We start from the raw sequence: 144,179 nt of genomic DNA, 5'->3' as shown, positions 1-144,179 counted from the left end.
CTTTTAGCACCTTCATCCACCTCACCCACAAAAAATGTCTCATTCAAATCTCCATGGTAACCGTTGTGGAAAACAGTAATGTCCACTGAAATATGAGAACTCTGGTTAATAAAGAACAGTGGCTATTTATCCAACAACACAAAAATATGCAGTTATACACGGTCTTGATTTCTTTCCTGATTTAAATACAAATAGAAAAGTAACTGCCATTAATTGAAGCAAGTGTGTGTTGAACCTGTAACAAGAATTCAACAGCAGTTCGATGCACTTGTTAATCTTCTATCTAGACCTGAACCTTGTTGTGACCATCGACACAAACCCAGTGGCTGACAATTGTGCCCTTCTAAAAACATTAAACACAATACCCTAAAACAGGTGAAAATGGGAGTATTTTTCACGTGTCTGCACCATTAAGGATGTCCCCCTCTTGTAGGGTGCGGCGGTCTGGTATTCCATGGCAGATGACCTCATTAACTGAAGTACAGCAGGACTTTGGAAAGTTGTAGTAGTTCAGGGGTGACGGATAGCAGTTCCGTGCTGTGCATGCCTTAAAATGAGCAGAAAGCAAGGTCACAAACATTTTTTATAGTTTTAGTTGTAATTTACTTATCAGACTAAACTTAAGATCAACTTTATTGATCCCCCATAGGGGAAATTCAAAATTTGTGTGATTATATCAAGAAAAAGAATACACATACCAGAATTTTGGAACACATGGGTGAAAAATTTGCATAACTGTCCATATGAAATGAAATGTCTGTGTTCTAAGATGCAGCCTTTTTTTTGTAGTGTGCTGATTCAGACCTGACTTAGCTATAATGCACACCTTAAGACCACTAACTTACCGTGAAGAAAAGCTAAAAAATTTACTTAGTTTTGCATTATAGATCAGCTTATTTTGTTACATTTATAAGGAGCAGGCTAGCAGCTGAGGTTATCGATGTTTAGTTTGTGTAAAACAAAACATCTGTCCCACTCAAAATGTTTGTTGCCTCTGAGCAATCAGGCATTTTTTTCCTAGATAAACCAATGTTTTAACAAAGCAAACAAGAGATCTCTAAACATCTTGCCCTAACTGTAAAATAAAAATCTTTGCTCTAATGTCTTAGTGTTGGTTTGTGTGTCGTTTCATTATCGGTGACCAGTATACCATAATTAATATTTAAGAGGACATGATGCAAGAACAGTCAGAGAGAAGAGAGAATTACCACATGTACAGCGTGATCAATCTCCTCCGTCGTCACTCCAACTTTCACCATCATGGCAGCAATGTCGAGAACCTCCCGCGCCAGCTGCAAAACAATCACCCAGATGAGGTCAAACCTGATCCAATCCATCATTACTTTATGCAATGTTAACATGCTACGCAATTACGAAGGGTAAATATGTTATTACCTCTATAATACATAACACTGTAACAATAACATCTCCAAACAATATGCTTTCTTGAGTATCAACACAGCAATATTCATGAATTATGTGTGGCACAAAAACAGTACATTACTCTTTAGCTTCCATATCATAACCCTCTGTCCCCTTACTCCTAGATTTTATACCAGGTGTTTACATTTACCTCCATAACCGGGAATTATTTTCTGCTCATTACCATTATTAGCATAATCATTATTATCAAAGGCTTGTTTTATACAAATTCCTTCTGAACCACAGCTTGGTGGTGCAATTTTATGTTACTTCTACTATACAATTTCTGTAAAGTACAAATTATTAGGTAATCACATTATTTGATGGCTGGAGTGGATCACTCATACACAGCAAGTTCACAGACCACCATTTTCAGACTGGATCAGTTCCATAGACTGCCCCAAGGGTAGGAAACTGCATTACTTCTCTTACATTCTCATAACAAGATCTTAAGCTAATCACCAGAATAATTTTCAGCTGATCAAACATCAAATTATAAAATTCACTTCCTAGTAACAATATTTCAAGTACAATGCACTTTGTACCTTAAGCACCGCAATGGAACAATAACACAGAAGACCAAAATGCCTCAGTGTCCATGTAGCAATACCATTAGTTAATCATTTACACTCAGTTACACCAACATGCCTGATTTTTAAAAAAACAAACAAACAAAAAACCAATGAGAGATAAAAGAAAGCTGGATTTACCTTGGAGACGATTCTCATGCCCTCAGTCTCTTCAGGAGAAAGGATCTTAATTTGGGAAGTCCCTTTTAAGGTCTGCTCCGTCTCGGACATCCCTATCAAGCAACAAAATCACCAGTCACTGTGTCAAGCTAACAGAATTCATGTTCACTCTATAGACCAACCACTTTACAACCATTTATTCTTGCTCTGATCTATGGAGGACTCATAAAACAGGTATAATCATGGACAATTTCAGCAGGGTTACAATGCCAGCCATGAGGGAGAAAAAAACAAAACAACACACACCACTCACACGGACACTGTAAATTAGAAAAACCTGCGTCTCTCAAGAACTTTTCTAGGGCAATACAGCTACACGCAAGACCCTTATACCTGCCTCTGATGCTGCAGGGAGCAAAAGAAAACACAAACACACTACAGTAACACTCATACAGGACAAACTCACACTTTAATGTTATTACCATATCAATTACATTCATAGCACAGCAAGTAAACAAACACACAACGAACATGTAAAATTCTGATCCATAGGAAAGCAGGAACTACCTACTCTCAATTGACTACGGCATATTAAAAAAGCTTTTGCTGGTACTCAAATATGCTCAACTATGAGCCTAATGGTCCAGTTTCCCATTACTTACAGGAAGATTCTGAAGCTTCGGTATAAAGAGGAAACAAAATATAGTTCCATACAATCATATATGGTGCATAGATCTGTTATTATGTGCTACTGATTTACAATGCCCTCCACTAACATTGGCACCCTTGGTAAATATGAGCAAAAAAGGCTGGGAAAATATGTTTTTATGTTTAAACCTTTGAGCTCTTGTTAAAAAAAAAAAAAAAAAAAAAACACCTCACAAAAATACTCTGTTCTCATGGATATCAAACAATTGCAAATAAAACAGACGTTTATCCAAAAATATTTCTTTGTTAAATACATGTGTGGCACAATTTTTGGCACCCTTATGAACTCGTATATTTGAAGTATATTCCCATTGATATTTCCAAAAAAAATTTAGTACACCTAGGTGACTAGGAAGAGGAAATTGTTCAACCATGACTTCCTGTGTCACAGGGGTATGAATATGAGGTAACACAGGTCAAATTCCCTTAGTCATTAATAACAATGGGTAAGACCAAGGAATATAGGGGTAATGTGCAGCAAAAGTTTGTTGTGCTTCACAAAATAGGAAGTGGCTATAAGAAACTGGAACTTGAAAATAGCACAAGCACTGGAAGCCAATTTTCACCATCAGGGCAATAATTAAGAAGTTCCAGTCAACTGGAAGTGTTATGAATCAACCTGGAATTGGACGTGTCTATATTATCTCAACACACTGTGAAGTGGATGGTTCGAGTGGCCAAAAAATCTCCAAGGATCACAGCTGGAGATCTGCAGAAGTTAGTTGCGTCTTGGGGGCAGAAAGTCTCCAAAACTACAATCCGAAGTCACCTAAATCACCACAAGTGTTTGGAAGGGTTTCAAGAAAAAAGCCTCTACTCTCATCCAAAAACAAACTCAAGCGTCTTCCGTTTGCCAGACACTACTGGAACTACAAATGGGATTGGGTTCTATGGTCAGATGAAACCAAAATAGAGCATTTTGGCAATAAACACCAGAGGTGGTTTTGGTGCACACAGAGAGGTAGCCATATGGAAAAGTTCCTCATGCCCACGGTTAAATATGGTGGTGGTTCTTTAATGTTTTGGGGCTGTTTTTCTGCCAGAGGACCTGGACAGTTTTTTTTTTAGGATACATGGCATCATGGACTATCAAATATAAACAGATATTAAATGAAAACCTGACTGCCTCTGCCAGAAAGCTTAAAATGTTCCGTGGTTGGATCTTCCAGCAGGACAATGATCCAAAACATACATCAAAATCAACACGAAAATGGTTTACTGACCACAAAATCAAGGTCCTGCCATGTTCATCCCAGTTTCATAACTTGAAACCCATAGAAAACCTGTGGGGTGAACTGAAGAGGAGAGTCCACCAGCGTGGATGTCGAAATTTGAAGGATCTGGAGAGATTCTATATGGAGGAATGGTCTCAGATCCCTTGCCATGTATTCTCCAACCTCATCAGGCATTAGAGGAGAAAACTCAGAGCTGTTATCTTGGTAAAGGGAGGTAACACAAAGTATTGACTAAAAGGGTGCCAATAAATGTGACACATTTTTTTGATAAACCTGTGTTTTTTAACAAAAGATCAAAAGGTTAAACAAAAAGACACAGCCTCCTTTGCTCATATTTACCAAGTGTGCAAATATTGGGGGGGCTGGGGGGGAGAGAGAGAGAGAGAGAGAGAGAGAGAGAGAGAGAGAGCGCAAGATCTGGTTATGAAATTACAGACTTTGTAAAACAGAACCGGGTATTTTGTACATGAAATTAAATACACTATTAATGTATAACTGGAATTATTGATTGAACTGACTAAGTAGGATCCTCTTAGCTAATCAACATGAATTCGAAATATAAAAAGCAGTGGAAAATGTTGAAGGCTGTCAAGTCCATGTTACAAGATTCTAGAGAGTATTATTTTAATCTATAAGAGAAAGGGTTAAATTAAGAGATATAATGAAATAAAAGGGGCAGGCTATGATTTTGGCAACCTACAAAGTATAAAACTAAAAAGAATTTGGTTGGCGGGTCACATTTTGAACACCTTTACTCAAATGTGGTTGTGTTTGTGCAATTAATTCTGTCTTACCCAGTGGGTGATCAGCATAGTCCGGCCTCTGAATGTGCCCTGGAACAGGCCGCATGGGGGTCTATAAAGACAATCAAAACACATTTTTTCTCTATAAAAATATATGTTTTTTAAAATCCTTTTTAGAGGATGTTAGTTTATTTGTGCTCATACCAGAGGATAGTGAGGTCGCAGCTTGCCAGAGTACTTGTACCCAGGCCAGGGATCTGTATTGACCTCCTTCTCCATACAGTTCTTTTCCTCATCCTTTTTGTCTTCCTCTGTTCAAACACCCAATAACAAGGTCTGTTATACACATCAACAGTGATATACACCGGAGGTGCATTGGGAGCATGATACATACTTGCTTTCTTGTGGAGAAGTTTGTGGGTACCCCAGCTGCCTTTAAAACATTCCTAAAAACACAAGAAAAGTTTGTAGCATGTATAATAAATATTTTACGCCTAAGAGAAACCATGACACACACCATAGCACTACTGAATTCTCAAACACGATTGGCCAGAAGGTGTTGATTACTACTGATTACAGAAACCCAAAAGTGTCACATTTCTGTGGCTAATGGTGAATAAGGCTAGGTAATATGACCAGATCACAATACCTTTTCATGAGAAATCACTTACAGCACGGTCAGTACTTTAATAACTTGCACTCTTCCATTACTCATAGGATCATTCAGCTGACTAGACATTAAGATACATTGTCCTAGCTGTTTCTTTGTTTTGTAAACATTTTTGTAGATGTTCAGATAACAAACCATTTAAACCCTTTGATTCTCTTTTAGATTTTAAGTAGTCCTATTGTTTTTGCCAGCATTTTATGACCAAATATAATTATACTGTGTTTTGAGAAAATGGCATCAAGGATTATGATATTTATGCCAGAGTGTACACCCTCAACCATGAGACTGCTCTAAATGTACATGTCAAGTTACTTAGTTATTAAGTCAAAGGCTGTGTGTTAGAAATATATTAACCCAACTTCAGCACTTAATGTGTGCTAGATCATGCGGGAACAGGACGCAGCACTTCTCAGATTTTAAGCAACTTTTTTCCAGAACTTATTAACATGGCTCAGGCACCTATGCAGCTTTTTTCTTTTAATAAAAATAACATTTACATAATAAACGATCATTCTTTGTGTGTCACCACCCTTCCAAAAATAAATAAATAAATAAATAATGACCAAATGGCACTCACATCATCAAGCGGAACAAGAAGATAAAAAGCAAGGGTGGTGTTTTGCTCTCGTGGTGGTGTTCGGGTGGTGGTGGGTGGCCCATCGTTCATGAAATCCAACCCATGTGCATTTTTCGAATTTCTTTTCTTTTTTATACATAGGGCTGGACGATATGACAAAAATATCACATCACGATACATGAGGACATTTCTACAATACATGATGTGCAAGCCGATATAAAATTTAGCCAACAAACTGTCTGCAAAACAGTAACAAAATAAACAAAAAAAGATGTTAAACTGAGTTTGATGATCCTTTTCTTTAATGCCAACAAAGAAGATTAAGTTTTTAAAAATAAGTCAAGCCAACAGCATCCATTCAGTACCATTTCATTTGCAATTATTAAAAACATTTATAAAAAAAAAAAAAAGACATCACCATACCAATGATATCTCAGAAAAGTGTAACGCATAATCATTTATCACAATATCTATATTATATCAATATATCGCCCAGCCCTAGCCACAAATCATGACATTAGGAGGACACTGTAACTTGGACAATTAGTCTTTCTTTCGCTGTCATCAGTATTTGTATTGTTAAATTCGTATTATGTTGTTTAAATGGCATAATGTAGGTTACTTTTGTAAGACCCAGTTTTCTAAGCGATATGTTAAGAGGTTGAGCACATACTGTTTATTAACACATAACAAACATGCAGTTAACTTGTCCAGGCCGCCTATAGCATCACCAAAATGCTGTGACTGGAATATCTTCTGTACCACAGTTATACAGTCCTAAGTCTATATAGCAACATTCAGCATAAAGACAATACAATGTTTATTTATTTATTTTTTGGTCTATATGTCCCAGGACCTTTTCCCTCCCTGTCTACTTGCTGGATCACATCTTCCTAACTCATGTTTTACAAACTAAGCACTGGGCATCACTGTGACTAAACAGCATAAGTATTTTTGGAGAAGTATTGACATAGTATAGGCAAGTTCACACCCCATTTACAGACTTGCAACAGGTGGCCGACTAACAACACTACAGACGAATAAAAGATTTGCTCTCAACCTACAAAGCCCTTGTGTATTTTTATTTGTAAATATTCGTCATATTTGCTTTATGACTGTATTAAACTGATCATGTAACTGAAGCAAAGTGACCCCCAATACACGGAAGCACCAACCCTGAAATCACTACCTGAAATATTTTTATTAACCCGTGTTAATAGCTGTATGAACGTCGCACGGACATGTTTCTGAATATAAAGCATGTATTTTTTTTTTTAAATCTCATTTTATCTCGTCTTATCGTGACTGCTTGACACCTTGAAGCCGAGCCAATCTCGTGCTCTGCCGCTGCTGTGCTAACACTAACAGTGCTTTAACTATCAAGCCCGTGGTCCTAAACTAATACTTCTACGCCAGAAACCTCTAGACCGCTCTAGGTGTAGTTTGCTATGTTTATTATGTTAATTGTGTGAGACTTGTTCGTCAGAATGCGTAAATATGCGGAACTGAAGTAAGAAACCACGCCGGTTCTCCTGGCCCGCAGAGCTTGGCTTGTTGTGCTAGCTATACGGCTAAAACCGGGTGAGTCTAGTTTTAGCAACGTGCTAGCTAGCTTGGTGGCTACGTAACCAACTAAACGGTACAGCTCAAGCAGAACCTGGGCACTACCTGAGAGCAGAAATACGATCCTTGTATCCCGAGTTTAATGCAGGTGGGACACTGCAGTTTGGCTTCTTTACTGCAGCCCTCGGTCTCGCACGCCCGTGTCGCCACCACCGCCGCCATGCTTTGAGTCGAGAGAGAGGGAGAGAGAGACAGGCAGAGAGAGAGACAGGCAGGCTGATAGATAGATAGATAGATAGAGAGAGAGAGAGAGAGAGAGACAGGCAACGATGAGCCCTCATTAGTGCACTACATAGGGTATATACACAGTGGATTATGCACTTTATATAGTACATTAAATATCCATTAGAGAGTTGTTTGGTATTCAGCCTCTAAAATTACTTGTAATTTCTTTAAATGTCCACAAGTATTTATTCTTATCTAGCTCTAGAAGCTTCATGTTGTCACTTTCTTCAAATCCCTGCTGAAAAATCCAGTTTAGCTGCTGCTACTAGCTGCCCAAACACAGATTGAGCTGGTCAAACTGTCAGATGATAAGATATTTTCCAGCTTTATCTGACTATATTGGTGAAGAAATGTTTAGGATTTTCTCCTTGCCTTACAATCTGCTTTAAACAACAACAATAGTTCAGAAACTGTTTCCTTCCTAAACAACTCTGGCAAAGATGATTGACCAGTGTTTAGGCAGCTGGTAGCAAGTCAGGTAACTGGTCATCCATCCATCCATCCATTTCCTGTACCGCTTATCCTGCACAGGGTCATGTGGGAGCCTGGAGCCTAGGCCCGGGACACAAGGCAGGGATGCCAATCAGCCTACAGCGCATGTCTTTGGACTGGGGGAGGAAACCGGAGTACCCAGAGGGAGTACCCAGAGGAAACCCCCAAAGCACGGGGAGAACATGCAAACTCCACACAGAAACACAGGGCGGTGGTGGCGGGAATCAAACCTGATGGAAAATTATGCAAAACACCTACAAGAGGTTATTTCTGCTAAAGTTGGCAGTGCTAGTTTCTGAGGCCAAGGGTGTACTTACTTTTTCCACAAACGAATATCACATCTGTTGATATTTATGTTGAATAAATGATTGAAAAAGCTAACTTTCCTTATGTTTTTTTTAAAGCATATCATTAATAGGCACTGTTTCAAAGATGATTAAATGATTGCTTATCCATATATGTAAAAAAAAAAAAAAAAAAAGGCAACAATTTCTATGGGGTGTACTTATTTTTCACATGACTGTACCACATATACGAATTTAGTTGTTCTGTATTTGTTCTTGACATGTACTGGCATGCCTGAATGAACCACGCTGATGATAGTCCTTGGTGATGGCCTCTGCCACATAGGTAACAATCTGACTGGGTGATTATGTCCTGCTGTGCAGTGATGCCAGAGGATACCCTACCTCCGCTCTCATCTGAATCAGATAAGCCAGACGTAACCTCTGCAACAGAAGTCTCTACTGACACCCATACAATATAATTGTAAAAATTTTTACCTACTAATGTAAAGTGTTTTATTTTGCAGGCAGGATGACTCAAAATGACATTTTTGAAGGGTAATTAGATCTCCTGTCTTGTGTGTGTTGTAACACTGTTTGTTAACGTGTTTTTATTAAACTGACCTCTAGAGGGCTACCTTTACCTAATCATATGCATGAAATGCTAATTACTGTATTGATACATTCTGAAAAACTGGTTAAGGAACTGAGATTTCCTCACAGTTAACTGTGCTTAAACTGATCAGCTACACTGACAGTCACAGACTTTCAGATCACTCCTATTTGCATGTGCACACCCAAGGTATTTGCATATATGCAGGGGTACTTTTGAACTCTGCCCTCTGGGTTTAAAGGTTCCAACCTCACCTTTCAGGTATTAGATGCAGCACATAACAGTAAAATTTTGGCTAATTTATGAGTTGCCATATTTAGAATATGTCTGCTCAGCGTGCCGCCCATTTTATTCTTATTCTTAGTCTTATTATTAAGACAGCACTGTTTACAGCGCACATAAAAGGTAATAATTGAATAACTGAATAACCTTTAATCCCAGAATAGTTCTCATGCATCCCTAAAATGAAAAAAATAAAAAATAAAAATAGGAAAGAATTCCTCCACTTGTAGAATTTACTGACATTATTGGTTATATTTAAGTTTTGTTATTTATATTTATATGAACATAATGAATTATTATTATTATTATTATTATTATTATTATTATTATTATTATTATTATTATTATTCCTGTGAATCTTAAATTAGTAAGTGAATGCTTAGAATCATGAACTTAGAATCAGGAGGCACAGATGATAAAGGACAATAATTGTTTGTACCATTTTCCCACATTGTTTCCATTTTAATTGTAGGATTGACTATTTGTAAATTCTTCTTCAAATGCCACCTGTAGGACCATGATAATCCCAGTGGTCTCACTCTAAACAAGTGTAAAGCTCAAGAGAGTACAGCTATTTTCACCACTCCCATGTTTTAAGCCCCCTCCTCTTACTCACTTTCTTCTCCAGTCTCTCATTCTTTGCCCTTCTCTCTCTTTCCTTCTATTTTCCAAACCTACCTCCCTTTCTCCCTCTCACTCTCCCTCTCTTTCAGAGTTTGTGATAATTCCTCTCGATTGTTGATTAACCTGCATAGATTGATGGCTAACTAGATGAGGGTATGAAGTACAGGACATCTAGCTGTGTATGTCAATGCTATTAGACTGTTCAGAGGTTAACATCAGTCAGTGAATCCCCTTATTTGGACATTTGGGCCAAAGCGAGTGCTTGTGGTCTTACAAACATTTAAATTATCGTCTTTGGGAAAACCTGCTGTTTTTATAATCTCTGTCTTGTATCTACATGTCCTGCATTTATATGCACATTCTGTAGACAGATTTTGATGAATGAGTGTGAGTGTATGCTTTACACAGCTGGAAACTCTGAGATACCCAGTTGCAGCTGCTTTCTCTTTTGGGAGGGATAAGGAAGTAAGTGTGGATATCTGTGGAGTGTGTGACTATATAACAGAGGGAGTCTTTGAGTTGAGGTGAGTAAAAGTTTCTGCTCACCATGGACCGGTTTGATCTGGAGACAAATCAGAAACGCTACTGCATTCAAGGGAAGCATGTTGCTCTCATATGCTTGGCTATAATAGTAACAGGCATCGCAGTGGGTCTTGGGGTGGGCCTGAGCCAGAAGACCTCCTCCACTGTTGATGAGACCAAGCCAACACCAACAACACCCACAACCACAAGCAGCCCGGTGACGGACAGGGGCCCCTGCAAACCCTCCAACAATACCAGCGGTGGCTGGACCAATTTTCGGCTGCCTGACTACATCAAACCAATACACTACGACCTGCACCTGGACCCCAACCTAGATACAGATGTTTATACTGGCAGCGTGGACATTCATCTGCATCTGACTAAGGCCAGTATGCATCTATGGCTACACATTCGAGAGACATTTGTATCAAACATGCCCACTCTGCAGCTCAAGGGCCCAACTGGTACCACCTCCATTGGGCTGAAGGGGTGCTTTGAGTACACTGCACAGGAGTATGTAGTCATGGAGGCCACAGAGGAGCTTAGAGCCACTGGCACAGATGAGTACTACATCCTCACTCTGCAGTTCCAGGGCTGGCTGAATGGCTCTCTCGTCGGCTTCTACAAGACAACCTACGTTGAGGAAGGAGAAATCAAGTCAGTGCTCTTTCTTTTTCATCTCTGCTGTGGGAATGTAGGATGACACTGTATTAAAATGCATTGCTTCCACCAAACAATTATGTCGACACAGCTGGTATTTCATGGTGTGAGGGGAAATCTAATAGTGCAAAAATGTCATCACTGTGCTTTATCTCATTGATTCAATGAAAAATAATCTCTAGTCATCATCCTCCCTTACAGTTTGTACCAGAATTGGATATATCTTAAATTCTTTCTCCTAAAATTGTTTTCATCATATAGTCTTATCTAACAGTATATCTGACTTTTTTTTCTGGAGTGGAAACAGACGTCTGCGCAGCTGCTTAGGGACAGCTTTCACATTCCTTACAAGACCATTAGTGTGTAAGAGCAAAGATCAGAGCACAGATCACAGAAAAGGCCAAACATGAAAGACAGCAGAATGGGTTATAGCTTCCAGGGGGAGCACTGCAGACAGTAAAGGATCCCAGTGGATTGTTCCACAATAGTGTGCTTGGTCATATAGTGGAAATGGCCAAGGTGAAGTTTTATTTCACCACAAGTAGCATTAAGCATGTGTGAAGTATGCAAAATCTAAAGAGAATGTGAAGGCAAATGATTATAAAGTGTTTCTTGGGGCTGGACTGTAGCCTTATGCAACAGTAGCTCTTTATTATCCTATTTGAGAATTGGTGGGAAATTTCACAAATTTCACAGCACAGGCAAATGTAGTAACCAGAGCAGAAATCCACATATTTACACTGCACCAATCTTGTATTAATTGTGGGGTGTAAAATTATAATAATCAATAATTTGCATACAAAACTGTCATATGGAGTGCCATTTTGCTGCATAAAGTGTTAAGGCATAAAACAGGGATTGTTAATAGAATGCCCTTAGCCAATTTATATTATACTGAATTACACTTACCTATTGTTGCATTGTTTCCCAACTTGGTTGGGTCAGCAGATTTAAAACTTGGTAGTAGTGCATGAATTGTGAAACTACTATATAGCACTACACAACACTATACCCTTGAGTATTATTTTGTGTCTAATACACAGAATCTGTCTAAAATCACCAAAATGAATGCTGCACTTTAGAACCAAATGAATCAAATCTTGATTCATCTTCATTAAGACTTTAATATGAAAGTGACGTTGTGATGGAGTGTTCTCCACTTGAACTGTAGAAGAAAATGTCAACAAAGTGTTGGGTTTTACAAGTCCCTGTTGCTCTCTTACAGAAAAATTGCAGCCACAGACCACGAACCCACCGATGCTCGTAAATCTTTCCCCTGTTTTGATGAGCCTAACAAAAAAGCCACATTCAAAATCTCCATCACCCATGACCAAGCTTATGAAGCGTTGTCCAACATGCCAGTGGAGGTATGCTGCACATGCTCAAACACACACAATTTGTAGAAATGCAGATTTCTAGACTTTTTCTATACTGTGCTGTAAATGTGTGTGTATGTTTGTGTATGTTTGTGTATGTGTGTGTATGTATATCTTAGCCCATTCACTTTCCCTTACCTTCTACTATTCCAGAAGCCTGACTGACAAATTAACTGACCTTTACTTTTATATGTTTCTTTAACAGAATATAGAGACGCTTCCTAACCAAAAGAAAAAAACGACTTTTAACACGTCAGTTAAGATGAGCACCTACTTGGTGTGTTTTGCAGTGCACCGGTTCATTTATGTGGAACGGATTTCTAAAAGCAACATTACTGTAAGTACACTCTTCTCCAATCATCAGTGTTTTCACTGTTTATGTTTCTATCAAAGACAAGAGTGGCACTTTTACAAAGGTCCTGTTTAGTCTCTTCTCTTACCCTTCAGCTTAGGATCTACGCCCAGCCTTCACAGATCCACACTGCTGTATATGCTGCAGATGTCACTAAGACCATCTTTGACTACTTTGAAGAATACTTTGATATGGAATACTCCATTCAAAAGCTGGGTAAATATGTTTAATAGATTTACACACAGATTTATTATACAGTATATACAGTATACTTAGCATGTTTCCTTCAGTTTAACTACATATGACTCACTTTCATTTGTGTACATCATATTAAGTATATTGAACAATTTTTTATAATGTTTTTAAAAAGTCCTCTCTATGACATGCAATGACTGCTACAAAAGAAACCAGTGCAGTTTTTTTTTATTACAGACAAGATAGCAATTCCAGACTTTGGGACAGGAGCAATGGAGAACTGGGGCTTGATCACCTACAGAGAGAGCAACCTGCTGTATGATGAGAAGGAATCTTCCTCTTATAATAAGCAGCGTGTGGCCAGTGTCATCGCTCATGAACTTGTGCACCAGGTTAATGACTCAAGTATTCTATAACAACCTTTAAAATAATGCTTTAGAAGGCAGTGTTGAATGCTTGTCACAGTTTTATAGTCATTTCTAAATATGGCTCAGAATAGTATTCATAAGAGCCAAGGACTTTTCATACTCCTCTGACACTGTACTTTGTAACTAGCATTTTGCTATCTGAATCAATTGTCAGAATTTGCTATATGCCAAAGGAATGATTACAATCCTGTTATTGTCATATCATGTATTTCATTTACAGTAATAAGCAAAGCAGAGATTACCCACATAAAGATAACTAACACAGTTACTTATCAAACCATCTTATGATAAAAGTCACATTTTCTCCTTTGATGAGCACATCCACCTCTGATTATGACCTTTGTATCACACCAGAACACTGATAAGCATATTTTATCTACAGGTTCAAGGTTGTTGGACACAATCCACATCCATAAAACAATCTTATTTTCAGACATTTCTGGCATTTATGCACTTGGATGAAACCCAAGTCATTTCCAACATACAAAGCCTCAGATTTTATCTCTTTCATCAATGTTTCCAGCCCCTTTAATGGCAAAATCAAACGGGGTATCTGATACGCTGTGTTGTTTTTTGATAAATGTTATTGCTCAAGATTACTATATGATTGCTTGTACTGTACCTGCAGTGGTTTGGCAATATTGTCACGATGGACTGGTGGGATGACTTGTGGCTGAATGAGGGATTTGCCAGCTTTTTTGAGTATGTTGGCGTGGAGCAGGCTGAGCCCAGTTGGGGAATGGTGAGTCAGAACATTAACAATACGCACAACTAAACTTTATTGTTAAACATAACTTTACTAAGTTTTGGTAAATATTGATTAAAACCACAAGACAGATTTGCTAAGCTGTTAACCCCAGAGTCACAGAGGCAAGAGCACCAGCACCATAATGTAAACAAGTGTCATAGATATCTGATATAAGTATTTGATAAACCTGTTAAAAATTGCTTTGAAAATGTTTTTCTCTGACCAGCGTGACATCATGCTCATTGATGATGTATTTCCTGTGTTGGTTGATGACGCACTCCTCACTTCTCACCCTATCATTGTTGACGTGTCCACCCCTTCAGAAATCACTTCTGTGTTTGATGCCATCTCATACAGCAAGGTGTGCTTACATCATGTCCTCACAGCAGTTATTGGTTAAAGCCATTTCATGGCTTTGTGGGCTTTTTTTGTTATTATATTGAATACATGAGTAAAAAAATTCAAAATGTCCCCATGTTAACCTGGTACCTCTAATTTTTAGGGAGCGTCTATTTTAAGAATGTTGGAGGGCTGGATGGGTCGAGACAAATTTAGAGATGGCTGTCGGGTAAGTTTTAAAAATGTTTAGATTTATTTAGTCATTTCTATTATGTCTATCTGTGTATCATCAATGTATCAACCATCCAACACTGACCCTATTACTTTCAACAGAAATATTTGAAAGACTTCCCTTTTCAGAATGCCAAGACATCAGATTTTTGGAAAGCCCAGTCTGAGGTAGTCACTTTATTGAAGGGAATTTAAAAACAAAATATTGTTTTTTTTGGAGCAAATTCTACATTTTTACAATAAACACCAGTGTCTTTCTAATAGCATGAATATGGATCATATTAGGTAAGTGGGTTGCCAGTAGCAGAAATCATGGATACGTGGACCAAACAGATGGGATACCCAGTGCTGAGTCTTAATGATATAAATACAGACGCTAAACTCACCCAAAAGAGGTTCCTCCTGGATCCTAATGCAGACCCAACTCAGCCCAGCTCTCCCATGGGGTGAGTCTGTTTAAATCATTATGTCTTTCATTATCTCTGGTCCTCTACATTTACCAAATAAGGCATACATTACTTTGTCAAAATCTCCTCAATCTACATTATTTGAGTGCTACCCCATGCCTTCAGTTCAGAGCAATGTCTCTCCTTCGAGATTATTCATGATGAATCCCTCTCACAGTTACAAATGGACTATTCCTGTGCAGTGGAATTCACTCAACACCAGTAATGGTGGCATCATTCTGTTTGATAAAGGGCTAACAGGTACTAGTATGGAATCATGCTTCCTGGATCAAATTAATTTAATTAATATCATTATCTAAATTCCTAAATCTCTTAACTGGAGATTAAGCACCTTTTAGAAAAATAGCTCTGATGTAATTTTTATTCCAGAGGTAATTATTAATAACTACTCCCTTGCTACTGATGGACTCATCAAAGTTAACAGCGACCACATGGGATTTTACCGTGTCAATCATCCTGATGACATATGGGCTGACATCAGTCAGCAGCTGCTAACAGACCACCTGGTACTACTTCCTGTGTTTATACCTCATTTAATGCTTATTGCTGTGATAATGTGCATCCATAAATGTTTCTAAATTGCCTTTGCTTGTTTTTTATGGCTTTATTGCAGGTCTTGAGTGCAGCAGACAGAAGTGGTTATATTGATGATGTATTTGCTTTAGCAAGGTATATTTATTAATCAAAAACAGGGCCAGTGGTGGGTGGTGGTGATACTACATTTACATTTACATTTATTCACTTAGCAGACGCTTTTATCCAAAGTGACTTACAAATGAGAAAGATGCAAACAAACTAGATACTAGTTGGGAGGGCTAAAATCTTATACCTATCAATAGCTTGACAATTACACTATTAGAGTTAATCAATACATTGATACTACTACTACTACTACTACTACTACTAATAATAATAATAATAATAATAATAATAATCTGTAAGTTGTTCTGGATAAGGGCATATGTTAAATGCTGTAAATGTGCATAATATTGTCACACCCACATCCACACACACACACTTAAAGAAGATAGGGAGCTGATTATACCTGATATGCCATTGATACTAGCCTTACTAATCATGTCTAAATGATTGTCTACATGTCTATAATGAAAATCTCTACAAATTTGACCCATCCTTCCATATTTCTATAGATTGTATACTTGATTTTATTGTTTTTGCATACTTGAATGTTTAAATGCATAGTTTTAAATTTCTTTTAACAATGTATTTCCACAGGGCAGACATAGTTAATTATAAAAACACTTTTGACTTACTCAAGTACCTGGCCAATGAGACAGAGTATATTGTATGGGACCGGGTTTCCGCATCAATAGCCTATGTGAGGGAAATGTTGGCAAGTGACTCTACACTCTATTCCCAATTTCAGGTGAGCCTCTTGGGCTGAGACCACAATGCCTTTTTGTTAAAGTGAAAATATATACAGTCCCCTCAGAAGGTATTGGAATGGCAAGGTCAGTTGTTTTGTTTTTGCTATACACTGAAGACATTTGGGTTTGAGATCAGAAGATGAATATGATATGATAGATCAGAAATTCAGCTTTTATTTCCTGATATTTACATCTAGATTTGTTAAACAACTTAAAACATGGAACCTTTGGAGGCAGAGCAAAGGTTAGGTGAGCAAAAGTATTGTAACAGATAGTGTTAAAGTAAGGGAAAGTAACCTAACAATATTACTTAATATTTGCATATTCCTTGCTAGCAATGAAGCTGGCAACATCACCAAACTATTGCCATTTCCAGACTTGTACCACAGCTTCTTCCAGTTGTTGTTTGTTTTGGAGGTTTCCTGTCGGTCTCCTCTGGTGAAATGCATGGTCAACTGGGTTAAGGTTTGGTGGTGAATGACTTGGCCAGTCTAAAACCTTCCACTTTTTCACCCTGATTGTCCTTTTGTTGTGTTGGCATTGTGTTTATTGTCTGCATGATGAAGTTCCTCCCAATTAGATTGGATGTATTTCTCTGCAAATTGGCAGACTATATAGCCTCTATATTTCTGCTTTCAAAGACTTCTCTGAATGGTGGGTTGTGATACCTTCACCCCTGCCCTGTGGAGATTATTCGTGATGTCACTGACTGTTGTTTTTGTATTTTTCTTCACAGCACTTACAATGTTTCTGGTCTTCATGTTGGTTTATCATTTTTAGTAACAAATGCGGTCTTCACAGGTGAAACTCATAACTCAAAACCAAGAGTACACATTCAAAGCTATCAATTGTTTAAAATCAATGTAACAGTGCACACCTGGGTAACAAGAAACACCTGTCAGTCACTTGTTCCAGTATTTTTGATTACTTGAAAAATGGGTGGGTTCAAACAAAAGGTGCCATGTTCTAAAGTTATTTAACGCATTTAAATGTAAATATCAGGAAATGAAAGTGGAAATTCTGATCTATCATCTTTTTATTATTATTAGCTCAAACTCAAATGTCTTTTGTTATAAATAATGGGCCTTGCCATTCCAATACTTTTGGTGGGGACTGAACATTCATGATTCTTAAGAACATTACCACAGTGTAAGTATTGTTCTAATTAAATTTTTCACTTATCCATGGTCAGAAACTTTTTCGTCACCATGTACAGAAGATCTCTAGAGAGCTGGGCTGGGATGATGTGGGCAACCAAACTGAACGGTGTGTGTTACTTGGCAGGCCCAAAAAAAGGAAACGAAACTCAACAGACAGATATGTACAAATATTCTATGCGTACGAACTCTACCTGTATAGCAAATATATTCTGATTGTAGTTTATTTGTCTTGCGTAGGCTTTTGAGGGAGACGGTTCTCAGCATTGCCTGCCAGATGGGTGATACAGAGGTTCTCTCTGAGGCTTCTGTCATTTTTGAAAAGTGGATTAATGGAACTATCAGGTACAGTCAATGATGATGCAAAAATATAATCAACTCTACAAGTTGCTAAATAAGTAATGTGGACAGGATTTTCTTATCACTGTGAGTGCAGCAGTGTACCGGTGAATCTCAGGCTACTCGTGTACCGATACGGGATGAAGAATTCAGGAACAAAGGCAAATTGGGAGATTATGTTTGAGAGGTACCTCAGTGCCACACTCGCTCAAGAAAAAGACAAGCTGCTCTATGGCCTGGCTTCTATAGAAAATGTTTCACTCCTCAACAGGTAAAACATTCAATTTCATAAGGGGGCATTATGAAGAGTTACAAAAAATAAAATTACTGCGGGCAACATTCTATTAAGTTCTATGAACGTTCTAGTAATAATTATAAAAAATTATTTTCACTGACGTTGCATTTCTAATCTATGACTTCCTGTAAAGGAAACTGTAGCCTTGACAAATGATCTACAGAGACCTACAATTTTTTTATGACAGGCTGCTTGAGGCATCTAAGAATGAGACCATTGTGAGGAGTCAAGACTTGTTCACCCTGGTGCGATATGTGTCCCTAAGCAAGTATGGTGAGAGCATGGCTTGGGACTGGGTAACTCTTAACTGGGATTACCTAGTGAAAAGGTGAGTGTATCCGAAGAAGACAGTCAGAAAGGTTTGATTTTAAATCAAAATAACAGCTAATAAGTTGTTGACACACCTTGTAAATCATATGTGTTCTGTTACATTAAACAAAAGTAGATATATTTTCTGTCATGTTATCAGCTGGCCTTTATCTGTGTCTTGCTATCTGATTTAGATACACAATTACAGACAGGAACCTGGGACGTCTGCTTAACAGAATCAGTACGTCATACAACACAGAGCTGCAGCTGTGGAAGGTAACACATACACATTATATGTGTATAGTCACAATCACAATCAGGTGGATATGAGAAACAATACATTGTTTTAAAGTACACAAGTTATTGTCTAAATTTACTTTGTAACATAAATTGAGTAGTATGTAGAAAAATAAAAGTGAGTGACTTGTGACTGTCTCTTTTTTTTTGTACACCTTAGCTTTGCTAAATCTGCAGATGTCCTGGTGATTTCTACTAATAAATGCACCCACTATTTATTTATTTATTCATTCATTCTGTTTTCAGATGGAACACTTTTTTGCTCTACACCCAAATGCTGGAGCAGGAGAGACACCCAGAAAGCAGGCTTTGGAGAGAGTAAAGAGCAATATTGAGTGGGTGAAGCGCAACCGAGACGAGATCCAGTCCTGGCTGGACCAGAATGTGTCTTAAAAATATCACACACTTAAGTACACACTTAATCAAAACAATCCCCCATCCTCCTTAGAATTTTCTTTTTTTCCATAGAAACTACCCTTAAAATGGGAAGACTGAGAAAAACTGAAAAAACTGAACTCACAACCCCATAGACATAATTAATCAGTGCATAAGAGAACAGAAGGCTCTAATGATAAAAATACAGCTGTGTTTTGTTCTAGATTCAATATTAATCACTCCGACCTGAACACTTGTTTTAGAAAAATTGACTGTACATATGTTGCTTTGTATTTAAGTGCACAGGTTGGTGTTATATGATTATATGTTATTATTACAACTGTCATCATCATTCTATTAATGCAATCATTATATATATATATATATATATATATATATATATATATATATATATATATACACACACATACACACATACATATACACACACGCGCGCACACACACACACACACACACACACACACACACACACACAAATATATATATATATATATATATATATATATATATATATATATATATATATATATATATATATATAAACAGGGGTTAATGGGGTCATGCATCTGATCACAACCTACAAATAATTTTATTTCTTTTGTGTCAAGACATTTCTATAGTGATAAGGCAAAATTAATTTCCACCCTGAAACTCAGTTTTTTTTTTTACAATGGCAATGTTTAACTTACAGTACGTCTAGTAGCAAACAATTTACATCAGATCCTATGGTGCTATAACGATGCAAGGAAATATCAGCAGCCAGCGCTGAGTAGAGGACATGATGGGTTCTGTAAATATTATCGTAGGTCACTGGTTAAGAGGCAATTGTGAGATCGTCATAGGAACTTGGTTGTTGATGGTGACATGTCGTCGGGTCTGGCATCGCAACATACCCATGATGGCTCTTCTGAACCTTAAGCAAACAAAATGTAAATGTTGGCATGACCTGATCACAATCATTTCTTTTGCAAGAATTCATGTTCCAAACCATATGAGCAAATTAGAATGACATTACTTCCTGTTGGCGATAACATAGATGCAGGGATTGTAGAATGTGGAGGACTTTGCAAAGAGTGGGGCGATGATGGCCATTGGTGCAGGAATCTTTCTAGGATCACTAAATGATGCCCAAAGACACACAATAGAGTATGGAGACCAGGCCACCAAGAACATCACAATCATCACGATAGACATCTGTAAAACACAGTTAAATATCAAGCTAACACCAACAACAGAATGAACACACATTAATTACATTGTAATATGAAAAATACTTGCCTTAGTCACATCTATCTGGTCTGACCAATCAATGTTAATTCTGTCCAGGCAGTTGCTTGCTTTGTACCTCTTCATGGTGACCGAAACATTGTAATAGCAATAGAACATGACAGACAGTGGTATGATAAAGTTAACAAAAATCACAGCCATTGTATAGGAGATAAAGGACCTGAGGGGACATAGGAAAAAAAAATGTATTAACACAAACACAAAATTGTTGAGGTCCTATGTAAAATGGATTTAAATTATATTAAATGAGCACATTGTACAACCCCTGGCAAAAATTATGGCATCACCACACTTAGAGGATGCTCACTCTGCTTTTTTTTTACTTCGTAGCAAATAAACAAATCACAGATATGACACAAAACTATTTTTGTTTAATAGATGAACATTCAGGCTTCATGAAACATACCTCAAACATATAAAAATAAATTGTTTTATTTAATGACATAAAAAAATTCCAGATCAAATAGAGGAAAAAAACAGGGAATCATTCAGTGTTGAGGAAAAAATTATGGAATGATCAACAAATCATAATTAGTACATTGTTGCTCCTCTTTGGGCTTTTATGACGGCTTAATTTTTGAGTCATGGACTTCACTAATTAAAAACAATATTCTCCATCAAGCTGCTTCCAACTTTCTTGTATAGCAGTTGATAGATCAGCTTTGCAGGATGGAGCCTTGTCATGGACCAATTTTTAAATTTCCACCATAAATTTTCAATCGAATTGAGATCTGGTCTGTTTGCTGGCCATGTCATTGAGTTGATAAGCCTTTACTGAAGAAAAGCTTTTTGGCTCTGTGGCAAAATGCATTATCATCCTGACAAATGACTTCATCATCAACAAACCTAATTTCATTCAATGGAATGAGAAAAGTGTCCAAAACTTCAACGGAAGTTGACTGGAAATTGACAGGATTGTTTTATTCAGTCAGTCATCTTTATATGTTTCATTAGAACGGCACCAGACAAAAGTTCCAGCATCACCTCCTTGACCAATGCAGATTTGTGATTTATCACTGAATATCACTTTCATCCAATCATCCACACTCCATGATTGCTTCTCTTTAGCCCACTGTAACCTTGTTGCCTTCTGTTTAGGTGTTATTGTTGGCTTTTCAATACGTAAATCCCGTTTCATTCAGCCGATTTCTTACAGTTTTGTCACAAACATTGACTTGTGGTTCCGCCCGTTTGTTTTCCATTTGTTTTGTTGTGTATTTTCTATTTTCAAGGCATATTGCTTTGAGTTTTCTATCCTGATGCTTTACCATCTTCCTTGGTCTACTCGTATATTTTCCTTTTATAACCTTCCCATTTTGTTTATACCTGCACCAAATTTAGACACCGCTGACTGACCAATATCTTTTGCCACTCTCCGTGTTGGATTTCCTTCTTGAATGAGTTTGAATATTTTCCATTGTTTCATTTGACAACTCTCTTGTTCGGACCATGTTTCCTTTCAAAAAGTCTAAGGTTAAGGTCTGTCCACAGTAGACTAACAGTTAATTAACAGTAGACTAATTTGCATTTTTAAACTTGTGCTGGTATTTGTTTTGGAAGTTTTACAAGATGATTCCATAATTTTTTTCCTCTACTTGATCTGTAAAAAAAAAAAAAATGCCATTAATTAAAATAATTTCATTTAACTTGAGCTATTAAACAAACATTGTTTTTGTCATATCTGTGCTTTCTTTATTGGCTACGAAGTTAAAAAAATCTCTGACGAACATCCTTGAAGTGTGGTGATTCCATAACTTTTGCCAGGGGTTGTAGCACAATAGTTCATTATCATGTTTCCTAGGATTGTAATGAGACGTTACAGCAACGAAATAGAGTTGAGCAGAGAAAACATAAAGCTGACATTTTAAAACCACTGGTATATGTAAATGACTGGCTAAGTGACTGCCTATAAGGGAAGAGGTGAGTTGTGAGTTGATGCCTCTTTGTGGAGAACCCACGCATCATTGTTCCTCCAGTTGATGGTGCATGTGGCTCCAGTCGGATCAGGAGCATATCCAGCCCAACCCACGATTGGCATGACACACCAGAACACTGCATTGAGCCATGCAGCCATAATCAACAGTGTATATGAGTGTGCCGTCATCTTCTGGCCTACAAGCACACCAACATGCAAAAAGTTCAGTCAGGTCAGTGTAAAAAAAATCCATATAAACAATTCATAAAATTGATGTTGGAACACAAGTATGTTCATACCTATATGAGGTCTGCAGATGCTTATATATCTATCAATGGCTACCACAGTAAGCAGCCCAATGCTGGCCATCCCAAAGAATATATTCAAGGCAGCATAGACCTACAAGAGAGATATAAATAGATTATATAGGTAACACTCATGAATAGATTAGCTCAGTGAACAATGTATCTCTAAAAAAAAAAAAGGCACACTCTTATAGTGAGAGGTATAAAAATACACTCCAATAATGATTCAAATAAATTCATGAAACTGGCTTCATGATTCAATTCAATTCTATACAATTCAATTCTCAGAATACTTTGAACAAAATTTTAATTAAACATTATGACTGAAAAGTCTCTGTTTTTATTTCTGACTCATAAACAATGTAAAACAATGTGTATTTTTGTCTATATGAAAGTAAATAAATCAAAAAATGGCTATGAACAGAAGTTTAATATTGTAAACAAAATGTACTACAGGGTCACCATATCTTTAAAAATAAATCAATTTATAAATTCTTCCAGAAATTTGATTGCATAATTAAAGTCTCTGCCCAGGCGAAATGATAAACTGAAACATAATGACCTCCTGTAGCAGCACCTCGGATGTCATTTTAACCGGAAACAGAGCTCTAAAGTCAACTTAAATGCCCAGCTTCCGCAACCTCTGAGCTATCGGTCACTTCACAAGTACAGATGGTTCTCAGTAACTGCACAGACTCTCCACAAAAGAATGAAATCATGTCACCAGTGTCCTCTCTATAAATTTTAACTCTATGGGTTGCGCAGATTGGGATCTCTAAAGTTCAAAAAGTGTAATTGTGTTAGATGTATAATTAATAGAATGCTGATATCCAAGATGTGAATCGCACCTTTCCACAATCCAATCATCACATTGTTTTGCATTACAATGCAAATGACACAATGCATCCGTACACCCCTAATGATAATGTAGCATATTATGAGCATTCTTAGGCAGCAGGCCCCCCTATTAAAGAACAAGCTAATTTCTCAGATTAGCATCACATGCTATTCCATGTTCTGTACACACACACACCATCCAACACTGCACACAAACAAGGGTGGGAAATAATAATAAAAAGATAATAATTTGGGGTCTATAAATCTTCAATTGTATAATAACTATCAGTTCTTTGATTTCACCATATATGTCATCAGTAAATAAATATCGCAACAAACCTGGCAACCAGTGTACCCGAATTTCCAGCTGCCATGCAGATCAGAAGCAGCAGACATGGGGTAACCAATACCTGCTACTCCAACATCAGTGAAAGCCAGATTAATGATGATGGCATTAGTGGCATTACGCAGTTCTTTAAACTTTACAAACATAATCAGCACCACAAGGTTACTGGACAAACTGATCACACCTGCACATGGAAAAGAAAGAAAGAAAGAAAGAAAGAAAGAAAGAAAGAAAGAAAGAAATACAAGCACATTTTATAACATTATGAATTTAGTTTAATGGCTCACTGAGCACTCCTGCTGGTTAGGTTTGACCACTATACAGCTACACTATACAAGTTTGGGAACAAGACATCAGGTATTTATTATAAATATCTATTAAAACCCCTCAGCCACATAATATCCAAATCTATTATGAATTGATTGCTCTACATTCTGTATCCAGCAATAAGCTCTGTGCTATTTCTCTAACATAAGCACTACAAAATAGTATAGACATGTAACCATAGATCTATGTTATATTTTCAACACACTGTCACATCCATACAGACACACAGATACATGAATACTCTTTACATGCAACAATGAGGTATCCAGCAACAATGTTGTGTTCCAGTTGCGAGAAGGCACTTTGTCCACCAAAGCTGATGGCTTCATTTGAGGAATTCAGGATTTCAGGTTCCATGTCTCAAAAATACACTCACTCCCACACCAAAAGCACTAGTCAGACGTCGTTACTGCCCAGCCTAGTTCTCATAGATGAATGGAACGTCCTCCAGCATATCCAGCAAGCAGTGAGGAGCAAAAAAGAGAGGAGAGAGGGAAAGGTTTGGAGATGAGGTTTGGGGGTTTAGGCCCTCTGAACGTTGCCAGGGGGACTGTGTGATTGAGTAAGTGAAGTGAATTCGACATGAGGATTAAGCTCTTTATTGGTTTGCAAATACTGAGCAGCTCATTGTTTTTGTTCTAATCCTTACATGAAGGATTTTCATTCTTGCATGAGACTAGCATTCTAAAAAAGACAGAGGAACAGCACATTCTCAGCTCAACCAAGAAAATATCAGTGCAGCCAAGCAACATGACAAACCCAAAGCTCAACATCACTGCTGGAAAAATAACAACTTACACCAGCAAAGTTGGTCACCAGCCTACAGTGCATCTGGAAAGTATTCACAGCGCTTCACTTTTTCCTCATTTTCTTATGTTATAGCCTTATTCCAAAATGGATTCAATTCATTATTTTCCTCAAAATTCTACAAACAATACCCCATAATGACCACATGAAAGAAGTTTGTTTGAAATCTTTGCAAATTTATTAAAAATAATAATAAAAATAAAGCACATGTACATAAGTATTCACAGCCTTTGCTCAATACTTTGTTGAAGCACCTTTGGCACCAATTGCAGTCTCAAGTCTTTTTGAGTATGATGCTACAAGCTTGACGCACCTATTTTTGGGCAGTTTCTCCCATTCTTCTTTGCAGGACCTCTCAAGCTCCATCAGGCTGGATGGGGGCGTCGGTGCACAGCCATTTTTAGATGTCTCCAGAGATGTTCATTCAGTTTCAAGTCTGGGCTCTGGCTGGGCCACTCTAGGACATTCACAGAGTTGTCCTGTAGCCACTCCTTTGTTATCTTGGCTGTGTGCTTAGGGTCATTGTCCTGTTGTAAGATGAACCTTTGCTCCAGTCTGAGGTCCAGAGCGCTCTGGAGCAGGTTTTCATCAAGGATATCTCTGTACATTGCTGCATTCATCTTTCCCTCGATCCTGACTAGTCTCCCAGTTCCTGCTGCTGAAAAAGATCCCTAAAACATGATGCTGCCACCACCATGCTTCACTGTAGGGATGGTATTGGCCAGGTGATGACTGGTGCCTGGTTTCCTCCAGACATGACGCTTGCCTTTCAGGCCAAAGAGTTCAATCTTTGTCTTGGTCATGGTCTGAGAGTCCTTCAGGTGCCTTTTGGCAAACTTCAGGGAGGCTGTCATGTGCCTTTTACTGATGAGTGGCTTCCGTCTGGCCACTCTTCCATACAGGCCTGATTGGTGGAGTGCTGCAGAGATGGTTGTTCTTCTGGAAGGTTCTCTTCTCTCCACAGAGACACGCTGGAGCTCTATCAGAGTGACCATCGGGTTTTTGGTCACCTCCCTAAATAAGGCTCTTCTCCGGGCGGCCAGCTCTAGGAAAAGTCCTGGTGGTTCCAAACTTCTTAGATGATGGAGGCCACTGTGCTCATTGGGACCTTCAATGCTGCAGAAATGTTTCTGTACCCTTCCCCAGATCTGTGCCTGGATACAATCCTGTCTCGGAGGTTTACAGACAATTCCTTGGACTTCATGGCTTGGTTTGTGCTCTGACATGCATTGTTAACTGTGGGACCTTATATAGACAGGTGTGTGCCTTTCCAAATCATGTCCAATCAACTGAATTTACCACAGGTGGACTCCAATCGTTGAAGAAACATCTCAAGGATGATCAGTGGAAATAGGATGCACCTGAGCTCAATTTTGAGTGTCATGGCAAAGGCTGTGATACTAATGTACATGTGCTTTTTTTTTTTTTTTTTTAAATAAATTTGCAAAGATTTCAAATAAACTTCTTTCATGTTGTCATTATGGGGTATTATTTGTAGAATTTTGAGGAAAATAATGAACTGAATCCATTTTGGAATAAGGCTGTAACAAAACTAAATGTGGAAGAAGTGAAGCGCTGTGAATACTTTCCGGATGCACTGTACATGCAAACAATCAGCAAAACCATATTAGTTCCACCAGCAAAGTTCAAAGATCTGCTCATCACAAGCATGGCCATACTAAAGCAGCACTAGACTAGCACAAACAAGCATAACACCTTGGACCATCATGGAATTCAAAATGGTCAAAACTGTTGTTTTTCAGCAGGGATTAAAAGACCAAGAATAGTCAAAAGCAGTAGAATTTAGGCTAGACAAAATCCTAGGATTTTAAATAAAATCCTGAATGTTATATATCCTAACTTGCACACATCAGCATAAGTATTAAAATAAAATGAGAAGTGCTTTAAAATCAGCATTACATGTTTATTCACATAAATTAAACCTGGGAATGTGTTAGATTGAGATGGTTTATCTTTGCTGAGGAAACAAGAGAAAACTTAGCTCCTAGTAGCAAATAACTTTTTGATTGTAGGAGTTATTCATGTAAAACTAAATATACTTGGATACAGTTCATTATTGATATCAACTAAAGCAAATAGATTTTAAAAATTGTTTGTTATATTTTATTTATTTTTTTAAAAGAAATTTTTAAATGTTTAGAATGTTTTTTGCATAACTCCTACAATCAAAAAGTTATTATTTTTCTTTTTTTCTTTTTTCTTTCTTTTTCTTTCTTCTTCTTCTTCTTCTTCTTTTTTTTTTTTTTTTTTTTTAACAAAAACAACCCTTTTCAAAATCGAGTTGTGTCTGATAGGAACAATTGAATATATTATAGTGTGAATCATAAAATTTGTTGAATTTCATTTCTATTTGTTTGCAGGTAAAATATGTAGCAATAAAAACCACTTCCTTTTTTTCTTACAGCATTTTGCTGTAGTTGCTAAGATTAACCCAGGGTTTTATGTGGCATAATAATGTTTATATAATAATAATTGTTTATATGTGTAATCACTCATTTTAAAAAATGTATATCATTATATGTATATCATGTTGTCCTTTGTGTGTATTTATTGTTTGAGAAATAGAAGAGAGAATCTCAGTGAATGTCCGGAGGAAGTCTAAAATGCGGTCGTCTGTGAGTGACGTCACTTCCAAATACAAACACGCCCCATAGTATATTCCTACCCCAACAGTGATTGACAGGTTTCTGTGTAAGGCATGGGAAATGCAGATGCAAATGTACTTTGCGTTTCCGTTTGAAATTTGGCAGACACTGAAAATGCAGACGGTAATACACTATTTGCATTTTCATTTGAATTATGTCACAATTTATGCATCCACAAATAGGAAATGCAATTGCGTGTACAATTTGCAACTGCTTTTGAATATTGTCCGCAAAATACTTCCATATAAGATGTTGGTTAAGATGTTATGCTCTTAAGTAAGGGTCAAGCTGTTAATAGTTATTAAAAGCTGTTAAACTGCCACTCACGCATTATTATTATTATTATTATTATTATTATTATTATTATTATTATTATTATTATTATTATTATTGATACAATCAGCGGGACTATATCTGTAATTACACTGACTTGCCACTAGAGGGCGCACGAAACGATTTCTCAATGGCAGGAAATTACGATTACGGAAGTGTGTGTCATGTGATATATACATTACGCGACGCAGTGAGCGTCAAAAAAAGGGCTAAATAAAGGTAATGGCAGTTGTATTGACTTTCGTTCTTCACGTATTATTTGCAGGCATGCAGCCTAATGTGGTCGTGTAACTACGTACGTAATGTAAACATAAAAGCGCTGCAAAGATAACTAACTTCGCTACAGATCCTGTTGTCTGAGCTGGTGTGACTTACATGTCGAGTGTTCAGGATGTTTATCTGTTTCTTATTTTAAAGTTAACGTAAATAAGCGTTTTGTTACAGGAAGAGGCGCACGCACTTGCCAGTTTTCACCATGGCAGATGTAAGTATTATCGGTTATTTACATGAAGCAGTGCTCTGATCTCTAGTGAACTGTAGATGTGTATAACGGATGTGATGTAATGTTTGCAGGATTTGAAGAGGTACCTGTACAAACAGCTGCCAACGTAAGTTGTGTTTTTTGTGTTAGTGTTAGCTTTTCATTGTTTAAAGATTTAACTCAGCAATATAATTCACCAGTGTTAAAAACAGTAAAAACGGAGTGTTTATACTATTATGGGATTATACTACTACTTAATAATAATAATAAATAATAATAATAATAAATAATAATAATAATAATAATAATAAATTATCTATTTTCTCTTGTCAGGGTTGAAGGCCTCCATGCAATAGTAGTAACAGACAGAGATGGAGTTCCTATAATCAAAGGTAATCAAAATAGTCTTAGTTAAACACTATATGGCTAAAAGTATGTGACACCTGATGATCACACCAATATGTGCTTTTTGAACATCCCATTCCAGATGTATCCCTCCCTTGCTGTTATAATAACCTCTATTTGTCTGGGAAGATTTTGCACTAGATTTGGCTATAGACAGTGGCTATAGGGATTTGTGTTCATTCACAAACAGGAGCATTAGTGAAGTTCATCCCAAAGGTATTCAGTGGGGATGAGGTCAGGGCTCTGTGCAGGACACTCGTGTACACTTCTTCTCCAACCTTGGCACATCATGGGAGTTTCTCAAATGGAAAGCTGAGTCCTAGTAAGGTTGCGTATCTCGGCTGCTACGTCATCAAGCCCCGTCGAAGGCCGTCTCAGTCTGAAGGATCCTTAGAAATTCATGAAAAAATGGTGGGACACTAGTCGACACTGAGCTCCCCTCGAGTTTGTTATGAAATGTAAGCCCAAAAATGTTTTCGGAGATGGAAGCATTGGAGTTTTGTTTTGTCGTAAATTAAATGCTGCGCATGTTACAGACGGTTGTCATACTACTCGCATTTAATGTATTGCATTCTATAAAGTCAGTTATAAAGATTTTTTAAAAGTTTTTTTTCCTAAATTATTTTTAAATAGTATAACAATTCTACAATTATAAAAAATCAATAGTACTTATAAAAAATATTAGGGCATTACTGTTATGACTGGGGAGGCGGAAATCTTCATGACGTAGCCATGCATACTTACTAGGCCGTCTCATTATAGCTTTCAATACTGAGGAGGCGGCTAGCATTGAAGGCTCAGAAGGACTGTTTTAGGGAGGACTCAACTTTACTTGTGCTTGAGAAACACCCCATGTCTAAATGGGCCTTGTTTTGTGCACAGGTGCATTGTTACGCTGGAACACATTTTGGCCCCTTCGTTGAAGTGAAGAGAAATTGCAAAGACATCCTATACAGTCTTTGTGGCAACAGTTTGGTGAATGTCCACATATGGGTGTGATGGTCAGGTGTCCACATACCTTTGGCCATATTGTGTATAATTAACCACTGTGGTTACAGTATCTCAAATGTTACTTGGTTTAGTTTCCCATTGCTCTTAAGTGGTCACTGATGTGGTTGTGCTCTGTAGTTGCCAATGACAATGCTCCAGAGTATGCTCTGCGACCAGGCTTTCTCTCAACATTTGCGCTGGCCACAGATCAAGGCAGCAAGCTGGGTCTGTCCAAAAATAAGAGCATCATTTGCTACTACAACACATATCAGGTATTGTGCCTCACAGTCTCTACTCAGCTGAAATTATTTGTATGACTTGCTAAATGTTTTCACTGTCATTTTGTTGTTGTTTTCAGATTGTGCAATTTAACCGATTGCCCTTAGTGATCAGCTTCATTGCAAGTAGCAGTGCCAACACAGGTAAGTGTGCCATGGATGTGAATAACTGACAGTTAAGGAGCTGGCAGATAAATATTTTATTTGGAAACACTTTACAACTTTAGCTTAAACAATACATGGTGACTCAAAGCCTGAAAATACATTGGTTTACTAGAGATATTGTTATTAAAAAAAAAAAAAAATCCTAACACACTCAGATCCTTGCCACAGTTAAATACTATTAAATACATTCCACTTGGTGTATTTTTAATGCACACTGATATTTGCATCACATGGGTAGTGAATCAGTTTCTTATGTTATTTTTAGGTTTGATCATCAGTTTGGAGAAGGAGCTTGTTCCACTGATAGAGGAACTGAGACAGGTGGTTGAGGTTGCCTAGAAGACAGAGAGCTTTATAACCACTGCAGTGTATACCTGGACCAGATCAAGACACACATACATATATGCACCTTGGACATTATTATAATAATAGTATGATGTTGGCTGTGAACTTGGATTTCATGTTAGTTGCTCTTGATGCTGTATGTTTCTCTTTTGAATGTAACCCTGTCTGGTTGTATTTTTGATTTCTTCTAATTAATAAATTTGTTTATGACTTTGATGTACAAAATACATTTACCCCCCCCAATTTTCACAGTGTTAGCTCAAAGCATTATCTGAAACCAGCATGAGGACAAATGTTTTTTTTTTTTCTTCTCACAAAAGCATGCACACACAGATGCACAGCAGTCTTTACTCATTCTTTCATGTTTTACATAATTTTGCCATCACTCCAGTCAATGGTACAATGTTAAATGAACACATATTACTCCATCAGACGTGCTGAACACAAAAGCTGGTGGATAACACAATAATATCAGTATGGAGCAAGATCACGATTTATATAACAAAAAAACTCACTTAATTCTTCTGGTCTTATTGCACAATTCAAATATTAAATATGGTCTCATGAATCAAGTAGGAGGAAGTAATCTACTTCAGACTATTCTCTAGAATATTTTATAATGAGACCATGTAAAGTGTTTGACTTCCTCCTTGTGTTAAAGCAACTACAGAATTTAGCAACAAATGTAGGGACATCTTGAAGAACAGGTGCACCTGGTCCAGTGAAATGTAGCCCCATGTTCCTATACAAAGCAATTCTCTGAACTAATTACAATTCCTTTGTAATGCTTTTCCAGGCTTTTACCACAGCTTACGTCAGTTTTTTTTTCTTTTTCTTCTTCTTCTTCTTTTTTTTTCCTTCTTCTTTTTCTTTCTTTTTTTTTTTTTGCTGAATGGGGGTTTGCTTTTCTCCCACAGACATCTCTCTGGCCTTCATGTTGGTTTATCCTTTTTAACAACAAATGTAGTCTTCAAAGGTGAAACCCATGACTCAAACCAAGAATAGACATTCAGAGCTAATAAATATTTAAACCATCAATCAATCAGTCGCATGTCACAATATTTTTGATCACTTAAAAATGGTTGGGTCAAACAAAAGGTGCCATGTTCCAATTTGTTTAACACAACTAGATGCAAGTATGAGGAAATAAAGTCTGATATTCTGATCTATCATCTTATGTTCAACTTTTAATGTCAAACCCAAATGTATGGAAAAAAAACTAAAGAATTAGCCTTGCCATTCCAATATGTTCAGCGGGTCTATACATAACAAAAACTGAAACTTATAGTTGAAACACTGATCAATGTGCTGATTGTCAAACCTTTTTTCAAGAACTGCTAACCATAATTTAATGAGGTATCAGTCACCAGTGTAGCTGCCCTTATATTTCTTACTTAGTACAAAGTTAAATTCCTGTTTCCATCCAGGGTTTTAGTATTTTATGAATAACTTGCAATGCATTGCACTACAGTCACTTCATGGTTCCAGAGTGGAAAGCTTAATAAATTACACCATTAATGATGTCAGTTTGTAAATGCCATTAGGCCCATTCTCTTCCTTCATTTGATCACTGAAATGCAACATCTCCATATGTGGTCTGCATAACAGAAGGTCAGGACTTACTTAGCCATCCTTAGAGAGTCACATCTGAGACACAGACATTCTTCACACCACAGATTACAGTGGCCACAGGAGCAAATACAAACCCACAGCTGATACTGTACTCTTGACTAAGTTCATCCTATTATATCATTCTTAACTGCCCTCACAGCTCACACTCCTACTTGTTCCTTTTCTTCTTTTCCACATTCTGGTCATCATCTTCCTTTTCTTATCTGTGACTGGAAAAGAGATGGGTATAATGACTGTTAGGCAATGCAGGAAACAATGGAAAACAATTTTCTTAGTTTCACCAATAACTAATCATCCATCCATCTTCTATACCACTTATCCTACAGAGTCGCGGGGGAACCTGGAGCCTATCCCAGGGAGCATGGGGCACAAGGCGGGGTACACCCTGGATGGGGTGCCAATCCATCGCAAGGCACAATCACACACCCATTCATATACCACGGACACTTTGGACATGCCAATCAGCCTACCATGCATGTCTTTGGACTGCGGGAGGAAACCCCCAAAGCACGTGGAGAACATGCAAACTCTGCACACACAGGGCAGTGGCGGGAATCAAACCCCCAACCCTGGAGGTGAGGCGAACATGTTAACCACTAAGCCACTGCGCCCAAAACTAATAATTTTCTATTCTAAAACAATCACTGTAACTTAAGATGAAAGCCTAATACACAATTAATAGGGTTTTTTGCCATTTATATCTCTATTCTTACCAATTTCCAGCGTAGTATCTTTATCCATTCATCAGCCTCCACGCCTGATTTTGCACACAAATAGAACGTCCTCTCAGGGAACACTAGACTATAATAGAGAGTGGAAATAATTAGAAACTGTAAGAGAAGTATAAAAATAACCACAATGTTTACTGAGACATTTATGTATAGATTTGGGAACTGTAATGTATAATGTGAAGTGTGTTTTTAAGTAACTGTGGGTGGTGTGAAGAGAATGAGCTAAATGCTGCCATTTCTGCCTGTATGGAGGTGCTTCTAGTTGCACTTCCCCATTTTAGAGTTCAACAGAAAGGAAATGAACCCATAACATACGCCAATGCAGTGTAACGCATTGTAAGTGTTCCTACCAGAAGCAGTTAACCCTCTCCTGGCTGTAATCAAACTGAACGGCAGAGCATGCAGTCAGATCCAGGGTCCGAATAGGTTGTGGAAACTGACAGAGAGAAGTAAAGACGAAGAAAAAAAATTAGAATGGCTTTATTCATTTTACACTGCATACTGATTAAACTAACTGTAAGATTTTTTTTTTAGACTTACCATTTTGTCTTTGAAGTACTTTAGCTCGTTTCTGTTCAGTGTGAACCATCGTTGTTTCCAGTTCTAAAAGAAACACTAATAAGTACTCAAAGCATCTAGGAAATTCAGTTAATTTATTAGTATTAATGATTTAATACAGATATTAATAACAGAATATATATATATATATATATATATATATATATATATATATATATATATATATATATATATATATATATATATATATACATTCACTCTCCAGCCACTTTATTTGTAACACCTGTACACCTGCACATTTATGCAATGTGGCAGCAGTGCAATGGATAAAATCATACAGATTCAAGTCAAGAGCTTCAGTTAATGTTCACATCAGAATTAGGAAAAAATGTGATCATAGACTTTGACTGTGGCATCATTGTTGGTGCTAGATGGACTGGTTCGACCTGACAGGAACACTACAATAACTCAAATAATCACACTTTACAACAGTGGTGATCAGAAAAGTATCTCAGAATGCACCATGCACCATGAGGTGGGGGCTATAAGAGCAGAAGTCCATGTCAGGTTCCACCGCTGTCAGTGAACGACAGGAATCTGAGTTAACAGGGGCGGCTGTGTTTCATGTGGTAGAGCGGGTTGTCCACCAATTGTAGCGGTTCGATTCCCCATGACTCCACATCCCAAAGTGTCCTTGGGCAAGACACCGAACTCCAAGTTGCTCCTTGAATGGCAGCTCTGCTACCATTGGTGTGAGTGTGAATGGGTGAATGAAAAATGAGTGTAAAGGGCTTTGGAACCTAAGGTTAAAAAATCTCTATATAAGTGCAGACCATTTACCACAAGCTCACCAAAATTGGACAGGTGAAAAATGTCTGCAGATAAATCTTGATTTCTGCTGCAAAATGCACATGAATTTGGCATCAGCAGCATGAATCCTTCCTTGGGTCAACAACTCAGGTTGGTAATTAGTTGAATGCCTAATCTACCCCAGCTTATCTACCATTGGGATGTCATAGAAATGGAGACTCAGAGCATGAATATCCAGCTGAAAAATCTGCAGCAATTATGTGATGCAATCATGTCAACATTGACCACAATATCAAAGTCATTTTCCCAACACTTGGTGGAATCTATGGCACGAAGAATTAAGGCTGTTCAGAGAACAAAAGCAGGGTCCTACCCAGTATTAGTATGATAATATAGTGGCTGGTGAGTATATCATGTATAACTATTGTTGCTACTCAAAAATAAAGACTGTATACTGTACAAGAAGGTGGAATTTCACATTGACTCACCTTTATGATGCCTCCTTGTTTCACCAAGTAGCCCTCTTTTGTGCCAAGCTGCAGGAGGGTGTTCAATTAATAACAGATAGAAATAGTTTTTAAAAAAACAACAACACACTTTTGAATCACTTCCTGGTCTGAAAGAACGTGTTCTGTGATGTGTCGAGTTGCTTTTGATATTTACCTAATTAGCAGCTTCATAAAAAATAAGTTACTTAAAGGAACTAAACTGAACAACTTGAACATTAATAGATCATTTTTTTTATCTTCAGTGATGTCCAAGATTTATTTTGTAATGAAATTCTGAGTTAAACATCATTTATCGACATCTTTGTCTGTTTTCAATTATTTTTTAACAGTTTCCTACAGTACATTACCCACAATGCTATCTATGCTATTGATGTTCCAGTGGGATTTACCCCTTGCTTTATCTCTACCTAATGAGTGATGCAGCAGCACTTTAGTCCTTTAATCTGTCCAGCTTTCTGACCTCCATATCCATACTCTCTGCTCAAACACATAAGTTTCTAAAGCTTAGACTGTCATACTAATACGGCATTAGAGATGTCATGCTTATTATCTCATAGATCACTAACTAGCTGAGCTGAGTATCTGCCATAACTAAGCACAAATGTGTCCGATAACGGCATTACATTCTGGAACCCATTTGGAGCCCAACTTTTGTTCTCTCCACTACGTCTACACTGGACATCTTATTAATGGTTAGTGAGGAAAAAGAAGCCCTGAAACCTCTTATTAAACGACATTGTAACCGAATCAGTTATGTCCCCCTGTAACATCAGAGCAGCACACAACTACTAACTTCTCACAGGAATAATGACAATACAGCACCAAGCAACATATTAGCACCAAAATATCTAAGCGTACCACAAACACGCTGAACGTGGTTCAGGGTGGAGGTTTCTTTGGAATCAGACTGTCATGTTTGTGATGAACAAAACTGACCTTCGAGGTATTTTATATGAATGCTTAGTGAGATTCTCGTCATAAAAATCAGCCAAACATTATGAATGCGTTAACGCAAAATGTAAAGTGCTGCTAACGTACTGATGGAGCACTGGGGACCAAGTCACTTTCACTCCGTCCTGTCTGTATAGCCGTGTGCACACAGACAGACTCGTAAATGGATGGCTCCTCCACCCGTCGGGGGTACGGGAACCGCAGCACTATCAGGCTACCTATAAAACCATAATAATAGCACTGTAAAGCCGGATACGTTCATTTAACTCAAAGAATTTGAGGAAACTAATTACCTCAAAATTTTTAAGTTGATAAATCCATTTCTTTAAGCCAAATACACTTAAATATAACAAGTTTGAGTTAAATTTTTGTTATATTTAAGTGTAATTGGCTTAAAGAAATGGATTTATCAACTTAAAGATTTTAAGGTAATTAGTTTCCTCAATTTTTTTGAGTTAAATGAACTATCCAGTTTTACAGTAAGGGAACACATGGAGGTTAGACAATCAGACAGAAATAAAGGGATTTGTTTGTGTGTTTGTGTGTGTCTGTGTGACAAACCTGTCTCACTGCCCAGTAGCGGCTGATTGGCAAGGTGACTGGTGAAATCCTGAAGGCATGAAAACTCGTTGAATCCAAAAGAATACCTCCCGTTCTGCCGCTGGACATGGAAGTGTTTCACCGAGTCCTTTGCCCTGATTGAATCAAACCAAGACATTTAGTCTAATAAGGGCTATTTAATGTTACAGATACCTTCCTGATTTCTCCTAGCACAATGTGCAGCACAGTGAACAACATTCATGGCACAAAGGTAAGAGCTAAACTAACCTGGGAGGTGATGACCTTGGCTACAGACCTGGACTCCATAAAATCTGAATGTATTTAAATGTAATGTCAAACAAAGAGCACAATCCACATATACACTAAAGTTCTGCTAGTGAATAAATAGCACAATATAATCTATTCGGCATGATGGTCCAGGATTTGAGTATATAATACTGATTGTGCTTATATGGGCTTATTTTCTCTGAATTTGAATGATAAGCTTATTATTTGCATGCTACTACCATAACTTTAAAAAGGGGGAACTTATACAATTAAAAGGAAACAGAAAAAAAGTAGTCTAAATCAAAATCTAAACTTAGAGGAATGCAATGCACAAGAATGCTCTTTATGATTTCAAGCATTTACTTAGGGCAATTTCCAAATCTTTGAGTTACTACTCATGAACAAGGACACTAAACACACTGGCCCTGGCAAAGAAAAGCTGACAGACTGCATTCCCTATCAACTGGTTCATCAGTGCCCTTCAAAAAAGACCACATATCAAATACTGGCATGGAATGTGAGCAGGCAAGTAACAAAGTAACATGAGTAAATAAACGTGCATATGCAGATCCTGTGCTATTCGAACATGAGAAAGAAGAGAAGAGATGGTGGAACAACTAACCTGACAGACAGGGCAAAGCATTCGGGTCCCTTGTTGCTGTTTCTGAGCAGAAAACTCCCATCAACCCCATTCGACATGAGCAGAGCCTCAGCAGCATGCCGGGACAAGTCATAATGGTACCAACTAGAGGAGAGAGAGAGAGAGAGAGAGAGAGAGAGAGAGAGAGAGAGAGAGAGCTGAATTCAGAGTGCTGACTTTTGCTAATGACAAATGAAGGTCAATTGTTGATGGCTATAATTATAAAAATAAATCTATAGTAACATCATGTCTATTGTCAGAAATTATCCAGAACAGAATATCTTACTGTATCAGTGATTTTTGTTATCTAGACCGCTTGTAAATTTTATATTACTGTTCACTCAACACACACATGTACTGATGGATTGTTTTTGTTTTGTTTTCACATATATTCACTAACATATGAGCTTTATGTATAATACACTCATCCATTCAGTTTCAGGAACTGATTTAGCCTGGCCAGGGTAGGTGTAGATCTTGAGCATCCAAGAAATGAAAGTGGGAATACCCTGGATGGGATACCAGTCCATCACAGGGCACCATGCACACACACATTCACACACTCAGGAGTAGCCAAGAAGGAAAGCTAAGGTGGTGGAAATGAGTGAACCTGAAAGATGGGAGGAAATCAGAGAACCCAGAGGAAACCCACTGCAATATAAAAAGAACAATCAAAACCCAAGCTCAAATTGTATCGGGGGTCCTGGAGCTGTGAGGTCGCAATGTGCCATCACAGCGCTAGATGTTATACACATCTGCCTTAAACAACCAAATGATAAGTGAAGGAAACAGAACACATACTAAAACATATCAATCTTGAGACTTCTTTATTTACCAGATGCATATCAACTGTAACTTTTGAGACATGTCTAAGCAGGGAAATACCCCTGCCAGGAGAACTGGACCTCTAAACCAAACATACAAATAATGTAATGGCAAAGTGGCCTAATAAAGGCACAGCTTTCTCACATGATGTAAGTCAAATTCCTTATTAAAAACAAAAGAACAAAAATAGAAAAGTGCCTTTGTCTTGGAAATCCATCAAAATACATTTAACTTAAACACACTAGGTTTCAGAGACACATGTTTACCTCTCTGTGTTCATTAGAGCATATCTAAAATCAGAGACTCGTTTCCTCATACTGCAGCTCTTCAGCAGAGGCAGTTTCCATTTGACCTTTTAATACAAAAATAGCAGTATGAAACTCACAAACCTAACATGCAAATAACCAACATTTGCCAATCATACCTTGACTTTTGTTTTTATTCCCCCCACCCTACTCTGGACACAGAAGGTCAAATGGGTCCAACACTAATCAGCTACAGGAACTAAATAGTTACTCTGCTGGTCTTGATGTTGTTTGACAGTGAAATGAATACAAATGAATACAAAGACTAAATGGAAAGAGGAATAAAAACTTTTTAAACAGTAATATAGGGCTGAAGTGTCTAAAGGCCGAAGTTCATACAGTTCAAACCTTGACACACGGCGTAGATGAATGTCTCTGTATGACAGCCCGACGTTTAAAATGATGAACTGATTGTTTATTTATGAAATGCACAACTCACCCAACCGACTCCAACTCGTCCATCTCCTCTGGACCACTGAATGTGGAGCTGCATACACTCATTGCAGCTTCAGGTCACTGAGAACAGATTTACTGAGAATTAAACACTTCAGCAGAGCAGACTGATTTGCGAGGAATCTAAAAGAGGAAGCTGAACCTGTCACACTGACACGCCCACACAACATTAGACACATAGCAATGACCACGCCCACAATGCAGTAGACGTCTAAAAAGCCGGGGTTGTGCCAAACTGTCATACCTTCATGCTGGAAGCATTTTCTCAAGACCATTTACACTATAATAAACTTTACTTACATTTTTTTATACTTACAATTTTATACACCTTTCAAATTATACAAAAAAAAAAGGTGTTTGCAGTTTAACAGAAATAAAGGTAACCAAAAATAAAATAGTTAAATTGCCAAACAATAGAAATGCAAAATTGTTAAATGCTGAAGTGGAAAAAAATAAAGAAAAAAAAAAAGAAAAAAAAACAAACAATTCACACCTTCAGGGTTGGGGGCTCGATTCCTGCCTCTGGCCTGCGAGCCTGCATGTTCACCCCATGCTTCAAGGGTTTCCTCCGGATATACATTTCCTCCCACAGTACAAAGACATGCGTTTTAGGCTGATTGGCATCTCTAAATTGTCTGTAGTGTGAGTGTGAGTGTGTGTGTGTGTGTGTGTGTGTGTGTGATTGGGCCCTGTGATGGGTTGGCACCATGTCTAGGGTGCCCCTCTCATCCCCCAAGATAGGCTCAAGGCTCCCCGTGACCCTGTATAGAATAAGCAGTACAGAAAATGGATGGAAGAATTAACTAAGAGGCCAAAACCTGTTCCAGCATGACAGTGCCCCTGTGCACAAAGCAAGCTCCATGAAGACATGATTTGCCAAAGTCGGAGTGGAAGACCTCGAGTGACCTGACCTCATCCCCACTGAATACCTTTGGAATGATCTGAAACACTGACTGCACCACAGGCCTCCTCACCCACCATCAGTGCTTGACCTCACTAATGCTCTTGTAGCTGAATGAGCAAATTCCCACAGCCAGAATCCAGAATCTAGTGGAAAGCCTTCAAAGAAAAGCTATTATAACAAATAAATCTGGAATGAAATGTATAACAAGCACATATAGGTGTGATGATCAGGTGTCTGCATACCTTTGGCCGTATAATGTATGCTAGAACGCTTCTGGAAGATTGTAAATTGTAAAATACTGTGATATCAACTTTTGCATGAAATGATGAAATTAAATAGTCTACAGTTACAGGCTGCCAATACAACATACAATACAAAGAGCAACAACAGTGGTTTTCATATATATTTTTTTATTTTCAAACAATTGTTTTACAATATATATATATATATATATATATATATATATATATATATATATATATATATATATATATATATATATATAAACTTTTAAAAACAGTTCATAAGAGTGCACACAGAACAGAACAAAAAATAACCTTGAAAAACTCACATAATTGCATAAGGCTTTAGAAATGACTACCATGTGAACATTTCCTTCATGTTTTATGCTTACTGCAAGATTTGAACAATATGAATGTTAGCTGTTATTACAACATAGCAGTACTGGTATAAAAGGCTGTAATGTATAAATGAGCTCTCTAAAAATGACTAAATGATTTGTTGTGTGCTATGAACTTCTTTGACCCAGATGTTTTTTGGGTATGTTGATGAATGTTAACATTTATGTAAACATTCACAAGGCATATCCCGGTTAAACTCATAGTGTTTACATTATAGTATTTTGTTCATACTGTGCAGTAACAAGTACATGTACATACCCTACAGTTCTTTAAAAAAGGTCTCAGTCTGTATCACCAAACTTAATACTCTCAAAGAATCTCAAAGTCCAGTGTTGCTTTTGCAGTGTGGTCTGGAAGCCAGGTTTTCTATTTCTCCATTAGTAGGTTGGAGGTGTGTTGGGAATCTTATTAAACCTTGGTTCAAATTGTGCTGTGTTGAACAATGAAATTCAACAGTTGCTTTCTGGTCTTTGGTAAGAATCTCTCTGTAATGTGTGACATTTGTTTCGACAACCTTGGCTTGTATTGTTTGTGTGTACTACCTCGTTGTACTAACTCTTGTCTACCAGGATTTTAGCTTAGTGTTATTAGACCCTGAACTTTATGTATGACAGTATGATTTTGATGGAAACTAAAACACTTCTAAGGGCTTCTACCTGTTAAATGCGGTACATCCATCTATCCATACTGCTTATCCTTCAGAGTCATGAGGAACCTGGAGCCTAGACCAGGAGGCATGGGGCACAAGGCGGCATACACCCTTGACAGGGTGCCAGTCCATCGCAGGGCACAACCCCATACACATTCACACACTACGGACACTTTAGACATGCCACTCAGCCTACCATGCATGTCTTTGGATTGGGGATGGAAACCCCCACAGCATGGGGAGAATATGCAAATGCCGCACACGCAGGGTGGGAATCGAACCCCCAACCCCGGAGGTGTGCCGTGAACATGCTAACCACTAAGCCACCATGTGCCCAAAAGCTACACATGTAAATGTAAACATTAATCCTAAAATTGCCAGTTCCTGTGTGTTGCTAAAGAACAGGCCATTGCAGGGGCATAATGTCCACCATCTGTGATATTACGTATAAAATGCTGATAGTTTCCTCTAGATCGGAGATAGACAATGTTATCCACCTAGGGCCAGTGTGGTAGCAAGTCTTCCTAGGAGCACAGCAGGAGCAAACCTCACTTTCTCCTCATTTTCTCCTCTTACAATCACTGTCTTCTGAAACTATTTAGAGTCGCAGTTCTTACAGTAGCTTCTCTGACAAGTGCCCTCTTTGTTCAGAATTTTAGCATTTAGTAACTTTTAATATCATCATAGTGCACTAAAATAACCAACGTTGTCCATCAAAACCAATTCCAACCTTGAAAGTACAAAGGTTATGAACATTTTCACAATATACTGCTATTTTAAAATTATATTGTGAAAAATTACTTTTGTGTTAGGAAGGTGTCCAACCAACGCACCCCCAACCCCCTTTATTTATTTATTTATGTATTTATTTTGAATTCAAACTTACATCTGTTTCAGATATTCTGATATTAGTCAGACTTTGTCAGAGTGCTTTCTCAAGGCACTCTACAACAGAGAATGCATGTACAGATATAAAAAATCGCTATGGCTAATGTGTGTAGTTTTGATAAAAGAAGATGGGAACATGGAGGGATGTTAGTGACGGTAAACATTTGGACATTTGACTGGTTTTGCTAGTCTCAAAAGTACAATGTGGACAAATTCTCAGCATTGAGGCAACGTCTGCTCATGAATCAGGAGGGTACAGGACCAATCTCTGAACTGCAATTGGCAAAGTGGGGCATGTCAGCATTCACACTAAGAGTCTGAGGGATGGGCCTGGAGTTCAATTTTTCTTTGGCAGATTTGTCTTCTTCCCAGTGATGCATATTGTTCCAACGCTGCCTTGTGAAGGACTTGTCCAGTTTCTGAGCCTTCACCAAATCAGACGGACAGAGGGAGTTAGAGAGGGCATGATAGAACAGCCTGCGAGATAAAAAAAACAGAGAGAGAGAGAGAGAGAGAGAGAGAGAGAGAGAGAATGTGAGAACTCACTGCAAATCTGAACAATCACAGTCCAGCAGGTAGGCTGTCCTGGAGTTCTTTGTGTGTGTGTGTGTGTGTGTGTGTGTATGTATGTATGTATGGGGGGAGGGGGGGTGTTTGTGTGTGTATGTGTGTGTGTGTGTGTGTGTGTGTGTGTGTACCTGGGCAGCAGTGCTAGGACAGTAGTCAGTCCACACACACAGTAATACAGTGGCTCAGACATCAGTCTGGTCTCAATGCCAAATGGGTTTGTGGGAGAGTTACACGTCACACATGTGACACTGAACACTAGGACAAACGCGTAGTAGAAGATTCCACTGCCTAGTAACACCGCTGCATGGAGCCATGTCTGCAGATCACACAACAATCCAGTGTTATTATGAGGCAAAGACAATAGATAAATAAGTAAATCTAGACCAAATCTTATACACTTAGAGAAATTCTCAGACAAACAGAATTTGGTCTTTTTGAGAACCAAACCTATAATGTTCAAAATCAGTTAGTGATAGCAGTTTGGTTTAGTGGTTTTGCTTCATTATTAATATTTAGAGGTAGATCAGGGCCTTCTAGGTTTTTTCTACATTACCATAAAATGTATCACCATTACCGTATCATCATTACACCATGTCCTCTATCAGTCAGCAATGCTATAAGGTATGCTTAGATATGGCTTGTCTACTATGCTCACTATGCATGGACGACGACTGATGGAAACAACAGCAGAGAGGACACAGTGTGTCGGAACAGTAATTCCACCAGAAATGTGATAATTATCCTGATGACTATACAGTACAAACTAACAGCAGCTCCATCATACAGCTTGTGGGCATAATTACAGTGGTGGAAATAAGTAGTGAACGTGTCAACATTTTTTTCAGTAAATATATTTCCAATGAGTCTATTTACAGGAAAAAAAAAAGTATTGAACACACTAACTGAAATTTATTTAATACTTAGTGGAGAAGCCTTTGTTTGTAATGACAGCTTCAAGACGCTGCCTGTATGAAGAAATTAATCGGCCGCAGTATTCAGGTGTGATTTTGGCCCATTCTTCTAAACATATTGACAAGACCAAGGCCTCTTAATTTCCTGTTAGTGATCATGATTGACTATAGCTGTCAGCTTCTCTGTGCGAACATAAAAACGGCTTGTTTGACAGCACTCATTGGATTGATAAACACACAGTACAATCAGAAAGTCCAAGGAGAATAGTGCAGATCTGAAAAAGAGGATGGTGGATTTACATAAGTCAGGAATGTCTCTTGGAGCCTTTTCTAAACAATCGCAGATTCCAAGATCAATTTATTAGTTTATCAGTTCAAAGTTATTGGGAAGTGTAGCCACTTTGCCAAGGTCTGGAAGAAGAGCCAAACTGTCACCCTCAGCTGAGAGGAAACTGGTTCAGATGGTCAGGTAAAACCCAGGAACCACCAAGGCGCAGGCCTGCCATGAACTTGAAGCTGCAGGAACATCAGCGTCACTGTCTACAGTCCAGCGAGTTTTACATCGCCATGGACTGAAAGGCTGCCATCCAATAAAGAAGCTCCTGCTCCAAAATCGACACTTTCAAGCCCATGTAAAGTTTGCGGCTGACCATATGAACAAAGAAAAAGTCCTCTGGAGGAAAGTTTTATGGACAGATGAGACAAAGATTGAGTTGTTTGGCCACAATGACCAGAGGTATGTTTGGATGAGTAACGGTGGTGTGTTCAACCCTAAGAACACTGTACCAGCTGTAAAGCGTGGTGGTAGCATTATGCTCTCGGTCTGCTTTTGCTGCCAGAGGAACTGGGGCATTGCAGAAAGTGGATGGAATAATGAAGAAGGACTATCTTAGAATTATTCAGCATAATCTCAAACCATCAGCCAGACGGTTGAAACTTGGACACAGTTGGGTGTTTCAGCAGGACAGTGATCCCAAACACACATCAGTGCTGGTTGTGGAATGGATAAAGCAGGTGAACATTAAGCTTTTGGAATGGTCTTCCCAAAGTCCTGATCTCAACCATATCGAAAATTTGTGGACTGTGCTTAAAAGTCGAGTCAGGGCCAAGAAACCAACAAATGTCATTGAACTTTACCAATTCTGCCAAGAAGAGTGGTCAAATATCCAACCAGAATTCCACCAGAAGCTGGTGGATGGCTACCAAAAGTTTCTGCTCGAGGGGAAACTTACTAAGGGACATGCAACTAAATATTAGGTGTGCTGTATGTATAATTTTGACCTTGTGTTGACTACAGAAAACCCCAAATAAATTCAAACTTGTGAACCAAATTCTTGATTTAGTTTTTTATTAAAAGATGTATGCTCTACAATCATTCTGCCCCAGAAAAAGAACAGTTAAAAAAAAATCATGATGAGTGTATGTAAACTTCCAACCACAACTGTATATGCTTCCTTTTTAAGTTCCTCAAAGTTTTATAAATGGGACAGACCTCCAAAGGCATCGTATCCCTACATAAATTAACAGCTCATAAAAGGTACGTTGACAAATACTTAATTCAACAAATTCCAAAGCTCATATGTGCTCATGTTATCAATGATGTTCGTCCATCGGTGTCGAAGAGGACCATTTATGTCATCCATTCACTTGGGAGGTGGGCCGGAGATAGATGATCAGTCCAATCCGGGCCCGGAAGAGTCTGTTGCAGTGAGGACAAGGATAAGCAGGTTGCTGACTGGGAGATGTGTAACTGCTATTCCTGAATTTGCGAAGAGCAACTTTTCATGTTATCAATATGATCTAACTGTTTATCAATCATGAGAGGCCTTTTCTCTCCACTCCTATAATGACACCTTACAAGATTCGACCTAGATAATTTTTTATATATATATATAAATTGTCTAATGCTGCTTAGTAAAATATTTTTGTAATCTTTATCAATGTTTGTTTATTAATTTTTTTTTATGAACATATTGCATAAATCCTATAATGTCACCTGACGAGTTTTGACATAAGACTTTACGTATTATGAAGCCCATATGTAGGTACCCTTCAAATAAAGTGTTATCAATATGTTTTATAACAGTTCTTCTCATAGAAGAACAGGCTCAAAATATAAAAATGGGTGCAGGTGAGGCTGTAGACTAAAATAAATAAACAAACAAACTGAAATAAAAGCCTTCTCTCTACTAAGATACTACTAATCATGGGTGACAGCGGGGGGTACCCCCCCTCCCATATTGCCATCAATTTATTGTAGTCATGGAGTTTTCAGATTTGAAAATTGTTTAATATGTGTTTATATGTACATCTGATAGGGGGCAGTAGAAGAAAATAAGAGCAGTTACTTATTAGTTTACCGTAGTTAGTATGACTAGCAGAGAAAACTAAATGATTGGACAAAATGGCTAAGCATCCCAATACACTGGATAATTACTTCTCCAAGAAAACAAGAACAGAAATTGCTGATGGAGGACAAGTAACTGAGCAGACAAGTGTCACTCATTCAGAAGAGGAGAATTTCCGATGTGAGCCATCAGCTCCGCAGCAATTTGGAACGGTTAATCAGGCCTCCACAGATCGAGATCCAGTTCATGGACCCAAAACGTCTGCAAACTTTATTGAGATTGGGCCGTATCAACCAGTAATGTCATTTCCAGTGACTGACGGTAGAAAGTTCAGGAAAGAATGGTATGGGATTTATGAATGGCTTGAATATAGTCCCACCATTGCTCGGGCTTTTTGTGTCACGCATTTGGTGGCAACGAGACTAAGATGGACTCATTTCAAGTGATTGGATTTGACAACTGGAAAAAAGCCACTGAAAAATTCAGTGAAGATCAGAAAAGCATCGTGCACATTTCTGCTAGGTTAAAAACGAAAGGTCATCAACAGACACTTAAAACGGGAAGCGTAGCCATGCAAATCAGCAGTGAACACGCAAAGCGAGTCGATGAGAACAGAGAATATCTGAAAAAAATATGCGAGACTTTGCTCTTCTGTTGCCGCTCCGTTATTGCTCTTCGTGGTCACGATGAAACAGATGAATCAGAAAATCTGGGAAATTTCTTACAGTTGATGGATTTAAGGGCCAATGATAACCAACTAATTAACCGGCTATTCAAAAATAGAGAGAGATCATTTAATTATGTTCATAGCAAGCACCAGAATGAGTTGATCAATATAATGGCCAGTCAGGTTAAAAGTGACATCATACAACGAGTGCATGAAGCCAGAATTTTTGCCCTTATTGCAGATGAAACGCAAGACATAAGTAGGCATGAGCAAGTTGCAGTGGTTTTAAGATCTGTCCACAGAGTCCTCAATGTCCATGAATCATTCATCGGATTTTATAGGACTGACAGAACAGATGGTGAATCTTTGACCCTTCTTTTAAAGAATGTACTGACAAGCTTTAATCTTGATATCTGCAACTTGAGAGCACAATGTTATGATGGTGTGGCGAGTAGGCGAGGAACCTACCGTGGTGTAGCTACACGCATTTTAAGAGAAAATCCACTGGCGATGTACGTCCATTGTCACTCGCATATCCTTAACCTCTGCATTGTGGAAGTCGGTCGCACCAATACAGCTGTGAGACACATGCTGATCAATGTTCAATCTCTCTATAACTTCATCGAGGGGTCAGCAAAATGACATGCTGTTTTTGAGTCTTCGCAAGAACAGAGCAGTGACTTTTCAGGTAAATCTACCACACTGACATCTCTAAGCGACACAAGACGAAGCTGACGCGCACAGGCTCTCGAGGCCATACTTGATAACTTTGAGACTATCATTGACACTCTTAGTGAAATTTCTGAAAATGGTGTGCGAGTCGGGGGACAGGCAAGTAGTTTGCTGATATCTGTGACGGGTTTTCACTTTTTGTACCCTTGCATTTTGATGCGACGAATTCTCATACAGTGCAATGTACAGTGCAAAGTGTTATAGTCATCCACCTTACATTATGCCAGTGTAAAAAGCCTAGCATATTTCACAATCTCTGCTCTTTTAGCAATGAGAACTGATCACCTCTTTCAGAGTTTGGGAGTTCACAGTCGAGTTGTGCGAAAAGAACAATTACTGCAGCCCGCAAAGTCCATGGAAGAGAACAACCCAAGCTACGGTGCCTTGACTGAATTCAGCCTCAGCTCAGGGCTATTACAAGGAATTGCAGCGATTTCAGGAAAATTACATTAACACTTTGACTGCACTTCCTCAGCTCTAATACGGACACCGAAGAGGACCTGACATTTCTTTTTCATCACTATGGATTTCCAGAAGAGGAGATGAATGAAGAATTGTCACTTTTCAACGCTATGTCAACTGGGGAAGCGAGTTTTGAACAACGACTGTCACTGTTCAGAGAGTCAAAGCTAGTCCACAGTCTTTTAAACGTTGGCAACCTTTTTAAGTTATTCTTGATTGTGCCAATGAACACTGCATCGTGTGAAAGAAATTTTTCTTGCTTGTGTCGACTGAAAACATATATGAGAAACACCATACATGAGAGACTCTCGGACATTGCAGTACTAAACATTGAACAGGCCATTCATGTGGATTTGGATAAAACAATTAATTGCTTTGATGCCATGCCTGGTGGTCGCCGTTTAGCTCTTCACTAAGGTATGCTGTTGTTTTGATACTTAAATTCGTAAAATTTCTGCGAATATTTTGCTGAGACAGGTACAAAAAGACTCTTAATTTTTTTCTTGCCCCCCCAACTCAAGAGCCAAATGTCACCCATGCTACTAATATACATATTTATATCAAAATTTATATATATATATATATATATATATATATATATATATATATATATATATATATATATACACACAATATATAAATTTTTATATAAATATGTATATTAGTAGCATATATATAGTACTAAACACATACACATATATATATATATATATATATATATATATATATATATATATATATATATATATATATATATATATATATATATATATATACACACACACACACACATATATATATACACACACACACACACACACACAATTAACCAGCATTACAAATGCCCTACTTTTATCTCTGTGCAGAGAATATGGTATAATTTGGTGACAGGAGGAATGCATATAGATTATACACTTGCCATTAAAAATAATGTAATCCATTAAAGAATCATTTTGATCGATTCTACAATATATTTGAGTGGCTCACCAGTGTGTGACTCTCTATGACCTGGTGCAGAAGGATGATGAGAAGAGCTGAACCATTGATTGGAGAACCAAAAGAGAACAGATCAATGTCTGAACCTGCGTACGTCTGATAAAGACACACAACACATAAATAAATAAAAATATTAACATCATGTGTTATAACAAATACTGTACCTGGCAATAAATTGATGAGAAAACATGGTCAGTAACTAATCCCATTTTTCCACCAGACAGTGCAACACAACTTATCTCATCCTGCATTTTGTTGCTATTTCCACCTATAGACGATCCATGCTGTACTCAACTACTCCTGCTGAATTTGGTTATACCTCTTGACATGAGTGGGGCTCATTGAAACAGTGCAGATCACTGATTGTTCTAACATGATTTTCACTGAATCTTACAGATTGATGTTTCTGACTGGAGTCACTTCTCTATGACACAAAAAACATCAGAAGTGTAGTGACTTTTTGTCAAAGTTTCCTTTACTGAATTAAATTTATGATGTGCACATTTGTCCTCATGCACAGCACATAATTTGAGGTTCAGCCACGGTCATTACTTCACACTGTGGCATGTCTCTCACACATTTGAACTTCTTATTTCTACTTTTATGATGTTTTTATTTTTGGAATAGTATTTTACAAAATCTGGTGGTATACTTAAAATGATGTATACCAAAACATAAACAAACATGCACTTCACAGTTCAATTAATTTGTTGTGTTTTACCCATGCATAACCATCTGTCTGTTTACACCAAAACCCAGGCTTTCTTCTGGCACACCATGCACAGAGCTGGCATGGAGTGTTAGCATATTGGCATGACATGCTATGCTATTCCTCCGCAAATTTTCTACCATGATCCTTTCTTGCCTCTCTAACCATTTTCCTCACTTTTTGTGGGAGCAAAACATACTTCTTCTTCCAGCTCTGCTAGTTTTAAAATTTTAAAAAAGTTTGTGCACAGCTGACCATCACACCCATAAGTGGTTCTTCCCCAAAACTTTGGCACAAAGTTGGAAGCACAGAATTGTATATGAAATCCTTGTATGCTGTAGTATTACAATTTCCAGTCAGCGTAAATAAGGGGCCCAAACTTGTTCCAACATGACAATGCCATGTGCTCAAAGAAAGGTTCATGAAGACATGGTTTGCCAAGGTTGGTGTGGAAGAACTTGAGTGTCATGCACACAGTCCTGACCTCAACCCCACTGAACACCATGGCTTGAACTGGAACTCTAACTGTGCCCCCGGCCTCTTCACCCAACATCAGTGCCTAACTATACTATTGCTTTTGTGCCTGAATGGGCAAGAGCCACGCTCCAAAATCTAATGGAAAGCCTTCCCAGAAGAGTAGTGGTTATTATAGCAGCAAAAAGGGAATAAATGTGTTAATAATAATAATAATAATAATAATAATAATAATATGTTCAACGAACACATATGGGTGTGATGTCTATCATTACGTCCCACCTGATGAGCTCTAGAGAACTACTTCTACTTTCAGTAGTAGTTTTAAATGATGGGAAACTGACACACACTTGGCCAGGAAATGGACAGCCTTAAATTAAGATTTGTTGTTGAGTTATTCTGATACAGTCATGTGAAGAAATACGTACACCTCATAGAAATTTTTTTTTTTGGTTGCTTTTTTTTTTTTTTTCTTTTTACATATTTGGACAAGGAAACATTTGATCCTCTTTGAAACAGTGCCTATAAACAAAGGTGATACATGATATCAAATGACATAAAATTTACATTTTGTAGTAATTTTCACAATTTAAATTAACAACAACAAAAAAAAAAAACAGATCAGTTGCATGGAAAAAGTAAGTACACCCCTACATTTATCAAGCCTTCAAATCCATAAAATTAGAATCAGGTGTTGAAGACTGGGTGCCAGTGATTAGAACCTGCTTAGTTAGTGCAGGTGGAACCGGTCTTATTTTCACCCCTCTCATATCTAGTGTCTGTAGTTCCCTTTGCTATTGAGGTGTGTGGTGCCATCATGCCAAGATCTAAAGAGTTCTGTAAAGCCTTCAGAAAAAAAGGCTGTGGATGCATGAGTCTGGCAAGGGATTTTAAAAGATCTCCAAATTATTTGAAATTCATTGTTCCACTCTAAGGAAAATCATCTACAAATGGCATAGATTTCAAATGACTGTCAATTTATCCAGGACTGGCCGTCCCAGCAAATTCAGCCCAAGAGCAGACCATCTGATGCACAAAGAAGTCTCCAAGAATCCCCAAAATTAATCACAGGATCTGATAGTAAGTCTTGCAACTGTTGGTGTCAAAGTGCATGCTTCTACGATCAGAAAGAGATTTTTGACCTGACCTGCGTGGGAGGCATGCCAGGAAAAAGCCTTTGCTGTATAAACATTAGAGCAAGAATACAGTTTGCTAATCAGCATATAGGCAAAGACCAGACCTTTTGGAATAATGTGCTCTGGACAGATGAATTAAAGTTAGAGTTGTTTGGCCACAGTAACAGAAGATATGTTTGGTACTGACCAAAGACAGCTTTTCAGGAGAAGCACCTCATACCAACTGTGAAGCACAATGCTGGAAATGTTATGGTTTGGGGTTGCTTTGTTGCCGCAGGGACTGGACAGCTTGCATTCATTGATTCGACTATGAATTATGCATCATATCAAAGAGTGCTTGATGATAATGTGAGGCCATCTGTCCAAAAGTTGAAGTTGAACTGAAAGTGGACCTTTCAGCATTATAATGATCCTAAGAACACTAGCAAATCCACCAAGGAATGGCTCAAAAAGAAGGAATGGAGGGTCATGGAATGGCCAAGTCAAAGGCTGGATTTGAATCCCATTGTTAAGGCGGGGGTGGGGGTGGCTGTTTGTTGGGGGGCGTTGAAACAGGCAGTAGATGCAAGGAAATCCTCAAACATCTGAAAGAATATTGCTTGGAACAGTGGTCAAATGAATCCAGCAGCCTGGTGGACAATTATGCAAAACACCAACAAGAGGTTATTTCTGCTAAAGAGGGCATCCACTAGTTTCTGAGGCCAAGGGTGTACTTACTTTTTCCACAGAAAAATATCACATCTATTCATCTGTTGAATAAATAATTTTAAAAGCTAATTTTCCTTGTTGTTTTGTTCAAGTATATCAACGTTATTAACAGGCACTGTTTCAAAGAGGATCAAATGTTTGCTTGTCCAAATATATCAAAAAAGCCAACGATTTCCATGGTGTATTCTTATTTTTTTTTCACATGATTGTATACATTCAAATATTTACAGAGGTGAGTTAAAATTTGCAAAGAAGACTGTTATGAAAATATGTAGACAGTGTAGTGGACGTCAAGATGAACTCACACAATATGGAATAAAGAAGCAGACCAGGCTTTGGTAAAAAGCATCCACCATGTTCAGCCAGAAGGTGGAGGGAAGGTAGGCCTGCAAGCAAAGAGGAGACATGAGCATATTGTAAACCCAAAACAGAAAAAAAAGGTTAACTGATAAAGATAAAGGTTGTATGATTTCAGAGCTTCAAGGTAGGATAGAGTGATTAATAATGGTTTTATTACACGGAAGGTTTGTGAAGCCTTTAGTATTTTCAATGTGTCTGCATAAATATAATAATATTGATTAGGGATGCACCGAAATGAAAATTATTGGCCGAAGCCGAAACCGAATATGATGAAAAACTTGGCCGAAAGCCGAAACTGAACGCGTTTTTTTGGCATTTTTTCCCATTTATTTTGCCATTTTTTTCACCACTGCATGAATTAAATAGTCAAAATGTGCTTTTTACTATTTTGTCTTGCTTTTCAAAGAAAAAAATCAATTACAAAAACTACAATTTCGAAATATTTATTTAACACTGAACATTTTTTTTTCATTCCAGCAGGCATAGGCTACCAACAAGGCACAATATAACTTTAAATAAATAAATGAGTAAAATAAAAATATTTTGATGTGGTCATCTTTGAGCACCCCTTGAATAGCCTAGGTTAGGCCTATAACTGACTGCTGAAAGAATGGAACACTCTGTAGACTACAACAAAAAAGTGCATTAAAAATTGCATTGACAAGAGTGCAAAAAATGGTTCTATTCGGTTCTATACGGCTGACGATATTGGGGATATATACCGCTCGCGTCCCTGTACACCTCGAGGAGTATTATAGTGGATATAGTATAGTTAGATATAGATGTCCCTTGATAGATTTAGTTAGTTTAAACTATAGATTAGTTCATTTAGTCCCTGTTGGTTTTTCCGCTCCCAGTCCATAGTAGTAGTTCATGTTTCTTGTTTTGACCCTGTTTTCTGTGACCGCGACTCTGGTTCCCTTTGCCTGTCTTGACTACGTTTTTTGAATTACGATTTGAATTTTCTCCGCCTGCCCTTAAATAAATACATCTTTACCTGCTTCCGTACTCCACCCCCTTACATCTCGCGACGTGACAGAATACTCTGGAACAGAAACAAAAAAGTAAACATCCGAAGAGCACGTAGCACGTGCACGTAGCTCGTGCATGCGGGCGCCCCCTCATCGAGGTCGTGACATTCACGCATCTCAGTCTGGTTGCTAGGCTATTTGGACGCATCATCAAACACGTCATTGTTCGGTCAAATCTATTCGGCATTTTCACTTATTCGGCCGAACACCGAAAATGCTTTTTTTTTTTTTTTTTTGCTATTTTCGGCCGAATAATTTCGGTTGCCGAACATTTGGTGCATCCCTATTATTGATATGTAATATTGGATAAATGAATGAGCAAGTATAATATTTTTGTCTTGTTTGTTTAATCGGGTTCTCTTTGTCTACTTTTTGGACTTGTGTGAAAATCTGATGATGTTTTAGGTCATATTTATGCAGATATATAGAAAATCTCACAAACTTTTAAGCATCATTGTATATGAAAACTAAGGGACATTCAAATAATTTTCAGTCTCAACATATTCATCCAACCTGAATAAAAAGATAGAAAAAAAAAAGTCAATTGCAACGTGAGTGGCCAGAAAACAATCCCTACATCTAAAATGCTGCATTGAACAAAAGCATAAAGAGTGTAGCAGCAGATCAGCAAGATGACTGCCAGGGTACTTCCCCACCTGAGAGTTCTGTCCAGCTTTATAAAGCTGTGGCAGGGACAGGAGTGTGTCAGAAGACACGTCTTTATCCAGCACGCCATACAGCAGCGGTGGAATTGACGTAAACAGCAGGTTAAAGAAGATGAGCACCCAAGAATTACTCATAGTGCTTCCTGAGAAACCACAGAATAACTGGAACCAGAACAGCAGATTCACAAACATCTACAGAGAGAAAGTACAGAATTTAATTAATCATTGCTTTACGTTTAAAAAGCGGTTTTATGTTCTGTTCTACTAGAAAAATCTGCGTGTACGTGTGTTAGTTGATACTCACAACATTCTTATAAAAGAAGTACAGGATCATGTTAGCTAGTCGTGTGTAGCACCAGTGCCCATGAACCAGCAAGAGTTTTCTCAGATATTTAAATCTGGAGATGGCAAAATCACTGGACATCACAGCCTTGAGAGCACATAACAGAACCAGGCACATAATGTTCCATTACTTACTCTATACAAACATTCAGTAGGTAATGCACACTCATTCATATTGACTACGTTTACATGGACGGAAGTAATCTAATGACCTTATTCTGAATAAGACAATATTGTGATTAAGGTGTTTACATGAGTCACGTTTAGAATACTCCTTTCATGTTCCTGTTTTACATGTTATAGAACATAGATCGATTAAAGTCACACATCGTCCCCACGCCACGCTGTCCGACGTTCCCTCCAGAATTTCATGTATCAACATACAGTTAGTCTTCGTTATGGTACCGAATACAGTTTTGGGTTTTTCATTTTCAATTTTACGAAAGCTTTGTCGTGGAAATTAGACAACACTCGCAGACTCGTCCTCTGAAGGAAAAAAGGTTTATTACAGAAAGATGGTTAATACAGGATAGAATAAAGCAGGATAGAATAATGAGAGTGCTCTGGAGTCCTTGTACTAAACCACTACTATATATATGAAACAAAGAGCATGACATAATTCTGTGTACCAATAAGAAGCAGTTTGAGGCAGTTCAAACAGGCTTTGTTTTAGGATCTTGGAAGATGTTTAGTCGAACCTTGAACAGAAGAATATGTCTCTGTAAGCAGATAAACATTCTCTACTGATCTCAGTAACATGACATGGCCTTCTTAGGCATTATCCTCACGTGAGAATGAAAAAGAGTAATTTCCCTTACAGCTTCAAGTGCAGTTAATTATTTGTCATGCTATACGTGCTAATAGATGACTACTTGAAAAAATGGGCTGCGTCCGAAACCGTGTACTTACCTACTATATAGTCAGTAAGTATGCCTGTGTGTGTCCTGTCGCAAAATGTGGTGAAAACTCTCACACGATGTTAATAGTGTGATTAAGGTGTGTACATGTCTGTAATACACGTCGATAATGCAACAAAAATAGGAATACTCCACATGTCTTAATTCGACTTGTGTTTACTTCGACTTTAGCCGGATTAAGGTAATCAATAATCGCTGTTTACAGGGTAGTTTCTTAATCAGAGTATTGTCTTAATCGGGTTAATATCGGAATTTTGTCGTCCATGTAAACGTACTGACTGTTTCTTTTCTATTTATGAAGATGTACAAGAAATGGAAAACGCATTCTAATGTTACAGTGTTTTAATGTACCCTTGAATATTTGATTTTAAACTATTCAAATGAATTGTACTGTAGAACAAATTTTCTTTTTTTGATACATAAGAAAATGATTTAAATGGCCTAGGAGTACAATTTAAACCACTACAAAGAATGCCAGAAGAGTGGTTGAATCTGCATGAAGAAGAAACCTGGAGACCTGGAAACCTCCCCTACTCTGTTTATGCTAGTAATTGTGTATACTTCGCTGTTAATCAGTCCTCCACTGGGGATCGCAAATGGTGTGTCTGAATCTTAGTCTGACTCAAAATTCAAAAAGGAGTCCATTTACTAAAATAAGCAACTTTGCTGTACTTTTAATTTTGGAGTGTATCAACTGACACTGATTTTCAGAGATGTATATAACAGTAGCCAATTAAGGAAATACACCAAAACAATCAAGATTTGTTCATCAAAACTTGTGGGGAGAAATCTGGACCAATCTTAAATAATTTTACTTCCTTTCACCTACACAACCAAGTCATCATTTATATCATTATATTATATTATTTCACATTATTAGATATACATGTGCAACTGGCAGAAGCAGTAAAGCACAAAATGATTCCTAATTTACATTATGACAGTAACCTAATCCTAACGTCCTAACAAATAAAAAATTTAGAATATCCTTAAACAATGGACCAGTGCTTCTTCAATACTAAAGACACACTCTCACACACACACACACACACACACACACACACACACACACACACACACACATACACACATTCCACTCCTATCAATGATTCATAAGCTGTCCAAGGAGCAGTCTGATAAGCTCACGACTAAAGGATTTATGAGTTTGGACCTGAGTGGGAAGCTGTTTCCATTACCGACAAGCATAGTGTGTATCAATTTCAAGTCTCCAGAGGTTATACAGATGTCGCCTCTATATTGAGATCAATGCTGAAATCTGACTCCCCAGTAACTCCTGTAACTAGAGCACAGGAGAGCATAGAGAAAAAAAGAAGAATGGGAGGCGTGAACAAGCATACCTGCATGCCTTCCTGACCTGAGATCCCAACACCCACTTCTGCCACCTGAATCATACTGACATCATTTGCTCCATCACCTGTATACCACACACACACACACGATTTAGCACATTACAGCAATTGACACACAAACACAATCTGATATTTCAGATGCAATGAAATACACGGTAATGTCCATTTTCTGTTAACTTATTATTAATCTTCAAGGAATGAATAAATGCATATCCAATATTCACAGCATTGCCTGGTGCAACATTGTACTGACTGGGATTATGTACTTTAGTTTTATAAACAACAAACACTGCTAAAATTGTGATTAAAATAAACTATATGGCCAAAGGTTTGTGGACACTTGACCATCACACCTTCATCCCCTTCCAGATTTAGTCCCCACTTTGCTGCTATAAATAACCTTCAAGGGAAAATGTGATGCTACAGCATACAAAGACATCCATATACAAAGAGTGCTTCCAACTTTTCACTGTGGCAACAGTTTTGGGAAGACCCACATATGGGTGTGATGGTCTGGTGTCTACAAATCATATAAACACAAACCATATAGTGCATTTCAGTTTAATACTCATGACATGATCATGGAGATAGCAGTGTGGTCTCCGAAAAAAAATTCAAGAAACACACTGTGGCTGCACCTGTACTCTAACTTAAATAGTCAAACCAATTAGTACAACACTTTCATGGAACACACACTGACCTATAGCGAGGGTCATGACCCCCAGTGAGTCACCAACAAGTCGAACTACTTGGCTCTTTTGCAGGGGGGTAGATCTACAGCATATGACCGATCGGCAGCTGACTGTTACATCCAGGAATACTTTCTGTAACTCCTTCTGCAGGGCAAAGTCTAACGTACGGCCATCAATCACTAGTGTAAAGCCGGAGATGCCAGCATCATCCTGAGACATAGCAAAATCAAAATCAGACAACCTGTTGTCTTTAGCGACTTTGATCTCCTGCTGGAGTTCTAAAAGCCGGGCTTCACATGCTTCCTGTGAGAGGAAACACACATACACAAGATATTTACACTATAGTTATGTTCATAAAGGAAATTTAGTAAGCTGAACAAACTGCATACTTTTTGAATACTCAAGAGATCTAATTATTGTCTCACCTTGCTGTCACAGTTGGCAGTAAGTAACTGGTCAGTTGCTTGTAAGAGTTTACAGGCACATGCAATGTTAATGGCGGTCTCCTGTTTGTCCCCTGTGAGCACCCATACTTTAATCCCTGCCTTCTGTAAAGCTTCAATGGTCTCTGGAACATCTTCCTGTAATCGATCCACTATACCTGTCGCCCCTGAAGACAGAAAGGTTTGTGATGGTGCCAGAAGTAAAAAAAAAATTATTTAAGAAATAACAGCCATTTCAATTACAAGTATAATCTTATACATTATATGGCCAAAAGTATGCAGACACCTGACCATTACATCTATATGAGCTTAGTGGACATTCCCATTCTAAAACCATGGGCATTAATTGGCCACCCCTATGTGGCTATAACAGCCTTTGCTCTTCTGGGAGGGCTTTCTACAAGATTTTGTCATGGGTCTGTGGGAATTTGTGCTCATTTAGTCAAAAGAGCATTTGTGAGTCATTGAGGCAGGTTACTCGAGTTCCTCCACACCAAATTCATCAAAGTTGTGTCTTTATGGAACTTGCTTTGTACACATGGGTACAGTCTCGCTGGAACAGGAAACTACTGCCGCAAAATTGAGAGCGTACACTTGTCTAAAATGTTTCTGCATGCCGTAGCATTAACATTAACCTTCAAAGGAACTCAAACCCAAACCTGAAAATCAGCCCCAGACCATTATCCCACCTCCACCAAACTTTAATGTTGGCATTATGCATTCTGGTAGGTAGCATTTTCCTGGCATCTGCCAAGCCCAAATGCATCCACCAGACTAGACTGCCTTATAGTGAAGTGTGATTCATCACTCCAGAGAACACGGTCCAGTGGTGGCATGCTTTACACCAATCTTAGGCTTGTGTGCTGCTGCTTGGCCATGGAAACCCGTTTCATGAAGTTCCTGACACACACTGCCTGTGCTGATGTTGCTCACAGAGAGTTTAAAATCTCTGTAATGAGTGATACAACAGAAGATAGGCGATTTTGACACACTATGCACTTCAACACTTGACAGCCCTGCTCTGTGAGTTTGTGTGGTCTACTGTATGGCAGTGGTACTCCATCCATCCTCCGTACCACTTATCCTACACAGGGTCATGTGGGAGCCTGGAGCCTATCACAGGGATCTCGGGGCATGGGGTGCCAATCCTTCACAGGGCACAATTTCACACCCTTTCACACAGACAATTCTGAAATCAGCCTACAACGCATGTTTTTGAACTGGGGAGGAAACGGGAGTACCCGGAGGAAATCCCAAACGCACAGGAAGAACATGTACACTCCACGCACACGGGGCGCACACAGAGTGGGATTTGAACCCCCAACTCCGGAGGTGTGAGGCAAACGTGCTAACCACTAAGCCACCACGCCCCCTAGTGGTACTACATGACCCAAAATTAAGAAACACTGAGTTAGACGCATAAAAAAAACAACAATTGCATCCTTTTTCTTCAGTTTTCCCTCCAAAGACATGTTCCAAAACAGAAGGCTAAGACAGCCTACATAATCTGGCACAAAGTTTTCATCTGAACAATACTGCTAGAGGTGGAGCTTTCTGTACTGGCAGGCAATTGACAGCTTGTGGGCAATAAGGTGGTATTTATAAAATATAACACAAAGTGTTGAAAATAACTGAGCCCATATTTAACCTTATTATTTACAGGTTTAGTAACGGAAAGACGAAAAAGAGGTTAAGAAAGTCCTTTTCAGCCTTTTTTTTTTTTTTTTTAATGAAATCACTTCAGTGCCTTACCTAATAATGTAAGGTTAGTTTCCAATCTCTGAGCGGATTCTAAAAGTAGTTCTTCCCTGTTTTCAATACTGGTTTCAGCAACAGTATGTTCAGTTAGCCATGCCTTATACTCCGCCTCCTGCAGGACCTGCCAATCGACAACAAACTTCCATATTACTGAGAACAGGAACAAAGAAAAGGGAATATATTCTCCAAAACCAGTTTTTAACACAATTAAAAGGTAAAATTTTTAGATCAATTGTGACTAAACACCAAACCGTGAATCTCAGTTCCCATTTTTTTTAAAGTGCTGGCCATTCAAAGTAGTGGAGAGGGGAAGTGAAAAAAGTAGAATACATACTCTTTTTGCAACACAGAGTGTTCGCAGGCCTTCCTTGGCATAGTCATCTAGGTGTTGCTGTGTTCGCTTCATGATCTCTCTAGAATTATCACCATTGTCTGGAAAACACACATCATTCAAACAGTGTCACAACAGCCCCAAGAGTACTGTATTAACATTATGTTAGCATTATAAAAAAGCCCATGCTGCAGTACTAAACAATGGTCTATAAGTTCTTTCAGTGAATGCAGACATTTTGCAATTAAGACTACTCTCTTCTCTGATAATCATGATGATCACTGATGACGGTAAATACAGTTGGCGTTGTCAAGCATTTGCTCAACTTCTTAGTAATAAACAACTTTGTTGTTGCCGCCATCTTGGCAACTCTCTTGAGCAGTCATGTCCAATTATAAAAGACCAATTGCCTATCAACTTGAATGAGGAGACACGTAAACCCAACACAGATAAATTGAGGTTTCAAACATGGATTTGAAATAATGTTTAATATCTAAAGAAATGGCATAAGTACATCCTTTGGGCACAATAACGTAAAGTTGTTTCTCCTAAAAAGTTGCGAAAAGGCTTGACACCAGCCTTCTTGACCATCATCAGTGATTCATCAGTATACATCATGATCAGTCCAGAGAATCAATCCCAAACCGCTGCTTTCACAAATACCTTCATGTAGCTAATCCACAATAACTCATATATTCTGTATATTATCTTAATTTTGGTAAGAGTAATAGATTAACATTTATTAGAAAGTTAAAGGATAACACTGGTGAAAAATCAGTAAGGACGGTCACAGAGATAGACAATTTATTTTATTTTTAATTTAACCATCTTTACCAAGTTCTTTTTATTGAAGGGTGGGAGTTCCTGTAATAGAGCTACCACATGGAGTGTAAAGCACTATACTGTACAATTCATGTTTCAATCAGTAACTAACAGCTAGTTCAGAAAGATTCTCAGTCAATGCTGATTACTGACTGGAGACACCCATAGACACTGGCACAGAAAGACTGATGGAATCACACACCTGATGTCCCAGCCAGTTCCATAATGACATTGTCAGCTCCTTTGGTGTAGAGTACCACCTGGCTGGTGAGTGGATGACGTACCACTACTGACATTCTCTTGCGGGCAGAGTGGAAGGGCAGTAGGTGAAGCAGCGGCACAGTGAGTGGCCCCGTGCCTGGCAGGGCAATCAGCAGCTGCTCCGGGGACCTGCCCAGCAGAGTGCAGCCATACGCCCTCGCAGCCTGTACCAGTGCAGCCTCATCTGGGCTCTCTGCCTCATATAGCAACTCCTCTTCTTTATCATCGTTATCTTCTTCTTTATCATCTTCATCGTAGTCTTGGTCGAGGACCTCTGTGTGGTGCTGCTGTTGAGGCGTGATGGCAGAGCTGGGTGATGGAGAGTGCGTAGGTATATGTGGAGGCGTAGAGTGACTGTGACGACTGAGAGAAAATAACTTCCTGGTGTTACCAGAAGGGCTGTCAGAGTTCTCAGTGGGGGACAGTGAAAAGCGAGGGCGACTCAGTTTCTGCAGCAGAGTCTTCATCTCCTCCAGAGAGCGTAAAGGAGTGTGAGCCACTGGTGTCTTCACCTAAGGCAATCACACAAGCACAACTGAAGTTCACAAGTCATATTATAAGTTATGTACACTAAATGGAATAACTAAAAACACTACCATTACTCAATCTCTGTAAATCTGTAAATGATACGGCTAAACCGTAGCTGTTGGCACAGGTAACACAAGAGGAAGTGATTTACCAGAGAATAATAGAGAAGGTGTACTGTGAAGTGTATTACGTGGTTCGTACCACATGACGTGGCTGACTGGGGGAGGAAACCACCACAGAGTTGCAGACAGCCAGGGCAAGGAAGAAGTCTAGGATGTGTGAGAGTTCTGCAGTATCATACTTAATAGAAGAGCACCGAGGAAATGAAAGCCCTTGCAGCTTTTCATGCAGCTTCACATCTGGAATCACTGCACACTCCTGAGAAAGATTTATATGAAATCATATTCAAATAGCAACACAATCAAACACACGTGAAAAAAAAAAAAGATGTGTTGCTTCTGTTTCAGTTTTCCAGTACTTACCATGGCGCTGCTAAAAGCCCCAGCTACGTGATGATGGAGTGTGCTATGTGGCGAGTGTGTGTCAGAAGCAGCAGTGAGGGTGTTGAGGGATAAGGAACTGCGGTTGCAGCTGAGAGACTTCCTGGAGCTAGAACGCAGTGCGAGTGTGCGCTCAGGTCGGCCAGCAACCTGCTCCTCATACTGCTCCATAGCTTGTGCTGGAAGACACACACAGAAAGCACACGTGCACGCACAGTTCAATTAAGATTCATTCTTCAGGGCCTAATTCACAATACAGACTACTGGACTCCCAGAGTTAATTTAATAGGAACACCCGTACCCCTGTTCATTCATGCAGTTATCTGAACAGCCAATCATGTTGCAGTGGTGCAGTGCAGAAAAAAATGCAGATAAGGGTCAAGAGCTTCAGCCTCGATGACTTTGTCCATTTTTGAGCATTTCAGAAACTGTTAATCTCCTAAGAGTTCAAACACAACTGTCTCTAGTGTTTACACATAATGGTGCCTGATTGGAAAAAGACCACATGTCCAGTTTTGGTTTGTAGCCACTGATTACTCTCCTTGGCTGACAAGACAGTTGTAGCCCATCTGCCTCATGGTTCATGATGTTGTGCTTGGAGATGATTTTCTGCTCACCGCGCCTGTAAGGAATAGATATTTGAGCTACTGTGGCCTTCTTGTCAGCTTAAAACAGTCTGGCCATTCTCTTTTGACCTCTCTCAACAACATGGCATTTCTGACTACTGAACTGCTGCTCACTGGATGTTTTTAACAGCATTCTGTGTGAACTCTACCTGCAGCCGTCTGTGAAAATCCCAGTTTATTGGTACATAGTAAAGTAGTATTTTTGTATGATAGAGGTACATTAAGTAAAAATTCCTAAAACTAGAGGTGGGTAGTAATGCTATATATTTACTTCCTTACGTTTACTTGAGTAACTTTTTGGGGGAAAAAACAAACTTTTAAGAGTAGGTTTAACTGGCCATTCCTCTGTTACTGTTAAATGTTAATAAATATATGTAGTTTTAATAATTTGTTTATATCACTTAAAATGAGGTCTCAAGTTTCACGACATGCTGCAATGGTCTGAATGCGGACACAACAACCGCTCACTTTTTTAGTGCCTCAGTCCTGATAGACAATGGGAAGATGGAAGCAGGAAGATGCGAGCGTATCCACGGAGGCAGGACACACACACACACACACACACACACACACACACATAAGCACACACGCGCACACACACAAACACACAAACACTCTCTCTCTACCCACACTTTCTCTTCTGTTCCACAGTCTGTTCATTTGTTCTCTGTTGTCTTGTTTAAATGCAGATGCTGACAAGTGTGTGTTGTTAACATGTGAAAATAAGGACAGTCATTTGAAAATGTTTGTTTTTTTAGAGGGGGTGTGAGATTTTGTGTTGAAAATGACAGGTTCTGTGTTACTGTACCATCACAAGATGCTGCATCTTGAACCCAGGTTTTAATGATAATGATAATGAGTCTTTATTGATCACATATACATATGCACAGTGAAGTTCTTCTCTTTGCATATCCCAGCATGTTAGGAAGCTAAGGGTCAGAGCGCAGGATCAACCATGATACAGCACCCCTGGAGCAGAGAGGCTTAAGGGCCTTGCTCAAGGGCCCAACAGTGGCAGCCTGGCAGTGCTGGGGCTTGAGCCCTTGACCTTCCGATCAGTAACCCAGAGCCTTAACCGCCAAGCCACCACCAATAATTAGACAATAATTAGACATAATAAATAATTAAATAATTATTGGTTGACTTGCACAGCATATTATATACAGAAAATACCTTTATGTAACATATACCTGACTCCCCGAGTTACATTTGTGGCACTTGTATTCAAAACATTTTTGAAGTTTTTGTCCACTTGACAATCTGACTTACATACAGTCAGGCATTTCCAAGCCACAGCTATTTCACTATGTGGTCCTGAACTCTTTTTTTTACTGCCAATGGGCATGCAGCATGGTTACTTTAATCCACAATGATACATCATTAGTTTCCATATAACTAATGATATATCTGTAAACATGACTGCATCACTTAACAGTTCCTCTTGTCACTATTAAACAGAAGTGTTGTGGTCTCAGTAATAGAACAACTACAGCAGCCCAGACCAAAGAGTGTTTTCCAATTTGGTAAAAGAAAGTTGACGTGCCCTAAATGTACAAATTTAAAATCAATAAAGCATATTCTAATGCAATTAAAATAGCATTTTTAAATGTTGGACAGCACCAGTACCACTCATTTGTAGTATAAACAAACCAATGAAGAAAAGTAGTTGAGGTAGTTTAACAAGCTCAGACAAAAGCACAGCCACATGGACACGTTTGTTGTCAAATCAGAATGGGATAACTGCAGGGCAAAACTCACCATGCTCATTATGAGGGTACTCTTTGCCGGCGACAGTGCACCGACGAAACAGCATGCGATTTTCTGTCAGGGTTCCTGTCTTATCTGAGAACAAGTACTGGATCTGTCCCAGGTCCTCAGTGATATTCAGTGCCCTGCACTGTATACCAGTATCCAGCCTGGCATCATATAGATCCAGATCATTCTGGATAAAATAGATCTGCCCTAATTTCACTACTTCTATAGACACGTACAGAGAAATGGGAATGAGAACCTGTAACACAGAGGCACAGAGAGATGAACATGGGAGTAGGTGGGAACCCGAGACTTCTGTTCAGTTGGATAAGCCTTGTTTCACACAGTATGAGGAGCGGATCAGACATGTAAGCAGAACAAAACTACACGGTGGACTTTTTCCAAACAAGGAATGCTAGTGTATTACATTGTGTTGATCATGATATTGTGAAATCTACTGGATTAAAAAAATAAAACACACACAATATTAATTTAAAGTGCACCTATTATGGTTTTTCAAACATGACCTTTCATGTAGTGTGTGTTAGAGCTGTTTGTGAAGGTTAAAAGTCTGCAAAGTTTCAAAAATCAAAGCACACGACAAACTGAGTTATTGACTCTCAAAACAAGGAACCGATTCTGAACAGCTGAAACGAGTCGTTAGTAATTCCAGACTTACTTCCTGTACTAACCTACGTAGGTTTGTAACAAAAAGCCCCGCCTCTAGTCTTCATTAGCTGCTCGCTAATGGGTAGGAGGTAATGCTGCAATTTAAATTATGAGCACATTAAAGTGTTTTTTGACCTTGGATGCATGTAAATCTATTGTATGAGACCTTTAAAACAAAATTAGGCATGTTTCAAAACCTAATAAGTGCGCTTTAAAGATGTTTATTAGACATTAATTTAATTATTGACCTTTTTAATTTATTCTGGTCAGGGCATGAGGTGGGAATACAGGGAACCATGCAAACACACACGCATACATTCTCTCTCTCTCTCTCTCACACACACACACACACACACACACACACACACATACTCATTCACACTTTGACACAATCTAGCAAATCCACCTACTAGAATGTATTTGGAAGTGGGAAGAAACTGGAGAACCCAGAGAAAACCACAAGGACATGGGGAAAACATGCAAAACTCCACAAAATCAGTGGTGTAAAAGACATTGATGTATAAACAAACAGAATTACTATGGATGGTTACTTGAAGCATCCATAATTCGAAGCACCACATTTCCTATAACCTGTGTGAAAACGGGGTAAGAAGCAGATGAAGACATGCGGACAGTGTGAACAGGTGAATAAGTGTTTGTGTATTGATACAAATTCACACCTGCAGAACAATGATCATGGTCCAGAACATGTAGAAGCCAGCAAGAGCTGGGTGTGTGCCATCTGAGATCATAAAGATCGGATCCTTCAGGCTGCTCAGCCACACACCATGGCCTAATTAACAGCAACATCAATCATTTTTTAACAAGATTTCAAGAAGTAGATTTCAAGAAGTAACATCACCTTGATATAATCTGTTGATGCAGAGTATGTATTAGATATGTGTGTGATTGTGTGTATGTGTGCTTGTTCTTACCCACAGCAGCAGTAATGCACAAGAGCAGTAGTAAGACTACACTCCAAATAATGTCTATGTTGAGTTTGCGCTCCAGATTACTTCGCTTATAGCGTGGGCCACTGTTATTCTGCATTGCTTTTGTTTCATGACCTACACACACACGCACACACACAAACAGTCAAACATTTTCAGCCATTTAAATAATCCATGTTTCCCATTGTACGTAAAGAAGTGTTTATGTCCTTGTCAGCATAATGAATTGTGTGTTTACTTCATGCGCTGTACCTGCATAGACCACAATGCCAATCACAGTCTCAGTGTTCCTCACTGTACAGCTCCTCAACAAGAGATTTTCACTATGTAATCCCACCCGTACTTTATCAGGGTGCTCCCTGAAAACACACGCACACAGTATTTGTAAAAGCTGCAGTATCGAACATTTTTTTGGTTAAAAATGACCAAAAATCAATTATTGAGCAAGTACGTAAAAATCAGTGTTCAAAACTGTCTCGCCACCTTACCCTGATTCGCAATGGTAAGCTTAAAATACTGATTTGTAATTTGAGCTGTCGGGTTGGATTTGGCGGGAAATTAGTCTTTGTGTGGTTGCATGAGGATGGGGGAGTGTTTGTAGCTTGTTCTTACAAGAATCGCTTAGAATTACATTTTAATCTGGATAGTTCTAAACGGAATGACTGTTGACAGAAACCTTGAACTGCGGAGAGCCTGCAGTCAAAAAGGGAAAGCGACAGAGCCCGTGCTAAAACGTGAATAAATATCAGCATGGCTTTCGATAGGTGGAGACAACTCTGAAGGGACTGAAGACTGATGCAGAGATGGCTTTTTTTTCTGCTGAACAGGTAAGACATTTCAGTGGCTCAATAGGTAGCTAGCTAATATTAGCGCACTTGCTCGCTTGATTCAGCTAGGTATCAAGTTTCCTATGTTGTTTGTTCGTTTTATTTTGTTGTGGTCAGTGTGGTAAATTGCACTTATTTTCTGCTAGCAATTCAACTCTACTCCAAGAAAACCGTATCCGCCACCACCTCCGATTACATGATTAGAAATCATTATTAGCACTAATTTTGTGAGTCTTTAGTAGTTTCATGTCATTTCTATATGATCTCAACTGTAATTACCTTAACCTGCTTTAATATACTCATGAAATGACAGGCTATAATTATTATTATTTTTTTAATTAAATCAAACGCCTAATCCAAACATTTTGAAAACTTTGTCTGCTGGCATCAGAGTGTATAAGAACATTTTATCTGTTGTGCTGATTATAAGACAGTGTGTACTACAGCCATTTTGACAGTCGGTATCTGATGATAACATAAACTGTTATTTTTCATTATGGCACGTAGCTATCAAAATAGTTGACCAGCGAATGGCATGTATTCACTGTATGAGGAAGTCACACCTAACTAGCAAGGCTCTAGATATCTTTCACATATGCAGACTGATGGTTTTTACTGCCCATCCTTGTAAAACTGGGCTTCTAATCCAACATGATCTTTGAAGAAAGCCTAGGTAAGATTAGGATGTTGTTAAAAGCAGCAAAAACAAATTTTGGTCAAAACCCAATTGTTTGTCTTTTCTTTTGGCCTTTTGGCAGAATTCAGTCACAGCAAAATCTGAAGGTTTTCCCCCAAACTCCACACTTCTCTAAAAATTTCAGTCGTTAAGCCTCACTCACATGTAGCCTCTAAAACGTCTCAGATCATCATTGGGGGTTTCACACTCAATGCGGCTGCTGAAGTTCTCTGGAGTAAATTCCGATCCCTGAGGCAGAAGCGCGTGCACACACACACACACACACACAGTTATTGTGCTTATATTTCTTTTGACATTTTGATAAAGTCATTACCATTAAAAAGGAGAAGCAAACACTAAGGGTGATGGCTCACTTGTTGTGGTAGGTCTTTGACCACCTGTCTCTGTTTTAGATTGGTTTCTCCGTCCAAGTTGGCAGTTTCGATGTGACACACTCCATTTGTGTCGGATGAGTGGAGCAGCACTAGGTCAGCGGGAATGATCTCATTACAGCACAAATGCACCACATCACCCACACACACATCAGCCCAGCGCCTCTCCACGTAGCACTGCTGTTTACTGCAACACAAAGAAATATTTAAAGCATGAGAAGTGGAAGTCAGAAATGTGTTTTTTTACGGCAACATACAACAACAAAAAAAAACCTTAAACATATTTGAATTCTAGAACACAAACATACATATCTGCACCACCCCATGTGTAATAGCTGCTTCAATAAACAAATCATCATTCATCCGTTCAACTTAAAACCCAGTCTCTAGTACACCGTCATCTGAAACCTAGCCATTATATTGGGACACACGATTCATCTTGAATGTGTGCCCTGCGATGGACTGGCACCCTGTCCAAGGTGTACCCCGCCTTGTGCCAGATGCTCACTGGGATAGGCTCCAGGTTCCCCCGTGACCCTGAAAAGGTAAGCGGTTGAAGGTGGATGGATGGATAGTTCATCATCAAGAAGTGTGACTACTGGACTTTTGCCAGTTTGGTATTCTGAAGCACATTCTGAAGGTGTGTCAACATCATGCCAAGAAGAAAGGACATCAGCCATGACCTCAGAGAAGCAATTGCTGCTGCTCTTTAATCTGGGAAGGGTTATAAGGCCATCTCCAAACAATTTGAAATTCATTGGATTGTTTAGAAATGGACAGCCTTCAAGACAGTTGGCAATCTTCCCAGGAGTGGGCATCTCAGTAAATTGCTGTCATGTGACCTACAGGCCTCTGCAAGCACATGAAATGAAATGTTCATGACAGCAGAATAAGAAAAAAACTGAACATGAAGGCTTTCATGGAAAGGTAACTAGGAAAAATTCCCCGTTCTCCAAAAAGAACATGGCACAAGACACTACAAAAGTTCTGGAATAATATCCTTCAGACTGATGGGACTGTGCACAGCACCGTGTTTGGAGAAAAACAAACACAGTGCATCACCACAAACACCCCATACCAACTGTCGAGCATGGTGGTGGACAAGTGATATTTTGGGTTTGTTTTGCAGTCACAAGACCTGGGAAACTTGCAGCCATTTAGACAGCGATGTACTTTATTCCAGAATATTCTTGAGACCAATGTGTCTCAAGCTTAAGCTGGGGTGAAATTGGGTCATGTAACAGAACAGTGATCCCAAGCACACCAGGAAATTGACTTCTGAATGGCTACAGAAGACAAAAATGAAGGTGTTAGGCCCTGAAAACTAAAAACATAGAATTGAAGGAGGGACATTTTCTTTTTCCCCATGAGTGCATGTATACTAATTATGTATAAACATACAGCCGACTTTAATGTTTAATTTAGTAACTGTGATTGAAATGCATTCTACCCTTTTGTTTATACATCAGGTTTTTGTGTTGGGAGAAGGACATGTACACACTGTGACTGTGTGATTATTGGTGTACCAGTATAGAATGCTGCATTGTATTCTCAGAGGCAAAAACACAAACACAAAACAGGGCCTGACTCAGGTTTAGTGCACCTGTACCTTGGATATCTGCACACAAAAAAAAAACATGTCAGTGCTATAAAGACTATGTTGTGGATTAACCATTAACTAAAATCTCACTTATCATGATTATAGGACTCCTGAAATGTGGCCTTAAACAATAACACATCATATTCAAAAGTTCCACATGTGAAAATTGTACACTAAATTGTTTCACTGTATTTAATCTGAAATGGCCAGCATCAAAAGGATATGAGCACATCACTAGGCCAAGACTAACAACAGAAAGCCATAAATTACAGCTCAATTATTTACACCTTTAACTTGGGCAGGAAAATAGCTTTCAGGGTTTCTTACATACGTGTGCAATCCTTATCAATAAATAACAGCTTTAAGAGACTGCATTTAGTAGAAAATAATTAAAAGAATTAAAACAAGCCCAACTGAGAAAAACATCAAGGTTTTAAACCAGAAACATACGAGAATAACTGAATAATGTAACACTGTGAAAGTGAAAATTAAAAAATAAAGTAAACAGAAATAATATGAACAAAGCATAATTTCATTTTGCTCATTTATGTAGATCGACCGGACACTAACGGCACTGAAGGTGCATAAGCTCAAATAAGTTGTATAGTTAGTCAAAGATGGCTTTTCCTATCTTTGGATTAGCATCCAGTTTGTCTGCACGTTTGTTCACCTGTTATACAATTTACATGGCAGGTTGTTGGCCTGCCGGTCAGATATTCTTCTTCGCTGATCCTCCCATAGGTCCTTTATTGCCGTGATTGACATTACCAGAAAAATAGGTATTACTCCAATCTCGGGCTGAAACGCGTTCACGATAGGCACGAAATTTAACGAAGCCAGAAAAATAAAATAGATGTTGGCAAAGCGGTGAAGCTGTTCAAACAGGTTTTTGGGGATAAAGGAGAGGAAAGTGTACTTTGTGGTCCTTATCTTATTCCCGCAGTATGTCTGGTGCCGACCCTCAGCTTTTTCAATCCAGCTTGGGACCACCAACCTCCTCTTCTTAGCCTTTGCGTATCTTGGCATGTTAAATTCCAGACAGAAAAGTCCAGGCATATAAGCTCTGGACATTTAGTTATTATTAATAAATTTGAACCATTTCCCCCCAGCTTTTGATCAGTTCCAATTTAAGCTCCAACGCTTGCACTGCGGTACTCAGTTCTTCCTAAGAGAGCATGTGTGTGATGTATATATCTGCCACACCTAATGATAAGACTAAAATACACAAATTGAGGGGCCATAAACCAGCCCGCATAGAGACATGTTTTCAATAACTGATAAACGGGAAACTCATTGTAGTATGCAACCTGCTGGTTGCTAAGAGGTCCACAGCTATGAGAGCTACTAACTGTATATCAGAAGTGAGACATATAAAAGAACAGGGTGATCACTGTGCAAAAATAATATCAGTAATTTAACAGTTAAAACGTACAATTATATCAATTAATACAATAATGGCAGTTAATATGACATTTTATTGAAAAGGGGATAGTATATTTTGTATAAATCCAGCATATTAATTACATTAATACTCAATAATTTTCAGTAACTCCAGTAATTAATTTATTCTGGTCAGGGTCACTGTGGACCTGAAGCCATTCCCAAGAACACAGGGTGTGAGATGGGAATTCAGCCTGGATAGGATGCCAGTCCATCGCAGGGTACAATGCACACAGACATTCACACACTCATTTACACTTGAGGCTAATTTATCTTAGCCAATCCACCTATTGGCATTTAGAGATGGGAGAAAGCCAGAGAACCTGGAGTAAACACAAAATGCACAGAAACTCCATGCAGACAATAACCCAAGCTCACAGCCATGACACTCTGTACATGATACTCAAGATTTTTAATTTTGAGTATATTGGCTTAAAATGAAGTCTTGTCTAGTGTCTAAAAGTGTTGCTAGAGGCTTGCACTTGATTGAAGGTCTCAACCTACCTCTCAAAACTTTGTGTGCTGTACTGGTAGGACCCAAGTGTCTACATGGTGGGTGAACCCTAAGAAATAGACTATGGAAACAGTTTACAAACTCCCCTAAAGCAGAGAAATAATGTGCTGTGTATGGACATACACTGATCAGCCATAACATTAAAACCACTCACAGGTAACATGAATAACATTGATTATCTCATTACACTAGCACCTGGCAAGGGGTGGGTTATATTAGGCAACAAGTCAACAGTCAGTTCTCAAAGTTGATGTGTTGGATGCAGGAAAAATGGGCAAGCGTAAGGATCTGAGTGACTCTGACAAGGGCCAAATTGTGATGGCTGGACAACTGGGTCAGAGCATCTCCAAAACCACAGGTTTTGTGGGGTGTTCCCGGTATGCAGTGGTTAGTACCTACCAAAATTGGTCCAAGGAAGGACAACTGGTGAACCACAGACAGGGCCATGGGTACCCAAGGCTCACTGAGACATATGGGGAGTGAAGGCTAGCCCGTCTGGTCTGATACCCACAGAAAAGCTACTGTAGCACAAACTGCTGGCTATGATAGACAGGTAAGAGGCTGTGTACCCGCAGACCAGTCAGAGTGCCTATGCTGACCCCTGTCCACCACAGAAAGCACCTACAATGGGCACATGAGAACACGAAGCATTGGAAGAAGGTAGCCTGGTCTGATGAATCATGTTTTCTTTTACATCATCATGTGGACGGCCGGGTGCGTGTGTCGCTTATCTGGGGAAGACATGGCACTAGGATGTACTATATGAAGAAGGCAAACTGGCAGAGGTGGTGTGATGCTCTGGGAAATGTTCTGCTGGGAAACCTTGGGTCCTGGCATTCATGTGGCTGTTACTTTGACACGTACCACCTACCTAAGCATTGTTGCAGACCAAGTACACCCCTTCATGGCAACGGTATTCCCGAATGGCAGTATCCTCTTTCAGCAGGATAATGCACCCTGTCACACTGCAAAAATTGTTCAAGAATGGTTTGAGGAACATGACAAGGAGCAGGATGTGCTGGACAAACAAGTCCGATCCATGGAGGCACCACCTCGCAACTTACAGGAATTAAAGGATCTGTTGCTAATGTCTTGGTGCAAGATACCACAGCACACCTTCAAAGGTCTTGTGGAGTCCATGCTTTGACGAGTCAGAGCTGTTTTGGCGGCACAAGGGGGACCTACACAATATTAGGCAGGTGTTTTTACTGATAATGCTGAGCTGTGTATTTGACTACAATGTCTGATGCCATGACTGGAAAAAAAAGGATTTTGTACAAAATGCTCTAAAAGATTCAGAGGCGATTTGGAATGAGCATATCAATTACCCTATCTGTAACACAATGACGTTTAATGGCGCTACTACGGGAAATCTGACTATATATGTGTGAAAGCCTGACTGAAGCTATTCTCATTCAAAGAAAGTGCAGCCTGTCACATGCAATTATGGCACAGGCCATACACTGAATCTAATAGGGCATATAGTGTGGCACAGCTAGGCAAAGTACCCATAATCCTCCAAATTATCACTATTTCCACTGCCACAAGGGCCATGCTATACCCAATGCTCATGTTGAATTTGGTTATCTTTCTTTACCAAATAGATTATACTGCCATAGATATTAGAAGCATTAGATTATGTACTCATGTCAAATAAATTGCAGATGATAACATTTGTAATTTCCTTTAAAGAAAATCAAAGGGAGACAATATCATAAATTTATAAATTTTTATTTTCATTTATATACCCACATACTGACCCACTGTACACGTGTGTGAGATTGTTGTTTATCCTCTGGTCATAGCAGTAGCGCCTGTAGTCTTCTATGGCATCTTTGAAGGCGATGACAGTGAGCACGACAATGAGAGGGATCATGGTAATCTCCTTCTGAAAGGCCTCCACCACTGGAACCCAGTTCAGCAACACCAGGAACAGGAAGTACAGGTTTGCCGCTCTGTAAAAAAATTAATAAAAAATAAATTAAAAATTCACTTGGATTAAAGTCTGGGCTTTGACTTCATACAGTGATTCTTACTCATTTTTCATATACCAACTGACTCACTGTGAATTGTCTTTTTTCAGCAATTTCCAGATCAAGCCACAGATTTTCAATTGGATTTAAGTCTGGGCTTTGACTTTGGCCATTTCAAAACACAAACCTTCTTTTTTCAAACCATTCTTTGTAGTTTTTTCCCTTTTGGAACATGCATTTTTGAACATATACTAAATGCCAATGTCTGGCTGACTGGAACAGGTTCTCCAACAATTTGGCTCCAGCCATGCTGCCTGTGATGGCAACAAGCTTTCGAGTACTTCCGGCTAAAAAGCAACCCTAGAGCCTGATGCTACCACCACTGTGCTAAATCACAGGAATTGTGTTACCTGTTATTGGTGCTTGGCTGTATTTGGTTGCACAAAATATGCGTGGATTTATGCTTGTATATTTAGACCAAATGGCTCAAGTTTAGTCTCATCAGACTACAAAATATTTGTCCCAAATCTCTCAGATTTGCTGGCCTTTCTCAGAAGTGGCTTCCTTCTTGCCACTCTTTCATAGAGGGTGGCTCTGTGATGAGCTGATTATATTAAGTTTTGCACAGGTTATCCTATTTCAGCTAGTGAGCTCTGTAATCCCTTCATGGTTGTAGTTGACTCTTGGACGTTTCTCTGACAAGTGCCCTTCTTGTCTGATCTTGGTAGTATCTGGGTTGTGCCACACATTTTCCACTTTATTATGTCAGAGATATTTATTATTTATGTAATGTGAGCTCTCACTAATTAAAAACGAGTCCTAATTCAGATTACTAAAACAAAGAGAATGAATACTAATTTGATGTTGCAAGGCAGCAAAAAGAGAATTAATCACCGGAGGATGAACACTTTCTGGATGTGCTGATGTACTCAAACAGCAACCATTCCGCTGTGACTAAAGGACCTCTCTACTTTCCTACTGTGTTATAACCTTAACGTGATTCTACGTTAGCTCCAACATTTGTGTCTGTCCAGCTGTGACATCAGAAGCCTATCTGATTAAAAGTAATCATGGAAAACATAGCTTTGTTTCAAATGAGAAATGTTTACAGCTCCAATCCCTACAGTCCATACATGCAAATTAGGGTAAGGATAAAAATGACTGACTATAAATCATTATCATGAAAACCTTTACATAACTACCTACAGTAAGTTTCAATAAGGCCACCTACTCAGTCTATAGCAGCTTGGTCTGTCCAGACACTGAGGTGATAAATATTGTTTACAAGGCAGATACAGTGAGGGAAAAAAGTATTTGATCCCCTGCTGATTTTGTATGTTTGCCCACTGACAAAGAAATGATCATTCTATAATTTTAATGGTAGTTGTATTTGAACAGTGAGAGAAAGAATAACAACAAAAAAATCCAGAAAAACGCATATCAAAAATGTTATAAATTGATTTGCATTTTAATGAGGGAAATAAGTATTTGACCCCCTCTGCAAAACATGACTTAGTACTTGGTTTAAAAACCCTTGTTGGCAATCACAGAGGTCAGACGTTTCTTGTAGTTGGCCACCAGGTTTGCACACATCTCAGGAGGGATTTTGTCCCACTCCTCTTTGCAGATCTTCTCCAAATCATTAAGGTTTCGAGGCTGACGTTTGGCAACTCGAACCTTCGGCTCCCTCCACAGATTTTCTATGGGATTAAGGTCTGGAGACTGCCTAGGTCACTCCAGGACCTTAATGTGCTTCTTCTTGAGCCACTCCTTTGTTGCCTTGGCCGTGTGTTTTGGGTCATTGTCATGCTGGAATACCCATCCACAACCCATTTTCAATGCCCTGTCTGAGGGAAGGAGGTTTTCACCCAAGATTTGACGGTACATGGCCCCGTCCATCGTCCCTTTGATGCGGTGAAGTTGTCCTGTCCCCTTAGCAGAAAAACACCCCCAAAGCATAATGTTTCCGCCTCCATGTTTGACGGTGAGGATGGTGTTCCAGGGGTCATAGGCAGCATTCCTCCTCCTCCAAACACGGCGAGTTGAGTTGATGCCAAAGAGCTCCATTTTGGTCTCATCTGACCACAACACTTTCACCCAGTTGTCCTCTGAATCATTCAGATGTTCATTGGCAAACTTCAGACGGGCATGTATATGTGCTTTCTTGAGCAGGGGGACCTTGCGCGCGCTGCAGGATTTCAGTCCTTCACGGCGTAGTGTGTTACCAATTGTTTTCTTGGTGACTATGGTCCCAGCTGCCTTGAGATCATTGACAAGATCCTCCCGTGTAGTTCTGGGCTGATTCCTCACTGTTCTCATGATCACTGCAACTCCACGAGGTGAGATCTTGCATGGAGCCCCAGGCCGAGGGAGATTGACAGTTCTTTTGTGCTTCTTCCATTTGCGAATAATCGCACCAACTGTTGTCCCCTTCTCACCAAGCTGCTTGGCAATGGTCTTGTAGCCCATTCCAGACTTGTGTAGGTCTACAATCTTGTCCCTGACATCCTTGGAGAGCTCTTTGGTCTTGGCCATGGTGGAGAGTTTGGAATCTGATTGACTGATTGCTTCTGTGGACAGGTGTCTTTTATACAGGTAACAAACTGATATTAGGAGCACTCCCTTTAAGAGTGTGCTCCTAATCTCAGCTCGTTACCTGTATAAAAGGCACCTGGGAGCCAAAAATCTTTCTGATTGAGAGGGGGTCAAATACTTTTTTCCCTCATTAAAATGCAAATTAATTTATAAAATTTTTGACATGCGTTTTTATGGATTTTTTTGTTGTTATTCTGTCTCTCACTGTTCAAATACAACTACCATTAAAATTATAGACTGATCATTTCTTTGTCAGTGGGCAAACGTACAAAATCAGCAGGGGATCAAATACTTTTTTCCCTCACTGTATATCTGGGCTATGGACACATCACTTGCTACAGCTTTGTTAATTCTTTATTCATTACCCATAAGGGTAGGATTTACATCGGGTAGGATTTACAAGGCCGCATTTACACTACATGGTTCAAGTGACCCAATTCCGATTTCTTTAGTTGACTGGAAGTTACCCTGGATTCCTTTGCGAGCTTGGGGACTATTACATGTCTTGCTCTTGGAGTGATCTTTGTTGGTTGACCACTCCTGGGGAGCGTAATAGTGTTGAATTTCCTCCATTTGTACACAATCTGTCTGACTGTGGATTGGTGGAGCTCAAACTCAGCCTGATGAGCATCAATAACTGTTTTTTCTGAGGTCCTCAGAAATCTCCATTGTTTCTGATACACTTCCACAAATATTTTGTGAAGATCAGTCTTTGACAGATCACCGTTCTTTAAATAAAACAGGGTGCTCAGACAAACCTGACTGTCATCCCATGGATTGAAAACACCTGGCTCAAATTTCACCTTCTAATTGCCTGCTAATCCTAGAGGTTCACATACTTTTTCCACTCACAGAGTGTAATATTAGATGATTTTCCTTAATAAATAAATTATCAAGTATAATATTCTTGTCTCATTTGTTTAATTGGGTTCTCTTTGTCTACTTTTAGGTCATATATATTCAGAAATATAGAAAATTCTAAAGGGTTCACAAACTTTCAAGCACCACTATATATTGTACCTATAGCCAGTCCCAGTTTGACAATTACACTCTGGTTCAAATATACACTGAGTTGACAAATTTGGAAGTGAGCTAATACACCAACATTACAACATTTCACACGATTGACATGACTAAGGAAGAAGAGCGTTTCAAGCTTTTAGAATGTCAAGTGTTTTAACCTCTCTCTTTCATGAATCTAAGCTTGACCCACCTATTTTCAATAATACTGATTTCTCGAGGAGTGGCTTCATGTGATCAATTACAGTACATGAAACATAATTCAAATCTGACAAACCCACATTACCCACTCAAGTCCTTAGAACAACCATGTGAGTCAAGCTACTAGTTTCAAGTGCTCAAACCTTACCTTACAACGACTTATTTTTCACTATTCTTTTTCAAATTCTTTTTTTAAGTGCCCTTTGTTAAACAGTAAAGGATGTGGAGAGGTGCGTTGGACCATGCTCACTTTAGCACACAAGCTATGTGAATTTTCTAAGCTTAGGTACCAACCACATAAGGCAGAATATGTGTAAATCATTTGTAAACATGCATCAGAAAAGTATAGTCGCTTTTCATGGTTTGCTGTGCCGCATTTGTTGTAAGGGTTTGAGGGATGAATCCTTACTATGATAGTGAAAGCTTAAAGTTATTACATTTCATACTCATGGGATTTCACACTTATTCAGAATTTATTGTTTAACACTAGGACAACTTAGACACAGCATCTGTTAGAAAAAGTTCAGTACAACACAACCATCATGCTTTTTCAGCTATCTTGTTTTGTTGGCTTGTTGAATGAGAGATACGGTATATGATGAAAAACATGTCACAACACTAAATGTAGTTTTTTCTCTATTCCAATTTTTTTCCTTTTCTGCAACATTTCACTTACTGACAAAGAATTTACCTGCTAAACTCTAATAAAAGTACGCATGTGAAATATAATACATAATTGTTGCTTCCATTTCCTACATTTAAAAACACTAACATAAAACCTTTCAGATAGAGGATAGAGACCTGCTCAACATGAACTCTTTCAATTTAAGTCTATGCCATTCAGTTTGTGCACAGAGGACTATGAGCATGAATTTGGCTGACCTTAAATGCAAATTCTGCAGCTTGTCCTTGGATGATTGCTTCTGTCTTTTGACATTCTGAAGATATATGCTGTATTATGTTTTCCTGGCATTAAAGCGCCTGTTCTACAGCCACAAATGGTGCATAGAACATTCTATAACCAGTCTGTACAGGATATTGTGAAGTTGTTTGTGATAGCTGCGGCAAAAAATGCTTGATTTTGCTGTGGCATTTTTCTGAATTTGCGATGCAATTTGCGGATTTTTTTTTGTGTTTATTGTTTTTGCGGAAAACTACTTGAGTTGGAGAAATTGCAATTGTATGCAGTGATGTTTATTGGTAAATGAGACCTTATAGCTGTCCTCATGTTTAACGCACATGAATTGAAGAGGGCTTTGGCTGAATGCATGTTGTGATGATGCTACATGATGCTTCTTGGCTCAAATCTGTGGAAAATCTGCGGTAATTTTTAAATATTGCAAGCTCCTCTGAATATTGAGGAGTTTGCTTGATTTTGCATTAATTTCTATGATCGCAAAATCATGAAATGCTGGAGGGACTGTATTACAGAACATAGCAGATGTATGCCGCACATTGCACAAATCAATAAAGTCCTACTCAGCCAACTGTTGGAATGATCCATATTAAATGGCTTCTTCTTAAGGTCTACATCACAGCAGTGATATACCGTAATTTCCGGACTATAAGTCGCGACTTTTTTCACACGCTTTGAACACTGCGGCTTAAACAATGATGCGGCTAATTTATGGATTTTTACAGGCTAACGAGCTTCATGCCGCCAAAACACTTAGCCTCGTCACATCAGACCAATGAAATTACCGAACAGGTCACAGTGGACCAATGAAACTGTTCGAATTAAATCAAACGCACTCACACTAAATTCTTCAGATCAGATCACACCCCCTCATCATGGAAAACACACAAAGAAATGCATATGATGCAACTTTCAAGTTAAAGGCGATCGATCTGGCTGTCAAAGAAGGAAATAGCATGCGAAGAGCAACTTTTGCTCAAGTCTGCCAGTGGATCCTAACAGCGTGGAGCAGTGTCAAAAAATCTACAATCACCAACGGGTTTCGAAAGGCTGGACTGCTGCGTGATGAAGAGGACAGAACAAGCTCAAGGCGAAATACCGCTAATTCTGAGGCTGTTCAATTCCGACACTGAAGATGACGACTTTAGTGGTTTTAGTGCGCAGGAGGAAGATGAAGATAGCGATCAATGACTTTTCCTGGTAGGGAACTGTATTTTTTTTTTTTAACCAGCCGTGTTACAGGCACTGTTCAGAAAAAATAATTTACGGTACATATTTAATTAAAAGTTTAAAAAAAGCTTTATGTGTAACATCTTTCTGTGTAAATATCTCATGTTACAAAGTGGACACCTGTGGCTTATAGACAAGTGCGGCCTATATATGTACAAATTTTTTTTCTTTTTAAAGTTAGTGGGTGCGGCTTATATTCAGGTGCGCTCAATAGTCCGAAAATTACGGTAGTCTGATATAGCATCTGTCCCAACCAAAGAACTCAGGACAATTGAAAAGATTGTGTCTAAGCCATGCATATCTTATTTTTAGAATCATGACATTACCAAACCAAGACTCTGATGCATTGTCCTGAAGCCTGATGCCAAAGGACTAGAGTTGCAAAGATCTGTTTCAGAACTACAGTGTTGTAGTAGGTCTAGACCTCCAGGCCCAACACTTAGCAGAACTGACAGATAAAGAGCCATCTTGTTAACTTCAAAAAAAGACACATTGATGGTTTACATACTCCAGAGGCTGCAAAGTTCTCAGAATACAGATACTAAGAAGAACTTGGAAACAAGGCTTCTTATTTATGACAGAACTACAAAGACAGATGGTTTTAGCATGTGCCTGGTTTTAGCAGGTTTTAGCTGTTATTTGCATCCAGTGTACAAGCTTAAGTCCCATGAGGGCACTTCTGTCCTCAAAAACAGAAAACAAATGATTTTCACTGCTGTCTTTTTAAGAGCATCTGCTTTGCGAACTCCTAGAAAAACCTCTAATCATTTAGGAAGTCATCCAAAATATGCAGGATTCTAAATCCCCAGGACCAGATGTATGGGTTTTACAAAAGCGATCTCATCTTATCTTCGCTGCTTGAGGAATTTAGTGAAGCACTTTCAAATTTATTTACTTGACACATAAGAAAGACAAAGACCCATTAGCTATAAGCTCATATAGGCCAGTGAGTCTGCTTGATAAAACACTAGCATAATATTTTAGACACCCGCATGGAAAATATTCTTCCTTCTGTGATTCACACAAATCAGACAGGGCTTAATAAAAACTGGCTTTTATTTTTATTTTTTTTAACATCAGAAGATTGCTTAATATTATTTATATCCCCAGTATTGACCATAATCACCCAGAGATTCTTATTTCCTTGCAAAATGAGAAGGCCTTTACAGGGTAGAATGCAATTATATATTCATGGCCCTGTCAAGGTTTCAGTTTGGCCCAACATTTATCACGATCATTAAACTACTGCCCTCTTTCTCCCCTCTTATTCATGCAGGCTGCAAATCACTAGCCATCTCACTGCAGGCTGCAAAGACCTACCGTGTGTCTCAACCAGCTCCCTAGTTCAGTAGTCAGGGCACTGATCAGGGAGTCGGCTATTTTAAGGACTGTCTCAATCGCAAAATCCTTCCAGTACACTGGAACGTTCGCTCCCTAAAAAAATCCCACAATGCACAGCAAAAACCAGAGAGCATCGACACTCACTATGTTCTTTTACTGGAAATGATGCCATGTTTTCTGAAGCCTCTCAGCTCGAGAAAAATGGGAGATGAACACTCAGCCAACTTTGTCTACAAATATAAGGAGCTTGTTATCGTTGTTGTAGCTCTAAAATTATTACTTATGTTCACAATTTTTAACTTTATTTGACGTTCTATATACAGTTTGTTTGAGTCCAATGACTTAAGTGTTTCATGATTTCAAAAAACAAATCCAGTAGCTAGTGTAATATTTTATTTTATTTTTTTTAAATTATGATTTACAAGACGAGTACATAGTCATGGCACCGGAAATTGAGTTATCAGTGTCCCAATGTGAGGTGAGCCAGGGTCCTTACCAGTGCCCAAACTCTTGTACAGTATATACTGATTCACGACCTAGGGAGCTGATGAGACACACCCCTACAGTGAGATCCTCAGAGGATGGAAGGAACACAAAGAGTCATTATACACTGACGACTTACTTTTGTAGATCTCCAACCCTTCAAAGTTAATGCTGGTCATCAAATCAACCCTGGAGAGGTTTGGAGTCACATCAGGGTATAATATCAATCTCTCAAAGAGCATATTGTTTATAATTAACCCAAGATCTCAGCAACAAACATTCACTTTCCTCCCCTTCACAATCTCAAGGTATTATCTAGGGGTTGACATTACCATATCATTCTCTGAATTATTTAAGCAAAATTATTTGGAATGATATGATCATGTAGTGCAAAACACTGAAAGGTGATCTAATCTCTCTTACCTTTGTTAAAATGAATATCGGGCCTAAATATCTAGGTCTTTTTAAATGTATCCCTCTTTATTAATAAGGCTTTTTTTTTTTTTAAATTGATAAGTTTATAACTTGATTTATTTGGACAAAAAGACCCCCAATATTAAGAGTAGTTATTTACATAGACCCAAACCACAGGGAGGAATGCATTTGCCCCACTTCCAACTATTCCCGGTCATGCATTAATAATCTAACTCTTTAATTTTTTCTGAATGGTCACACATTGAAAATCAAATCTTTCCATCAAATGTTTCCATCTGTTGCCCCAGCTTGCAATCGCTGTGGACAGATACCAGCTTCACTAGGCTCTGTTATGGGCCATATGTCCGAACACTGATAGCTACTGGCTCACAATTGTTCAGGTCCTGTCTAAAATACTAAATCACTGGATCTAGATCCAGTCCTAGTTTTTTTGGTGTTAAATATCTCAGTATAAAGTTATCAAATCAACACAATTGCATTTATAATACTGTTAGCACATAGATAGATATTACTTAATTGGAAACAAAAGAATATTCCTACCCACTCAGCCCTGATGAGGGACGTAATGCAACATTTTCAATTAGACTAAAATTAGGTTTAGGGGAATGTTTGTAAACTTTTCTCTATATAGCAATCTTTCATAAGCTATATAAATAAGAGTGTATTAAACTTTTAAAAACCTGACCTGATTTATAAAAGCAGAAAATATGTGAATGTAACCATATGATATCTCTTTTTTTTCTTTCTTTTGTTTTATTTTGTTTTTGGATCTCTATAGTGTTCCAACCTGGCTATTAGATGTTATCATATTTAAATATTATCAAACTCCCTTTTGGTATAAACAAGGAAGCAAAATACCAAATAATTTAAATAATAAGTGTAGCTTAATAGTTGTTAAGTCATGTGATTCAAAAAGGGTTCAACACAGACGCACAGAAAGGAGTTACATCCATAATGCATCATGTACATTTTCAAGAGAATGAATGGATAAAAAGAATTCAAGATGTATCAGCTGGTTTTGTGAAACAAAAGTCTGTAGAAGTATAAAACAATTCATATATGGTCTGTAAAGTTAAGGAGACAAAATACAAAAAAAAAAAAAAAGTTGTCACTTTCTGCACTACATGCGACACCATGATTCTAACTGCCTGTTGTTCACTATTTTGTCAACATTCAAGTGATTTGAATGTGGTCATTTATTTCATCCAGCCATTGAACTATTACTGTTGTACTGCATTCAATACACTTCCACATGTGACTTACTGGAGGAGGTGGTGATACGTCATTCTCCATTATCACTCATGTTACACACAACAGAGATCATTTACCTATATCAGGCTTAAAGGCACAGTAACAAAACCAACCATGTTTACGTCTAAAGAATAAAGGCTGGTTATAAAGGATTATGTTATAACGACTTACATAACTTTAAAGTAAAGGGTGAAATACGGGCCCTTTAAATATGAGTTTTTACCTGTGAAACTGCTGGAACAGATTCATGGGTATGAAGCTGAGGACGGTGTACTTGGTGGTCCGAATACTGTTCCCTTGATAACCTTTAGAGATGCTTTGGTATTCTGCCCGGTGTGGACCATATCGTGCCACCACTGTTCTTCGTTTTCCTGAAAGCTTGTGTCGCGAGTGGTCCCGGGAATCTAAATCACCTTTTGAGGCTGGTGAGTCATTGGCAGAGGACCAGCCATGCTTCGACTCTGTGGAGGCCACCTGTTGCCGTCCGTGCCGAAACCAATGGAACCACTCCATTAGTGGATCAAGAGGTCCCAAAGACTGGTGTAGAAAGGCTCAGTTCAGGCCCCTGCTTCCTGCCGAGCCTTTAGTTCTTTCCTGCCACACAAGTAAACATAAACTAAAAACTACTAGCTTAATACTAGCATAAAACAGCAATCACAACTATGTAAACAGCCGTAAGCCTCCAAATCATCATTCCACCCTAGTCATGTTTGTGTTGATGGAGCCTTCATCATGCTGACCACCTGCCTGGATCAAACTCAGAGAGTTATTCAACACATTTAACATTAACGACTAGCTATCATTTGTAGCAGAAATTTGCTGAAAGTTTTCTTCTAAGTGATGGTGGCGACATCTTGCCCAAACAGCAACCAGCCCAAAATATACATATATTTTCTGCTCAAAATGACCTATTCTTCATTTTTCATTATGGCAATAACGGAATTGTTTGTCTAAGACATTAATTTAACTTTGAAAGGTTTACAATAAAGCTGTAAACTTTATGGCGCTCTGGAAGTATCATGCTTGTGTTTTGTGCTACAAAATGTAGTTGACAAAAAAAAAAAAAAAAAAAGGAAGTGGAAAAAACAGCTCCTAAAACCACCATTTAAATTATGCAGTTTATGTGAAATAAACCGAGGGTTGATTAGTCCTTCCAGGACTGATTAGGAACTATATGAACCTAAACATGCACTCAGATAATTAACCATCTATGTTTTTTCAAACACACAGTACAATTAAATAGGCATATAATACAACACACTTTTTGTTACTTCATTTCCGGTTTTGGGACAGTCTGAACTGATTTCTGATATCCTGTGGATTAAGTCCATTTCAGTTTAAACAACATTATGACTGGTTTCCGAATTTATATCTCTGAGATATGTTTTGTCTTGAGACTCCTCGGGAAATGATGTGCTTTTTAGTGACATGTTTATCAAGCTTTACACAGTCACGCTGGAGGAAACAAAAGCTAACGATAACTACAGTTTGAGTTTACTCCCCTCATGGGCTCTAGTATGAAATAGCACGAAATAATGAAGTAGAAATCATGAGATATTCATAAGACAAAGCCTTAGACACGAAATACACACTCGTTTTATTTTATTTATTTATTTTTAATTACATTAGTAAAGCTTCCTACTAACGGTACAGATGAACTGATAGTGCAAACCGGTACAGCCTATAATAACAAGCACATCTTTTACAAAATTGTACAAACAACAGCATTAGTTTCCTCTTTCAAGCGTAATGATGCATGGAAAATCTTCCAACTTAAAAAAACAAACAAAAAATACCACGTTAATATTTAGATTACTTTCGCGTATCATACTCCTTCTCCGGCTTTTTTTTAAGCGCAGTTTTCGGCTAGACAACGCTTGCTAGCTGGCCGGCTAATTTAACACTAGCCCGCTAACATAGTTGCCGGTACTGTAAAAGAACACAACAGCTCTCAGCTTCAGTATAAACTTACCCACTCAACTCATCAGATCTGCCGCACGATCAGGGGAAGTTTACGAGAATCAAGTCCACGCACTGAGATATATGTTAAAAAAAATCAGTGTGGGCGGTTGAGCGTTTTCCCGGCTCATATATCAGTTTTCTCGGCGTTAGTTACATTTTCGACTTGAATCTCCTCCTGCAACCAGCTATTTTGTTCATCAGCTGCAGCAGCATCTACCTCCTGGGGCATTTGCATTTGTGGGAAGTTCCACCTTAATAGTAGTGTTTTATTATGATAAGAATTAGAATAAGAATAAGAATACTTGTCTAAAGTTCCTCTTGTCTATTTCCATCATATAGCGATAGTTAGGTTTTCACTGCTGGATATTTTGAAAATACATGGAATATTAATTCTACACACACACACACACACACTTACCTTATTGCATGTGATTCATTAGACTTGGACACACAATTCTGATTTACAAATGGTCTATACTTGGTCTAATTTAGTCAATAAACATATATTTGTCAATAATAACAATAATCTAATAACAACATGTAGCATATTATAATCATATAACAACAACAATAATAATTGTTGTTAAATAGCTTGTCCCCTAATAATAATCATCATCTTTTAATGGTTCTGAGGCCTATGACATATGTGACATTGTATATATTGTTATACTCTAATACAGGGGTTCCCAAACTATTCCAGGGCAAGGCCGCCCAAATGGCATTAACATTTGACCAAGGCCCCCCTTTTGCAAGATGTCTTTAAAACACATAAAAAATACAGACTTCTGAATATATCCCCCCCTCTTTTTTTAAATTAATAATTACATCTTACATCTTTACATTACATTAGGAATTGATTTTTTGTGTGTGTGTGTGTGTGTGTGTGTGTGTGTGTGTGTGTGTGTGTGTGTGTGTGTGTGTGTGTGTGTGTGTGTGTGTGGTGGTTGTCTGAGAGTGAGAAAGAGAAAACATACTAGTGGGAGGGATGGGCTTGGTGGCTCCAACATAGTTTGTCAAGCATGGGCTTTATGTCTGTCAGTGCCATGTGTAGACGTGCTCTGTGTTTTGTTTTAAGTGTTTTTAAAGTGGAAAAGCCAGACTCTCACAAGTTGTTGCAAAAGGGAGTTAGGTATAGCAAATGAGATTTTAATATGTATTGTTACAAATAACATGTTATAGTAATGTGCATATATATATATATAAAATGTTTTTAAAAAATCATGTGTTTATTTTTTTTTAAACCAAATTGTTGAGGCCCCCCCAGGGCCAACCACTGCTCTAATATGTCTGTACTTTTATGTAGATATAGTAAACGTGCAACATACTACACTTCTGGGAAGCATGCTGCTTGCACAGATGATGTCTGAACCTGGACATGCTGTTGATACAGTGATGTTTCGGACCTTTGTCTGAAATGTCCTGTTTGTCTGGAAACTTAATGTATTGCATTTAATGCATTTAATCTCCCTTGTAGATTAAACCTTTGTACTACATGTACTTTATTACTGCTGTAAGTCAGCCTGCACTGCAGTTTCTTCCTTTATTGTGTATGAATAATATGAATCTCATATTTTAATGAGAGATAAACAATGTTTTCACTATATGTTGAAGACATTTGGGTTAGATTAAATTTGAATTTCATCTTTCCTTTCCTGATATTTACATCTAGATGTGTTAAACTTAAAACATGGCACCTTTTGTTTGAACCCACCCATTTTTTCAAGTGATCAAAAATATTTGAAGCATGTGACTGACAGGTGTTTCTTGTTACCCAGGTATGCCCTGTTAAATTGATTCTTTAAAGAATTAATAGCTCTGAATGACTACTCTTGGTTTGAGTCATGGATGTCACGAGTGAAGACTGAACTTGTTGTTAAAAAGGATAAACCAAAATGAGGACCAGAGAGCTGTCTATAGGAGAAAAGCAAACCATTTTGAAGCTGAGAAAAGAAATAAAATCAATTAGAGCCATGGTGTCAGCATTGGGCATAGCCAATAAAACAATTTGGAATGTCCTGAAAAATGAAAAAACACTAACGACCAGACATGGAACAGGTTGACAAAGAAAAGCAACAGCAGTTGATGAAAGAAACATTGTAAGAACTGTGGGGAAAATAAAACAAATCAGTGACTTCACCAACAACCTCCACAGGGCAGGGGTGAACGTACCACAATCCAAATTTTGAAGAAGACTTCATGTGCATGTGCAGAAATATAGAGGCCATACCACAAGATGCAAACCACTCATCGGCATTAAGAATATGAACGCCAGATTGGAATTCACAAAGAAATACAGAGATGATCCACAAAAGTTCTGGAACCAAGATTAACCTCTACCACAGTGGTGGAAATCCAAAGTGTGAGAAAAACTGGATCTGCTCATGATCCAAAACATAGAACCTCATCAGTCAAGCATTGTGGCGGTAGTGTCATGGCTTGGGTTTGCATGATTGCTTCTGGAACAGGCTCACTAATCTTTATTGATAATGTGACTCATGATGGTAGCAACAAAATGAATTCAGAATTCTACAGAAACAGTCTGTCTTTCAGTTGACAAAATGCTTACCATCCCACTGCCAAAAGCATTGGTTCTTTATTCATTCCAGTGCACATTTCATGTGTTTCCTGTGCAAAAACTTCAAATGAATTCATGAGACTTTTGTGAAGCCCTTCATAATGTGTGATATGTTTGTACAGCAGAAACACAGGAATGGAGGTTAAACTCCCCCAAGAGGGGCCAAGAGTCAAATTCAATTCCAGTAACCATGTATTGACTGTCAATAAAATTGGTCATTACAGTACAAGGATCCGATAGCTGACAGTTTGAGCTCAGTGATGACTTTTTCTTGTCATAGACAGAAGACTTTTAGCTTGAAATTCCGCACGTGCTTCCGGGTTTAATCTGTTTTGTCATGTACCTCAAAACTAGGGTTGCCAGGTCTGTGAAACAAACGTAGCTCTATTGTCAAAAAACGGTCCATAAAACCAGAACCGAAACCTCCTGTAAAACTCTACACAACCTTAATATTGAAAGAGTATATCATTCCACATTTCTAACGAAGCCTTATGAAAAACCCAATAGCTTGTGTGACCTTTCTGTGATTTCCTCAAATCTCGTTTGGTTACGGACATTGTCATAAATTAAGAATTGTCATGAAAATAACTAGACCAGTTGACTATTTGTTTTGGATTAACGTTTCAATTATTTTGCTATCAGCTGATATGTGGTATGAAAGTAAGCAAATTATTATATCTCAAGGTGACATATGAAATACAGTGAAATACAGTATAATGGGTGCAAATCGCACTTCCCAAACCAACAGCGTAGGAAAGTGACACGAGAAAACTGGCAACACGGCTCTATGGGCTTCAGTCATGTGACATGCGTGTCAGCTGATGTGTGGAGGAAAGAGGACCTGCTAGTCACCATGCTCAAATTGCTCGATAAAATATCTCCAACTGAGTGTCCTAAAGTAGGTAACAAGGCGAACTGTGTGTTGTTATATAAAGTCAGTAATTGTACGTGCGTCATCCTGTGATGTGTATAAATATATCGGTGCAGACAGTGCGTTTGGTGGGAAAAAAAATTAACATTTTAACTAGCATACAACATCAATAATAAATCAGGTGACCAAACTCATTGTGTATAACCGCGACAAAAGACTCACTAGACGAGTCTAGATAAGAGTCTGGTCTAGTGATGTATCGCTAAAGACAGTGGCTTTAAATAATAAATAAATAAACAAGTAATTTGATGAATTATCATGTTATGCGTGTGATGAATACACTTACTGTCGTTACTGTTTGTCCAGCTCTTGCACAGGGTGGTGGATGGGCTCTGTGGTCGGAGTCACCCAAAGCACATAGAGTATGCGGACACATGGAGTCTGCTGGAGTGGGGAGAACTGGTCAGCTCACTAAACTACTTCTTCCGAGTCGCTGTTGGGAGGAAATGCTCAGATCAGGAGGTTAAGTATCTGAATGTTTACATGTTAAGGGCAGTGGCTAATAATAATAATAAACTTTATTTTATAGAGCACTTTTAAAAGTAGCATCTCAAAGCACTGTGCACAAAATAAGCAGTACACAGAAAAAAATATATACAAATAATAAAAAGAAAAACAACAATAATAATAAAAGTAGACATCAGCTAATTATTTTATGGCTTAAATTATGTTTACACAAACTATATGTTCAAAGCCTGACCAATCACACCAATATGTGCTTTTTCTTTCTTTCTTTTTGTTTTAATACAATTAAACTGCAAAAGCATTAATGAGGACAGGCACTGATTTTTGGTGATGAGGTCTGGGGTAGGGATGGGCAATATGGACTTAAAACTATATCACAATATTTTCTGGTATTTATAGTAGTATGGTAATATAATACCATGCACCACTGTCTTTGGCTACAAGTGATATCTTCTTTCAGTCTTGAGAGCCTCAGAAACACAAACAGATTGTAGAGGTAGCTCCTTGTTTTGCGATAAACTCCCCCTCAGCTTTACGTTCGCCTTCCGCCGTACTTGTTTTTACTCTGCATGTGAGCTGCGAATGGGCCGCACACTATCATACACAGAAATACGTCATCAACTAGGCTTTATCGTTATTATCGTGGGAAGAGTAATTCTTATTGTGGAGAGAATTTCTACCGGTATATCGCAAACTATAAGATATTGCCCATCCCTAGTCTGGGGCACAGTCTGCATTCCAGTTCATCCCAAAGGTGTTTAGTGGGGTTGAGGTCAGGGCTCGGATCACTCAGATTCTTACACGCCAACCTTGGGAAACCGTATCTATTTGGGCCCCTTATTACCTGTGAAGGGAAATCATAATGCTACATACAACATACATAGACATTCTGTACAGTTGTGTGCTTTCAACTTTAGGGCCGTTCAGACAGGACTAGTTCATATGGGGAGGTGGGGTAATGTAATAATTACCAGAGCTTCATGTCAGTGTTTTTTTCCATAGACTGTGCATTAGTGAGCCGGTGAAGATTACAGCGTCTTTCACCTTCTGTAAAACAGCCTGTAAAAATAACCCCAGTTTAAAATAATCCTGTGCAAATGTGCACACTGTATTTTTTTAGGTAGTTGATTTGTGCTCGACATTAAGTTCAGTCGCCAAACACCACTTTGACAGAGGGACATTTATCGCAAACAGTGGTAGCTCAGTGGTTAAGACATTGGACTACTGATCGGAAGGTCATGAGTTCAAACTCCGGCACCCCAAGCTGTCACTGTTGGGCCCTTAAGCGCGGCACTTAACCCTCAACTACTCAGATGTATTAAATAAATAAATGTAAGTCGCTCTGGATAAGGGCGTCTGCCAAATCTCTGTAAATGTAAACTTCTCAAAAACATTTCCTCCAACATGTAATGATTATGTACTGTTTGTTCAAATGGCGTTTTATACTGACGTTCTCCCCAAAATGAAACTGAGCATAACGTTTCAGTTGCAGCCTTTCTTTTGCTTCAGTGGTGCTCTCTTGTATTATCAAACACATTAGTGGTGCAGTACCCCTTTACGTATGACGCACTGAGCTGACGTGATGGATCATCAGCACGTAAACGATGAAGACACGGCCATCTCTGCAATTTCTACAGAAATCGCTTATCCCATGCAAATTGACGATAAATATCACAGACGTCTGTTGTGAAATTGCACCGGGCTTTTGTGGCAACAGTTTGGGAAAGACCGACTTATGGGTGAGATGGTCAGGTGTCCACATAGTTTTGGCCATATTGTGTATCACTTTGTATATTATGACTATACAAAATGTATGTAGAAAATATCCAGGACTAATCCCATTTCATTAGGATGTAAACAATGTGGTTCTCAATGTGGGGTGTGGTTTGCATACCCTTCATATTAAATGTTGAGCTCTTAAACACAGTAACTCATGCATTTTTTTTTATTTTTGGTGCATTTGGGGTGTGTGTGTGTGTGTGTGTGTGTGTGTAGGTACAGGAATTGCTGGGTGATCTGGAATCTGTACATGCAGAGGCTGTTCAGCAGTGTGTGCATGCCAGGCAGGAGGAGATCAGGCAAGCGCTGGTGGACAGAACCAACAGAATCTGCAGTACACATCTAGATGACTTCAACTGGCAGCTAAAAGTACACAACAGTGCAAAGTTGTCCTGTCTAGGGATGCACCGACAAAATATTGACTATTGCTATCAGGACTGATACTCACCTAGAAGGCTGGATCGCTATCTGATTAATCTGAATCACTGACCTATTTTATGCCATGAAATCATGCAATGTTGACAGACATAACACAGATATTGTACATGTACATTGGAGACACACAATTTTAAAGCACGCTGTCCCTGTGGCTCTGATGTTTTGCATAATTTTACAGCAGAAGAGTGCAATCTTCTTGCATGGTTACTAAGAGAATATCAGTATTGGGAGTCAGCCAATACCCAGCATTCTGATATCAGGGTTATGTAGAAAATAGAACAAAATGTGGGTGGTGCATTTCTAGTCTTGCTAGTTAAGGTGATGATTTGGTTGATCAAAATGATTTCTTTTTCATTCTCATCCTTTTTTTTTTTTTTTCAGCTTGCATTATCCAGTGATAAGCTGTCACCTCTAAACACTCCTCTACTGAACCTCTGTCTCGACCTGACAGAAAACGAAATCCAGAGAGCTGTAAACATAGAAATGAGCAAAGAAGAGCTAAACACACTCATCACTTCATTGGAGGCTGCTAATAAGGTACCCTCTTTCTCTCACATGCACCAAATCTCATAATTTGATTAGTCACTGCTGCACACTAGCATGTTTATGCATGCACTGATCTCTCCTCTAACACACTTTGTACTCTCATAGGTGGTCATGCAGATGAAATGAATGGAGCACATGAAGAGCTGTGGATGTGCAAGGACATGCGTCAGGAATGAGGAAATGCAGGGCTTTTATAGGACGATGCTACTGTGCAAATGGGAAAAAGAAACACTAGGATGAATGTGTGTATTTGAATTAGTGTGTATTGAGCCTAGTGTATGTGGAGGTCACCTCAGTAAACAGCTGTAACTCAGAGCCTCAGTTGGTTGTATGATGTTGAATGAAGTTCAGACCATTATGTTTAACAGCATTGCATATGGACTGACATAACTGAATATTTGTTTCTCTTTTTTTTTTTGTTTTTAATGAGACATCAGGAGCTTGATTATGTAACAGTATTCTCCAAATTCCCCATGCCTTTTAAAAAAAGAAATCAAAAATACAAACAAGGTTACAAACCATGTCCTGTTCTAAAAGTGTGAATGCATATGGAAGATGATGTATAGAATTGAGCACTGTTCAAATTAACACGTTGATTATTGAAGATTGAAATTAATGCACATTAACGCAGCCAACACAGTGAAAGGTCCTGGTAGATAATAGCACTGCTCATTCAGGAGTAACATATAATAATTAATGTGAGCAGAGCCTGTAACAGATAATAATTCATGAGAACAGAGTCTATCTGATTTGAATTTTCCTCATCGTTTCCCCTCCCTGGTTTAGCAAAGTCTTTCAGTTTCAATTAACTGTCAGTTCGGTCCATTTGCCCACCCCTATGGAGAGCCCTGGCTTGAGTGTGTGATGGGGGAAAGAATCGATTATTAAATAAACTGCTTTTTCTTTTTTGTTCCACCCCTCATCCATTTGCTTCATGCTGCACAGATGGCTGCTCAGCTTAGAGCAGCTGAATCTTCTCACTCTTACTCAAGTACTCTTTTCAAAGGGCTCTTGAGAGATACTGTAAAGGTCATACATGACATACATGAGGATGGGAAGCTGCCATGCTACAGCAGTGTCTTCTAAGAAGTGTTCTCCATAGCACTACAACAAATAACATCAGTGCAGTGGTTTGGTGAAATATTTTATTTGAATCCTTTGAGGTTTCTCAGGGTTTAAGAGGATTCCTTAGAACGACTGTGCTGTGTTCATAACAAGCACACGTACACACATACACCCATTGGTCTCACATATGTTCCTGTACCACACATCCCCATCAGCATGGGAGCACAAAGATAAAAAGCATGAATTCAGTTCACATTTATGCTATATAAACAGCTTTAAATGAGACCATCAACAGCTTCTTTTTTTTTTTTTGGCCTCTGCTGTGATCCCCAGTCATCAAATATTTTTTACTTAAATCTTAATAGTATGTTTTGTGTATGTAGTGTTAAATCAGTAAGTGTACAGACATGCTTAATATGCTGTAACTCTGGGTGTCTGTGTCCGTTCTGGATCATGTTTCAATAACTGAGAGGCCTTTCTTACTGACTAAAGAGCAGAAGTACAGTTACTTCACTGAGAATTAATTACATGGATAATCCTCTCCAAGTCATAGATTGTCACTGATATACTGGAATGTTCTTCTATTAGCTACTAGCATGCCTATGCGATATCTATAATGTTAATATAGAACATCGTAAAAGCTCAACTAACCATGTCATTTTGGAAACCTAGAGCTAATATTGTTCTCCATAAAAGTTCATTCACTGCCGATTTTCAAGCTCTGCTTGACCCTGTAAAATCATCACAATTTTAATTCAAAGGCACAAATGAAGCCTGAAGAAATAACAACAGGTTGGTTAGATCCTGTCTGCATTTTGGCCTTTCTCTTTTGTTTTTGAGGTGATCCTGGGTACCACACAAATCACAGTGAATATGATTCAAGCTTAATATAATTGAGAAGGGTTGACTCAAACGACAGGGTTGTAAAGAAACCAATAAATCACTGGCCTCTGTTATAAACACGTACCTTTCAAGCAGAGGCAGAATTCACTCTGAGCTTGCAGTGGTTTAATTGAGTAGTATGTACCCAGTGTGAGGCAGGGGATTTGTCAAAACATGCATTTATGAACAATTGATTTCTTTCGGTGTCTCTTCCTTCAGCCTTTTTAATTTAAAAGTAACATATACTATGACGTGTGGTACTGTTTGTTAGTACATTATGGTGACTTTTTTTTTTCTTTTTTAAATACCTGACATCTTAATTAAAGAAATACACTTTCACACAGGTTTTGTGAAAAGATTCAACTTATGCCCATATGTATATATCCCTGTTTGCTGAATTTTCAGCTAATTTGTCATCGTGTTGTAACACATTGTGTAGAAGAGCTAAGTGTGGCTATCTAATAGGCAAGTATTTAGCTTAGTGCACCAGGATTGTGTTAGCACATGTGCACATGGGCAGACACACATAAAACTCAAAGCTACAGTGTCCTTTAAGTCTAGAATGAACTCTGTCACAAAACAGTGCAAATATTTCAAAGGCTGGTACATATTCTGAGAATTAACTTTGTTTATTGGCTCAAGCCATAGTGTCTGACTTAAATGCTGCCTACAGTTAGTTGTAGCTGTAGTGTTAGTACTAACTCTGGCCTATAGTGCATTCTTACACAGTTAGATGCAGCACCATCATACCCCTGTAGTCCATTCTCACATGAATCAGGGGTGATGAACAGAAAGATCTGATCAGGAACTAATAGTTATTACATTATCTAGATGACTGTGTAGCTTATATGTGGCAAGATATCAAATTAAATTGCAGTTTTAAATAATCCCTAGGTTGAGAAAGCCTGACCCGATCTGCTAAGTGGAAGCTAAGCTGAGTGCACTGCTGTCTCCTAGTGGACATAGTAAAGCCAATAGACTAGGTTGAAGAAAGTGTAGGTGATGGGAAAGATGACACGTGACCACTTGTCGATGGAATTCACATCTGTCAGGTCTGGAATTTTCACCTTAAGCTGAGAGGCCCGCTTCCTCAAGCGACTCTTCTTGTGCTTGATTGGCTGTTCAAGGGAAGCAGTTGGCCGGCCGTAAAGGTCACAGCCTGTCAGGGGCTTGCGGTATTGGATGCTGGCACTGTCATAAGAGAACATGGTATTCCGAGGGTCACCAAGACCACTGAGCATCTCTGCCCCAGTGAGGCGGAGGTCAAGATTGGTAAGGGGAATGTTTCCATGGACATCCACCTGAGAGAAAGAAAGAGGGAGATGTGGGGTTTAAGATAGAAATGCTGTATGAATGTGTGGCACTACTTTTAAAATGACATCAGGTCTTGGATCTGTTCACCTGGATTTTGTTGCTCTCCAGTCTGCTCTTCTCATTGTTGGTCTTAGCAGCTTTTTCTGCCACTTTCTTCTGTAGGTGTGGACCTCGGCCGAAGAAAATGTAGTTAACAAACGCATACTCAAGCAGGGCCAAGAATACGAAGACAAAGCAGCCCATTAGGTATATATCTATGGCTTTTACATAGGGGATCTTGGGTAGCGTCTCTCGCAGATGGGTGTTGATGGTGGTCATGGTCAGTACAGTAGTGATTCCTACAGAGATACAGTAAGACTAAATATAACTCAACTAAGGTCATAAAAGGGGGAAAAAATGGGAATAATACAATAATGTAATTATCCTGTAGTCATCAGGTACTTACAGCAACTAAATTCATTAACATGCATGGGATTAATGCGCCATGGTATTTACAAATATAGTACTAAGCCATTTGTTGTATTCACATACACGCACACACCTAGAGCTACCCGTGCTGCAGAAGCATCATAGTTAATCCAGAAGGAGACCCAGGACAGGATGGTGATCAGGTTTGAGGGCATGTAAGTTTGCAGGATAAAATATCCAATGTTTCTCTTCAGCTTAAAGCTCAGGGACAGACGAGGGTATGACCCTGAAAGGGCGGAGATGAGAGCAGTGTCTATGGGGCCTCTCTTAGCAAACACAATCTGACATATTTTTGTACCGTCTAGATATTTTTAAATCCAAACCTTTGCTGGTCAACTGCTGTAACAACAACGTTTGCTACCAAACCAGGAATTCAATTACACAATAATAATAATAATAATAATAATAATGATAATAATAATAATAATAATAATAATAATAATAATAATAGGTAATTGTAGTAACACCAACAAAATCATTGTTTTGGCTCTCTATCCAGCACATTAGATGTTTTCTAACTGTACATTATTTAGATCAATACGGTAGGTTTGTTATAATGTGTCTGCATTCGAACTATTGCCCTTCAGTCATTTTTCTACTTTTATTGCAACCGTAAAAGAAAGTAGCTTTCATCAGGTCAACATCTGATTTCCTTTGAAGAAGATACTTAAATACAGTACATAAGCTACTTCAATACTATACTATACAGACTGTGTCCTGTTTATTTCAGTACAAACGTCTTTTTAAAAAATAGTATAGACTATTTTAAGCAAAGAAGGTGGGACACCTGTCAGAAGATGTGCTATACCTGTTGCAAAGACCACCTTCTTAGACAAAGTTTTATAGTCAATGATGGAGAACTGTGGCAACTCAATGTTGTCTACTCCAGTCACTGAACTTCCCTCCTGCCAATAAAACTCAATGTCATCTGTGGTATACCCATCTGAGAGAGAGAGACACACACACAGAGACAGAGAGAATGAATATTGCAACTGAGAGGATTAAAAAGCGGTTATAAAATCATACATATAAAGGGTGGGTTATTAGACAACTTTATGTTACTTATGATAATGAGAGAATCTGCAAACAAATACATTACAAACAGTAGGGGCTGACAAGAGTACACCTTTGTGACAGGTAAAATGGCCAAAGGGTGGATGCTTAAGCCAAGTGTACCTAATAAAATGCCAACTCAGAGTATATTGGCCAGTCAGTGCTTATATAATTTCTAAGGGCGGAGCAAAGACGAGATAGGTGCCAGCCACCTGTCCCTACACTTTCTTGTCTAGGCACTAAATCAGTGTGTGATTGCAGTGCTGAAATAGTGTGAACAGCTCAGTGAGAACTCTTCATTTAGACTAAACTGACAGGATTTTCTCTCTCTACAGATTTCTGCTACTTTTCTAAAAAGGAACACAGAGCTCCAGCACATTAGAGTGTAATCACAGAACAGTGACTTGTTATGTTTCTTCATCTTCTGCATGCATATGATATCATTCACAGACATGGATTATTTTTGCAATGAAATGTGACCTTAAAATACTTACTGTATAGTGTACATAACAGAGCATGATGATGAGAAATTTGTGTCTGTAAGGTCTGACAAGACAGCAGCCTCACAATGGTCTACCAAACAGAACAAACGGCAAACTATAACCACTGTCCAGTGGGCAGGCAACAGAAAAGTAATGGCAGAAGAGAGTAATGTAGATTTCATTTAGCACAGGTCCTCTAACTCCAGGTTAATGGCATATTATAATACAATGAGTGTAAGAAGCACTATATTCATATTCAAAAATAAAAAAACAAAAATCTGTGCTTCTCCTGTTAGTGTGGCTAAACATTGTGAATCCCACTGAACACTTTTGGGATGAATTGGAACATTGATGTGCCACAGGCTTTTGAGCCCTGCATCAGTGCCTGACCTCAGTAATGCTCTTGTAAATGAATGGGAAAACCCCCACAGATATAAGATTGGAAGTAACAGAAAAGGAGGCCTAACTTTGGAATGGGATGTTCAAAACGCACGTGTGTGACGGTCAGGTTTTTCCCAAACCTTTGTCCATATATGTCATGTACTTCAATACGCTGGGCAAATGTTGGCATCTGCTCTACAGACATGTAATTATAACTCAACAGCATTTCATTTTTTTGAAACAGTAGATTTTAAATGCACAATTTAATGTTATTTTCTAAAATAAAAAATATAAATTTATTGATTCAGAATAGAAACATAGATTAATTGTAAATATTTCAGTAGCAGTATGAAAAACTAGGCCTAATTCCTTACTGTACACACCATGAACGCATAATGAAAGAAAGAGAAAAAGAAAAGATCTTGCCTCAGTCTTTGCTGCAAAGTTACTTTTAAGATATTCACTGAGTTATTTATTATACTCATAATCACAGAAGGATTTGAAACACTCAGATATGTAGTACAGTGCAACAGTCTTAGGAAATCAAAAACATATATACATTTTGTCTTTTTAAAAAGGTGAAAAGTTTACATGTTAGATTTCCAAACATTAATTTCCCAAAATTTACATATGTTATAACCACTTTTCAGATAAAAACGTGTGTTATATATAATGGTATATATTATAAATTATACTGTATAGTGTATACCTAGAGGTTGGTCACAAGTCGCACTAGAACTGCTTCAAGTTCTTCAAGCTAATCCCTTATATAACTGCACAACAGTGTAAGAGAATTGATATTGTTTTAAATGGTCATCACACCAAATAACTTTTTTATAACTTTTTTTTCCTGATTTAGAGCAAATTTATGATATTCAATAACTTTTTATATCTGACACCATATTCGTCTTACAAGACGTTTACACAGTTCTGTATGTAATATGAGCATATTTACCATGGATGTCAATGAGGGTTAAGATTTGACTGTTTGACTGGCACCACAACTGGCTGCAATTAGGTCATATCTTCATATTAGCCATTGCAGCTCACAGAGTTGAACATATTAGTATTGGGTTACTGTGACTACTTTGTGATGAGCATTAAACAGGACTTACAGCTCTCAATCTCCAAGGTGCAGTTCTGTTCATCCAGGGGGTACCTCCGCAGGTCCATCATACAGGCTGCTGTTGTAGTTATCCTAGTCAAATAAACACCGCGATATCTGAACACAATTCACAACGGAACAAACAGTGGTCATCCACACATACATAGTCTGTGAAATGTTCTAGTGTTTTGTACTTATACATAACATAACTGCTAAATAAAAAACCCGATATATTCACTTAATATAAATACTACTTCACACACTGCTCGCTTCTTTCAACAAATCAAATTATGACTATCATTGCCCTTTCCTCTGAACACTGACTCCCCCTTTTTCTGCACAATCTCCTGTTTTCCAACTCTCTTTCCTGTGCTGGTAATTGCCTTCACACTAACTCAGTCATTGCTGCCATCACACTAAAATATCACAAGTTAGATTTTAATTACACTTCTTTAATTAACACTGCAGTAGACACTCAGCACATGACTCTTGCACATAGCAAAACTTAAGAATGATCTTTTTTTAGTATTTCAGCCCCAGACAGCTCCAGATGCTTATGGGTATAAAATAAGCCATGCTGCTAGACACATAGCACCTAGGTACCCACTCACACTAACAACAGCAAATCTGTTATTCCCCTGTATTGATTTGTTCAGTGGAACAGAGATCATTATCTAATCAGTAATACAGTGCCCTCTACTAATATTGGCACCCTTGGTAAATATGAGCAAAGAAGGCTGTGAAAAATTCTTAATCTTTATAAAAAATCTTTATTGTTTAACCTTTTTATCTTTTGTTAAAAAGAATTTAAAAAATACTCTGCGCTCATCAATATCAAAGAATTGCATACAAGACACAGGTTTATCAAAAAAAAAATATTTGTTAAATATGTGTGCAACAATTATTGGCACCCTTTTAGTCAATACTTTGTGCTACCTCCCTTTGCCAGATGACAGTTCTTAGTCTTCTCCTATAATGCCTGATGAGGGTGGAGAATACATAGCAAGGGATCTGAGACCATTCCTCCATACATAATCTCTCCAGATGCTTCAAACGCTGGTGGAATCTCCTCTTCAGTTCACCACACAGGTTTTCTGTGGGTTTCAAGTCAGGGGACTGGGATGGCCATGGCAGGAGCTTGATTTTGTGGTCAGTAAAACATTTTCATGCTGATTTTGATGTATGTTTTGGATCATTGTCCTGCTGGAAGATCCAACCATGGCACATTTTAAGATTTCTGGCAGAGGCAGTCAGGTTTTCATTTAATATCTGTTGATATTTGATAGAGTCCATGATATCCTAACAAAATGTCCAGGTCTTCTTGCAGAAACACAGCCCCAAAGCATTAAAGAGCCACCACCATATTTAACCGTGGCTATGAGGTACTTTTCCATATGGCTACCTCTGTGTGCACCAAAATCACCTTGGTGTTTATCGCCAAAAAGTTCTATTTTGGTTTCATGTTACCATAGAACCCTATCCCATTTGAAGTTACAGTAGTGTCTAGCAAACTGAAGACGCTTGAGTTTGTTTTTGGATGAGAGTAGAGAATTTTTTCTTGAAACCTTTCCAAACAATTTGTGGTGGTGTAGGTGACTTCGGATTGTAGTTTTGGAGACTTTCTGACCCTAAGACACAACTTACTTCTGCAATTCTCCAGCCGTGATCCTCTTCACGGTGTGTTGAGACAATATTGACATATGTCCAATTCCAGGTTGATTCATAACATTTCCAGTTAACTGGAACTTCTTAATTATTACCCTGATGGTGGAAATGGGCATATTCAATGCTTATGCTGTTTTCTTATAGCCACTTCCCATTTTGTGAAACTCAACAACCTTTTGTTGCACATCACAGCTGTATTCCTTGGTCTTACCCATTGTTATGAATGACTAAGGAAATTTGGCCTATGTGTTACCTCATATTTATATTCCTGTGAAACAGAAAGTTATGGGTGAACAATTTCCTGTTCATAGTCACCCACGTGTACTACAAAAAAACGTTAAATATCAATGGGAATATAATTCATATATAGTTTTTTCTCATATGAATTCATAGGGTGTGCCCTGCGATGGACTGCCACCCTGTCCAGGGTGTACCCCGCCTTGTGCCTGATGCTCCCTGGGATAGGCTCCAGGTCCCCGTGACCCTGAAAAGGAGTAAGCGGTAGAAGATGGATGGATGGATGGAATTCATAGGGGTGCCAATAATTGTTGTACACCTATATTTAACAAAGATATTTTTTTATAAACCTGTGTTGTGTTTGCAATTGTTTGCTATAAATGACAGAAGAGAATTTTTGTGAATTTTCTTAACAAAAAGTTAAACAATAAAGACAATTTCACAGCCTTCTTTGCTCATATTTACCAAGGGTGCCAATATTAGTGGAGGGCACTGTAGTTTGCCACGTGCAGTAACAGCTCCTTTTCAGGACAGTAGGCTCACTGTCTACAGCCACATTGGTCATTTCCTAGGGCATCTTGGAATTAAGTGGCCTCCAGAAGTGGGTTACCAGCCTGCAGATAGACTCTAAACATCCTTGTCTCAGCAAGAGGGGCACATGTTCTAGCTCTGTGGAGACACAAAGCTTTCTAACAAAAAAGGAACAGGGGACCTGTACAACCTTAGTGTGAGGTTACAACACATCAACAAGCTATATGATGTACAATATATTACTGGTTGTGATGGTCTGTTACATAAATCTGCACCTGTGGGTTTGGCCCCCACGGAGTGAAGTGAAGGTTGAGAACTGCAACCTACCAGACCAGACTCATGAACACAAGAATATGGACCTTTTATGTTCTCAGGTGGAAACAGTTCCACAAATGAGGTGCACCTCATTATTAAATTCTAGTGTACTGCCCAGTTCCTTGAGGGTTAACATACTTGACCGTTCCTTGTTATTCGTAATATGTGCCCTACAGTACTCTGTGGACTAGATAGTGTTTTTTTGATCATCAGAACAATTGCTCATCAGTGATGCTGGAAAGAAGTGGGGAACGCCACTGTCTAAACATAAACTGGCTTCTAATCAATGTGCACATTCTCCAAGTTCTACAAAGTTAACATTATCCTTCCTGGTGGTTTGAGTGCAGCATCTCCAAATACCTTTCTGGGTAGTGCTAAGGTGGGTCAGTTCCTCATTATATCGTGGTATGTTTCATCTAGGTGATAACTAGGTGACCCCTGGGGGTGAGGAGGTGTGAGATAGAACACTAGTTACATACTGTATGTAACTGTGTTTTTATGAATGCCAGATAACCACCATGGATCCCTGTAATTCGGAACCAGCTCTGATCCAGAAGGTTCCAGGGAACGAAATATACTACGTCATACAGCCACTTTGTGACTTTGTTGGAAAGTCTTTGCATGTATGCAACCCTGGCATTTTTCTGGTTTTCTGGTATTCACAGTTACACTATGTGGCCAAACATATATGTACACCTAACCATCACAAAAACCATAGGCAAACCCCCCTTTGCTCTTATGACAGCCTCCACTCTTCTGGAAAGAAAGCTGTATAGTGGGGCTGAGGTCTAACCATGTCTTTATATACCTCGCTTTGTGCACAGGAGCATTGTCATCATGAAACAGGTTTGGACCCAGGTTTGTATGCTACAGCATGCATAGACATTCTAGACAATTGTGTGCTTCCAACTTTGTGACAACAGTTTGTAAAAGGCCCACATATGAGTGTGATGGGGCATGTGTCCACATACTTTTGGCCACATAGTGGTTATGGCACTGGTTTACTGATCAGATGGTTTGGGGTTCAACACTGCCAAGCTACCACTGTGGAGCAAGACCTTTAACCCTATATGCTCCAGGGGTGCTATACTAAAGTTGACCACAACTTCCTAAGAAGCTAGAATATGCAAAGAGTAGAATTTTACTTTAATGTATATGTGAAATAAACGCTTTCTTTCTTATATTCAAGATTTGACAACATGCTCACATGTTTGATGCCAGCAACATTCAAAGAACCCATGAAATGTTGATTTACATTTTAATTCACAAGATTTTCATCACTTTAAGCCACTTTAAGCGTTTCTAGAGTTTGATCAGTACTGGCGCACAGATCCCACAAAAATTGTACAAAAGTACTTAAAAATTTCTAGGGGGGGGTTTACAATTTACATTTTAATTTAATGTAAAGGGCTTTGCTAAAATTGCCTACATAAGTTTTTTTTAGGTATCAAAACTGGTTACTGTTTGGTTGATTACAATGACAAACTCCATATTTTATATCGTGGAATTCTGTTTTACCATAGTCATTTTTAAACAATTACTAACAGCATTAAATTCCTCAATGCAAGTTTACATTTTATTTGATACGTGACCTAATTTCTGTAAAAATTCCTGAAATAAATACACATAGGTATGCTCTCCATTCAAAAAGATGAGAAGAAATGATTTTTTGAAACACAAAGCTGGCACCTGAAATCCCATCACAGTTATACAGAAGTATTAGAATTTAAAAGCCACCCTCTCCAATCCTAGTCCATCAGAGCCCCAAAACCAAATTCATTATGTTGTGTTTACACAAATACCACACAATACACTAGAAGAGGCCACTGAAACTGTGAAATTAGCTTCTAAACCAGGGATGGGCAATTCCAGTCCTGGAGGGCCACTGCACTGTCTTGCAGAGTTTAGCTCCATCTCTAATCAAACACATCTAACCAAAGTCTTCAGAATTACTTGAAAATAACAGGTAGGTGTGTTTGATTAGCATTTTCATGAATAAACTAACTAACTAGCCCCCTAAATGAACAAATCCCTCCAAAAAGCTTTCAATGATGAGTATGATTAAATCAAAGAGTAAATCACATTGTTTGTGGAAGAATGCCAAATTAGAAGATATAAGCAAGCAGTCTTTTAGCAGTTAACAAGCTAACGTTATCGATCAAATCTGTGCCAAGTAAATTAGATCTGGAAAACGGGATTCCACAAAATACAAATTCATATACTACTCATTAACACATCGATAAACTTTAGCCTGAGAGAACCTCTCTTCAGCTACAACCTCGTATTATGAATTATCGTCTGACTTTCCACAGGGAAAAGTGAAGGGATGAGGAGCACAGCGAGGGGGGCGGGGTGGTTGAAGTGGATGTGTAGTATATTTTTGCTTCAGCTGGCAGTACAATCAGCCTTCGTGTTTGAAATAATTCAAATGATGTAAATGATAACATTCACTGAATAGAAAAGCCTATTTTCAGATGGATCAGCTGTAACCTACTTCATCAGACAATGATTTATTAGGAAAACTTTACTGGAGCTCATGCCCCATTAAAAAGTGTCTAGCGACAACCCTGCTTTAAGCACAGAACCAACCCGTGGCAAGGTTCAGTTCACATTTCCAGGAAATCTGTTTGATATCTAAATTTCCAATGAAGAACAATTTAGCACATACAAAAATCTCAGTTAAGTATTGTTCCATCCTACTACTTTGTGTGTGATGTAATTTATGCAATGATTCTTTGTAAACTTCCACAACATGCCCACTAACTGCATGTGCAATTTATTCAATACATTGCACAAATGAGCAGTTTTTTTTATTTTTATAAATCTTACATGATCCAAAAACTGTTGAGAGAACAAAAATGAGGTAAAGGTAGAGGACAAGGTAAAGGTCAGGAATACAGATTATTAGAGAATATTCATATCAAATTCACAATGGGAAATCACACTTCTGAACTGATCTTTTTTTCCAGTATTAATATCTTAAAGACTGTTTGACAATTTTTTGGTAATGAGGAAATGGCTGTGAAATTGAACAGAAACTAAATGTCCTATTGCGTTGAATGAAATTTCTTTATCTTAATTTTGTTGTCCTTTAATAGGAAAACTTGTATTTAATGACATACATACTACAAAAACTGTATTTAACTACATCTGACATGAGCAGCTTGAAGATAGCTTGCTTAAGTAGGGCAAAGACAGCTTCATCTATCATCAGTATACAGAAACTGTACAAACTTTATATGACTCACACTGACTAACTCCAAAAATGCAACATTAGGAAAGCCAAGGGAATACTGCTTGCCCCAGAACACGCACACACATATACAAACACCACAAACAAAGAAATAAAGAGACACTAACATGAAATACTGGAAATAACTGACCTGGACACATCCAGTACACCGGTTTGTTCACATTCATACACTAACCTGAGTCCATAGAGCACAGTTCCATCTGGATGCAGCCGAATCATGCGGTTCTTGACGGTGACACCATGAACGAAAGATTTCTTGTCATTTATAAAGTAAGTGTCAGGCACCCAGAGTTGATCAGCCACACGGTTATCCAGTGTCAAGTTCAGAGGAATCCCCGTGTAGGACAGGCGTTTATCACGCCATGATTGCTGGAAATACATGGTGATGGTGTAATCCTGTAGCAAAGGCACACACATTTGTTTTTATATCTTATATCAACCCAATTCCACTATGGATTTATAGATTTTTAAAAGACACACACACAGATAGAAAATATGGAATGGTGCTCCTTGTTTACAGGACACTTAAGCTATTTAGGCAAACAGTCTATTTTCACACATATCTGAGCCCCAATAATTGATCTGTCCTCTATCCTTGAATTTTAAAGACACTGAAGCCCAGGCACAGATCTGGAACACATTTGAAATATATGCTTAACCAACACAGGGTCTAATTTATTTGATTATTTACATAATAATTTGCATATTCTAGCCAATAACATTAGTGACTTCTCAGTACAGTGGGTGACTGTTCCAATGCAGGCTGTTCTTGATTTTAAATAAATATGTCTCCATGTATAATCCTCTTGTAATACTTTGTAATGTTTCCTTCACAGTGTTCTGGAAGAAGTGTCTCCCAATCAGGGTTCCTGCCCCTTAGTAATATTTCTTTTTTCCAATAGCAAATCTTGTTTTTTTATTCTTCTTTATTCCAAACTGAAAAATCAGAGGATTAAAAAATAAATGGAGATCATTTGTAAAGTGCAGCCATGGTCTCTAAGCATGGCCCAAGGGGAAGTTTCTAAATGCACTTGAAATGTTTCAACTGACTGCTGCTGATCTTGAGAGGAAGCTCCTGCACTCCCTCCTCATTTGCCTTATCTGTGCTGCAACACACACACACACACACACACACACACACACACACACACACACACACACACACACACACACACACACACACACCAGGCTATTCTGCAGTTTGCGAAGATGCTTATAACAGCAGTTCAGAGCATGCCTTGGGGGAAACAAAGTTTCTGGAAACTTTCTGATTGTTGGATTTCAAGTCATGTAGGGCACCTGAAATAATTCAGGGTTGCAGTGCATTGCTTTGTACACAGTAGTTGAATGCCATCTTGTATCATACAGTAAAGCCTCACGTTTACTATCAAGACATCACTATGTGAAATAGCCAAAACATTTAGCCAATAATCCCAAGTTGTTGCCAAAGAATATTTTTTATTTTCATTTTATATTTGTATATTATTTTTTATATAGTATTTTTTAAAATATATGTTTGTATAGGTGATCCACTCAGATCCAGCTAGATCTGCTTGCACCTAAGCTCCTCAGGTGGACCCATCCATGGCCTCACTGAGAGCAACTCATCTGCCAGTGTTGTACAATAGTGCAGCAAAATGCTGACAACAAATACACTCAGGAGAGTTGCATCTACACGCAGCAGTGGGATCTCAGATATGGAAAAGGACTGGCAGCCTGCAGGTGGACCATTTTGCCAATGCCAAGTCAAAACATTGCCTATTGTGCTTCTCCTTAGTAGAGTTGGACAGCAGCGACAGGACCCACTGGCCTACAAGTGGCCTTATAATTTACTATACACCTTTCTTCCCCTAATGTTGACTCTTCCTATGTTGCACAGAATTCAGCAAATAGGCAACATTGAGGTTGTGATAAGCAGACCTGAGCAGATCTGTTGTGCCAAATGGACGGAGTGATTTGGCTCCCCTAGATAGGTCCTGTGCCTGTGAACTTGGCCCCTTAGAGTAAATTACCAACTGAGGACAGTGCAGGAAGCACTCCTGAATGCAAGAATTCTACTTGTATGTGCATAGGTTAAAACTGTTCTGCAAACGCGGTGCCCGATCTCTAAAGTATTAACCTTTCTTCAGGGACTGATAGACAGCAACAAGTCCCCATTGACACTAAAGGTGTACACGGTGATGATAGCTCAACATCACAGCACCATGGATAGCATCTCTTCGGGGGCCTACAAAATTGTTTGGAACCGTTCTGAAGGGGGAAACTGCCTACATCTTCCACTAATCACAGCACCCGATTTTGCAAACCAATCTACTAAATCCAGTAGTCAATGAAAGTGAAGCGAAGTGAAGGATTCCTTGTTGTGCCCAGTATGCAGGAAACAGTAGTATTTAGGCCATCCAATATTCATACCAACTATGTGACTTCTAATAGAGGAAAAACATGAGGGGCCCCATTGGAGGGTGGACATCACCATGGCCTATAGACGAACTGGATGCCAGCCCCTACTATGACATGCCACTCCATGAGAAGCGTCTTCTCCTCAGGGTCATTACTTAGATACAGTTCTGTAGGTGACTTCAGATTGTAGTTTTGTAGACTTTCTGACCCCAAGACACACCTAACTTCTGAAATTCTCCAGCTGTGATCACTGGAGATTTTTTGGCCACTTGAACCATCCTCGTCACAGTGCGTTGAGACAATATAGACACATGTCCAATTCCAGGTTGATTCATAACATTTCCATTTGCCTGGAACTTCTTAATTATTACCATGATGGTGGAAATGAGCATTTCCAATGCTTTTTCTATATTCTTATAGCCACTTCCCATTTTGTGAATGGGGGAAAAAAGCTCAACAACCTTTTGCGGCACATCACAGCTTTATTCCTTGGTCTTACCCATTGTTATGAATGACTAAGGAAATTTGTTACCTGATATTTATACCCCTGTGAAACAGGAGGTCATGGTTAAACTATTTCATGTTCCTAGTCACCCAGGTATACTAAAAAATGTAAAATATCAACAGGAATATACTTCAAATATATTTTTCTCTTTATGAATTCATAGGGGTGCCAATAGGGGAGCTGTTATCTTGGCAAAGGGAGGTAGCACAAAGTATTGACTAAAAGGGTGCCAATAATTGTTGCACACATATTTAACAATTTTTTTTTTTGATAAACCTGTGTTTTGTTTGCAATTCTTTGATATCCATGAGCGCAGAGTAAATTTGTGATTTTTTTAACAAAAGATCAAAAGGTTAAACAATAAAGACAATTTTTCACAGACTTCTTTGATCATATTTACCAAGGGTGTCAATATTAGTGTAGGGCACTGTACATCTAACTCCAGGAAGTCTCTCCTTCTGCTACCTAGGCATCACTGTGCAAGCTGTGAAAAATGATTGTAAAAATGTTACTTATAAATGAGCTATTCTTTTAATTTTGCCTAGATTAAGATTATTTCTAAAAATGTAATTAGGTGAATGCTTGTTCATTTGACAAAGATGCTTAATTAGAGTAATCTTTTGTTTGAGAATTGTATGCAACCAGATAAATTCATCACAGGGTACTTGGGGTAGGAACCCCGCGAATACTGCAGTGTAAATTTCCATGACCTAATTTCACTGCAACCATCACACTAAATACACCACACTCATCTACTAGAAACAAGCATTGGTGTATTCCCTCCACTGGTTTCCTGTTGCTGCCCAGATCAGATCTGAAACACTGACGCTTGCCTACAAAGCCAAAAACAGACTAGCCCCAACCTACCTGTAGGCACTCATCAAACTCAGCTCTGTACCATTTTCCCTTTGAGCCTCTAACATGGCTCAACTTGATCCACCATCACTCATGGTACATGAAAAGCATTCATCAAGACTCAATTTTTGTACTATAAATGACCTTCCCCTGGCTGTCCAAACAGCTGAGACACAGGCTGTCTTCAAACAAACACTGAAGACCTACATCTTTACCAAGCATTTCACTGTGCACTAATTAAAAAAAACAAAACTTCACTTGTACTGTTTGTGTAACTGTACAGAGAGAAGAAAAAGCATTGCTGAGACAATTGCAGGTCTCCTTTCCCATCCCGCCAAACTCATGTTGGAGTTACATGTACTATCCAAAAAAGGGGCATTAGACTAAAAAAGCTTGTGAATTTGCCTTCATATCATCGTGTATCAGGGAGAAAGGGATGTAGGGCTGGGAATATTTCTAATTCACATATTCATAGAATCTGGATTTCATGATGATGGTAAAAGTACAGATGCTTCTGTGCATGTTTCTGTTGTCTATTTACATTTCTGTGGAATGGCCACATCGATTAATTTATTTTTCAACATAGATAGAAAATGGTATGGTCTTCAAAACAAGTTAAAAGCAGACCTGTTTAGTGTGCCAGTATCAAAGAGCCAGTGAGCCAGTGTTACTGATATGCTTTCAATTATTTTACTAAAATATTGTAAAAAAAAAAAATTCATGCCCAGTTACTAGACTGTGGTAAAGTTTGGTAAGACGCTGAGAACATACTGCCCAGTACATTTACATACCTTACAGTATGTTATTACTCTTCCAGAGATAAGAAGCCAAGAACTTTCATCTGAACAGGATTCATATGAAAAAATATCAAATAAATCAAATGAATTCAGCATAAGATTATATAAATAATGAATGGATACAGGGCTATGGAACTTATATTGTGGTGTGTAGTTTCAACCAGAATTAATCAAATTAATCATTTGATCAATCTGAACACAAATCTATCCAGGTATAATTTTTCTATACAATGTATCATTTTCAAGCATTTTTTAGAAGATAATATAAAGCATGTGCAGTCTAACATCAATCCAGTGCTGCTGATGAGCTCCTCTTCCTGGGTCCTCTCAGCAAAGCCAACACTGACTTGCTAAAATAACTAATGCATGACTTGCTTCACGGAAATGGCTCTGTTCAGACCGCTATCCATAATTCACTAAAAAGTGTTTTCCGTCATGGGATGATGTGACACTTTGTAAGAACAAAAATTCACCTATGGCCTACACAGTCCAAGGACAGCTGTACTATTCTGTCATCCCTAAGTTTTAATGATTAAGTTTTTAAGATATTTATTTAGATGCTAAGTGTATGTTAGTATGAATTCTACTATGTATACAAGAAATTTTATGCTGCTATGTGTAACTGAAATATGTGCCACATTTACATGTGGCAGTTACTGATCAGAGGGCATATACTATTGTTACAGAAATAAAAACCAAACAATAAACGGCTCAGCCATAACACTCCATTTCTCGGACTGTGTTATAGTTGATTTTGGCAACACAGAAATCCATCCATCCATCTTCTACCACTTACTCTTCACCGGGGACCTGGAGCCTATCCCAGGGAGCATCGGGCACATGGCGGGGTACACCCTGGACAGGGTACCAATCCATCACAGGGCACACACTCACACAATCACACACCCATTCATGCACTACGGACACTTTAGTCACGCCAATCAGCCTACCATGCATGTCTTTGGACTGGGGGAGGAAACCAGAGTTTCACCGCAGCACGGGGAGAACATGCAAACTCCACATACACATGGCAGGACTCGAACCTCGGACCCTGGAGGTGTGAGGCGAATGTGCTAACCACTAAGCCACCATGCACTGCAACACAGAAATATTAGCTCTAATTCGGGAGCAATGTTGTGCATTTAAGCATATTCCAAACTAATGTACCTGTGATTATACTTTATAGCTCATACCTATGATTCCAGTTTTTGGAGCACTCCTAATTTAGTTGTGTTGAGCCCCAGAGACAGACTACACTATACAGCCACTGTCATACAATAGGCCTGACATTCCTTATGAACACACACACACACACACACACACACACACACACACACATATATAAATAAATAAACAGAAACAAACGTCCTATCTTAATAAGCATACAGGTATAAGCTGAGTATCTGTGTGCAACTCACCATGTTCACCTCAGACACCATGTCGATGCTGGAGATGTCAATACTCATCCCGACGTCAACCGGAGGACCTGCGAAACGCATCAAATCATGAAATCATCATCCCCGACAGTACGATCACTTACACCCACATCGACAGGGCTTTTACCTGTGTTAAACAAGTTCATTACCTCCGAAATCGGGCCTGAGCCGAATGTCGTAGCCTTTCAGCAGTTTGTCCACGGTGACTTTGACGTACGACATGTTGCTGGGCTCGTTAATCCTACAGGAGGAGAAAGTGATGTTGGATAAAATCGTGGCAGAGAGCGCGGAAGCACATGCATACATCCGCGCACGTGTGTGTGTGTGTGTGTGTGTGTGTGAACACGGCGGCGAGTCTTACCTGTGCGAGATCGGAGTGCGGCCGAGTGTCACGGCCATCAGCACGGGCAGACACAGCAGCGCCGGGCGCCAGCGCTCTCCAGCCCTCCACATCGCGCAGAGACAGGAAGCTCACGCCGTCCAACTTGTTCCGAAGCGGTCCCGCAATTTCAAGCACGCAGCGACGCACGCACGACGACGTGACCAGCATAAATATGCAAAACAACAAAAAAAGATGGGTTGATCTAAAGAAGAGCAAAACGTAGAGGAGAGAGTGCGCCAGAGCTGCTCCCGGGGCCGGCGGTGCTGAGGTCGTGGAGACGCAGCGCGAGAGGTGTATCAGTATGCCGGTCAGATCCCATTGTTCCCGGCGCGGCGCGGTGTGCTCCAAGCGCTCCGGCTTCTCCGCACCTGCTGGAGCATGCAGAGAAACCCAGAAGTGCAGTAAGCACCAGTGTTCGCCTGCTCGCTCGTATAAGCGTCACTCCTGTCCGAGGTGTCGCACGCCTCACTAGAATATGCGCATATTTTGGAGCTGCACGGAGACACTCCGCTCTTTTCGCGCCATTTCTAAATTGGCCACGCGTCACGCGCACACGAGTAAATCACTCGGTAGAAACCCGGAAAGCGAATTAAACTCTAACATAAAACATACATCACCTCGTGGTGGCATGAATAATGAATGAGGAGAAATATTATTTCTGATAGGAAACGTGTAGACTGTTGTGATAATTTGCAAAGTGATGTATGGTGTATGAAAAGTAGTCTTTAATACATGCATGCATAATTTATAGTAAAACAAAACAAGAAATATACAGTTCTCAAACAATAAATGGGGTTTCGCTCATAGGTGTTACTACTAGCTACTACTACTATCATTATCTACAACTACTAATCATCATCCATCCATCCATCTTCTGTACTGCTTATCCAACACAAGATTGCGGGGAACCTGGAGCCTATCCCAGGGGACTTAGGGCACATGGTGGGGGACACCCTGAATGGGGTGCCAGCCCATTGCTGGACATACTCAAACACCCTTTCACACATTGTGGATAATTTGGAAATGCCAGTCAGCCTACAGCATGTTTTTGTACTGGGGGAGGAAACCGGAGTACCCTGAGAAAACCCCCAAGGCACAGGGAGAACATGCAAACTCCACACCCATTGAATACCCATATTTCGAGGTACAAGACAAATGTGCTAATCGCTAAGCCGCCGTGTTCCCCCATTAATAATATTAGTACTACTACTACTACTACTCCTAATACTAATACTACTAAAAACAATAATGATGATGATGATGATGATACTGTTCTCAGTTTTATAGATGTTTATGTCTGTCATTCATCAATCACATGTGATCAGCAGCACTAAATAGTCGCGCCTTCCACCCCCATCAAAAACAACAACAACAACAACATAGAACTGTCTCTCAGTCCAACAGTCTCTACCTTAAGATACATGTTCCTGTAACTCTGGGTCCCTGACTTGTTCAGGAGTGCCTCTTTATGCCATCCCTCAATAGTCACATGTTATGGGACATGTATCTGGTTCATAAAATCTTATTTATTGATCTCCATGAGCTGTCTAAAGAAAAGCTGTCTCTTGTACTTTATCTGCACCATTCTGTAGCCCTTCAGGCCATGAACGCATTTACACTTACATGCACAAAAACAGAGCAAGGGCGAGAAAAGCCATATTATATTCCCTCTAGGAGAGATCACTTAAACCACATTGTATTTTACCTGTCATAAATGGCTCCCAGTTGGAATTAGTTATTGCTTTATAAAACAAAAGGTACCCAGTGGCCTGTGACAATTTCTGAAATAATAATTCAACTAGCGTTTTTACTGTTGTTTGGACAATTTAATATAGTTTTAGAAATACTTCTCAGTTAACTCACGTATGCTCTTTTACAGTTTAACTGTGCCATCCAGTATTTAAATATATTTATCCCACTTTTGTTCTGTTTTATTCAGTTTAACGCTGAATGTTTTGTAATTATTTACAAAACAAAGATTCTACCACAGATGATGACAAAATGAAATGGACTAATCTCCATAATTTACTCATTCTCAAAGAGCTGTAAATTTATGGATCCTTGACACCTTAAGTGTTGATTTTTTGTAGCGTTTAGGTGGTTGATTGAGATTCAGAAAAGGTGTCACGGCTGTATAACTATAGCCTATATGTTTACTGATGAAAAGTCTCATGAATGTTTCAGCATTCAATTTAAGTAGATTTGGGTAAATTGCCATAAAATGGGTGCACACAAATATAGAGGTGTTTTTTTTTGTTTGTTTGTTTTTTTTGTTTTTTTAAATGCAGTTTGAGGAATAGTCTTTCCTAATCTTAATCTCAGTACCCAAAGGGAACTCCTTTGGCTGTTTCATCTTAAAAAAATAAAGCTAAAAGAGCTTTTCTTCAAATTAGCATTCTGTCTCCACAACAGACGAAAACGTCTACATGTTGCTCCACACGTCCTGTATCATGTCATATTGTATTTTAATCTCTAGGGGGCTCCTTAGCCAAAGGAATAGATTTTACCTCATTCTAACGCACTGTGTATTATTCCAAAGATTGGGAGAAGGAAAGGGGAATTATGGAGTGGACAGTGTCTGTATATGAGAAATGTGTGTGCACCATGGTGACCTTGTTTCCCACATAAAATTTGAGAAAAATAAGACAAGTGTGTCTCCCTTTTCCAATGCCTGAATTTATTGGGCTAGTTTCATGTTTTTTGTGTGGTTTGGAAATTTTACTGAAACATGGCAGCCCCTTTAATGACATTAGCTCTCCCTCTCCTGTTCACACTATGTCAATCACAGTCAAACAATGATATACTATATGGCCAAAAGTTTGTGGACACCTAACCATCACAGTATATGTGCTTATTGAACATCCCATTCCAAAACCACTGGGATTAAAAGTGAGTTGGTCTTATCTTTGCTTTTATAACAGCCTTCACTCTTCTGGGAAGTCTTTCCACTAGATTCTGGAACATGACGCTGTGGCAATTTGTTCATTCAGCCATGATGACATGGTTTGCCAAGGTTGGAGTGGAAGAACCAGAGTGGCCTGTATAGAGCCCTGACCTCAACCCCACTGAACACCTTTGTGTTGGAGAAACTGTAACGCTGGAATGAACTGGAATGCTGACTGTGCACCAGGCAGCTTTCCAGTTCATCCAACACAAAGGTGTTCAGTAGGGTTGGGGTCAGGGCTCTGTGCTGGCCACTAAAATTCTTCCACTACAACCTTCGCAAACCATGTCTTCATGGAATTTGTTTTGGGCACAGAGGTATTGTCATGCTGGAACATGTTTAGGCCCCTTAGTTTCAGTGAATGGAAACTGTAATTCTACAGTATACAAAGACATCCTAAACCATTGTGTGCTTCCATGTTTGTGTCAATTCTGTGGGGAAGAACCACACATGGTTGTGATGGTCAGGTGTCCACAAACCTTTGGCTATATAGTGTACATCTAAAATCACTCAAACAAGTCATTCGACTGTACACTGGATAACTATCCTATTAAACTATTAAATCCTATTTTACTGACTGTTCCCAGTTTATTTCTGTGTGGCTTTAGGTCTGACACTTGCTCGGTGCTCACTGGTGTTCCTCAGGCTTCAGTTTTAGGCCCTCTACTCTTCAATATTTATCTGTCTCCACTTGGGAATCTGCTGCGATTGCTTGGCCTCCATTATCACTTTTATGTCGACGATACCCAAATCTACATTCACTCTAAATCTGGTGAAAACATTGATGCTTGTTATCTTTCTGACTGTATTTCTGAGATAAAAACATGGATGAACAATAACTTTCTGTGCCTGAACAGTGGGAAAACTGAGGTCATGCTTATAGGTTCCCGTTATCAAATTCGCAAAGCGGCTCCACTGTCTCTGTTTGTTGATGGCTCTGTTTTAGAGACCCAAAGTAAGATGAGGAACCTTGGTGTAATTTTTGACCCCAGCCTCACTTTTGATTTTTTTGTTCAGGGCACTGTAAAGGCATCCTTTTTTCACCTCAGAAATATAGCCAGACTACGCCCAATGCTAAACTGATCTGTCGCTGAAAAGTTCATTAATTCATTTGTTGTCACACGGCTGGATTACTGTAATGCCGTTTTAGCCGGAGTTTCTAAAACCGCAATAAACAAACTGCAATATGTTCAGAACTCTGCCGCCCGGATCCTGACGGGAACCAGGAAATGTTACCATATCACTCCTGTTTTGACGTACTTACACTGGCTCCTGGTCAGGTTCCATGTCGATTTCAAGATCATGATGTTGACATTCAAGGCATTACATGGTTTGGCTCCACAATACTTATCTGGCTTATTAATCCCTTACACCCCAAATCGCAGACTGTGCTCCTCACAGTGTAATCTGTTCACAAAAACACCTGACATCTATGGGTGACAGGGCTTTTTCTGTCTATGCTCTTTCACTTTAGAGCTCTCTTCCTCCTGAATTCAGGGAAGCCCAGACTTTTGGCATTATTAAAGCTCTTCTCAAGACACACTTTTTTAAACTTGCATTCGACTGCTGATGTGTTTTCTGATTGTTTTATAACTATTTTTATTATTAATGTTGTTGTTTTTGTTCTTATTAACTTTTATTTGTTTTACTTTTCTGTGGACTTTGATTTTATGTACAGCGCTTTGAGAAGCTGCTTTAAAGGCGCTTTATAAAATAAAGTTTATTATTATTATTTCGTTGTCGACTCTCAAATGCCTATTGCAGGGTTACTTTAAAATAAAGCATTAGATACAGTGCTGTGAAAAAGTACTTGATTTCTTCTGTTTTTGTGTATATCTCATACTAAATTGTTTCTGAAATTAAAACAAAATCTAAGATAAAACACAGCCTACCTGAGTAAGGTAGATAATAGACTGTAGTAATACAGTTTTTAAATGAAAGGTTATTTATTGGTTCAGCTGGACTAGACACAATCATAATTGAGGGAAACATGAATTCTCTCTACCAGAAAATCCTAAAGGAGAATGTCTGGTCTTCAGTCCGTAAATTGAAACTCAAGAGCAACTGGATTATGCAGCAAGACAATGATCCACAGCATAGGAGTAAGTCCTAGTCCTAGAAGTAAGTGAAACACTGATCTCCAGTTATCAGAAGCATATGGTTGCAGTTATTGCTGCTAAAGGTGGCACAACCAGATTTTACGTTTAAGGGGACAATTAGTTTTTCACATGGGTGACAGGAGTTGGATAATTTTTTTATTTTTTTTGCTTCAAGAAAAATAAATAAATAAATAACATCTGTATTGTATGTTTACTCAGGTTGCCTTTGTTTTATGTTGCATTTCGTTTGAAGATCTAAAACTATTTATTATGAGATATACACAAAACCAGAAGAGATCTGGGGATGAGGATGGGGGCAAATACGTTTTCACAGCACTGTAGTAGCCTTCATTGCAGACTAAAACATTGGATAATTATTAAGAGTAACATAAATTCTCTTCTAAACTCTCAGTGCCATTTTCAATACATCTTTTGTATCTATTGATATGTGCGGCATGGCACTGGCTACACTCTAATACAAAAGTGGTTCTTCATGGTTTCTTCTAGAACCATAGCCTTTCTAAGCCCTATTTGAGTACATAATTGGTTGCAGTTACATGCAGTTCTGTGGTTCTTTATGTGTGCTATTGAAATAATTTGACAGTTGCCTCCACAAAGTCAGTTATAAACTTAACAATTTTCTCAGTTTGTTTCCTTTACATAATTAAACAGAGTTATGTCAAATAATTATACCCATAACCTTCGCTTAAACACATGGGTGAGGAAGAACCACAGGTGAAACACAGTGAGAATGCATGCACAGCTGTGCACTAAAGAACTTACAGTGAAATCACTTCAGGTATTTCGCTCCTTAATTATTTAATTATGTTGCTCATTTTTAGTGTTACTTGCTTTAACCTATAATAACAAAATGAAGGTGTGTAATAGGGACGGGAAAATATATTTTATCACCAAATGGTTGGTTCAATTAAAGTACAGTTAAATCGCTACTTAAACTAGTTAATTTTGTAGCTTTTATTTTATTTTATTTTATTTGTACAGGCCTTTGCAGGGGACCATTTTAACACATAATCACACCTAGGGCCAATTTAGCATAGCAAATCCTCCTATCTGTATGTTTCAGACCATGACAGGAAACAGGAGAACCTGATCTGTACATTTCCTCCAGGGGAGCACATGAACATGGGAACAACAGAAGAAACTCTGCACCTGAGCTGAAGCGAACCCAGGAATCTAGAGGTAGTAATGTTACCCATTGCCCCACTGTGACATCTCTTTTGTTTTTCTTCACATCGACTCGTGAAACAGCTATCACAGAATAATCCAAACACCATCTCTTTCAGATAATAGACTGCAATATTTGCTATAATGCTGGATTCTTACATTAGATGTGCTATTTAATTTGTGTCTTGGGGATGGAAAAATCAGTAGCCTGAATGCCTGGCACAAACAGATTTTGTGCCTGGCACAACCCATCTCATGATTTCACTCAGGTATTTTGACAGTGGAGTTGTGGACTGCTTAATGTCCTAGAATGTCCTCAATCCTTCAGGCTCTTCCTTTTAGTTACACTATCTTAGCTAGTTCTGCTGGAGTCCCTGTTTTGTATTTGCATAATAGGCATAATTTATCAAGCTGGATATGACCAGGTACTAGACTTTTACTGTATATATGGATCATGCTGTGAAGTTTAAATAGCTTGTGTATTTTTAGTTACACACAGAAAATTAATGAAACTTTTGTGAAATCCAGTCATTACATATGAATTGCATTAACTAAAGTAATATTAGATGTTAAAAAAAAGTAAGAAAGCCAAATAAATCCTAAATTAAAACAAATAAAACCAGTCATTCATTTAAGTATGGTAGTGTATAAAAGCAGGGCAGGCTCAGACAGTGTGTTGGCCAGCTCTATTTGCCACAGGATCTTCTTTTGATGCTATGCAGCACTTCATTAAAGCCAGCACTAAATGACCGATCAGGAATGTCTGAAAATGCAATGTGTCATATACACTGATCAGCAATAACATTCAAATCACTGAAAGGTGAAGTGAATAACATTGATTATCTCATTACACTGACACCTGCCAAATATTAGGCAGCAAGTGAACAGTCCGTTCTCTACGGTGTTGCATTGGAAGCCAGAAAAATGGACAAGCGTATGGATCTGAGTGACTTTGACAAGGGCTAGAAGACTGGGTCAGAGAATCTCCAAAACGGCAGGTCTTGAGCCCTGACCTCAACCCCGATTTCACTAATGCTCTTGTAGGTAAATGGGCAAATCCCCACACTCATGCACAAAATTTCATAGAAAGCCTTCCCAGAAGAGTGGAAGCTGTTAAAACAACAAATATGGGACCAGTTCTCTTTTAATTCCCATTGTTTTGGAATAGGATGTTCAACAAGCACATATGCATGTGATACAATTTCAATTACAATTGAAAGTTCAAGTTTGTGTCCACAAACATTTGGCCATATAGTGCACTACTAAAAATAGTCCTCACATGACCTCACATGTCCTCCCTAAAATTATGTTTAATAAATCCTCAAAGTAAGTTAGTTTGGATTGTCTTTGTCCTGTTTAAATATGCTGTAATCAACCTACTATTATAACAGCTAAGGCTTAAGCCTTAGCCGTCCAGGAAGTTTAATCACCTAATCTGGCATATTGTTGCTGCAAAATTGGTTTGGGCAAAATTGGTTATGCATGTTGATAAGTTTAGCATTATTTAAACTTTCCAGCTAGAGACACAGAAATTGTACACAGCCACAGAAAGTATTTTCCTTAATTGATCCGCTTGATGCCTTTGTCCTGTTATATATAGGAACCCACAAAACACTAGATGACTTTAAGTACTATGTACTATGGAAGTAGTATGGAAGGTCTGGTTTGTTTCTCGTACATTGACCTCAATCCTTCTCCCACACACACACACACACATACACACACACACACACACACACACACACACACAGCAGGAGATTGATTGAGAACTTTGTCTCAGGACCACACATACACACACACACACACACACACACGTCTTCTTATATATAGGAACCCACAGAACTCTAGATGACTTTAAGTAAAGATGAGTAGATGACTTTATCCCGGACCCCCCCCCCCCCACACACACACACACACAGCAGGAAATTGATTGAGACCTTTGTCTCAGAACCACATACACACACACACTCACACACACACACACACACACACACACACACACACACACACACACACACACACACACTGTTGTCACTGACAAGAAATGCAGACATAGTACATCATAATTTACCATAATTACCCATCATGGAAGAGAGCCACAGGTAAAAGTAAGGGTTCAGATTGTTCCTGTCTGAGGGAGTGGCTGTGGGCTCTGGCATGGAATTGATATCTGAGGTCATTGAGTTTGGGAGATGGTTTGCTGTCCATTGTGCTGAAAAGGACCTCCTATCAAAATCAGCCAAAATCATTCTATGTAGTTGATGGGCTGGGGTTACTTCTGAGAAACAAATGCCCGCCAGACAGGCTATAACAGTTGCTATGACAACAATTCCAAGAATCTTTTGAGGAGTGGTCTGAGGTGTTCTCACTCACTGCCCAAACAGAACTGAGTAACACTGGCAGCCAAGTGTAAATCTGTAACCTTACAACAATTCAAACGAAATTATAAATGCATCATTAAATCTCCAATGTCACCACAATTTAATTTGATTGGGTTCTTATGGCTGAAAATACCTAAGACACAAAGGTTTTTATACAGTAGAAACCAGACCACAAACACAACACATCATAGAAATAGCCCACTAATATTAGTGCAGCTCATTGCCACCTCCGCTTCAGAGTCCTGGGTTCTGATCAGGTTACTGTCTGTGTGAAGATTCTGTGCATGTTTCCTCCACATTTACATGGGTTTCCTCCAGGTTCTCTGGTTTCTTCCCACTGTCCAAAATCATGCAGGTAGGTGGAATGGCTATACTACATTGCCCTGTGTGTAAATGCCCTGTCTGTAAATGCCACTGTGTGAATGGTGCCCTGTGATGGATTGGTGTCTCATCTGGTGTGAATTCTCCCGCCTTGCGTTCAGTGGTACCTGTGATTGGGTCTGGATCCACCACAACCCTGACAAGGATAATGTGCTTACTGAAAATGAATGAAGGTAAGAAAATATTGTTATTGCCAAATATACATTCATATACTGTATACTATTGTTTAGGACTGAACAGAAATGAACCATGTACAAGCTGCATTTTCATTTTCTCTGATTTTATCTATTTGATCACACTATGGGTTTTTTTGTGTGTGTGTCTAGTAGCAGAGCATGTCTCTTTTCTACTCTCGCTTTCTAGGACGTACCTAAGGATAAACATGAGCTTGGATATATTCTTAGCTTTTCACTTAATAAATCAAATCTAACATTCCAAAAATGCTACAGTTGAATGTACACCTTTATATTTATGCAGCGTTTTCACATACATAATAGACTACAACGACCCTGATGTGATGAACTGGACATGGAGACGGTGTTAGGATGAGAAGTTTATTGAGACATACAAACAAACAATTCAAATCGGTAGGTAGTGAGACGTAGTGGAGGTGCAGGCAGATAATGTTTGATAAACCAAAAGACAGACCAACTAGGCAAACAAAACAAAGGGTAATCCAAAGAATCAATCAATCCAAAAAACAGGCAATGATCATAACATGAAGCATAGATGGCAGGCAATGGAAAACAGATCAGTAATGTAGATAAACTAACAATACATTGCAATGGTGAAGTGAAAATGGCATGATCATATAGGGTAGCAAACAGGAAGTGAGTGTGAGGCACATGTCCGTGATTACTATTCCGGCAAGGGGTCCCTCTGGTGGGTGGATGAATGTGGGGCAGCCTCATTCATTACAGAACCCCCCCCCCCCCCCCCCCCCCCCATGCCCCCAACCCCCCCAACACGAACGCCTCTTGGTGTTCTACAGTGTGGATGCCCCCTTGGACATGCTGCTGGGCTGTCAGCGTATGTTTGGTGGTAGTCTCGTATCAGAGATGGGTCCATTATGTCCTTGGCGTCTACCCACGATCTCTCCTCTGGTCTGTACCCCTCCCAGTTCAACAAGTATTGCATCTGGCCCCTTCTTCTTCTAGAGTCCATGATCTTTCTGACCATATACGCTGGCTCTCGATCGACTTCCTACGGAGGTGTAGGCTCAGGATCCCAGGTCCCGGGGCCAGATGCTGGGTACACCTGATGTGTGTACTGGTCCATGCCCTCACGCACCTCCTAATCCAATCATTCACCACTGGCACCACAGATGGTTCTCCTGACCATTGGGAACATTGGGACTGGTAGCCCAGCATGCAATGGAAGGGGGTAAGTCCTGTAGAGGAATGAATGTGGGAATTCTGTGCATACTCGGCCCATGGCAGGAAATCATTCCATTTATTCTGCTCCTGGCTGCTGTAGGTCCGTAGGTACCTTCTGGTTCGGACATTCCACCTGTCCATTGACTTGTGGGTGATAGCCTGAGGTGAGATTCACGTTGATGTCCAACTAAACTGGATTGTATAATCAATGATGAATGGCCTGGCTTAAATGCAGCAGCTGGATGCAAAAATCTTGACCCCCCCTCTGGATATTCAAATACCTCACGGACCTGTTGAGTGAAGTAACCGAATGAAGTTTGGCGGTTAAGATCTTTATTCCAAGGAGGCCCAGCTGAATGCATGAAAGGACACATTTTGGCATCTTGACTAAATTATTTGGGTTTCCTCCAAAAATAAACCATACACTGATGCAAAAACCCCTGGCATTTCTCAGCAAAACCATCAAACTTGTCTGGAAGTGCAAAGCTTGCTGGTTTAGTGGGATGAGCTGGCAGTGAGCGAATGTAATGCGTTAAATGCTTGTTAGCAGCTCGTAGATCGCGCAACTGGTCTTGATAACCCATTAGCACATTGAATTTGGGCAGTCTCATTCATTACACCTAGTAAGCTGTATATTGTTACTAAAAAGACAGAAGCTACATTGTGAAGCTTTCAGAGCCTTTTTTATGACTATTGATGATGAATTTAAATTTGTCTGTCTTGGGCTGTGCGTCATGCTAAATGAATGCACCCTTAAATGAAGCTAATTAGTAAATCAGTCTCTTAAGGTGTGTCCCAAATAGCACACTTATGCACTATTCTATGCCATTCTGTAGTATAAGTAGTGTGATTAGTGTGTTCACACTGAGAAACCCCAAAAAACAAAGTGCACTTTAAGTTCCCAGATGATGCACTAATTCAACTAAAAAGTGTGGAATGATGTACACTTACACTCAATGGTCGCAACTTTCCTTACGTAGCTGATGGGGAGGGACTATATCAGTCTCAGACACTGAATGAAAAAAAAAAGATGTTTACATTGCCAGCAGCCATAGCCACAACCACAAATTACTATGTTGATTTTACATTGTGCATGCAAAATTCGCCTGCGGAGGCGATTACGTCTCCATCTGACAGTGACTGAGGTCTTGTTGGGCATAAAAGGAAACATTCACATAAACAGTAAAATGTAGCAATTCATTTTGTTATCTGTTTGTCTATTTTCACTAATGCTATTTTGCTAATGCGAAAACGGTCCATGTATTTATGTCTCGCCATAGCATTACATGTATTTCACGTAATTTGCCCTCGACCAGGAAACAGCATGTACTTCTGGTTAGTGCAATACCGAAAGTGTGTCATTTGAGATGATCCTACCCTTCTAAAATTCATACACTACAGTAGATGGCAGAGTGTATAGTGCATAGTATGTCATTTGGGACACAACTTTAGGAGTAATCACTCACTGCTCATTATCAAACCATTCATCTCTCACTTTACCATGGTCTCACTGCACTAATTATCAAACTCTTTTGCATAGCGGTGAGTCAATGACTAAGACATAAAATGGTAGCTGTGCTGTCCTCAATCACCTCTGAGATTAGAGTTTGCATGGGACTGCTACTACATTGCCTGTCTAGTGACAGATCCAGGAGACGCATGAGGAGAATAATAAAACCTCACAACATTACAACACAATTAGAATTTACAGAATGGAACAGAGTCCATTTTGCAGAGAGGAAGGGAAAATATGAAGACGTTTCCATTGATCGACGAAGTCAAATGGGCTCGATCGTGATCTGGGTATTCTCAGGGGAGCTACGTCAGTTTCCATGGAAATGTATTAGACCTATTTTGACAGACTTGCAAAGAGTCAGTAATGTGAGGGCTCACAAACACAGATGTTGCTATGATGCACAAGTGGTACATGAATAACAAATGTGTGCATCTGGGACTGCTTCAGAAAAATGATCTGAGTGAAACTGAACACACTTTATTTAGCACACAAGAAATGACATCTTACACACATTCACCCAGAGGTCAGGGACAAAGGAAGGGGTATGTATGCATGTGCACAGTCCACGTTGTCTTTGTTGAAGGAAGATAATGAGGGAAAGGAGGGGTCCGTGGGGAGTGTGTGAATGTATATTAACCTGTTAGAAAGACAGTTGTGTCACGGTCCATGTATTTATGTCTCTTTAATCTCTCCCTCTCTCACACACACACAGAATAGGTAGACCTTAAGGGAGAGAGTGCTAATTTGCACGGGGGGGGGGGGGGGGGGGGGGGGGTGTAATTACCTATAAAAAGGCACTTTGCTCTACAGAAGCCATAAGCGGCCATGCATTATTATTATTTTTTCCTCTTTTCTCATCATGATCACGACTTAATTTTCTCATGATCTTGACATAACAAAAAGTTGTTTTCATATGATCTCGACATAAAAAGTTGTTTTCACGTGATCTTGACAAAATTTTCTCATGATCCTGACATAAGCAAAAGCTGTTTTCTCACGACGTAATTTTATCCTGAGAAAATCTCGCGCTTTGTGAATGGGACTGGTGTTACATGCATGTTGGCATCTTCGCCATCATAAATGTAATAATTGCCTGCTGTAGAGATGGACTTTATCTCCGCATTAAGAAAGAGGGATGTCCCCTTTTCAAGTTACAGATACTAATGTGGAATTTGTCAATCCTGCAGGGGTGACGTATTTTTGTAGGCCATTCCAGAAATTAGCATCACCCTGGTTCCCTCGACAAAAAGCCAACAGGATTTTTCAATTGGCTTTTGGATTATTGCAGAATAGAAACTCTGTGAACAACAAAAGTCTATGATTCTTACATGTTTCTTTCATTAAGATAATCTTCACAAATGAACACAACTTTTATTAATTTTGAAGCCTAAATACAATCGGCAGAAGCAAAAAGCTAATGTTAGGCTATAAATGAACTACACCACAGCAGCATGACTTCAAAGTCACCATCACTGAGCTTTCGACAACACTTTCAATCTTTATTTAAAAACAATACAATTGGAAAATACTATAAATTGATAAATCTACAAGTTGGAAAGTTTGAGTTGGAATAGTTTGCAGGAGCGCGAGTATAAACACAACAAGGCTGTAGTAGATGAGTTTTCCTGTTCGGTGTAACGACATTTAATGTCCCCGACAACCTCTCTAATCCCATTAACCACTTGTTAGCAACCGCCTTTTTCAAGACAAGTAAAAGCTTTTTAAAAAATCCTGAGTTGGGTATTGCTGATGTATTTTATGTTGTAGTATAAAACGTGAACATATCTTGAGCTTGTGTCAACCACAGACCTTATTTCAGGCATTTAACCAAAAATCCATTCAAAATCCCCATTGACTTCGATGGACGATGGATGTCGAGATCATGAGAAAACAACTTTTTTATGTCGAGAGCACGAGAAAACAAGAAAGAAAAAATGAATAATGCATGGCCACTTAGGGCTTCTGCATACACTACAGTGTTCAGCTCTCAGCTGCTACGGAGCCCATCACCAGCTTGCAGCTACATTTTTCATTGTACAAAATATGTTCCAAATTCTGAATCCAGACTCCTCTCTGGACCAGCAAGAGGCTGACTGATCTTGGTTTTATTGTGGTTCGGATATCAGTTTTGATAAATGCTTGTTTTTAAATCAGCATAATCTTATCTATTTTATCTATTTTAAGTGTAAAAAAAAAGTGTTCCAGAGTAGGGAAAAAGCTTTCAGACCCATCATATTGCAAAAATAAATAAATAAATGTGTATCGTTTAAACACAAAAAGCATTCCTTGACATCACTGTTGACAAAAATTAAACATAACAACATGAAATACAGAACAATTTTCTAGGTTTTAATACCATATTTTATTTTTTTCCAGACACTACAGCTGATTCACATTTGAGATGATTAATGCATTGATTGATTGATTGAGCAATTTATTGATTTAAGGCATACCCAGGTGTTACTTTTTTGGCTCATTAGAGTACTATATAACTATAACTATATATATATATAAATATACTATATACTATATAGTATCTATATAAAAGCTGGCATGTTTGTTGATTAGCATTGCTGCCTCATAGCTCAAGGGTCCCTGGTTCAATTTTGACCTCAGGTTACTGTCTGTGTGGAGTTTCTCATTTTCTCCCTGTGTCAGGTTCTCCAGTTTTCTCCCATCTCTGAAAAATATGCTAGTAGGTAAACTTGTTATTACATCGGCTTGTGAATTAGTGTCTGAATGTGTGGGTATATAGTGCCCTGCGATCCAGAGTGTATTCTTGCCTTGTAAAAAGTTTGCCCAGGATAGGCTTTTGATCCACAGAAACATCCACAGCATGGAGCTAGAAGCCCAAGAATCACTCCATATGCTGATTTATGTGAATGATGGGAAACTCAACCTAGCACAAAGATGTAGAAACAGAGGTGGAATAAAGCTACAGCTTTTTATAATTGCTAAAAAGCATTAGTTAATATCCAGTTCACTTTTTCAAAATGCTTCATATATAACACTCTATGTGGACCAAACTGTAAATACAATCTTTTTTTTTTAGTTTTGAGCCAGCAACAAAGATTGCACAATTTTATTTACACTATATGGTCAAAACTAGGTGGATACCTGACCTTGGTATATGAGCTTGTTGGACATCAATTTGTGCCATTCAGTCAAAAGAGCATCTTTGAGGTGAGGCGCTGATGTTGGGCGAGTAGGCTTGGCTTGTGAGTCGACATTTCAATTTAGCCCAAAAGCGTTCGGTAGGATTGAGGTCAGGGCTTTGTGCAGGCCACTTGAGTTCCTCCATGCTGAAACAGGAAAGTGCCTTCCCCAAATTATTACCACAAAGTTAAGCATCAAAGCCACACAGAAAGCATACAATTGTCTAAAATGTTGTTGTATGCTGTAGCATTAAAATTACTATCGCATGGTACTAAGAGGCTAGCCCAAATCCTGAAAACCAACCCCAGACCATTATCCCCCCTCAACTAAACTTTACTGGTGCAATGGAAACCCATTTCATGAAGCTCCTGACATACACTGCTTGTGCTGATGAGGCAATTTGAAACTCTGTAGTGGGTGATGCAGCAGAGGATATGTAGTTTTATTATATGCTATGCACTTCAGTATTTTGTGGCCCTGCAAAGTGAATTTACATGATCTACCACTTCGTAGCTGAGCTGTTGTTGCGCCCAGACCCTTCCAGTTCACAGGGGCAGATCTAGCAGGGCAGAAAATGGCCTCCATTGACAGTGCCACATTAAAGTCACTGAGCTCTTCAGTATGATCCATGCGACTGCCAGTGGTTGTCTATGGAGATTGCATGGCTATGTGCTTGATTTTATGCACCTGTTAGCAATAGGTGTGACTGAAACACCTGAATTATATCATTAGGTGGGGTGTCCACATACCTTTGGCCGTACAGTGTACTTTGTTTGAATTATTTTAATCCAGTTCAAAACCAAATGAACAGAAGTTTTGCTATCAAAGTTCACAAATAGTATATTGAATTAAATCAAAACCCTAAAACAAATTTATAATGAGAATATAATGAGTCATAAAGGTCCCAACATTATTATGTGTGCAGAAATACATGTATCACAAAATGTGCAGCTATTGTACTAGCTCCACTGCTTAATGGGTTTTGGTCTTTGTGCACTGAATGTCAAAGTTTTTTATTACAAGAGAAGTACTGCTGGCATTTTGATAAGAGTTTATTTTGGACTAATGTTTTTGTCATGTTTTTGGCAGTTCTAGAGCATTTTGATCATGATTTTCGGAGTTGAGTGTCAGCAATTTGTGACTCGAGTCCAAGTCATGTGATTCAAATGCACAACACTGGAGGGAGGTATTAAGAGTAAAGTGGCAAAGTGACTAATGTTTGTTATTATGTTGATGATAAGATTAATTAAAGATGACTGTAAGGGTAATTTAAATATAACTATCCCTGCCTTACTTTTTTCTTACTTTCTCTTTCTCTGCAGTTTTTCTGCTGAAATCTTTAACAGTTCTCCACTTCTCTCCCATCATGCCATCATCATTTATTCAGGATGATAGATTCTGTACAGCCTCCCACAAATGGATCTCAATTTCTATCTATAGACATGACTCTGATTCTATTCATCCATCTATGGGGTCCATACACTTGCACACACACATAGTCTTTGCATGGGGGATGGTATATGAAAAGGTAAAAATATGTAATATACACATGTGTGTGTGTGTGTGTGTGTGTGTGTGCGTGTGTGTGTGTGTGTGTGTGTGTGTGTGTGTGCGCACATTTCATCTTCCATTTCCTTCTCCTCAGGAGGCTTAACTGTCCACGTCACCATATCTCACTGTTCTCTCTGTTACCAAGGCAACCACAAGGTTGCTTTGTGTCTGGTTCTAGACCAATGTGACATCCTCCCAGGTCACCACGGTAATGTCTCCAATAAAGCCAGGCATCATCTTTTTTGCTTCCATTTACATTTCAGTTCTTTCAATTTTTTGGAAATTTCTAGCTATGGCTTTTCCTTATTTGAAACCCAGGCCATGGAGTCATTCTTTATATTATTGTCTAGTTTGCATCACACAGGAACATCAGTGGAAGGCTATATATTTTTCCAACCATCATTGAACAAATGTAGTGAAACTATAAGCTCTAATGAGGCATTTGGATATGAAAGTGTTATCTTTAGACTGTTGACTCATGCTCTTTGGAAACATGACTGCAGGGCCTGAGCCAGTTGGCTAGACTCTCACAATCCTAAAAACAGCTACCCACATCTAAGAGGAAATGATTATTAAGACCAAAAAAAGAAAAAAGAAAAAAAGAGAAAATGATTAAAGCTACATCTTTTATACAACCCACATCAGGTGCACAGCATAATGATATAGATGGATTATGTGTCCACAGAGCAGCTTCCCTCTATTATACTACCACATTTTCAATTGCTTCAGGGGAGATTGTTAGTTTATCTTGAAAGAGGGGGTTGTGCTGCAGCAGATAGGGAGGAGAGATTGTTGCTATGCAATGACTGTCAGGTTTAATGACAATTTTTCCTGCTGATACTGCTTACAAACTGCAACTTTTACAGAGTGGGAGGGGTGGGGGGCAGTTATAACAGCTACTGCACACTACACACTATTGTGCCAACACGTATAAAAAAAACATTTGATGCATGACATATTTGCATTAACTCTGACTATTATGAATAAACATGCATTAATGAGATTATAAATGGAAATTGGGAAAAACTAAATTATGCTCTGTGTCTAATTGCATTTAAACAGTAGGAATAAAGGTTTATGCACCATATGTTAGAATGGTGTTTGAGATATGGGATATTGAGATATTGTCATGAAGCAGACAGACTGACACAAGTGCAACCCGTGTTGCACAGAAACCAAAAGCAGTACTCAGAAACGTGAGGCAGGCAAATGTTTAGGCAAACAGGCATGAATTAAACCAGATTGGATCAGAAAACATGAAGCAAGCTCCGGTAAAAGCATTAATCCAGCAAGCAGATACATTATATTTGGCCTATTCCAAAGGCACATCCGTTTCCAAAGGCATGGCATTAATAGGCAATCATTTTTGATTTGATGTTGACTTTAACATTGTTTTGTATTTCTCTTTTACACACCTAATTGTACTCATATACTTCTTAGTACAGTGCTTTATGACTTGAACTGGGTGGGTCAAATAAGGGAGACATAGTGGTAACACGATAGCAGCTAGCTGTTAATTGTTTTGCACAGCTTGTAAGAAAAAAAATATATTAACCATGTTAGTTCTGAGTATTGCATATCACACCACAGCTTATCTACACTTTTCAGTAAAGAGTAAAGACACACATAAACACATCGCCGGGGGGATCAAATAGTCATGGTCCTTGACGCTAGCTTCCAAGCTAGTTGAGACATCCTTTACGTCCATGATCTTCGGGGCACGCACGTCTATTCCTAGTCGAGCACTAGATCTCAAACCCAGACTGCTTTTGAGGTGGTACATAACAATTGTTCCATTGAAAATGACTTGGAACAGCACCAACCTTCAGATGAGAACTTTCTTGAATGTAGTCGGCAGTGGTGGAATGCCGAATACAAATAAAAATTCTGCGAATCACGAACATCGACTCTTCTTCTCTCCTTATTGCACAGACCCACCTCTTCTTTTGATTTTCATTTGAAGGAAAATAACACGCAATATGTACGTCAAAGAAAACAAATGAATACAAATAAGTGTGTGTGTGTGTGTGTGTGTGTGTGTGTGTGTGTGTGTGTGTGTGTGTGTGTGTAAGAGCATCCGATGTCATATGTGCTTAGCATATGAATTTATCAGACAGGACAGCTGTGGTTTCTGTCATTTCCGAACAAGTTCCTTGCTTTACAAGTCAGTGAAGCGTGCTTAAATCTAATCAGCACAACTGCCAATCTCACTGACTCTTAGTCTACAGCCATACAGTAATACATTACTGCACATTTACTGTCCTACTATACATTATGTCATTATTCAAATCACATCTTATATACAGTGATGTAGAGTGCACACACAAACCTGTACACATGTTGCTTAGGTGCTGAGTTTTGTTATTTGTAAAGAATACTCTTATGGCTGTTCAGTTGTGTGTGTGTGTGTGTGTGTGTGTGTGTGTGTGTGTGTGTGTGTGTGTGTGTGTGTGTGTGTGTGTGTGTGTGTGTGTGCGTGTAAGCCTAAACAGGAAAAGCAGAAGACTAGTGGAACATTGACTGTAAGACTGTCTGAGGTGAGTCAACTACATCAAAAGAAAAGAGCAGTGAAATCTTAACTGCAGTCTCCTGGGGAACTGCAATCACAATTTTACACTACAGCTAGTCATAAATTTCTCTGGTCTAGTTCCTTCTTGTTCTGTTTTTCCCCTCTTTTCACACTTCAATTCTTTATCTCTTGTCAGTGTTTAACAAAACTACACTAATAACTTGGTTCATGAGCTGACTTTATTGGTGACAGACTGCAGTCACCCCTCTTCCCTCGTCCAGATAGAAGAATTTTCCTGGTAAAAAATGGTTGGGTTTAATCGGAAAAGGATCAGTTTGTTTGAGTGTATGTAGTCAGATTTAAAGGTGCGTTTATTTATTTGGTTTGAATCAAACCCACTCAGTGAATTTCCATGATTTCTTTGCACATTAAGAAAAGGTTTGTTTGCATTTCTTGATGTATTATTTCTGATCTATAAAAAATAAGTGTGTTTCCAATCCCACCCTTTCCCACCTTTTTGTGAGTTCTGACTGGCTGATACAGAAAGTATCAGAAAGTTTTTTTTTTCTTTCTTTTTCCTTTTTAAGTTTTGGACTAAACTGTATATCAGCCTGAGGCACAGTCTAATCAAGGTTAATGATTACGTGCTGCTAAATATACTTTTTCTCCCTTTATTCCTCTTGCTGTTACCTGTTTCCACACACTAACATGTGTCATCAGTTCATCCCTGTTATTTGCCACAGGCGCAAACCGTGGCATTCTCCCAGAAACGTACGCAACTTGGACAGCCTATGCTCTCTGAATGCGTCCTCTGCAGGTTCCATCTCATTCTCAGTCGGACTTTGGAACTGCCAAACTGCTGTCAACAAGGCAGATTTCATTTCTACATTTGCAACCCACTCCAATCTCAGCGTGCTGGCTCTGACTGAGACCTGGATCCATGCTGAGAACACTGCCACACCCGCTGCCCTAGCCTCCAACTTCAACTTCTCCCAAAAGACGAGGGGGTGGTACAGGTTTGCTTCTCTCCAAAACATGGAAATTTACCTGTCTTTCTCCCTCTTGCTCATACACGTTCTTTGAATTTCATGCTGTTACAGTCACTGACCCTGCCAAAATGCACTTTCTTGTTGTTTACCGTCCTCCAGGTCAACTGGGGAAGTTCATAGATGAATTTGACACACTACTGTCCACCATCCCAGATGATGGAACTCCTCTTCAGGTCCTTGGTGATTTCAACAAGCCACATGCAGCTGACTTTCTTGCTGTCCTTCCCACATTCGACCTCAAGCAGTTCACCACACCAGCAACCCACAAAGCCGGTAAACAGCTTGACCTCATCCTCACACGTAATTGCACCACACATAATCTTCTCATTACTCTTCTCCACACCTCTGACCGTTTCTTTATCCAGTTCTCTATTTCTCTTCCCTCACCACCATCAATGTGTCCTCCCTCTATCTCTTTTCGTCGCAATCTTCGCTCCCTTTCCCCCTCACATTTCTCCTCCGTTGTCACAACCTTACTTCCCTCCGAAAGCCACCTTTCTTCACTTGACTTAAACATAGCAACCGACATGCTATGTTCTACTCTAACATCTTCTCTTGACAGCATATGCCCCCTAACCTCCAGACCTGCTCGTATATCACCCTCTAGTCCTTGTCTCTCAGAAACTCTGCATATCAACCGGGCCAAACTAAGAGCATCTGAAAGGAAATGGCGCAAAACAAACAACCCAATTGACCTAACCAATTACCAGACACTTCTCTCTTCTTTTTCCAATAGCTAAAGCCACATTCTACCAAGAGAAGATTCTTAGTTCTCCCAACACCCGCATTCTTTTCAAAACCTTTTCCTCTCTACTCTGTCCCCCTCCTCCCCCTTCCCCTACTTCTCTCACTGCAGATGACTTTGCCACTTTCTTTACCAACAAGGTTACATCAATCAGGAACCTGTTCTCAGCTCAGACATGCATAGACTGACTCCTCCATGTAACTCCCAACTGACTTCCTTCTTTCCCTTCTCAGAGACTGATGTCTCTAAACTCCTCCTCTCTAGCCATCCCACAACCTGTCCTCTTGACCCTATCCCTTCTCACCTTCTTCAGTCCATCTCTCCCGCACTATTACCTGCACTCACACACATCTTTAACACATCGCTCTCTACTGGCACATACCCTACCTCATTTAAGCAAGCCCGATTTACCCCACTGCTTAAAAAACCATCACTCAACCCTGCTATAGTTGACAAGTACAGAACTGTTTCCCTACTCCCTTTTCTTTCAAAAAATCTAGAAAGAGCAGTTTTTAATCAACTCTCAAATTTTCTCACACAGAACAACCTCCTGGACACCAAGCAGTCCGGCTTCAAGAGCAACCACTCCATGGAGACTGCTCTGCTTTTCGTCACTGAAGCCTTACGACTAGCAAGAGCAACCTCTAGATCATCTGTCCTCATCCTACTTGACCTCTCTGCTGCTTTCAACACTGTGAACCATCAGATCCTTCTGTCAACTCTCTCCAGCCTGGGCATCACTGGAACGGTTCTGCACTGGGTGGAATCCTATCTCTCTGACAGATCCTTCAAGGTGTCATGGAGGGGAGGTATTTCTGAAACTCAGCAACTCACAACTGGCGTTCCACAGGGGTCAGTTCTGGGTCCACTCCTCTTTTCTATCTACACCACATCTCTAGGGCAGGTGATTGAGTCTCATGGCTTCTCATATCATTGCTATGTTGATGACACCCAGCTCCATTTGTCCTTCCAGCCTGACGATCCATCCGTCTCTGCACGCATCTTTGCTTGCCTTTCAGACATCTCGGTCTGGATGAAGGAAAACCATCTTAAGCTTAACCTGGCAAAATCTGAGCTTCTCGTGATCCCGGCCTGTCCCTCAATCAACCACTACCTCACTGTACAGCTCGGCTCACTCACACTCATGCCAACCAGGACGACCAGGAACCTTGGGGTAATTCTTGATGATGGCTTGACCTTCACAGACCATATCTCAGCAACTGCAAGGTCCTGTAGGTTCATCCTTTACAACATCAAGAAAATCCGACCCTACATCACCAAACAGGCTACACAGATACTAGTCCAGGCTCTTGTTATCTCTAAACTGGACTACTGCAACTCACTGCTTTCAGGCCTCCCAGCCAGCTCCATCAAACCCCTTGAGATGATTCAGAATGCTGCAGCGTGCCTCGTCTTCAACCAGTCCAAGAGAGCCCATGTCACACCGCTCTTCATCTCCCTCCACTGGCTTCCTGTAGCTGCCCGCATCAAGTTCAAGGCCTTGATGCTCACCTACAAGACCTTGTCAGGAACAGCACCCTCCTACCTCAACTCTCTCCTGAAGGCCTACATTCCCTCTCGCAATCTGCGATCGATTAGCAACCGACGTTTAGCAGTTCCAACTCAGCGTGGCGCAAGGTCCCTTTCCAGAACCTTCACACTAACTGTTCCTCAGTGGTGGAATGCACTTCCAATCTCAATCCGGACCGCAGTATCTCTCACCATCTTCAAAAAACAGCTGAAGACCCACCTCTTCCATGAACACCTAACCAACCCATAATAAAAAAAAAAATAATGAAATAAAATAAATTTAAAAATGCACTTACACCTCTACTCTGCACTTTGCTTCTTCTGGAATTCAATTAATAGATCTTGTATGGTAGCACTTCTTGTATTGTTCTCTGCTTGATATATCGCTTTGCTTGTATCTTTCTCCTTTGTAAGTCGCTTTGGATAAAAGCGTCTGCTAAGTGAATAAATGTAAATGTAATGTAAATGTAATAAGAACCTCTAATTTAATAATTTTTAAATAACTGAAAAATAGTAATAGATCAAAGTTATCCTCACCCAAATTATTCAATTAATGGTCCACTAAAAGAACAGTTTTTAAGCAGGCATCGGTTCACACAAAGATTCATTACAGTGAAAAAGGAAAAAGAAAAAAGATATCCTTCACTGGTGCCTCACAAGTTGCCACAAGGCCATTATTATGCCTGGGTCACAATGGCATAATGAGAACACATCTTCTTCGATGACTGTTTAAATATCCCTTCAGAACAATGGCCAATAATACTATTTGGATAAATATTGGAAATATTAGAAAAGTAATTATCATACATAAACATAAACATATGACTCACTCAAAATCATCAAAACAAATCACGCTTGATTTGAATAAGAATCATACAGGATTGTGTACATATTGTGTATGCCTAAAGAGGAGACAAGACCAAATGAGACTTCGTGAGTTGGGTTTTTTGATTGCCCAAACATGCTCTTCAACCTTCTCTTCATGATGAGATCTCTATGGCAACATCAGGGCACTATTCTGGGTTGTGTTTGTCACAGTAAACTGCAGTGTTTCCATCTGCTACTTTACTTCTGGCAGAGTTACAAGGGGAATTATAATTAGAGATTATATTGGAGTGCCTGCACACGCGCATACACACGTACACACACACACACACACACACACACACACACACACACACACACACACACACACACACTCACTATACCAACAAAAAAGGTGTAGTGCTTTCATTAGATGCATATATTTTATATGCATGTACAGTATGTATGTATGTGTGCAAAGGGGCACAATGGCTTCCGCTTAGTACTTTTGCCTCGCACCTCCGGGGTTGTGGGTTCAAATCTCGTGTCTGCTCTGTGTGCGCTTACATTTTCTCCCTGTGCTTTGGGGGTTTCCTCTGGGTACTTTAGGCTGATTGGCATTTTCCAAATTGTTCATGTGACTGTGTGTGTGCGATTGTGCCAGTGGGTTGGCACCTTGTCTAGGGTGTCCCATGCTTTGTGCCCCGAGTTAACTGGGATAGGCTCCAGGCTTCCCATGACCCTGTGTAGGATAAGCAGTGTTTCAAATGGATGGATGGAATGTGTGCATGTATGAAAGTCTTTGTGTGAGTGACTGTGCATGCAATGGGCTACTTGGACTGGTCTATATTAACTTCTTTGCAATCCTCTAATACTAGACAATGAAATTACAATTACATCTAAGCTAAGGATAGGCACCAAGATGCAAATACACACAAGGGGCATCTCAGCACCCACTCACTGATGTGTAATTGCAGGTGGGAGCACAGGCAGATCTCTGCTGTGTCTATTTTTTTAATGGTGATTGAAGAGATTTGAGTGTCTAGAAAAGCGCTATTAAATGTAACTGTAACTAACTAAAAAAAAATTGTTGACAGACCACACAAGCAGATTGCAAGCTTCATCCTGTATCATACCCACTTATTACATGTGTGCATCTGTATATTGTCCCACAGTGGTAGGTTACTCTTCTAATTAATATACATTTGCAATAAAAATGATTCAACCCCATTGCAAATTAGGTTTATTGTTCAAATTTACAGACTTTCAGCTGTATGCAATGAACAAATCAAACAAATGCAATTGAAATAGTTCAACACAATGAATGCTTGAAAGTGGTTTCCCCAAATTCAACTGAAAATGCAACTTCTAATGACTTCCCCAGTTTCAAAATTATTAAACGCCTTCATGGCAAGCATTTTTAGTACTTAGTGGAGCATTCTTTTACTTTTATGACCTGCTGCAAATAAGATTCAAAGCCAGGCACCAGCTTCTGGCAGCATTCCTGAGGAATCTTAGCCCATTCCTCATGAGCAATGGGTGATATTCTTGGGTTTTCGTACTGCAACCGCCTTCTTGAAATCCCACCAGAGATTTTCTAAGTCAGGTGACTGTGATGGTCCTGAAGAATCTTCCAGGACTTCTTCTGCAACCAAGCCTTGGTGGAATTTGAGGTTTGCTTGGGAACATTGTCCTGGTGGAAGTTCCAATGACGCCCAAGCTTCATCTTCCTCACAGACAGCATGAGGTTTTTCTCCTAGGATTTCCTGATACTTCAATGACTCCATCTTGCCTTCCACACGCTGCAGGTTTCCAGTGCCAGAGGATGCAAAGCAGCCCCAGACCATCACTGAGCCACCACCATGCTTGACTGTGGACAGAGTGTTCTTTCTTCATTCTTTTTCCTCCAGACATATCACTGATCCATCGTGCTGAAAAGTTCTAGTTTTGTTTCATCACTCCACAGAACATAATCCCAAAACTTGTGTGGCTTATTTATGATTTTGGGATGGAAACCTTCTGTGTTTAGTACGTGCCATACTGTGCTCATTGAAACCTCAGTGCCTGTTGCCACTAAGTCTTGCTGCAGATCTTTTGCAGTCCCTCGAGGTTTTTCACAACCTGCCTTCTCAGAAATCTGGCTGCAGCCATTGATAGCTTAATTTTTCTGGTATTTAATTTATTTTCTGCCAATTAAATATATTTTAGTTGCATCAGATGTGCTTGAGACAACACCGGGTTTGTATATTTGTGCTGTTGTGAGGGATTCAGGGGGTTGAATAATTTTGAAACTGGAGAAAACATTATAAGTTGCATTTTCAGTTGAATTTGGGGAAACCACTTGAAGCATTCATTGTGTTAAACTATTTCAATTGCTTTTGATTGATTTGTTCATTGAAACAGCTGAAAGTCTGTACATTTGGACAATAAACCGGATTTGCATTGAGGGTTGAATCATTTTGATTGCAACTGTAAATCAATAGCAGTGTTCACCAGAGTCCTACTGAAAGCTGTAATGAAACAGACTGTTTCTGAGATTTGTTTGGAAAGTCCATTGTCTGAGTGTTTCACTTCATTTTCATTGTACATCTCTTCCTTGTTTATCTCTCTTTTCTAACTAACATGGTAAGAAGTCAGATGCATGACTGAGATAAGATAAAATAAGATAAGAAAAGATACCTTATAAATTAAGTAGAAAGTACAAAGAAGTAAAAATAACAGAGTAACAGCTTAGTGACATCATAAAAAGTGTATCATAAAAATGCATATGTAGAATAAGGTTGTAGCGGTATTCAGGTTGTGGTGAGATATCAAATAAATAAACAAACAAACAAATAAATAAATAAATGTAAGTGCAGTATAGAGTATTGCATAATATAAGTGTAGTATAGTGTATTGCACAGAATGGTCATTCATATTTATTATATATATATTTACCATAAGGTAGGTAGGTGAATATGCTGTAGCCAGGGTGGGTCAAGTCTTTGGAGATGTTATTAACTTGCTGGGTGTAAACTCTTTCTTGTGTTGGAAGCTGAGATCTTGTGTTTTTTTTTTTCATTTTTTATGATGCACTGCAGTACCTTCCTGTCCTGTTCCTGCAGCATGATTACCTGTGAGTACACTGTTATGCAGTATGTAATTATAGACTCAATGGTGCACCAGTAGAATTTCAGAAGGAGCTGTTGGGGGAGTTGTGCTTTACTTAGCCTTCTCAGGAAATGGAGTTTCTGTTGAGCTTTTTGTGCCATCACTGTTGTATTGATGAATCACAGTAGGTTGCTACTGATGTGGACCCTGAGGAATTTAAAACTGTTGACTGCCTCCACCTTCTCACCCTTGATGCTGATGGTATGGTGAACACTTTGTTTTTGTTTTCTGAAGTCCAAGATTAGTTCTTTGGTTTTCTTGGAGTTCAGAGCCAAGTTGTTATTATGACTCCACATCTCCAGGTTCTTGATGTCCAGATTTGATACATACTAAAAGGTCTATTCCAATACATAATTCATGCAAAGTCATTGTGCACTACCTTAGACAGACAGTCATACACACACACACACACACACACACACACACACACACACACACACACACACACACATATACACACACACACACATGCCCAGTGTATATAATTAGCATTAGCACTGTGTTGAGGTTGAGGTGCTGATTTTGCAGATGAGCTATGGAGAGATTTATGGGTGAGTGAGAATAGAGTTCTGGCTCACAGGCATTGGCGGGCTTTTCTATTCTGGCTAATAACTTAGAGACCGCATTCCAATGCATCACTGTTAAGATTCTCTGTTAAAAAGAAGCAACTTATAAATATGACTTCTATAAGTTATGAGGTGAAATGAAAAAACATTGAAACTGTTAGTTCATTTTGTAATACACATAGTACAAGTTATGATCAATCTGTCACACCTAATGTTACTGCTAATATTGTATTGCTATGATGTGATGTATAGCACTGCCACCTCACATATGCAGGAGTTGGTTTTTGATCCCGAGCTCAGGTTATTGTCTATACGGACTTCAGCATGTTCTTCTTGTGTTTACACTGGTTTCTTCCATTTTCCTCCCATCTCCCTAAAGCATGTCTGAAGGTGAATTTGCTATGCTAAATTGCTGTAGATCTGAACAAGTGTTTGCAAGGTGTCCTGCGATGGACTAGCAACTCATCTAGTGTGTATTCCCACATGGTTCCCAGAGATCAACTGCGATTCTGACCATGATTAAATGGTTACTGAAGTTGAATGAATGAATTAATGAATGAATGTTACAATCAATTTAGGAATAGCTGGTTGACACAAATTATAGAGTAGGAGTATTCATTATTTTTACTACCTTTTCTTCTTTTTTTTTCTACAAAAATGCTAATTGTTGGAGTTGTTTTGCAATTGTTCAATTGTTCAACTTGTTACACCGGCATTGAACACAACATTATTTTTTTTAAAAAACAATATATTTTTTTTATTTCATTATTTTCATTCAATCATGTTGTTATACATTATTTGTAATAGTAAGTCTGTGAGAACCTGTAAGAACAGGGCTTTCACTCATACTATACCCATATTCTTAATGTCTTGTTACTATTTGCCATGCACAATATACTAAAACATCACACACCCCTGACTCACTCAAACTGAGTTATATGTCTCTCAGACACTTACTGTTATAAATAAATAAATAAAGATCCATGACATTATTTCCTCCCCTACTGATCTCAACACCGGCTTGCAGCAGGGATGTGTCCTGAGTCTGCTGCTGTACACTCTGCTGACATAAGATTACTCTGCCAGACATCCAAGTAACCATATTATCAAGTTTGCAGATGATACTCTTGTGGTGGGACTCATTTAACAGAATAACAAGTCAGCTTACAGATTCAAGGTGGAACAACTGATGTCCTGGTGCAGGGACAGCAATCTTTGCATCAATGTAAAAAAAACTAAGGAAATGATTGTGGACTTCAGATAGGCCACCAGGAACCAACCCCCTTCTCTTTGCATTGGGGCAGCAGAGGTGGAAGTTGTCTCTAGCTTCAAATACCTGGGGGTACATATCAATGACAACCTCAGTTTTAAATCCAACTACAGCAGCCTGGTAAAAAAAGGCTCACCAACGGCTGTACATTGTGAGGAGGGTTAAGCGGGCTGAATTGGGAACTACAGTCCTTACATCTTTTTACAAGTGTGCAGTGGAGAGCATCCTCACCTCATGTGTTACAATGTGGTCTGTTGCAGATAGGAAGGCCCTGCAGCCTGTGGTTAAGTCGGCAGAGAAGATTATTGGATGCAGTCTCTCAGTTATCAGTGACACATACATCAGGAGATGCAGCATTATGAAGGACTCCCCCCACTCTGCCAAGAGATTATTTGTCCTTCTCCCCTCAAGCAGGAGGCTGTGTAGCATCAGAACTAGGATGACCAGGTTAAAAAAAACAGCTTCTTTCCAGAAGCTGTTAGACAATTAAACTCTGTCACACACCAGAACTGATAAACTGAACGATTTTTTTCTTTTGCTATGTTGCTAATTTCTCAGGTTTTAGGGCATATATATGTGTGAATGATTGGGTATTTGTCTTTATTTATTTATGAGAGGGTTAGCTGTTATTACTTGTGAGTGGTTTTAACCGGACCTTTGGTACTTAATTTCGTTCCAGCTCATGCACATGTGTTGGAATGACAATAAAAATCCTTGAATCCTGGAATCCTAGAAATGAAGGATGGGTATATTAGCTTTGGGGACTTTTACAGTCACAGAGGTGACATTGTTATAAATGGTTAATAACATTAGTCTTTCTCCCACTCTCCCAGTGCCATTGATAATTCGAGATGATTTATGCACCTGAACATACACACAGACACAAACACCCCCCCCCCCCCCCCCCCCCCCACACACACACATTGATGAGGGATGCAGCCCACACTACAGTGAAGAGGGTTATTACAGTGAATGGGTTTGTTGAAGGATTGAGTGAAGGGGTCAGGTTGCCTTAAGAAGAAGAAGAAGAAGAAGAAAAATGTTTTTATTGTCATTGCACAACAGTACAATGAATTTTAGGTGCAGTACCTGATGGTGCTAGAAGTATTCTTGAATAAAAAGAATATAAATATAAAATTTGAAAAGTAAAAAATGTGTGTGTGTGTATATATATATATATATATATATATATATATATATATATATATATATATATATATATATATATACAGTATCTCACAAAAGTGAGTACACCCCTTACATTTTTGTAAATATTTGATTATATCTTTTCATGTGACAACACTGAAGAAATGACACTTTGCTACAATGTAAAGTAGTGAGTGTACAGATTGTGTAACAGTGTAAATTTGCTGTCCCCTCAAAATAACTCAACACACAGCCATTAATGTCTAATATTGCACCCAAGGAACCAGGACTTTTATTGCAGGTTAAGATTGTTCCACATTCAGTTGCATACTGGTAGATGTATAGGGAGCAAATGGAGGACGGACAGTTGGTGCATGGTGGGTGCATGATTGGGATGTTAGTAGGACAGAGACCTCTGTTTAGAGTTTAGTTCTACTGGGGTAGAAGCTATTTAGGAGCCTTGACGTCTGTGTCTTGATGGACCTGTAGTGCTTTCCACAGGACAGCAGGGTGAGAAGGGGGTGACCTTGGAGAGATATGCCTTTGACGATGCTTGTCACCTGGCAGAGACACCGAGTGCTGTAGCTGTCCTCTAGCGCAGGAAGCTGTGTGTTGATGATCTTCTGGGCTGATTTGATGACTCTCTGGAGAGCCTCCTTGTCAGCCACGTAGTGTGAAGTATAGTAGGGCAGGATCCTCCTTCTGTTTCCAGGAGCTGATCATAAGCTCTTTGGTTTTGGAGGTGTTGGAGAGTCAGAAGGTTAACAAATCACCATTCTGACAGTTTTCAGACTTCTGATATCATCTAATAACAACTAACTGTAGTGTTCAAACAGGAGGCACACATACACACTACACTTGACACTATAGTTAGACTATAAACACTGTCAACATACTAAAAGAAAAACACTCCCTACTTGAGATAACGTTAAGCTGAGAGTGAGAGCTGTAGCATTACAAACAGACTTTAACATGCACACCAACATCATCATAGATCACTGTAGCTCTCTTGTAAATCTATTTGTTCATTAACCAAGTGACAAGTGGACATTACTCTACTGCAAGGTAATGATTATATCTCAAATGGAGGCAGCACAATTAGCAAATTACCCACAGGCCTATATGTGTAACAAATATATTGCACTACAGAAAACATGCTTCACCTTAATGTCAAGCTGAGGACCGTATATTGTTTGCAGGTTGCTAATTAACCTCAGGTTCCTTCAGACATTCTTTTTTTACATCCTCAGTTTGACAGAGGTGAAGACCCTGCCCTTGTAGCTAATGTATTCCACAGCATGCAGCTTGCAGGCCTAACCAGACTCACTGTCCTGCATAACAATGAATCATTTAGTTTCTGTGTTTATGGACTGAGGTCAGTAATTATCACAAACCCCCAAATATGAGGCTTTCCATGCAGATGCAATAAATTAAAGCATGTATAGGCAGGGAAAATTCCTGATATGCAAAGCAAGACACCTGCTAAAGTCAATAGCCACACTTGCACATTATTGATAATATGAACAGATATGAATGGTAATTGTAGGATTAGAATTTGTACCTTTTCTAACAGTTGCAGGTGTATAACATTTAATGAGATACAAATACATTATGTTATACTGTATTATGTTTTCTTGAATTCATTTTGCCTAAGACTAGTACATTTACAGCATTCATGCAAGCATTAGCCGATATTATTGTCACAATTATAGTCCTCAGCCATTCATTTTATGTCTTCAGTATTATGTATTTCTTTATTTTATTGTGTCCCGCTCCCACACTGCCGTAGCCCAAAACAGAGCTTGCTTGGTTAAGAGCTCCAAGAAGTGGGTGATCTTACGAGTCTCTGGCATGTCCGGGTAGCTGGCGAAGAACAGAGAGCATTGTAGCAGGAACCCTTTACATTGCGCCGGTTCTCCAGCATACCGTTCCGGCATCGGTAGCGGAGAAAACTGAGCAGGGGACGGCGTGGTGTGTGGCATATATTAAGAAAGCCGAGCCACCTGCTCCGTTAGGTAAGCTAGCAGTTGGTGATGGTCACTCATCAATCTTTCGTGGGCGCCATTCCGGCTTATCCGCTGCTTCCATGAAGTGGCGAAGTAATCTGTCACGTTTCACGTAATCTGTTTTTTTTTTTTTTTTTGTTATAGATGATTTCTGCATTATTGAGACAGTACAAAAATGTTATATATTTCCAAACAGTACATTTCCAACAAAAAAATTTAATGTTAAAGAAAAATGTTTGTACGTCTGTAAAGAAAGCAACATATTATATAACAGACCACTTTTTAGAAAAAAGAAAGTGCGACAGTCAAAGTCTCCAGAACAACTGTGGCAGATTCTCCTAGATGCTCAATAAAATTTGCCAGCCAATTTTCTTATAAAACCACACAAATTGTACCTGAGACTACTGATGCACTGTTAAAAACACAAGTTGTCTGTCACGTTACGGTACCTGAGACGGAAGCAATCGCAGGTAGGAATAACACAAAATACAAAGAGCAGGCAGAAATCATAGTCACGGGGCAAGCAGAGGTCAGTCGATCAGGCAAACAGGCAATACTACACAGGGCAGAGAATGGTAGATAAAGAACAAAGTAGGGATCAAATCAGAATAGCGAACACAGAATATAAGGTTTGGCTAACGACAGAGACGAGGATGCTGAGCGTTTACTTCGCAAACTTGTAATGAACTCAGGAGATGGTGTGTGTGCATGTATGGGAAGTGTAGTCCTTGTCAGCCATGTTTGTAGTTTGTGTTGTATTCTGGGAACTGTCGTTGCTGGTTTGCTGCGATATGACATTGTCACACCAAACATTCACTTTGTTTACTGTATTACAATTTACTGCTCTTTCAATATTTTTTAATGTGGAAGCCTTTAATTTCATTATTTCTGAAGGCATCTTTTGCACAATAGAGTATAGTATAAGGACGTTATAGCACAAAAATCAATGGAATTATTCACTCAAGAAAGTCATTAAATTGGTTTAATAATTTAATTATTTTGTGTCATTTTTATTAATATTTCCAAAAAACTGATTTTTTAAAAAGAAATAATATTGTTTTTGAAGTACTGACTAATAATTACTTGTGCAGTTTTAGTACAAATCTTCTGAATATGAGTAAAACTTACACAATCTATATGAGGAAGCTACTTAGGTATATTTTATTAGTACCGCATACAGCTAAATATAGTCATAGCCTGAAAAATAGAATAGTGTCTGTGATACTTAGCTACTGCAACCTGAAATTAAGTCACCCACCTGTACTATTTGTTGCAGGCATTAAATGACTAATCATTGGGGTGTTTTTTTCAATACTTTTTAAAGTCTAACACTTATCATGTTTACTAATGTTGGCTGGCTAACATTAGATAGCTTGCTAGCTAGATGTGGTATTTTAAGGCAATATTATAGTACAGAACAAGCAGTCCCCTCTGAAACTATTGGATCAACAAGGCCAGTTCATTTGTTTGTGATATACACCAAAGACATTTGGGCTTGAGATCAAAAGTTGGATATGAGAATTACGATTTCAGATTTAATTTTTTGGTATTTACATCTAGATGTGTTAAACAACATAAAAGATCCTTTTGTATCAGACCACCTAATTTTTAGGTGAGCAAAAGTATAGGAAAAGATAAGTCTTGAAGTAAATAAAAGTAAATTATATTTGGTTGCATATCCCTTGTCCTCTGCTATAACTGCATCAAGCCTGTGACTCATTGGGGTGGGTACATTTCTCCCTTCAGTCTCCTCTTTAGTAGGTGAAATGCTGCTCAACTGGGTTAAGGTCTGGTCATTGACTTTGCCAGAAACCTTCCACTTTTCTCTCTGATAAAGTCTTGCTGCATGATAAAAGTTCCTCCTGATTAATTTGTATGTATTTCTCTGTAAATCGGCAGATAAAATGTTCC

The 144,179-nt window shown here is 38.9% G+C and overlaps 8 protein-coding genes across 15 annotated transcripts in view; 3 read left to right on the top strand and 5 right to left on the bottom strand.

The window, feature by feature from the left end:
• The window catches only part of metap1 (methionyl aminopeptidase 1), an 11,828-nt gene extending 3,951 nt beyond the window's left edge, over positions 1–7,877 (bottom strand). Inside the window, exons 1-8 of the mRNA XM_017464297.3 lie at positions 7,713–7,877; positions 5,192–5,243; positions 5,002–5,108; positions 4,849–4,909; positions 2,133–2,224; positions 1,209–1,292; positions 409–547; positions 1–85 (exon numbers count right to left, since the gene is read on the bottom strand). The exon at positions 1–85 is cut by the window's left edge and continues 47 nt beyond it. Coding sequence (XP_017319786.1) covers positions 1–85; positions 409–547; positions 1,209–1,292; positions 2,133–2,224; positions 4,849–4,909; positions 5,002–5,108; positions 5,192–5,243; positions 7,713–7,829 — 737 coding nt within the window. The 5' untranslated portion in view covers positions 7,830–7,877. The remainder of the gene's footprint in view (positions 86–408; positions 548–1,208; positions 1,293–2,132; positions 2,225–4,848; positions 4,910–5,001; positions 5,109–5,191; positions 5,244–7,712) is intronic.
• A 2,456-nt stretch (positions 7,878–10,333) lies between these two features.
• On the top strand, positions 10,334–20,011 carry enpep (glutamyl aminopeptidase). The gene is made up of 20 exons (XM_017465049.3): positions 10,334–11,366; positions 12,595–12,736; positions 12,951–13,082; positions 13,193–13,313; positions 13,530–13,684; positions 14,349–14,462; positions 14,695–14,829; positions 14,971–15,036; positions 15,141–15,206; positions 15,324–15,484; positions 15,663–15,745; positions 15,875–16,011; positions 16,119–16,174; positions 16,742–16,892; positions 18,086–18,159; positions 18,291–18,395; positions 18,487–18,660; positions 18,872–19,012; positions 19,188–19,269; positions 19,537–20,011. Exons 1-20 carry the CDS (start codon positions 10,735–10,737, stop codon positions 19,681–19,683), a joined length of 2,874 nt encoding a protein of 957 aa, XP_017320538.2. The 5' UTR covers positions 10,334–10,734; the 3' UTR covers positions 19,684–20,011.
• A 192-nt stretch (positions 20,012–20,203) lies between these two features.
• rrh (retinal pigment epithelium-derived rhodopsin homolog) lies at positions 20,204–25,200 on the bottom strand. The gene is made up of 7 exons (XM_017465050.3): positions 24,952–25,200; positions 24,370–24,560; positions 23,188–23,287; positions 22,932–23,085; positions 20,965–21,133; positions 20,702–20,880; positions 20,204–20,599 (listed from the first exon to the last, which is right to left on the bottom strand). Exons 1-7 carry the CDS (start codon positions 25,058–25,060, stop codon positions 20,494–20,496), a joined length of 1,008 nt encoding a protein of 335 aa, XP_017320539.1. The 5' UTR covers positions 25,061–25,200; the 3' UTR covers positions 20,204–20,493.
• Positions 25,201–28,699: 3,499 nt separating this feature from the next.
• Positions 28,700–31,398, top strand: lamtor3 (late endosomal/lysosomal adaptor, MAPK and MTOR activator 3). The gene is given in 7 exon segments (NM_001201300.1): positions 28,700–28,728; positions 28,954–28,993; positions 29,083–29,117; positions 29,324–29,382; positions 30,524–30,657; positions 30,744–30,807; positions 31,094–31,398. Coding segments are annotated over 6 exon segments (375 nt in total). The 5' UTR covers positions 28,700–28,728; positions 28,954–28,984; the 3' UTR covers positions 31,168–31,398.
• On the bottom strand, positions 30,849–39,746 carry dapp1 (dual adaptor of phosphotyrosine and 3-phosphoinositides). Of its 2 annotated transcripts, XM_017464847.3 has the most exons (10): positions 39,363–39,746; positions 38,885–38,970; positions 37,776–37,898; positions 36,887–37,020; positions 36,413–36,543; positions 35,354–35,401; positions 34,077–34,139; positions 33,887–33,972; positions 33,519–33,606; positions 30,849–33,014 (listed from the first exon to the last, which is right to left on the bottom strand). In XM_017464847.3, the coding sequence occupies exons 1-10, from the start codon at positions 39,414–39,416 to the stop codon at positions 32,991–32,993; spliced, it is 837 nt and encodes a 278-aa protein (XP_017320336.1). In that variant the 5' UTR covers positions 39,417–39,746; the 3' UTR covers positions 30,849–32,990. The 2 variants fall into 2 exon arrangements, with proteins under 2 accessions (XP_017320336.1, XP_017320337.1); XM_017464848.3 differs by lacking the exon at positions 38,885–38,970 and having other exon boundaries at positions 39,363–39,590.
• A 1,047-nt stretch (positions 39,747–40,793) lies between these two features.
• Positions 40,794–88,945, bottom strand: atp10d (ATPase phospholipid transporting 10D). Of its 6 annotated transcripts, none has more exons than XM_017464194.3 (23): positions 88,837–88,945; positions 83,306–83,676; positions 73,398–73,592; positions 68,066–68,270; positions 67,855–67,940; positions 66,441–66,547; positions 66,174–66,305; positions 65,919–66,031; positions 64,576–64,828; positions 62,174–62,370; positions 61,893–62,069; positions 61,105–61,675; positions 60,084–60,181; positions 59,744–59,870; positions 57,974–58,158; positions 57,557–57,851; positions 56,845–56,921; positions 54,532–54,657; positions 54,219–54,419; positions 52,477–52,557; positions 49,136–49,240; positions 43,157–43,344; positions 40,794–42,935 (listed from the first exon to the last, which is right to left on the bottom strand). In XM_017464194.3, exons 2-23 carry the CDS (start codon positions 83,593–83,595, stop codon positions 42,704–42,706), a joined length of 4,041 nt encoding a protein of 1,346 aa, XP_017319683.1. In that variant the 5' UTR covers positions 83,596–83,676; positions 88,837–88,945; the 3' UTR covers positions 40,794–42,703. The 6 variants fall into 6 exon arrangements, with proteins under 6 accessions (XP_017319683.1, XP_017319682.1, XP_017319685.1 ...); XM_017464193.3 differs by lacking the exon at positions 88,837–88,945 and adding an exon at positions 85,055–85,293; XM_017464196.3 differs by lacking the exon at positions 88,837–88,945 and adding an exon at positions 85,055–85,293 and having other exon boundaries at positions 57,557–57,758.
• On the top strand, positions 88,429–92,692 carry commd8 (COMM domain containing 8). Its single transcript, NM_001200843.2, has 5 exons — positions 88,429–88,517; positions 88,857–89,012; positions 91,011–91,163; positions 91,614–91,769; positions 91,884–92,692. The coding sequence occupies exons 1-5, from the start codon at positions 88,473–88,475 to the stop codon at positions 91,902–91,904; spliced, it is 531 nt and encodes a 176-aa protein (NP_001187772.2). The 5' UTR covers positions 88,429–88,472; the 3' UTR covers positions 91,905–92,692.
• Positions 92,693–92,917: 225 nt separating this feature from the next.
• gabrb1 (gamma-aminobutyric acid type A receptor subunit beta1) lies at positions 92,918–111,424 on the bottom strand. Of its 2 annotated transcripts, XM_017464199.3 has the most exons (9): positions 110,884–111,424; positions 110,672–110,763; positions 110,505–110,572; positions 104,705–104,925; positions 98,539–98,621; positions 96,316–96,450; positions 95,581–95,733; positions 95,127–95,377; positions 92,918–95,026 (listed from the first exon to the last, which is right to left on the bottom strand). In XM_017464199.3, exons 1-9 carry the CDS (start codon positions 110,973–110,975, stop codon positions 94,679–94,681), a joined length of 1,443 nt encoding a protein of 480 aa, XP_017319688.1. In that variant the 5' UTR covers positions 110,976–111,424; the 3' UTR covers positions 92,918–94,678. The 2 variants fall into 2 exon arrangements, with proteins under 2 accessions (XP_017319688.1, XP_017319690.1); XM_017464201.3 differs by lacking the exon at positions 95,581–95,733.
• Positions 111,425–144,179: the final 32,755 nt, after the last annotated feature.

This window comes from Ictalurus punctatus, chromosome 3 (assembly GCF_001660625.3).
Source record: "Ictalurus punctatus breed USDA103 chromosome 3, Coco_2.0, whole genome shotgun sequence".
Taxonomy (NCBI): Eukaryota; Metazoa; Chordata; class Actinopteri; order Siluriformes; family Ictaluridae; genus Ictalurus; species Ictalurus punctatus.
This window is presented reverse-complemented; position numbering and strand designations above follow the sequence as displayed.

What these genes read in the sequence shown, in the direction of transcription:
- enpep (XM_017465049.3), top strand. Translation starts at nt 10,735, where the DNA reads ATGGACCGGTTTGATCTGGAGACAAATCAGAAACGCTACTGCATTCAA. An exon ending in GATGTATTTGCTTTAGCAAG is followed by an intron (nt 16,175 to 16,741) that starts GTATATTTATTA and finishes GTATTTCCACAG; the next exon opens with GGCAGACATAGTTAATTATA. An exon ending in GTGGGCAACCAAACTGAACG is followed by an intron (nt 18,160 to 18,290) that starts GTGTGTGTTACT and finishes TGTCTTGCGTAG; the next exon opens with GCTTTTGAGGGAGACGGTTC.
- rrh (XM_017465050.3), bottom strand. Translation starts at nt 25,060, where the DNA reads ATGGAACCTGAAATCCTGAATTCCTCAAATGAAGCCATCAGCTTTGGT. An exon ending in AACTGGAGGAACAATGATGC is followed by an intron (nt 21,134 to 22,931) that starts GTGGGTTCTCCA and finishes ATGTCCCCTCAG; the next exon opens with GTCCTTTATCTCCTATACAA. An exon ending in ACCAGATAGATGTGACTAAG is followed by an intron (nt 20,881 to 20,964) that starts GCAAGTATTTTT and finishes TGTGTTTTACAG; the next exon opens with ATGTCTATCGTGATGATTGT.
- dapp1 (XM_017464847.3), bottom strand. Translation starts at nt 39,416, where the DNA reads ATGCAGCTCCACATTCAGTGGTCCAGAGGAGATGGACGAGTTGGAGTC. An exon ending in TGGTCCCCAGTGCTCCATCA is followed by an intron (nt 35,402 to 36,412) that starts GTACGTTAGCAG and finishes ACCCTCCTGCAG; the next exon opens with CTTGGCACAAAAGAGGGCTA. An exon ending in GAGAGGGTTAACTGCTTCTG is followed by an intron (nt 33,607 to 33,886) that starts GTAGGAACACTT and finishes TCTCTATTATAG; the next exon opens with TCTAGTGTTCCCTGAGAGGA.
- atp10d (XM_017464194.3), bottom strand. Translation starts at nt 83,595, where the DNA reads ATGGAGTGGTTCCATTGGTTTCGGCACGGACGGCAACAGGTGGCCTCC. An exon ending in CTGTTCCAGCAGTTTCACAG is followed by an intron (nt 73,593 to 83,305) that starts GTAAAAACTCAT and finishes ATTTTTTTACAG; the next exon opens with AGCGGCAAACCTGTACTTCC. An exon ending in CTGCCAACTGTGACAGCAAG is followed by an intron (nt 57,852 to 57,973) that starts GTGAGACAATAA and finishes TTCCTCTCACAG; the next exon opens with GAAGCATGTGAAGCCCGGCT.
- commd8 (NM_001200843.2), top strand. Translation starts at nt 88,473, where the DNA reads ATGCTCAAATTGCTCGATAAAATATCTCCAACTGAGTGTCCTAAA. An exon ending in GGAAATGCTCAGATCAGGAG is followed by an intron (nt 89,013 to 91,010) that starts GTTAAGTATCTG and finishes GTGTGTGTGTAG; the next exon opens with GTACAGGAATTGCTGGGTGA. An exon ending in CATTGGAGGCTGCTAATAAG is followed by an intron (nt 91,770 to 91,883) that starts GTACCCTCTTTC and finishes GTACTCTCATAG; the next exon opens with GTGGTCATGCAGATGAAATG.
- gabrb1 (XM_017464199.3), bottom strand. Translation starts at nt 110,975, where the DNA reads ATGTGGAGGGCTGGAGAGCGCTGGCGCCCGGCGCTGCTGTGTCTGCCC. An exon ending in TGCAGCACGGGTAGCTCTAG is followed by an intron (nt 95,378 to 95,580) that starts GTGTGTGCGTGT and finishes GTATCTCTGTAG; the next exon opens with GAATCACTACTGTACTGACC. An exon ending in TGGAGAGCAACAAAATCCAG is followed by an intron (nt 95,027 to 95,126) that starts GTGAACAGATCC and finishes TCTTTCTCTCAG; the next exon opens with GTGGATGTCCATGGAAACAT.